Here is a 144179-nt window from a genome sequence, read left to right on the forward strand (position 1 = left end):
AACCAGGGCCTATTTTTTCCTCATTTGGAAGTTTTGCTTTATCCCAAGAAACCAGACAGACCCAAACCAAGAAAATTAACAACTCTTTTGTCATAGTGATGAACTCAAAGTACTGATAGTAATCAGAAGCTAGGACAAAACCATTTACTGTCTCCAGATGGCATGAGCTTGTTTATTTCAGGGACATTACTTCCCCTGATTGCACATTTATAGATAGGATATGAATAAAATCAACCTCAGTCTCTCCCAAGTCTTAATAAGCCAGGCATAACAGTTCCCACTTCAGATGAAGAAAGAGGCACCAAAAGATTTGACCACCTCGCACTTAGTCAAGTGATAGAGCTGCCATCTTTCTTTCTGGTAGTGTTTGCTATGAAGATGGTGAGCTCAGGTGGCTTGAGAGTAGCTTTCAAGTACATACCATTTTCTCATGTACTAATACATGAGCATCAAGAGCATGATGTGGCATAACATTTAGGAAAATTAAGTGTGCCTAATACAAAACAAAATGAAACGGAACCAAATCCTTTTAACATTGTAAGTACTGTGTGTGGCTCCCTACGTGCTCCAGAGGTGATGGGAACAAGAGTAGTTTACACTGGAGACCTGTGATCATGATCAGATCCTGTGTAGGTTCTGGTGAGTACATGCTAGTGGGCCTTGCAGGGTCCGGAGGCCCCAGACACACTGCTGCTGTATCAGTGGCCTTCACTTAGTCACTAATTCCCCCTCTCGGCCTCATAAGGTATATAGCGCTGTGGTTATTGTAGGTAATTGAACGTGTAATCTTGGGAAAGTGAAGGTGTGAGAAGGTGCATGTTCCTACATGTGCATATACGTGTGTGCATATGAAGACATAGTTGAGGTTGAAGGGGTTTGGGATAAGAACTTTCTATTCCTTACTGATGTATTCATCACCATGTGTAACTTGGGTCCAGTTTTGCGATACGTTCTGATTACTTGTTGAGTGTTGGTCTCCAAAGACTCTGCTTCTGAAACAGAGCTGTTTGCTAGCAGGATAAGAAAGCCTGCAGGAATTCTGCACCTGCTGTTCCCATGTCCTTCTCTGCTGCCTGCCTTCCTGCCTGGGAACCAACCTGGTGGAGATAAAACTGAAAAATGTGGCACCTTTAAAAATCCCAGCTATGGCAGTCCCCAATGAGTAACTGGGGGTGGGAAGAAAAAGAAGTGTTCCAATTAGTACTGTCCCTAGGAGGAGGAAGAGCAAGAGGCAGGAAGGCCTGGAACGAATAGGGCAATGTGGTATATTCCTGTTAAAAGGAAGTGAGAGTAATAGAAATGGGATTGTCTGTTAACATGGGGAGTGAGGGATTCAAGTGAGGTGAATTTGGCTCCTCAAACTGCCAGCATGAAAATGTACAAATACTTTTATTTTCTGCCAAGACCAGCTCAGTTGTAGAGACCCCAACCCAGGTGGTGCTGAAGGAATTAAACAGATACAAAGAGTGCAAAAGTGGGATCGGAGTGGGACTGTTGGACTGAGCATTTCCCTGTGAAAAGCCCAGAGCAGACTGATCCACATAGTTCCTTGTGAACAAGTGATTTACTATGAAGCAGATGCTTAGTGTTTCTTCATAGAAAAAAGACTAAACGGGCAGATCGTGCCTGTTCACTGCTAAGACAGAAGTTAGAAAGCACTGATTCGGCAATGGGGACAGGGTCAGATATCCCGTGTCTTGGGAACTGGTTTAAGTAGTGCATGGCCGGTACGTATGGCCTACTATTCCAGGAGTTTTCTGCCTGGGGATGGCTCAGTGTTCTTACATTGCCTCTCAGCAGACAACATATATCCATCACACACACATCAAGACCTCCTCCCAACAATTTTTTTTTCTCTTTAAATTCCTCTAATTGTTGAAAATACCCTTCAGTGATAGTAGGCAGGGATCCCAGGAGTCTAAGAGGCACAGGGACAGGGAAGAGGATAAAAATCAGGTTTGACTGCTGGAGGCAGGGAAGGGTGGCTTCTACTTGGGGGGGAAAAAGGGAAGAGTACAAAAAAATATCCAGATTGGCTGAAATAGCATCCCAGAGAAGAGGAGATGCTCATTGTCTGCTGACTGCTTTGACCTCTAGTCTCTCCGCTTCAGCATTGGGAAAGAAACCCATCCTCCTGCCCCTTCCCCAGCTGGGGCACACGGTCAGCCAGGATGCAACTGCTGGGAGTTCAGCTGGAGCATCAGTGAACACTGCCAGGGCCTTCTGCAGGGGAGGTCACTGATAAAGAGGTGGTACCATCCTGCCAACTTTCATCAGCACCGATACGCTGTGGACTATACATCTGACCAGTTGCAAGCCCATCACTGTAGCCTCCTGTCTGGCTGATAACATGGCAAAGGGTGTCCACCTGTGATTGCACATTGGCTCCAACCTGGGCCCCTTGATAAGAATCCCCATTGAGTGACTGCACGCTCATGAGCAAATCTCTGGAGTTTGACATGTTGAAAGAACCAGCTGAGTTGGGAGTTGAGGGTGAGTTAGCTTGGCTTCCACGGGCTGACACATTGGTAGCAGTGACGGCTGTTTTGGCAGCATAAATACTGGCTTCCTCTTAATTTACCTATGTTCTTGTACTGGATATGTATGTACTTGATACCTGGGAGACTGATGCCACACTTCTTGGCTAACTCCTCTGACTTCCTCACTGGTGTAAGGATTGCTGAGATGGGAATAGAAACACTCATTCAGGATTTCTGTTGCTTACTGAAATTGTCAATTCTGCCATGTATCCAGAAATCCTGGCCACAGATTGCCAGGAGCCCATTTCTGCCTTGCAGAGGAGACCAGACTGAAAAACGATCACAGCCTTGCATGTGCTCTGCTTGAGCTGCATGTGGATAGAGCTGAACTTGGGGTGGATGATGATGACCATCCGCTCAATCTCCTTTAGGGAAATGGGCCTGGTCTGGCTTTGCTCTCACAGGACACTCATCACGTGGGTGGTGAACTCATTGCAGGCCTGCTCATTTCTTCAGCTCTGTATGGTAGATTTGTCTGATCTGTGAGAGTTTGGCTCTGTAATCTGAATGCTCCACTGAGTTGTCTGAACCTTCCCCTCCAGAAGCCACAGCCAGCCATGCCTTCTGCTAACAGCATGTGGTCCATCCGCACCAGCTGGGGGCCTATGGCTCCCCCTCCTGTGGGCTCTTCAGATAAAGTGTTGAGTCTTTGATTTCATATAACACGTTAGACTAAGGCAGGCTTCATTCCATGGCATTTTAAAGCATTTTTTCTGGCCTGTGCCTCATCCAAACTCTGGTCCGTGATGGTCATAATTTTCTGTAAAATGTTTTCAATGTCCTGTCTCCTCCCAGCCTCCCCCCTGAGTCCCTCCAGCCCCAACCAGCAAGTGCTGAGACAGGCCAGGGTATCGGGCCATTTAGACCCCAGCATGGCAATGCGTCAGCCTTGGTTGCTGGTCCGTCTCCAAAGGCTGTGTCAGCCCCCAGCTCTTCCTCTTCTTGACTCAGCTGCTGGGAAGCACCAAGGCTTTTTATACTTCAAGCTTGTCATCAAATCCTTTCCAGGATAAATAGGGAAAGGGGGGGGGGGAAATACCCAAAAAAATCTTTAGAGGATGGAAGGGGTTGCGGGGTGAGGGTGGGGATAAAGGCTGGTGGTGAAGGGTCTTGACTCCAAAAAGGAAGAAAAATAAACCACCTTCCCACCTGCTGAAAAGAAATAGGAGCTGGCTTTTGGTTTTTTGGTCCTGTCTCCTTTGCAAGGCAGAAATAGGCTCCTGGTGACCTGGTGACCTTTAATCCTCTTGCAAATATGCCTTGATGGGAAGAAAGAGGAAGGCAGGGGGATTGTAATGCAAACTTCCCCCACCTACCTCCTGGCCAGAGTGTATGTCAAAGGGATACACTGTTGGAAAAGGCAGATGTGCCCCAGCCACTGCGGCAGGCAAAGCAGACTCCCTCCTCCTGTCTCTGCAAACTCCAGCAGCCCTGTCGGCCCTCCTGCTGGTGTCCGGAGTTTGAGTATTATATGATCACAAGGTCCCACAATATGCTGTCTACAAGGTTGAGGAGCAAGGAGAGCCAGTCCATATCCTGAAACTGAAGAACTTGTGAGTCCGTTGTTGAAGGACAGACAGTGTCCAGCATGGGAGAAGGAAGTAGGCTGGGAGTTGAGGCCATTGTCACCTCTTCACATGTTTTTACCTGCTTTATATTTGCTGGCAGCTGATTAGGTTGTGCCCACCAGATTAAGGGTGGATCTGCCTTCCCCAGCCCAGTGACTTGAATGTTAATCTTTTGGCAACACCCTCACACACATACCCAGGATCAATACTTTGTAACCTTCAGTTGAGTTGACACTCGGTATCAATCATCACAAACTTCTCTCCAAAACACCAGCCAATTATTCACAAGTGGGATATTCTGGGTTACACTTGGAGCCTATCTTGTTCTCTGAAATGGGTTTTCTATAAAATGTATTCTGACTACACTGGGCCATTCGGCTGCATATGCTAAATTTGATACAGGCGGTTCTAAATACCATGTAGTGTCACTTTGCAAAGTAGATTCCAGGTCTAGTTTTCATCATTAATAGGAAGCAGACTGAGTTCTCTACTTATCCTTGAACCTAACTTTGCGTATTAGGTTGGTCCGAGACGGACAACAATGAGAACAGGGAATGGGGAAGACTTTAAACTGAATGGGGCAATCAGTGCTTCGTCTCGTGGTCATTCTGACTGCATGAGCCTGACTTGGACTATTCAAATCATAGCACACTGTCCAACTACTTGGTATGTTCTATGACATATAGTCCATTATTCTGGAGTGTCTCAGCTTTGTTACCTGGACTAATAGTAAATGACCAACTAGAGAACTGTTGAGTGAATGTGGGTCTAAATTCAGGAATCCAGTCTTTCTAATGACTTCCCCACTAGCAAGGCTGCTGGCTAACCCCATTGTAGGAAGTATTTCTGGTTTCTGCAAGAACAGTACTGATAAATTCTGAAGAGTTACAAAGACAAACTCAACTTTTTCCATATTAATGTAAACTTTTTATAAATGTCAAAACTTTCTAATGCCTCATGGCAGTGTGGATGACAAGGGTCTCTGGAACAGTCTCTGATGCTTGATTCTGAAAGGCCAGATCCCAGTTTCCTTGTTTTTCCCTTAGAATGAGCCTTTGGCCTTTCCATCACCTGAGTTTGGCAGGACGTGGATTTTCTGGAGTGAACCCCTCTGAAAGGCTGGTTCCATAGGGAAAAGGGTACAAGGCTCTGTGAGACATGGACTCCAGGCTGAGGGATGCCAGGGAATGTCAATGAAATGCTGCTTTCCTAGACTACCTCCTTTACCTTTCTTCCTTCAGGAAGAGATGGAGTTCAGACACAAGGTGGCTAAAAGGTGGGCTGCTAGTAGGACACCATAGGTGTAAAGAAAGCCTGGTGTGACAGAGCAGTGTGGCTTTTCATGACTGGAGCTGATAGTCCTTTCTAACACAGACCTGTTAATGAGGATATGGAACAAAAACATGTAGTGTGACCTTTCAACAAGAATATTGGGTTAGATTCGTGGTGACCTGTCAAAGCAGAAGACTGTACTGCCTGAAAATGAAGGACCTGTTTGCTACTGGGGTTTTAGGGACTCTAGTCAAAGATGACTGCCCCCAAGATGAAGTCAACATGCTTATTTCGGCCAGCACTAGATCTTCCATGCTATCAACCAGTGGCATAGCCAAAATTGGTAAATCTGAGCTCACACTTCAGTGAAGAACACATAATTCACATGGAGATGTCTCGTGTATAGGGCTGGCCTTAACTGAAGCATGGAACTGAGGTCTTGAAGAGCCTGGATGTGACTTGGAACCCCTCTGTGCCCGTGGCTTGGTGTTACTACATCTACTCAGTGTTTTCTCTGTGCCTGAATATCAATCTTCTATTTCTTCAGTTTGGACTGCTGGCCCTGTGGACTGTCCCCAGCTGCCCAAATGTGAAGCTATTCAGAGCAGGCTGCAAGCTGAAGCTGATGCCCACATATGCCTCACGTTCAACAGCTGTTTGGAGCTGTGTTATCTAGAGAATAAGGATGTTTATAAAATGCCACTGCCTGGGACCAAGTGGTCCTTAGGACAATGCTTACTAATGTCTACAAATGAAAAGGCCACCATGTGAGATGCAGACATCCATACTGGATGAACTGTCTATGGAGATGCTTCATGAACTAGGACTAATTTTTCCTTTGAATGCTTTGAAAGTCTTGTGCAGGGAAGATTAAAACATGACTATTTGACATTTTAACCTACAACTTTAACACATGGGAAAGGTCTGATGGCACTTTCTTAGATAAAATGAACTGTTAAAGCTGAAGCCAGACTGATACGGGGGTAGCAAATCCTCTGACTCAGCCTGGGAGTTGGATATGGGGTGACCTCTTGTAAACTGTGCTAATTGGAAGGACAAGAAGCATTCTATTGACTCTGTGGACAAGGCATTAACTCAGATTTTATGCACAAACATGCAGTTAGTGACCCTGAGGCAGAAAATACAGACCACAGGAATAGTCTCCGATCCTAGAAAAAAAGGCTTAGCTCTTTGCACAACAAAGGCACATTTCTATAAAATCCCTTGTACTTCTAGAAATAGCAGGTGATGTTTTCACCTTAGTCAAGCTGCGTAGAGGTCACATTCCCCTTGGCTCATTCTCATGTGAGTCTCCTGTGTGAAATTTTTTACAAAAGAGGGAGAAAAAGAGATTGGGAGTCTCTGCATTGCCCAAGCTGGAGTGCAGTCTAAAAATGGGTATTAAAAACCTTTTATGCCAATAATTATGCTTGACAATGGAGACAGGAAGGAATAAAGAAGGAATATGACAAACAGGCAGCCAACCAATATTTCACTTAAACCTGTGAAATGCTATGCATTTGAGGAGTGATTTACTTCCAATTATGTGGTCACTTGGAGTAGGTGTGATGTGGTGCTGAGAAGAATGTATATTCTGTGGATTTGGGGTGGAGAGTTCTGTAAATGTCTATTAGGTTTGCTTGTTCCAGGTCTGACTTCAAGTCCTGGATATCCTTGTTAATTTTGTCTCATTGATCAAATATTGACAATGGGGTGTTAGTCTCCCACTATTAGTGTGGGAGTCTGTCTCTTTGTAAGTCATTAAGAACTTGCCTTATGTATCTGGATGCCCCTATATTAGGTGTGTATATATTTAGGATCGTTAGCTCTTGTTGCATTAATCCTTTTACCATTATAGAATGTCCTTTGTCTCTTTTGATCTTTGTTGCTTTAAAGTCTATTTTATCAGAGACAAGAATTACAACTCCTCCTTTTTTTGCTCTCCATTTGGTTGGTAAATCTTCCTCCATCCCTTTATTTTGAGCCTTTGTGTATCCTTGCATGTGAGATGGATTTACTGGATACAGCACATCCATGGGTTTTGGCTTTTCATCCAATTTGCCTGTCTGTCTTGTGGGGCATTTAGTCCATTTACATTTAGGGTTAATATTGATATGTGTGAATTTGATACTGCCATTTAATGTTAGCTGGCTGTTTTGCCCGTTAGTTGATGCAGATTCTCATGCTGATGCTCTTCACTTTTTGGTGTGTTTTTGGAGTGGCTGGTACTGGTTGTTCCTTTCTATGTGTAGAGCCTCTTTCAGGAGCTCTTGTAAAGCAGGTCTAGTGGTGATGAAATCTGAGTACTTGCTTCTTCACAAAGGATTTTATTTTTCCTTCACTTATGAAGTTTAGTTTGGCTGGTTATGAAATTCTGCATTGAAAGTTCTTTTAAGGATGTTGAATATTATATAGGCCCCCACTCTCTTCTGGCTTGTAGGGTTTCTGCTGAGAGAGCTGCTGTGAGTCCGATAGGCTTCCCCTTGTGAGTAACCCGACCTTTCTCTCTGGCTGCCCTTAGCATTTTCTCCTTCATTTCAACCCTGGTCAATCTGACGATTATGTGCCTTGGGGTTGCTCTTCTTGAGGAACCTCTTTGTGGTGGTCTCTGTATTTCCTGGACTTGAATATTGGCCTGCCGTGCTAGGTTGGGGAAGTTTTCCTGGATAATATCCTGAAGAGTGTATTCCAGCTTGGATTCATTCTCTTCGTCACATTCAGGTACACCTATCAAACCTAGATTAGGTCTTTTCACATAGTCCTATATTTCTTGGAGACTTTCATTCTTGGAGACGTTCATTCCTTTTTACCCTTTTTACTCTAATCTTGTCTTCTCGTTTTATTTCATTGAGTTGATCTTCGAACTCTGATATCCTTTCTTCTGCTTGGTCAATTAGACTATTAAAACTTGTGCATACTTCGTGAAATTCTTATGTTTTTGAGCTCTATCAATTCACTTATATTCCTCTCTAAATTGTCTATTCTCATTAGTATTTCATCAAATTTTTTGTCAAGGTTCTTAGTTTCTTTGCATTGGGTTAGAACATGTTCTTTTAGCTCACAAGTTTATCCACCTTCTGAAGCTTGATTCTGTCAATTCATCAGTTACTCTTCATCAGGCCTTGTTCCCTTGGAGAGGCATTCTGGTTTCGGGTGTTTTCAGCCTTTTTGTGCTGGTTTCTTCCCATCTTTGTGGATTTATCCACCTGTCATCTTTGTAGTTGCTGACTTTCAGACTGGGTCTCTGAGTGGATGTCCAATTTGTTAATGATGAGGTTATTTCTGTTTCTTAGTTTTCCTTCTGACAGTCTGGCCCCTCTGCTGTAAGACTTCTGAGGTCCACTCCAGGCCCTGCTTGCCTGGGGATCACCTGCAGCAGCTGCAGAACAGTAAAGGTTGCTACCAGTTTCTTCTTTGTCCCAGAAGGATACCCGCCAAATGTCAATCTGAGCTCTGCTTTATAAGGTGATTCTTTTGGGTATATGGGGGTCAGGGAGCTCCTTGAGGAGACAGTCTGAACTCTGGAGCCTTCAAGGGCTTCAGGAAATGTCGTCTTCTATAGCCTCTTCAGCACTGGCATGGATATCCTTCATCAGTATGCCAAATGTTGGCATTTGAGTATGAAATGCCTAAGGATTGCAGGAAGGCATCGTAAACATATGTACACATTCTGGTGATTGAGTTAAAAGGCACAGAAGCCTGAGTGCTGTGGAGGAAAACTCATGCCCAGAATGAACTTCTAAGCTTAGGTTCTTGGTATTAACTAATTTTCTCAGGGTGCTTTAATCAGACCACCTTCAAAAGCTGAATAATAGAAATATGGAAGCAGATGTGCAAACTTGTGATCCAGAATACCTTGTTGCATATCTCTCATTGGGTCATAAAAAATAGGCTTTCCTGAAAGTGTAATTGACTTGGGTCAGCAGGAATGAATTGAAGAAAACTATTTGAGGGTCTATGTCCCAGGGTACCAGCGTGTGTGTATATTCATGAGGCCTCCCTGTAACTCTTCTACCTCTAATTGTTTCATATTCAGAAATGAAACATTTGATATCCAGGTGAAGGTCACCATGTTAGTGCAGAGAAGTCTACCCTAGAAAGAAGCAAGAGAACTGTCTCATCTTGGTTTAGTTTCTGAAGACAGAAATGCATAGGGAAATAAGGATGCTGGAGAAGGGCCTTGCAAATCCCGTGAAACCAGCTGAGTCATCTGAGGTGTGATGGAGGTTTTCTTATACTGGACTTTCATGGGAATCTGGAATCTTTCCAGTGAGGTGTAATCAAAATAGTTGCTCAAACTACCAGGTACAAAGCTTGGTCTGTAGGCTCAGTGGGCACAAAGTGGCATGTGAGCCATGCCACATGCAATCGGAAGCCTTTCACTCCTGTGTGCCCCTACTTCTGTGCTTTTAGAGCATCAGGCACTCTGACACAGCTCTAGTTACTTTCTTTAATAGAAGTGTCTTCACCCTGTTCTTTATCATGTAAAGATTAGGTAAGTGCCTTCAGATAAGCTGATAATTGTGGAATACTCGAGTGCTTTGAAAAAGCACCAAAAAAAGTCCTTTATCACATGAGATGTTTGTCTTCTGTGGCAAAACCAACAGTGGAGGTTTGAATCTTGCACTTCTCCTTTCCAAACTCATCTAGGTTTACTTAGATAGGTGTGCAGCCTCAGGGTGGGGTGGGGGGGGGCCGGCGGACTTTGAGGGTCAGCTTCTGCTCAGATGTGCTTTACGTAGTAGGAAGAATAAAGTCAGACTGAAGAGGTTCCTTCATGATTACGTAGGAGCCAGCATAAGGAAACCATAGATAACTTGGAGAAGCCAATTCAGAAGAAATAGAATGAAAGGATCATATAATCATAAGCCCACATGTGCACCAAGTGCTCTGACTGGGAACTGGCCAGAAGAGGTGGCACTTAGACCTGATGTAGTTCACTTTAGCAGAAACTAAGTCTTGATGTCACAGGACACAAGAAAAGTGTGACATCCCTTTGTCCAGGACAGACTACAGATTTGAGCCTCAAACAGTGTTCCCTCTACATGACCTATTGATAAGACATTCTTTGTCAGATCTAGGCTGATCTGGGTCTACCTGGGAAAATAACTTGGAATCTACCTTCTCACATCTTTTGTGGCTGTTTACCAGGCTACAGAGTTAAGATAGATATGGAATATAATGTCCAACTCTTAAGGAAAAAAGACCCTGATGTGTGGGATTCTTGACTGGGTCAGTGACCGTTGCTGGCAGTTTAAACGGTGATGTGGCCAGAAAGTAATAAGACATCAGTGAGACATGTAGCCCAGAACTCACTTTAGGACAACCTATGTGTACTTTGCTCTTGTGTGGGGCCACTTCGTGTGCCTCATGTAGGTGACTAATCAAAAGTGTCTTATTTCCTGGCTTTCCCTGTGAGATGAAGACAGATCTCCTGTCATAAATCCACTTATAAAACCTACATATATTCAATTAAAGCTGAGTGTCACCTGATTTAACACCTGACTTGTTGCTACAGCTGCATGTGTGTACAATGCTCACTCCAAGATGGGGGTGGTGGTGGGAGTTACCCCAGTGCCTGTGTCTGAGATATTGGTGCCTCAAAGTGATTCTTTACCCTAGCTACATGCAGAGACTGGGACTGGGTCAGCTTCCTTTTCCAGAATTATACTCTAGAAATTTCATGAACCTCTGAAACTGTCTCTATCCTCTAGCAGGGCTTCTCTGCTCTAGCATCTGTGTCCTGGACCTGCATGTCATATGTCTGGGGACTTTATGAAACAAGTAATGAAAAACTGGGAGGGTTACAGGAAAGTCTTGTGTATATATACAAGTTCTGGTCACTCTGAATTTGAAGACACGACCTAGTGTAATGGAGTAAGACACATATCCTAAATGAATAAATTCCTGTGGTCAAGATTTGAATATTGGTCTTAATGCTCTCGGGGTGATTTGATTAAACCACCTTCAAAAACTGAAAGCTAGGTATATGGAAATAGCTTTTGTATCAGTGTTTTACAGAGACAAATGCTATAAGATACATAGATGAAAGGGGATTCATTGGAAATTGGTTCATGTGAATATAGCAGAAAGTCTGTCGCAGGACTTCAGACAAACTGGAGGCCTGGGATGCTGACGGCATGGCTCAGGCCACATTTGAAGGCCTAAGAACTAGAAGGGATCTGCTGGAATAAGTACTAGAATCCAAAGGCTAGAGAGCCTGAAACTATCTCATGAAATAGTGTATCCCAGTTCCAATGGGGAGAGAAAATTTGCCGTCTCTCAATTCTAGCCAGATCCTGGCTAATTGGATGGTACCCACTCCTGGAAACACCTACAGAGATGCCCAGAAAGAATACTTTACCAGTCACCTAAGCATCCCTTAACCCAGCCAGATTGAGAACTAAAACTAAACATCAAAAGTTTACCCTTATCAACTTAGCACCCATAAGCATCTCTTTAAATCATATCTAACTTCCAAATAAAGATGATCATGTAATTATTTCACCTAATATGATACAACTATCGTGCATAAAACTAAAAATGCACTAATGCCTTGGAGAAAGTAGAGTTCTCAGATGATTATTACACCCCATAATACTATGATTAATATGCACAAACAATATAAAGTCAAATCTTCCAAGATAAAGGACTAAGAGCAATGACAAAAATAGTGGCTTCATGCATGTATAGACACACAGAAAATAGGAAGATACTCATGGCAAATATGTCCAGTTACAGGAACTAGGACTGTGTTCATAGCTGACATTTATAACTGGGTTATTGTACTACCCTGTGTAATTGTAGTACAATTACCTCCCAGAAGTATCTCAACTCCTCATGGTTCTTTACCTGAGGTAGCAACCCAAATTTTTCTTCAGTCTGAACCATTCATAGTCTTTGCTACAGTTGCTGCAATTTTCCAAGGACATTAATCACGGGGCATGGTAACACTAAGATGTCCTAAGAGCTCTCCTGTATTCCAGATACACTCTTCCTTACTTCCATTAGAGTCGCATTTTGATGTCCCCTGGCAGTTTGGGTTAGTTATCCCAACCAATACTAACTCCTGTCCTAACCTGACTGAGATACTAGAAGCTGTGTGACGGCTGGGTGGCAGTCTTGTGTTATTGTTCAGTGGGATCGTTGTCCCTAGTAGAAGCATTCCTCTTTAGAACTAAGACCTCTAGACTAGCAGAGCATAAATATGCAGGAAGAGGAAGCAAAAGCTTTGCTAGTGAGAGGTCACCATGGGTAATAGTGAGCAGTACCATTCCCATGTCTGCTCCTTGATTCCTCTGCACCCTGTTGAATCCTGGCCATCGGAGCCCCATTTCAATATGCTACAAACTGAATGCTGATTCGGAGCATCTAGAACCTTCTGAAGAACCTTGTCCTAACCCTATGAAGTATTGTCACCTAGCTAGAACTGGAAATGTTCTGAAAAGGCTTTTCCACTACTAAGCCAGCTATCTTGGGATGGTGGGGAACATGGTAACACCAGTGACTTCCATAAACATGGGCCCATTGCTGCAGTACTTTGGCTGTGAACCAGATCTCTGGTCGGAAGCAATGCTGTGTGAAAGGCCATGATGGCAGAGAAGACATTCTGTGATTGCATAGATAGTATTTTTTGGAAGAAGCATTGTACACAGGGAAGACAAATCCATATCCAGAGTAACTATTCCTGTAAGAACAAAATGCTGCCCCTTCTGTAACAGAAGTGGTCTAATGAAATCAACCTGCCACCAGGTAAACTGGCCGTTCACCCTGGGGAATGGTGTGATATTGGGGCCTCAATGTTGTTCTCTGCTGCTGGCAGATTGGACTCTGATAGAAGTCTGTTAAGCCAATGTACAACCTCAATTTTTGCCACCGTGGCCACTATGAGTTCATTAATCAATTACAGTGGTGGCTAGGAAAAGCTAGCTAGATTCCACAGAATGAGTCCTTTCTATCCACATGACCATTTCTTGGTGAGCATTCCCATGGGACACAAGTATCTTTACATCCTTTGCTCGCACAGATCTCTCCACATGCCATCTCCCTAAGTTCATCGGTTTTCCAGTCACGTTCCTTCCAAGTCCCTGATAGGCCAAACCACTGGCTATGGCACATCTGGCCACTTCTCCTTCCAAAGTGCACAACCAGGTGAGCTGCCTGGGATGCTGCCCATCAGGAAAACTTCCTTCACTGTTTCCTTCAAGGATGTCCCAGAAAGGGGCTATAGTTAGACACTCATGGGTGGTGCCTTCATATTATGCCAAACTATCTGCAAACCAGGCCCTTGACTCTGTCAACTGACCATAGGGTATTGATGAGGCCATAGGTGCAGAACGTGAGAGAAGGCAGTATAAGTAGGAATGTTAGCTGGACACAAGGTACTCCATGTGGAGATGGGTAATGATCTTTTAAAGATGGCATTGGCTGAACCATGGCTCTGAGGACTCAGTACTAGAGTTATGTATATGGCTCAACCATGTCAAAGGATGTTGCTTGGGACATTTTTCATATTTATGGCTGGTATTCACGGAGTAGAAGCCATGGGTAATTGGGCCAATTTTTCATGAAACTTGTGCCTTCAGGACCTGCTTGGGGCCAGCCATACCTACCACTTCCACTTGCTGGAGTGCTGCTGGGCACACCCTAACATGGCTAGGTGGGTCAGGTAATGATCAGTCTAATGGGTAGCTAAGGTCTCCTGATAACCTGGTGCCCCATGGTCAAGTGTTCAGTTTCTAGTAAGGCACAGTAGCAGGCTAAGAGCTATCTCGGGTTACCTGCAGGTGTGATGGCAGACCCTTGCTCCAAACTCGTAAAGGCCTCCACTGCAGTTCACCTAGGAAGCCTTGCCAAGGAATTCGAACAGTGTCCTCTCTACCCTGGACACCTCAAATTGCAATGGATCTCTTGGACTACATGTTCCAAGTGGCAGAGGAGCTTGTACAGAAGCCTGGATGTGTTGTAGAGTTCTCTTCTGTCCTGGGCCCCACTTAAAACTAGCAGCTTTTGGGGTCACTCAGGGCCAGGGTAACACTCAAATGAGCAACGCGTTACCTCCAAAATCCAAATAGGCCCACTAGACATTGTGCTGTTTCTTGGTTATAAGAAGGGATAAGTGAAACAACTCACCCCTCACCTGAGAAGGGGATATCTAAACAAGCTGCATGCCACTGAACCCCTAGAAACGTCACTGAGGTTGAAGGCCCTTGAATCTCAGACTTGTTTCCTACCCCTGACATGCAAGTATCTTACCAATAAGTGCAGAGTAGTTGGTATTTGAAGCTCACCAGGTCCAACTAGCGTAAGTTCATCAATGTAATGAACTACTGTGATATCTTCCAGGAAGAAAGTGATCAAGATTGCTTGAAGTAAATTATGATATAGAGTTGATAGCACTGAGGTGAAAAATACTGCTTCTGATGAGCCTTATGGACAGAAACAGGCATTTGCCAGATCAATAGCTACATACCAGCTACCAGGAGATGTTAATTTGCTCAAGCAATGAAGCCACATCTGGAATAGAAGCTATAATTCTCATTCCCAAATTCTCTTGGTTAAGCTTAGTCATTCACTGTCATTTCTTAGGATCCATCTGTTCTCTACCCAGGCCAAATAAAGCTGAACCAGGGATGTAGTAGGAGTCACTACCTCTGCCTCACAAGTCCCTGAGGGTGTCACTAAGCTCTACAATCCCTCTAGGTATTTGATACTATTGACTCTATCTTCGTAGGTAGACACAGATCTAATGGTATCCATCTCACCTTTCCTACCACAATGTGCTTGACCCCACAGGTTAGGGGATGAATGTGGAGATTCTACCAGCTAAATGTTGGCTCATTATGCATTCTGGAACTGGAAAAATGACTACAGAATAGGCTCAGACCTAAGCTAAAATTCCATTTGTTGCTTGACCTCCATAAGCCTCTGTTTCTGACTGGAGAGCCACAGTGATGTCTTGGATCTCCCGGAAAGTCAGTTCAGAGCCAGTGTCTAGCAGTATCTGAAAGTTCTGATTCTTTGCTTTTCCCCAATGCAGTTACCCTGGTTAAAGGCTATGGGTCCCTTTGTGGAAGGATGGGAGACAGAGTAACAGTATAAATTTTTGGTGCTGTACTGGGGTCCTTGACAGAGGGGATCGGTTTCCCCTTTACTCAAGAGGTTCCAGGTTCATACACTGGCTCAAGTCTGGGGATCTACTGAGGGGCTATTCCATTTTGATTGAGTCAGACTGCTCATTTGACCTGGATGTCTCTTGATTACACAGATCAACTAAAAATTTAGTAGCCTTTCTATTTTACTTCTAAAAACATAATTTTATCTAGCCAAGGTCATGGCTCTACATAATTGACTGTTGCTTTGTCACTGATGATTGTGATGACTGTGCCCAGTTTGCCTTTACATACACCACTTGGCCCCTACCACCCCAAAACCTAACCATTTTCATCACATTTAAGTTATCCAGTTCAGTGGCAGTGGTTCTCACTGTAAGATCTGGCCTACAAAGGACTATGAAGCTCTTCAGGGATGCTAGGGCTTCCCTGAAATCTAGAGCATCAGCAAAAGTTATGTCTTCCCGACCCTCTCAGTATGAGTCAGTAGGTTTTAAGTGACAAACACTTCCTCGTATTCCAACCTGCCTAAACCTTCTAATTCATTCGTCTACCTTAACCCAAGGAAGACCAGGCATCTCCAGCTCAGTGGGTCATCCATTCATGTCCTGGCCAGCCAAATGGTGCCTTTTCTAACTCTCCAATCTGCAATGTTAAATGCGAAATCTCTGCTTAGTGGGCCCATGTAACTACATCCAGCCTGATTCAACTTTTCCATGATTATCCCACATCCTCAATATCCGTTCCCTCATATGTTCCCTGGATTTGTTTGCATAAATTGGAAAACTGTTCTTTTGGGTAGCATGCCACCTCATGAGTTGCAATTTGTCTCTCATCTTTTGGGGGCCTGCTGGGCATGAGTCTAGTTACAGGCCTACAAGCAAAGAGTACAGGATGAGTCCTGAGAATTGGCATTCTCTCCTGGCAATCTCAGGGAGGCCATTGCTGTTTACTCAGGCAAGAGTGTTAATCTCGGAGGTAAAAAGCTGGCTACCACTGGGTTGGGGGAGGATGTCATTTTCCCTGACAAATGAGGCTCATTTGGATTTTAGGAGCTCTGTCCCCAGCTTCAGGATATTCCCAGATGTCTCCATCCCAGTTTACAGGATCCCATTCTTTCCCAATCAATGGCTTCATTTTAACAGACACCCTGTGAGGCTTGAGTTCAACTCCTGTTGTAATTCAGCCATTTGCATGATGGTTGTCATTTTACGTCTTAGGAATTCCAGCCATGGCTACTGGAGAGATCAATTTGGGCCACACATAGATGTTCAATCACTTAGGCTGTTTAGAGCTGGAGCTGGGAAATGGAATTCCTGAGCTCATTGTTTGATCACTTTGTCCCATGTTAGGATCAACCCACATTCATATTCCTTGGTTTTCCACAAACGTTTGAAAATATATGCAGAGTCACCAAGTTTCTTGCCTCATAAGTGGTGAATTAGTAACAAATACTTTGTTCATCTCTGTGGTTCATGCCATGTGCTATCAATGTTCTATTACTATAGAGTCCTTAGCATTTTATGATCTTATTAGATAAGAGAGCCAACTTCTGATACTAAAGTAAACACAAATGTAAATGTTCCTCTCTACTCCTGGTACCTATGTGTATTAAGGATCTCTAAAGATAGAACCAGTAAGTTACAAAGATATATGAAAGGAGACTTAATCATAGGAGATCCTATATAGCTATGAAGATTAAAAAGTCCCATGACAGGCTGTCTATAAGCTGGAGGCCTTGGGAACCTGATGGTGAGGCTCAGTCAACATTGGGAAGCCTAAACACTCAGGGGCCGCTGGTGTAAGTTCTGGAGTCCAAAGGCTGAAGAGCCTAGAATTGACTTCCAAGGGCAGGAAAAACTAATTTCACTTCAGACCAGTTTGTCTTGTTCTGTTCAGGTGCTCAGCAGATGGAATGGTGCATGCCCACTTTGAGGGCAGTCACTCCTGCCCAGTCCACTAACTTGCACTTCAATATTCTCTGGAAATGTACTCGTAGATACCCTCAAAATCATGCCTTACCCATTCCCTAGGCATTCCTTAATCTAGTCAATCATTAACCAGCACAAGCCTGTATCGAGGGTAGTCCAGAATATCCCTCTATCAACACTCAGCTTCTGCTGGTTAATGGGTCTCAATGGAGGTCTGCATAATTATGCCAGCAGGGAAAGAGTCTTGAATATAGTATTTAAGAGTCTGGTGGCTGGAGGATGATTGAATTTTCTCTAATCTCTGCCTCTTCTCTGAAAACTAAACTGAAATGTTAGGAAATACAGCTAGTGCTCGATTTATGACCATGATTGGTTCTGACAGACCGGTGGTAACATGATAAGGTCATAAGTTGAGTAGGCTATGTGTACAGTACTGTGAAATGATATGAAAATCTTTAAGTCCTATTTTACAATTTTCTTCATTATATATTTTCTTTCTATGGCATTTGTATCATCTCTACACCATTTTGTTTTGACATTCATCAGGTTTAAGTAAAACACTGCATTACCAGTACAAATGGTTTAATATTTGCAAAACATACAAAATTACAAAATACACGTGCATACAAGTACAAAATACAGGTGTAAAAAATACCGTAGGAAACATTTTCCCAATTGCAAAACATATCAAAATATATAAACATGTACGAAACGTTTTATTGGCAGCTGGTGCTTGGCTGCAGATCGTTGACCTTGTCATCTGATGCAGCAGTTGGGGTTACCGGAGTTGTTTTTTCATAAACATGGTGAGCTTTGAATTGTATGTTTTTTCTTCATAAATTTCACGATACGGATGAAAGACATCGTGCGCCATCCATTCAATCCTTGCAAATCATTTGATGTTTGGGTTCATTGCTTCGAAATGTGTAAGAAGTTGATTCAGTAAAGATAAACCATCTGATAATCCCTTAGTGGTGAACTTTCTGGCTCCTCCTTTCTCTGCTTCTTTCTTCTTCTGCCATTCTTTCTTCCAGTTTGATTAGCTCTTCATTTGTAAGTTCATCAACATTGAAAATCTGTTCTGCTAGATATACCTCATCTGTAATCAATTCATCCAGACTATCAACAAACTTACGTGCTCCTTCCTCATCCACACTCGCTGCTTCTCCAGTCACTCAAACACTAAGCATTTGGAATCTTTTCTTGAATCTCTGGAACCAGCCAATGCTTGCTACAAATTCTTGACTGTAATCTTCTCCAGCACACTCCTTCAGAGTCCGAAATAGACTTCTCGCCTTCATCTGCATAGTAAAAAGACTTAATGGTGTCCTTTTTTGAATTTGATCTTCCATCCAAATACATAGCAATTTCTCCATTTCGTGCATGGGCCCGCTTCGTTGCTTTGTTATAACTGTTGATTGCATGGGTGCAGAACCTTTCACAGCTTCACGAATTCTTTCAAAATTGTTGACAGTCGAGTGTGATAACTTCGTATCACGTGATCATTCACTTTCACCCCTCGTACTGCTTAATTACCTTCATTTTCATATTGAGATCGATGACCTTTCTTTCCTTCTTGGCAGGCTGAGGCATAGATAAAGACAATTTCCTCTTGGTAGACATCTTGTGGGGGGGTTTGATGGAAAAATATCCAAAACGCAAAACACAAATCGCTGTACTGAGTCTGGGATAACAGTTGAAATGGTGCACGTGGAGATGGTAGTGCTGCTGGAAGCTGGTCCACACTGTCGTAAGCCCAGCCTGGGCAACGTTTCTGCTGCCAGATGCAGAGCAGTCGTGGCTAGCGATTGTGGTCGTAAAGTTGAATGGTTGTAAGTTGCATAGGTTGTAAGTTGATACCTGTAGAAATGTTGAAGAGCCTTGTGAATGTTGGCTGATTGATCTTTCAATAGGTCTCACGAGAGATGGACTTACTCTGTGGGATTACCGGTGAATGTATGGAATCTTTCCACCCAACATACCTACAGGAGTTGCTGAATTCCTTAAAATACTGGGTGCGAATTTTGTTCTACAGGCTCTAGGGTTAGTAGTGTGCACCGAGTGATGTTGCATACTGGCTCAACCTTCCATGTGCCTTTACTTTTTTCTTCGTACAGCGGGGCCTTTATATCTAAGCACAGGTGACTGGCATTCATGGTGATGTCATAAGCTATTGCTGTTAGCTTTTTACACTTCCAAAATCTAGAACTTGCTTGGTGGAGGATCCCATGAACTTTTGCTCCTGGCCTCATTTTCGGAAGCTATTATATACACTTAAAGCTTTTTATGAGTCCTGATTTTGTTGTATGATTGAAGAATCCATTTGTCTTCCCCTCATTTCTATTTTAGCCATGACATAAAAGTGATGGGACAAGACAGTAATCAAAGTCTTCCTGATGTGGAAAGCTTTGACTGAGACAGTTGGTGTTGATTTGATGGGGATGATTTTTTAGTTTAAGGTCCACCGGAGTGGCTGTGAATGGAGCTCAGGTGTCTGAGGACTATAAAATCCTAGCTGGTAACAGGTACTCCCCCTTCTACGATAGTCTCATGACCAGTTGTTTCCCCAAGTGGCCTGGAGGCAGCCCAGCCTGTCCTTCATGCTGCCTTGTGTTTGTTTCCTAGGATCTTAGTGGTAGACGGAGGTATGACATAGGTGGGAACAAATTCTGCTCTTTCCAAAACACAGCCCTACATTCAGGAGGGAAACGTTTCTATATAGAAACACATAGAGATGTCTTTAATTGGTCCTATGGGGCAAGATTCGCATATGTAGAGATGGGAAGACTCAGGAAACCTGGTTTATTTCCAAAATCCTCAGGAGGGGGAGGCAGACACTTCCAAAAGACTGTCATAGGCCAAACTTCTTGTTGCAGGGGATTCTTGAAACTTTATTCCCTAGAGATGTTTACCCAACAAAGGACTTGCAAAAATGCTGAAATCCCAGTGGATACTTGGGTGTATTTACATCAAAATAAAACTAGTATTAATGCAGACAAATTGAATGTCTCTTGTAACATTAGCAGTGGAAGGTTAAAACTTGTACTTTCCTTTCTGGTCTCAGCCAGGTTTTCATGGTCGGGTCTGCAGGTTCAGGATTACTTAGGGCCAGGCTTATCAGCTGAGAGATGCTGCTTTGTGATGGGAAGAATGAGGTCAGAGGCTCTGTCATGTCTACAGAGGCACAAGGATTAAGGAACTACAATTTAGGAGTCCCATTTAGGAAGGAATGGGGTAGGGTGTCACATCTACTTAGATCAAAATCTAAACCAACTGCTCTATTGAGCTTGGAGATAGGAAAGGCAGCACTTGGTAACCATTGCTGAAATAAAACATAGGTCAACAAAACTTTATGAAGATGGACAGTGTGACACCACATTGTCCAGGATGGGTCAGTGCATATTTGAGCCTTTAACACAAGTTTGTTCCATGTGAGACTTAGAAATCCTTGTCACGTCTGGGCTAACCCAGGCCTGCCTGAGAAACTTGGAGTCTATCTTCTCGGGCTCCTGTGGCTATTGGCAGAGTTAAGATGCATCTGAAGCACAATTACAGCCTCATTGTGGAACAGCCTTGGAGTGGTATTTTGACATTGTCTCCAAATCACCTTGGGTACTATGAACGTTTCAACACTGATCCTAAAACTTCAGAAGATCATGTTTAGGCCAAAGGGATTCCTGAATTCATGGTCCAAGTAATGTTTCATATTCAGATAAACTGAAGCCCAACAGCGGGGAAGTGCCTTGCCAGGCTCTCCTGTTGCATACTTACCTGTGCAGAGTCCAATGTGAGGGTCAGGATTGCTGGGGTAAGAGCATAACCGGGTGTCTGATTACCCCTCTTGTAATTCACTGGTTAAGTGGCCTAGAACAAACTTCCTAAACCTTCTGAATCGATTATACATCACTGGTAAAAATACCTTCATGAAACCAAGAACCAAAAAATGTAATTCATGTGGAATGTTTAATGTCTGGCACAAAATAAGTTTCAATAACTGATAACTGTCTACTATTCAACACAATTCCTTTCACCATTCACCATACTATCCTTTGCCAAAAATTTGCATGAATGATCATAAGTTATTCTTCAAAAAAAAATACACCCTCGTGTTTTATAGAAAGCTGCTAATCATCCTAAATCTCATCCTGTCTTTGGATTTCTATGAGCTAATGTGAATGTTTATGGAAGACCATCTGTCACAGGCTGTCAGGTACCCTATATATTCAACTTCATATGCTCTAATACTCATCAGTTCATCTGGATCAAAAACACTTCCTTAGGTGAGGATAAGATTCACAGGAGTTACATAAAAATTCCTTAGTAACATGAGTCAAAATTGGAAAGTTTGACACCTTGGAGTTTTGCCCCACCCTTTCATGCTAGGTATATAAAAAGCAATGCTACCAAACCATCATGCCCAGGGTGAATGAGATCTTGTCAGGATGTGAGTGTTTGGCTTCAATGTTCTCAGGGTGTCTTGATCAAACTATCTTCAAAAGCTGAAACTGAAAATACAAAAATCACCCTGTTTAAAGGAGTAATCTGGAACACCTCAATTAGTTTCTTCTGAGTCATAAAAATTGACTTCCTTGAAGCTTTGTATAACTAGCTGAATGGGGTTTAGTGGGAGTGAGTTTTAGAGAATGTTTGAAAACCTGGGGCTTGAAAGGCAAGAGAACTGTCTCATCTTGGTCTATTTGGGAAAATTAAACTGGATTGTGTTAAGAAATGGGCAAGTTGAAGGGCTAGAAGAGTTGACTGAGGTGTGATTTTTTTCCTGCATGAAAATCTGGAATCTTCATTGAAGTATGGAGTCACCAGTTCCTTAAACTTGGTACAAAATTTGTTCTACAGGCTCAGTGGGTACAAAGCAATGTGCATGGTCTAGGTCACATGTTATCTAAAGCCTATCCCTGTGTGCTGCTCCTTCTGTGCTCAGATTCAGAGCAGCAGACACTCTGTGGCCAATTACAAGTGACTGGCTCTAATGGTGAGATCTTAAACTGTGGCTCTTGATTTTCTCGGCTTCATAAATAATATCTAGGAGTTACTTGTGGAAGTCCATGAGCTTTTTCCCGGTTTCCTTTTCAAAAGCGATTATGTATACCGGCCAAATTCAGGCATTTCTTCTGTGGTAGAGTTCACGGCCAATTGTAGTTCTCAAGTGGGCCAGAAAAAACATCCAGGTCTATCCAGACCAAACCACCTCAGGTTTGTTCCTTGGTATTTTGGTGCTAGGCACACAGATTGGAGAAGACAAGGCCAGAAACAGGTCTGTGGCTCAAAAGGAGCCATCTCTATAGACAGGAAAGTGTTTCAATCACATTTCAGACAGGCTGCCAATGTGGGTCTGTGGAATCTGGTTTTTAATGAGAACTAAGACACTCAAAGGAGGAACAAGTGCTCCTAAAGGAGACTGTCTCGTTGACTTGGCTACAGAGGAGGAAGGATTTTGACAAATCTTCATGAACCAAACTGAAAAAGTGCTTGTAAAAACTTATCAAACCAAGGGTCTAGTATGTTTAAGACAAAATATAACTTATGGAGAAGACTTGGATGTCTGTCTACAATGTATCCAAATAGCAGTGGCAAAACTAGCAGTGAAAGGTGGTTGAGCCTTGGACTTCCCATTCAGAACTCACCCAGAGGTTTGCAGGCTTGGGATTTCCTGGGGTTAGTGCTCTCCTTTGCTCAGATATGCTTCTTTGTAATAGGAAGAATGAAGTCAGATGATCAGTGCACTGGGACCAAGAGGTAGTTGAAGATAACTTAGAGGTATTCAGAAAGGGATGAATGAATGACACTTGGCTGGGACAAAATGTGCACCAGCAGCTCTATTGGGCATATGAGGTGGGAGGGGCAGCACTTGGTATTCTTTGAAATGAAATACACCAGGTCAATAAGACGTCAATATGTGAGAGAAGAGACAAAGTGACATACTTTCATCTAGGATAGGTCAGTGCAAGTGGCCAGCTAAGTTTCTTCTGTGTAAGAGCTTGATAAGTTCCTACTCTCCGGCAGTGTTGATCCCAGGTCTACGTATGAGAAAACGGCTTGTTCTGTCTTTTCATAGCTTCTATGGCTGGTTTTTACCAAACCAGAGGTAAGGGAAATGGGGACTATGTTAAACGTATTCCACATGAACAGCCCCTAATGTGTGGCCCTCTAACTTAATGGAGTGGGGAGTGATGCATTGACAGGCTACAGTATAAAAAGATTAGTGAGCCCTAACAGTACAAAACTGCTTCTGGGCACATAGAGCTGCACACTGAGCTGTTTCTAGGTGACCCACATGCATTTAACTCTTCTGAGTGAAATTGTACTTCACCTGTGTGGGTGAGGCCAAAGGAAGCTATGTACAGTGTGCATCCCCCGAAGAGTTGAATGCAATGCAGATGATACAGTTCCTGTCTTAGATCCTTTTATACAACCCAGTAAACATAATACTTGGAATACACACTTGGCATTAATCAAGTTTCCGCCTGGCCCTATCCCCACAGTTGAACGTGTGTGCAATGCTCATCTCAGCATGGAGGTGGTGGCAGGAGTTATCCCCAGTGCCTGTGTCTGAGCTGCTGGCCTCTCAAACTGACTCTTTCCTGTGACCTAAATGCAGAGGCTGGGACTGGGTTGGCAACATCTTCCAGAAACCTAGGAGTAGGAGAGGCTTGCTTTTAGCTGCTCTACCTAGGCTCATATTCCTGAAGCCGGAGCAGCACCTGTTTGTACAATAGCTTCAGAAACCAAGTATGGGGCTCTCACAAGATGTGGTTATTAGGTGGTTGTGGGAGTCTTCCATGTTCTTATCAGCTCTTATGGATCTTAGTGATCCCAGGTTTTCAAATGACATTGTCTGTCTTCAAATATGCTACTTACAGAAGGCAGCAGAGTGTAGCGCTTCTTTGAATCGTATGTTAAATACGCTACATAGGCTCTTCCTTGCTCTTGATGGATGTCTTGAAGTTGACCTGGATGAAGCCTACCCACACTTGAAAGTATGTAGATGAAGACAAGGCACAGGAATTAGAACCATTAGAGACAAAAATACTAGATCAGAGTTTGTATGGGGGAAGTTGTATCACTTAAGGTTCTCCTGAAAAGACAATTATTGCCATGATGCAGAGGACATCTGCTCAGCAGAGGCACCATTTGACAGCTCTCATACAGAGTGTAATTATTAATGAAGGCAAGGATCTGGATACTCTAATGTTGCCAACGGCATTGCGTTGTGGCTTAATGTGGCAGGCTAGGTATTAGGTGGGTGCAAAAGTAACTGGTTCTTACCATTGCTCTTAATGGCAAAACTCAATGTTACTTTTGTGCCAATCTAACAGTAAGAGCTTTTGAATCGGGAGCCTGGGAAGCATGTCTGTCTGCTCTTGAACCGTGGTCTCGTCACATAACTTGTTTCCAGTAGGCAGCTGCATGGATAGGGGGCTGAGGCAAGGGAGGCTGCTAAGCAGCCCCATACAGTAATTCATCCCAATCCAGGAGCTAATAAGATAGTCCTCCAGCCTGCAGATCGATAATCTCTGCCTTTTGAGAATGAAGCTTATAAACCAGTGGTGTGCAGAATTCTTACCTTGTTCTGCACCTAGTAACGGGATTGTCTGGTTATTAATCAGAGCCAAAATATCACTGGCAATGGGACACTCGATTGATACAGTAAACTGGCATCTTCTAACTAGCAAGTCTGTTAATTTTGATTCACTTCTAACTTGTTCTGTGTGCTTAAAATGTACACTCTATACTCTGGGTGTTTTTTTTTTTTATGTTTTACAGTTGTCTTCAAGTACGGAAAACTTTAAATATTTCATTTCTCCCTTTTCAGGTAATCTATACATCTAGTTGGCTACTTAGAATTTGTGTACAATTCCCTGTCTCATGTATACTTCAAACTGTCATTTTAGACATATTCAATTTATGTACTTGTATAATTGCTATTCATCCACTGTTTTCATACTGCATATTACGATGTCCTCTCCAAAATTTAACTTTTTGTCACATTTCCTATTGGACATCTGGGACATAGTGACAACTCTCTGAACATACAAGAATTGTATAGCCATATAACTTTTCAGCATAGAGAAGAGTTACAGCAACCAATACATAACTGTCTGCATCTTGGCGTAGGTTGATTGATTTTTGTTCTTTCACCTTGTATATGGAGGACTTGTCCTAATACATTTGGGGAAGATTCTCCTGTTTAAATGACTGATACAGTGCTAGAAGAGCCAAGTATGTATTTTTTTAATCTTGGGGGCATCCATCATGGTCTAGAGCAGACGTTCCCAAACTGCGGCCCCCTGAGGCCATTTATCCAGCCCCCTGCTGCACTTCAGGAAGGGGCACCTCTTTCATTGGTGGTCAGTGAGAGGAGCACAGTATGTGGTGGCCCTCCAATGGTCTGAGGGACAGTGAACTTGGCCACCTGTGTAAAAAGTTTGGGGACACCTGGTCTAGAGCCTAAGTTCCCAATAAGCAATTCACCAGTACTGGCCTCTTATAATCTGATCCAGATTCAAAGACAATCCAGAGAAGCAAAGATACTTTTTCCCTCCCCTCCCCAGCCTTGTGTTGAAACTGCACCCTAATATGTAAATGTCCACTTAAATGGTATGCAGTGAAACTCAAGTCTGAGCCGCTCATCCGTACTTACTACGTGGCTATTGGTCCTGTCTGACTTCTATTCCCTCCCTCAACCACAAGGAACGTTACCTATAAGCTCATGTTTCTCAAATACAGTACCAACTTTCTTCCACCCAGGCCTTGCCAGTGGGAAAAGCTGGCAGGAGACCGCGGAGGGGAAGGGTCCAAGGTGCCTCATGTCATCACTACCTCAGACCTCATTTTGAGTCTGCTCCATGGGTCTAGCTTCAGATAGAACTATAGCGTCAGTTTCCAATGGAAGACTCTACCCTTGAGCTCCAAAAATACCAGCTAATTGTCCTTTTAGTCTGGGAGTGGTCACAAGTTAGTCCAGTTTTGGAGGGTAGATGCTGTGTTCTGCATCCCTATGACTTCTTGGCCTATAGTGCTGTAGTTACTCCATCTCTTCAATCGGGACTGGGGAAGGGAGCATTCAACTGCTTTCTTGATCATGAGAAACTCATTTGGAATTCCACACAGATGATCCATGTGGCCAGGCTACCATCTGTAAGATGGAGAATCAAAGTGATTTCTAGTCTATTTTTCTGTAAGATTATGGAATATGTTGAATATTGATGAAACTAGAGCAAAATTTTTTGTAGAGACTCAGTGTTGGCCCTACAACCTCTCATTAGAAAACTTAAGGTTCTAAGCTTGTTTCTCCCCAGACAACACTGGAGAACTTCATAATACTTGGAAGGCTGTAGGTGACACTTAGGGGCCATAAACACATTGTGGCCTGAGAGATAGCTTGCCTATCGAATGAAAGGCCCAATGCAGGCTGAGATCAGATCATGTTTTAGATTCTTACTGATGATGAAAGAGGTTTTGAAGGCCAGGCCATGTCACTTCCCAATGTGAATTCCAAGCCTAGTGTTTATCACTAATGGAAAACAGACTGAGCTCCCCACTGACCCCTTGAGCCCGACTTTATTAGGACAGTCTATGAAAGGCAGCAAATGCAAACGGGATGGAAAAAGGCTTTAAACTCAAAGGGGGAAATGTTAGAGTCTTGTGTCCATTCCTTAACAGATAAGCCTGACTCGGAATACTGTTAAATCACAGTACACTCCCTGTCGGTCCACCTAGGATGTTGTGTTCAATGAAATGGTGTAGGCCACTGTCCTGGTCTCTTACCACTGTTACTGGGCTGATAGCTGGTTGTCATTAGTTTCCTCAACCAGGGAACTATTGAGTTGTGGGGTCTAGATTCAGGAATCCAGGTTACTGTTAATGACTCCCCTGCCCCACCAGCAAAGCTACAGGCAAATCTCAGCATAGAAAGTAGTGTATACATTTCTTTAATGGGAACTGATAAATTTATTAAATTGCAGAATACAAAAACATCCAAATATCACTAGAATTTCTGTACACTATCTCAATGAATTTAAAAACAATTTCATCTACAATAACTACAATAACTACAAAATTTAACCAAAAAATTGAAACACCTTACATTATATGCTAAAGAACCTAAAAGTAAGAAATTAAGGTAATACATGAAAGAGGTTATTCATGAATTGGCATTAATATTAAATATTAGTATTAGACAAAATGATCTGCAAATATAACACAGCCTCAATGAACATACCTGTGACAATTTTTAAAAATTTATATGGTACTGCAAAAGACCCTGAATAGCTAAAGCAATAAAGCAAAATGGATAGCACCCTGACTTTGAAATACACTATAAAGCTATAGTAACAAGCAGTATGGTACTTGAATAAAAACAGGCACAGACCAGAGCAGAAAAACACCAGAAATACATCCATGCACTTAGAGCTAACTGATTTTAAATAAAGGCGACTATTTCTTAGGACAGTATCTTCAATAAATGGTGTTGAGAAAATGTTACAGCCACATGAAGAGTAATGAAATGAGTCCATCTCACCTCATATATAAAAACTCGTTATTTTCTGAGATGGAGTCTGACCTGTCACCCAAGCTGGAGTGAAGTAGCATGATCTCAGTTCACTGTAATCACATTCTTAACACTTGCAGGGTTTCTCTCCAGTATGAATTATCTTATGTGTAGTAAGGTGTGAGGACTGGTTAAAGGCTTTGCCAGGTTCTTCACATTTGTAAGTTTTTCTCCAGTATGAATTACTAAACATAAGGTAAGATTTGAGGACTGGTTAAAAGCTTACATTTTTTACATTTATAGGGTTTCTCTTTATATCTTACTACATGTAAGAGTATATGGTAAAGATTATTTAAATCCTTGCCACAGTCTTTACAATTTTAGGATTTCTCTCCAGTATAAATTATCATATGTCAAGTAAAGTGTGAGAACCACCTAAAGGCTTTACCACATTCTTTATATTTGTAGGTTTTTTTTCTCCAGAATGAATGACGTGTCGTGAGGGTTGAGGACCGGTTATAAGCTTTGCCGCATTCTTCACTATTTGTAGGGTTTCTCTCAAGTATAAATTCTTTCCTGTGTAGTAAGAGTTGAGGACTGGTTGAAAGCTTTGCCACATTCTTCATTTGCAGGATTTCTTTCCAGTACGAATTCTTACATGTAGTAAGGTGTGAGAACTGGATAAGGACTTTACTCATTGTTCACATTTGTAAAAATTTTTCTAAGGTATGAATTAAGTGTAGTAAGAGTTGAGGATTGGTTAAAAGCTTTACCACACTTCTAAGAATTGTAGGGTTCTTCTCCAGTACTATGTGTAGTAAAATGTGAAAAACAGTTAAACACTTTGCAACATTCTTGACATTTGTTGAGTTTTTTCAGTATGATTTATTTCATGTGTAGTACAGTTTGAGGACTCAAAGCCTTTGCCACATTCTTCACATTTGTAGGATTTCTCTCCAATATGAATTCCTTTATTACACTTTAAGTTCTGGGGTACACATGCAGAATGTGCATGTTACATGGATATACACGTGTCGTGGTGGTTTGCTGCATCCATCACCCCGTCATCTACATTGTTTCTCCTAATGCTATCCTTTCCCTATGCCTACCCGCTGCTATCCCTCCCCAGCACCCCCACCTCCCGATAAGCCCTGGTGTATGACATTCCCCTCCCTGTGTCCATGTGTTCTCATTGTTAAACACCCACTTATGAGTGAGAACATGCAGTGTTTAATTTTTTGTCTTGTGTCAGTTTGCTGAAAATGATGGTTTCCAGCTTTATCCATGCAAAGGACATGAACTCATCCCTTTGCTATTTTGAAGTGCCACAGTAAACACATCTGTGCATGTGTCTTTATAATAGAATGATTTATAATCCTCTGGGTATATATGTAGTGATGGGATTGCTGGGTCAAATAGTATTTCTGGTTCTAGATCATTGAGGACTCTCCACACCGTCTTCCACAATGGTTGAACTGATTTACACTCCCACCAATGGTATAAGTGTTCCTATTTCTCCACATCCTCTCCAGCATCTGTTGTCTCCTGTTTTTTTTTTTGTTTTTTTAATGATCACTAGTTAGCTCCTGCTGCATTGATCCCTTCACCATTATGTAATGCCCTTCTTTGTCTCTTTTGATCTTTGTTGGTTTAAAGTCTTATCAGAGACTAGGATTGCAACTTTTTTTTTTTCCTTGCTCTGTTTGCTTGGTAAATCTTCCTGCATCCCTTTATTTTGAGCTTGTGTCTTTTCACATGAGATGGGTCTTGACTCGATCCAATTGGCCAGCTGTATTTTGGGGCATTTAGCCCATTTACATTTAAGGTTAAATGTGACTTTGATCCTGCCACTTTGATGCTAGCTGGTTTTTCCAGTTAGTTGAGGCAGCTTCTTCAGTGTTGATGGTCTTTACAATTTGGTATGTTTTTGCGGTAGCTGGTACTGGTTTCTTTCCATGTTCAGTGCCTCCTTCAGGAGTTCTTGTAAGGCAGACCTGGTGTTGATCAAATCTGAGCAGTTGCGTGTCTGTAAAAGATTTTATTTCTCCTTTACTTATGAAGCTTAGTTTTGCTGGATATGAAATTCTGGGTTGAAAATTTTAAGGATGTTGAGTATTGGACCCCACTCTCTTCTGGCTTGTAGGGTTTCTACTGAGATCAGCTGGGAGGCTGATGGGTTTCCCTTTGTGGGTGACCCAACCTTTCTCTCTGCCCTTAGCATTTTTTCCCTTCATTTCAACTCTGGTGAATTGGATGGTTATGCGTCTTTGGGTTGCTCTTCTTGAATATCTTTGTGGTATTCTCTGTATTTTTTGAATTTGAATGTTGGCCTGCCTTGCTAAGTTGGGGAAGTTCTCCTGGATGATATCCTAAAGTCTTTTCCAACTTGGTTTCGTTCTCCCCATCACTTTCAGGTGCACCGATGAAATGGATTTGGTATTTTCACATAATCCCCTATTTCTTGGAGGCTTTGTCCATTTCTTTTCACTTTTTTAAAAATCTTGCCTTCTCACTTTATTTCATTGAGTTGACCTTCAATCTGATCCTTTCTTCCACTTGATTCAGCTATTGAAACTTGTGTATGTTTCACAAAGTTCTTGTGCTGGGTTTTTCCATTCCATCAAGTTGGTTCTCTATGCTGGCTATTATGGTTAGCATTTCCTCTAACCTCTTTTCAATCTTAGCTTCCTTGCATTGGGTTAGAACGTGTTCCTTTAGCTCACAGAAGTTTGTTATTACACCTTCTGAGGCTTCCTTCTGTTAATTCATCAAACTCATTCTCCAGTTTTCACTGCTGGTAAGGAGTTGTGGCCGCTTGGAGAAGAGGCATTCTGGTTTTTGTCAATTGCAGCCTTTTTTCACTGATTTCTTCCCATCTTTGTGGATTTATCTACCCTTGGTCTTTGAAGCTGGTGACCTTTGGATGGGCTGAGTGGTCCTTCCTGTTGAAACTATTTCCATTTGTTTGCCTCCTACAGGTCCATCTGTTGCAGGTCTGCTGGAGTTTGCTGGTGGCTCACTCCAGACCCTGCTTGCCTGGGAATCACCAGTAGGGGCTGCAGAAGAGCAAAGATTGCTGCTTGCTCCTTCCTCTGGTGGCTTCATCCCAGAAGGGTATCCGCCAGATGCCAACCACAGCTCTCCTGTATGAGGTGTCTCCCAGTCAGGATACATTGGGGGTCAGGAGGCCACTTCAGGAGGCAGCCTGTCCCTAACAGAGCTCAAGCACTGTGCTGGGAGATCCTTGCTCCTTTCAGAGCTGCTGGGCAGGGACATTCAAGTCTGCTGAAGCTGAACCCACAATAGCCCCTTTTCCCTGGTGCTCAGTCCCAGGAAGGTGGGGTCTTTATTAGTGTCTGATGGGCTGCTGCCTCTTCTCAGTGATACCTTGCTCTGCAAGAAGGGAGTCTAGTGACAGTCTGCCTGCCGAGGCCTTGCTGAGCTGCCATGGGCTCAGCCTAGTTGCTGTGTAAACTTCCCTGTGACTTTGTTTACACAGACAAGGTTAAAAGTGCTTGCCCAAGCCTCAGCAATGGCAGTTGCTCCTCCCCGCACCAAGCTCGAACTTCCCCGGTCTAACTCGGATTGCTATGCTGGCTGCAAGAATTTCAAGCCAGTGGATCTTAGCTTGCTGGTCTTCATGGGGAAGTGACCCGCTGAACCAGATCACTTGGTTCCCTGGCTTCAGCTTCCCTTTTCAGGGGAATGAGAGCAGTTCTGTCTTGCTGGAGTTGCAGGTGCCACTGGTGTGAGAGGGAAAACAAAAACTGGTGCTAAAACAGCCACCCAGTGTGCTGGAAACCTGGGCACTGGTGTTGTAGGCACTGGAGGGAATCTCCTGGTCTGTGGGTTGCGAAGACTGGGAAAAGTGCAATATCTGAGCCAGAGTGACGGGACAAGTCTTTAATGGCTGCCCTTGGCTAGGAAAGGGAGTTCTCTGGCCCCTTGCGCTTCCCAGGTGAGGCGATGTCCCACTGTGCTTCAGCTCACCTTCCTTGTGCTGCAGCTACTGTCTAACCAGTCCCAGTGAGATGAACCTGGTACCTCAGTTGCAAACGCGGAGATCACTCACCTTCTGTATCACTTGTGCTGAGAACTGCACACTGGAGCTGTTCCTATTGAGCCATCTTTGTGCAAGTCTTCCAGTGTGAATTACTACGTGAAAACATGCAAAATAACTTTCAACATTGTTTACATGTGAATGGTTTCTTTCCAGTATGTCTGATCTTGTCTGCTTAAATTTGAAAATGTATGGAAAAACTTTCACATACTTTTCACCTTCAGGTATTTTGCTACGGGTAGTTGTCAAACTGGTTATGTCTATTGTAACTTTTTTTGTGCATCTTAAATTTATCCACGCTTCTACAGCCTTTCCTTAAAAGGAAATTGTCATGTCCACATTTTATCTTAATATTACTTGTCAATCTCCTATGCCTTACTCTGGCCAAAGGTCTTGAAGTATGAGAACATGCAACTGAGTTCAGCTCCCATGTCGTGTGTCTTCACATTGCAAGCCTCTTTCTTGCTCCAGACAGGTGAATCAGGTCTGGCTTTAAGACGGCAATACCCAAGAAGACCAGGTTTCTATAATGACATGTTTTTATGTAAATCCCACTGTTCAGTTTCTAGACATTGCCATCCTTCCAGAGGGAACTTGATGGCCACATCCCGAAATGTCAATGCTCCCATTTCCAGGTTTTCCGAAGTCTTAAATGTAGATCTCCCAATACCTGCAGGTCTTGGAGTCTTAGATGTGCATCTCCTCATACCTGCAGGTCACGTGGCCATAGAGGCTGGGCCTCCAGGAGCAGAGGACACGAAGCAGGGAAGATGAGACCCAGAGCTCTGGCTGCAGTGAGACAAAGCCAGCACATGCATTTCTTGTAGGTACAGGACTAGCAAGTGTTAAGATTTAAAGGAACAAGTACAAAGATGAAGCTCATCTTTCAACTTGGTTTTAATTAGAAATTACCTTTCTCATACAAACTAAACATTGAAAACACTCATAGCTCATGAAGCAGCACGGATGAGAAGCTATCTTGTACAATGGGACCTGGCCTTCATGAATCAAGGACCAGAGACCATTTCCTTTATATAGTTCATCCATATACAGGGTCTTGGAACCTTCAGTAGCCTCCTATTTGGTAGGGGAAGGGGTTTGAGGATGAAGCCTCTCTGCAAGCTGGTTGTGAAAAGGAATGGGCCGGGGCCTCTAGGGACACATTCCTGCTGAGGAGCACCAGGCAAGATCAATCAATGACTTGGCACTGTCCTGGACTTCCCACTTTACCCTTGTTCACTTGAAGGTAGACTTCATAGATACAAGGTGGCTACTGGTGACCAGGGAACAGGAAAGCATAGGTATAAAGAGCCTGGTATGCCAAACCCAGAGCAATGTGGCTTTGAGGCTGGGCAGTGAATAGTTCCTTCTAACACCAATTATTAATTTTACAAAGTGTAAGAAGTGATGACACTTGACAGGAAAAGTAAAAATGTGTGAGTATATCAGATCAGAACAGTACTGCTGTATATTTCAATATGTACAGGGAATAAAGCCCTGTCCGCTATTGAAATATGAAACATGTCCTCCCGGGGGGTTCCCTGCCCCCCATTCCTTTTGCAGTCTAGCTAGAAAATTTACCCAACTAATCAAATCTAACAACTCTAGGTATTCCCCTGGCTGATAATGGCAGATCCAGCACCGGCTGAACCAAATACCTTTTCTTGTGGGTATCCATCCGCTGGCCAAAGTCAGAACCTAGCAGGCAGTTCTGTAATCCTGGAAGTTTCTAATGTTACCAAATGGCTTTTCTGCAAAAATAATCTTATAATTCAACAGGTACTTCACGTGTTAGACATGGAGACATGTCACTAGGATTTAGGGCTGGCCTTAAGCACAGAACTGAGGACTTAAACTGGATGTAGCTTGGAACTACCACAAAGCTGAATGTTGTTCTGGGGGAGTCTCCATAACCACTGCTTGGTTGTCTTTGAACTAACTTTCCTCTGCCTGAATTTTGACTGCTACTGTTACCTTATTAGTGGATTGGTGGGCCTGCAGACTGTCCCCAGCTGCTCAGCTGTGAAGCTGTTCTGCTTCAGTCAGCAAGCTGAAGCAGGTGCCTGAGCATGGCTCCTTAAAATTGATGCCTGATGGGGCTAAGTTACCCATGAGGAGAACAAGTATCCCCCAGAATGCCATTACTTAGGCCAAATGGCCACTATATACCTTCCACTGATGACTATGAACAAAACGGCCACTGCAGGAGATGGATTCTCTCACTGAACAGGCCTTGCTGTGGAGACATGACCGAAAATGCTTTTGCTTCCTTGGACACCCCAATCTTTGGGACCATCTCAGTGGAGACTGAAATATCACTGTCACTTGTCTCCTTTTGGAAACGTAGAATGATTTTTGCAAGGAAGCTTTACGGTATGTTGTCAACTTGAAAACAAGAGCCAACTGATCTGGGGATAGCACCTAGCTCTTGATCTACCTGGGGATAAGTACAGGGTGACCTGTGGCTGTAGACATTGGGTGGTAATACCAAAATCAAGAAATGTACAATTTGACCTTAAACAGCATTTCTTTAAATTGTATATCCATTACAATGCATGCAGGGAGATCTCAAGGCAAAAGTAGCAACCTAGGAATAAGTAGCCTCTGATCCTAGGAGGTCTGGTTCTGAGAGAAACAATTTCTATAGCAAGTCTCTTTTCATTCTAGAAATAGCAGGTGATGCTTTCTTAGGCTGTGAGGGTCCTACTTCCCTTGTTCTCATGGGAGTCTCATGTATGAATTGGACTCTAGAAGCCTTGTAGACGTCAGGTCTCTTCATCCTGGAGCATGACCTTCAGTGCCATCATGCTTTTTTCCCTTGAACTTCCTGTCAATTGTTTGGTGGGGGGGGGGGGGTGTCTAAGCGTGGGACCAGAACTATGGGAGAGATGGAGGGGTTACAGGAGGGCCTCTGTTACAAATGGAAGCCTGATTCTGACTTCGATATCGCATAAGCCTGGATGCTATGGAGGGTTAAATCTTTGCCCTTAATGAGTGAATTCCTGTGCTTTAGGATCTAAATATTGTCTCCAAATTTCTCAGGATGGTTTGACTGAAACACTTCAAAATCTTGGAAACAAGTCATTTTGTTGGGAGGAATGTTCCTAGGACTCCCCATCGCCACTCAACTTACATTGGGTCATAAAGATTCCCATAGCTTTTAGTGGTAACAGAAGTGATCTTGGGTAGGAAAATGTTTAAAGGGCTGGAAGCTATAAAGCCAGAGAATTTTCTTATTCTGTCATTTTTTTCTGGGAAACAACTGAATTTGGATGGGAAATGGGCATGTTGGAGAGACATGGGTCCAATCAGAGGATGAATCAGCTGAGTTGAGATTAAAATTTCCCTTGTGCTGGATTTCCATCAAATCTAGTCTCCCTAAGTATTGTAACTACAAAAATCACTAAGGTCTTTATCACTGCTGGTTGTAAAAATTGGTCCTATACTCTGTGAGCACCTGGTAGTGTGCACGAGTCGTGTCACAGGTTTCTCTGAACCCCCATGTCCACTGACCTCATACATACATGCAGCAGCCCATCACACATCATGGCTAAGGACAGGTGACAGGCATCGACCACGAAGTTTTAAATTATTCATTTTTTTTCTCATCTTGGACTGAATGCCAGAACTTGCCCTGTGGAGAAGCGTGATATTTGCATCATTTGATTTTCAGCTATTACATATCCTAGATACGTGCTTTTTCGTGAGCCCTAGTTTTGCTGGAAGATGGAATAAATGTTTTTTCTAAGCTCGCACCTAGTCATGCACATTACAAAAGTGGTTGGAAGAGAAGACAGGATTTGGGGAGGATCTTACAGGCTTGGATATTTTTTTCCTTTTCATGAATCGAAAGGCTTTGAGCCACCCATTCCATGTTTGATCTCCTGGAGATAAATGCTTTAGTTCTAATTTCTAGGGGAAGAACAGTCAGAATGACTGAATGGAGCTCAGGTTCCTATGTAGAATTTGGAAGTCTTGGCTGGTTTCAGGCATTCCTCTCTGATATATGGACTGGGTCATGGCCAGATTTCGCCCCTGGTTAGTGTAAGGAGGCATCCAGGCTGTTCTCCATGTTGTCTCATGTTCGTTTCCTATGATCCATGTTAGAGAAAGTATGATACAGGCAGAAAACGATCAATCTTAACCCTGCATCGGGAGGAAATGTTCATAGACATTGAGTAGAAGGTGCTTTCCATTCATTTTATGTGGCAGGATTCACATAAGTAGAAATTACAAGATGTATAGAACCCGGCTCCTTTCCAAACACTCGGAGCAGGTACACCAGAAAGACTGAATCAAAGATGAAGATTCTAGTCTTACAGGGGTGATATGTTAACAGGCTGATCTGGTTGCCTCTATGGATAGAACTTAAAGGGCTAATGACACATGAAGCCCAGAGCTTCTGTTTTAAGGTGACCCATGTGCACTAAGCTCTTGTCTAGGGCCACTGTCCATGTCCTGTTAGAGGCCAAAGGAAGCTGTGCACTTGGAAAGCTGCTGAGTCCCCCACTGAGATGAAGATACTGCAGTTAAAGGACTTACTGGTCTGGATCCTCTTCATTGAAAGGAAGTAAAATGTAGCATTTGGTTCAAGGCCATCTTTGTTTTGAATTGACATATCACAGCAGTTGTGCTGGTATAAAATCCTCATCCAAGATGGACATTGGTGTTAGCAGCTCCCCCATTGCCTGTGTAACTGCCCTACTTGCCTGAGACGGGGAAAGACAGAGCTCAGTGTAAACGTCTAACATGAGCCTTCTGCTTTTACATCCCTTCAGTTCCTTTTGCAATCCCTGCAGTCTTTCACTGTGCCTCTTGAAGGACCTTCTGTATCTGGAACAGGTGTGGTGGCATGTGCTTGTAATTCCAGCTCCTCGGGAAGCTGAGGCAGGAGCATCCCTTGAACCCAGGAGGCAGAGGTGGCAGTGAGCTGAGATAGCACCACTGTATTCCAGCTTGGGGACAGAGTGACACTGTCTCAAAAGTTAAGATAGGATTTATGTCCATCTCGATTTTTCTTTTTGTGCATGTTGCAAGAGAAGGGACCAACTCTTTTTTGCACGTGAATGCCCAGGGTTCCTAACACCATTTATTGACTATTCTGCCCTTTCCACTTTGTATTTTTGTCTTACAGATTATGGGGTGGACAATACTAAATCTAAAAGTTCAAGGAGATACAAGTGTTTTGGGCATTTAGTTTCTTAATTCATCCAAATGTCTTTATTACTGGTAACTCTGAAGCCCAACAAGGAGAATTGCTGAGCTCTCCTGACTTGTGGGCTTACCTGTGCTGAATCCATTGAAGATAAAGCAGAGTCCTGTGGAAAGAGTACGATTCAGCATCAGGGAGACCTTTGTCACTTCGCTGCCTAGAACAGAATTTAATCCATCAGAACCTATGCCATTAGGAACAAACGGGTTCATAGTCCTTATGATACTGCGAATACTAAAATGATTCCTGTGGCATGTTTAATTGGTAATAGGGTAAGCATTCAATAAGTGGAAGCTATTTTGCTATTAAACACAATTCTTTTCAGCTATCTTTTGCCAAAGATTTGCATTCCTAATGAGAACTTGTTTTATGAAATCTAAATATTGATATCTGTATAGAGATAATATTACTAAATTCTGCCTTCCCTTTGCATTTGATTTGTGAGGCAGTAAGGTTTAAGGAGCACAGCCTTCTGTGTCATGGGCTATGTGCCAGGTACTCTATATATTCAACTTCAGATACTCTAATACTTTATTCATCCAGGTGGGCAGCAGAATTTTTTTTTTTCCAGATGAGGTTCATGAGATTGAGGAAAAAATCATGGCTTAGACTGTTGGTGAGTCGCAATCTGAACCAAATTCTGATACTTTGTGTTGTTCACTCACACTAGTAGCTAAAATGATGCTGTCACCCCATCACATTAAGTTGCTTAGCATGCAAAACTTTGGTGGAAGTAGGTTGGGCTAAGTCTGGCTTTAGGGTAAGAGTACTCCAAATCACTTTCTCAGGGTTATTCATTTTGTTAATGGTATTTGAATGCCTGTGAACCAATGACTTAAACTCTTCCATGATTTTCCTTTAAAGGACTTTATATTCCACAGGGCCAACAAGCAGGTGACTGGACAATCGTACTTGCGTATCTTTCCAATAAAGGATTTATTAAGGTGCATTAGAACTTAGGAAAGCCTTCTCTGGTCAGGTAGTGCTTGAGTTAAAATGTAGATGAGAAGCTTCCCAACTGAACACTTCAAGTAAAGGAATTCCATGAAGTGAGAAGAACATGTACAAATGTTCAGAGGGCTAGAAGAACAAGACATCTGATTGGAGGGTTGTATGGCCAGCAGCTGTTCACAGCTGCTCAAGTGGGAGTTGTCCTGCTCTGGTCAGAAAGCTAAAGCTGATACCCAGATATGACCAAGTTAATTCTGGTTGGAATTCTACTGTCCATAGAGAACAGGGGTCTCCATAAAATTACCTAGAACCAAACAGCATTCTAATGCCCACTGAAGTGTGTATAAATGGAGAGGTCACTGTTAGACACTCTGATCTCCATACTAGATGAGCTTTGTATGAGGGTGCTTCATGACCCCAAATTGACTACTTTTGCCTCCTTGGACCCCTTAAAAGCAAACCTTTGGAGCATCTTTAATAGAAACTAAAATACCACATTTTGGCATTTCAATATCTCATTTCAAAACATAGTATGTAAGGATTACTACAGACACTTGATGGCATTCTCATGGTGAAAATGAACTATGCTGAAGCCAAGATCCAGACTGAGGATGATCGCACCTTATCTGAATCCACTTGTCGATTGGATGTTAGATGATCTCTTGTAGGCAGCAGGTCCTAACTCCGTAGATCATGAGAGAATCCTATGGCTCGGAGGCCCCTTTGTTCTGAGTTTCCATGTACATGACAGCATGCATGAGGTCTGAAGGCAGAAAACAAGCTAGGAATAAATGGTCTCTTAGAAAAGCATCTGGCTCCTTCACAGAAAGAAATTACTTTCTAGTGTGACCAGGAAAGAGTTGAAACAGCAGATGACTTTTAATCTGTTAAGCTGTGCAAAGATCCTACTTCCTGGTTCTTCTAGGCATCTCCTGTATGAATGGGACTCCAGAACCTTCATAGACTGGAAATTCTTATCTTTTAGCCTAGCTCTGGATTTCAGTTTGATGGGCAGAAGTCTGAGACAACAAAGGCAGAAAGAACTGTGGCTCCAAAGAAGCAATTTCTTTATAGATGTAAGGGTGCTCAGTCTCACATGTCAAAGTTGACATGACTGCAGACAACCAATGCAGGTCTGCAAAACTCTTCCAAAACTGACTGGAGGGAGGAGCCAAAGCCACACCTCTGAAAGAAAATGTACCACAGATCGATACCACAGTTGCAGAGGAACAGGGACTTCCAAAACTGTCTTTTCTGTAAACAGAAGGAAGAAGGTGCTTGTGAAAATGCAGACAACCCAGGGAATGCCAGTGCGTTTAAGTTTAAACTATAACTTGAGACCTCCTTTAGTCTGGCAAACTTGATAACGTTTGTCCACTGAGGTAACTTTAGCTATGGGGGGTACAAAGAGAGCAACGTAGAGCTGGATCTCGCTCCTCCCATTGGGACTTTCCCAGGTTTGCATGGTCAGGTCTGCAGTCTCGGACTCCTCCAGGCCAGCCCGACCCTTGGCTTAGACGTGCATCGTAGTGATGGAAGAATGGGGTTAGAGGGCAGAGGCTCTGTCACAACTACATAGGCATCAAGATGAGGGAATGCAGACTGAAGGTACAACTTTAGAAGTTAAACTTTTAAATGTCAGGTATATCTAACATTTCTTCTCAGTTTTATGCATACTAACTCTTTCCACCCCTGTGTGCTGCTGCTTTTGCATTTAGATTTCAAGAAGCAGGCATTCTGTGGCTTAGCACTGGTGACTGGTTTTAATGGTGATGTCTTACACTATTACTGTTTCCCTTCTCGGGTTATACTACAGGTATAACTTTTTTCTTATTGCATTTTAGATTTTGGGGTACATGTGAAGAACATGCAAGATTGTTGCATTGGTACACACATGGCAGTGTGATTTGCTGCCTCCCTCCCCATCACCTATATCTGGCATTTCTCCCCATGCTGTCTCTCCCCAACTACCCACTTCCTGCTCTCCCTCCCCTATAACTTTTAAAATCTCCAGACTAAATGCTGACAACCCAGGGGATGCTGGTGCATTTAAGCTAAGATAAAAACTTTTAAAACCTGTTGTCAGCACTTTTGCCGGCACTTCCTCAGATAATAAAGGATGGGCTTGAGTCACAATTGCCTAAGCCAATATGTGCACCAACAGCCTTGCCATTGGAGGTAGGGTGGGAACAGCAGCATTTGGCAACCATTACTGAGAAAGACTAAGTCTGAGGAATGATGCAAGGAAAATTTTGTCCTTTGTCCAAGACTGGTCAGTGCATAGTCGAGCCTCTTAGCATTGGAGTCTCTTCATTATAATACTTCAGGATCATCTGGTCTGGGCTTGCCTAGGCCTACCTAGGAAAATCACTTGCTTGGTATCTTCTCACTGTTCCTGTGACGGCTGCTACAAAACTGCAGAGAAGATAATGCTGAATATGGTGTCGGACTCATTCTAGAAGAGATGTTGCGTGTGACTCTCCCTTGACTGGGGAGTGATAAGTTAACAGGCAGGTCTTGAGCCTATGTGGCTGGAATGTGTTTATTTTTTTTTTTAAGTAGTGGCATGTGGGGTTGAAAACTTGTTTCAAAGAGACTCACTTGCACATGGCTGTTACCTGTGGCCACTTTGTGTGCCTGGTGTAGTGGAAAGCCAAAGGAAGCTATGCACTCGAAGTTTCTGGGTTCCCAAATAAGATAAACTTGGTAGCTATGCTTCGTTTTCGACTTCTAAACCAAGTCTAAAAGCCGCTGGATTAACACCTATTCTGCCTCCGAGTTGGTGTGTCTGACCCTGTCACCAGTTATGCGTGTGTATACATGGCCCATGCTGGGATGGTAAGTAGTGGTGGTGGCTGTCTCCGTTGCCTGTGACTACGATGACAAGGTCTCCAAGTTCTGCTTTTGCTCCATTAAACGCAGAGTCTAGGACCTAGGTCAGCGTCATCTCTCCCTCTAGATAACAAAGGGCAGGAGAGGCTGGCTTAACTCTTCTAGGCTCATTCCTGAAACTGGTTGGGCATCTGTTACACAGCATCCTTCAAAACTGTCTTGCAGATTTCACATGAGACCCGTGGGAGTTGCCCTGCTTAGCGTTGCTGATCTTAGTTGGTTTCCTAGCCACATCTCCAACTTTATTTGTCCTAAAATGAGCTGCTTGAGAGGAGGCAGCGTAGCCAAGTGCCTCCTTGAATTGTGAGTAGAAGAACCATGTAATGCACTTGGCCCCTTTGCTCTTGACAAAGCAATGACTATGGGGTCTAGGTTCAGAAACCTAAATTATGGTGACGTTTTCCAGCAGCAAGGCTGCAGGTGAACCAGTGTAGAAAGTGGTGTATCCATTGCTTGTGGGTACAAGGCTGGCCAGTGCTATGGGAAATTAGAAAAATAGATGTGTTTATAGAGATCCAATTGACCAGTTTTTTCTATCTGGTTTAATAAGAAATTGCTTGAAATCTTAAACTGTAAGTCAGAAACCTAACACTTCCTGGGACAGCGTGGGCAAAGAAGTGCTTTAGCTCAATGTTTCTGTTGGGAGTCAGGAAGGCCACATCCCAGTCTGCTTCCCAATTTTATTAAAATAAGTCTTGGGGCTTTCAATAGCTTCTAGTATGGTAGAACATTAGTTTTATAAATACCTCCTTCAGGAAAGAGGCTCCAGGAAAAACAGGGCAGGGGGTCCTATGGGAAAAGACCACTGGGAAGCACCAGGAAGGTGATTGAAATTGTGCTGTCTTCAACTACCCCTTTACCCATTTCACAGGAAGTTTGTGGACAAATGATAGCTACTGATGACCCATTAAGAAAGCATAGGTTTAAGGAAAGTCAGGAGTGACAAACAGCAGTTTCTCTTTTTAGCTGGAGAGGCGAGCATCCCATCCAACAGACCCATTTTAAGTCCACGAAAGAAAATGCTATGAGAGACTTTTCCCACAGAAGATGCAGGCACCTGTCAAGTCTGAAGATGGTACTGGCTGAGAATGAAGGACCTGTCTGCCACTAGGCTCTGACTTGAGCATGCTTTTTTATCTTGGGAATATTCATCTTTGGCTAGAGTCACAGGGAGCACACTGGTTCTGTCAAACTGATAGAGTACAAGGTGCCCCATAGGGGATGTGTGTCCCTAGCATTTAGGGTTGGCCTTAGCTGGCACAGAACTGAGGACTCAAAGAGCCTGGACGTGGCTTGGAGTCACTTCCCAGCAGGATGTTACTCTGGGGAAATTCTCCATGCTCATAGCTTGGTGTTCTTTGCATCTACCCTATATTATCTGTCTAAATATTGATCTTCCTCCTCCTCCCTGGTTAGAGGGTTGCAGGGCTGTGGCTATCCCTAGATGCTCAGATGTAAAGCCATTCTGATCTAGTCAGCAAGCTGAAGCCAGGGCCCAAGGACAAGTCTTGGAACCAATGCCTACTTGGGACTATGTATCCATAGAGAACAAGAGCTCCTGTTAGATGCTGTTCCATGAGACCAAGTGGCCATTCCAGCATCCACTATTTCCTATAAACAAACAGCTATAGGAGATACAGATATCTCAATACTGGGTGGGACTTTCTGTGGAGACATCTTATGACCTAAAGCTGACTTTACTTTTTTGGACACCTTAATCTTAAGGGGATCCTCAGAAACTGAAATACCACTGTGGAGCACTTAATCTATTCCTTTTAAAACTACTGAATGATTGTTGCAAAGAAGCATGACATCTTAATACAAACTGTAAAGCCAAGGGCCAGATTGTGATGTGGAGAGAGCATTTCTTCTGGTTCCACTTGGGCTGGGTGCACAGTGACCCTGTGCTAACTGGAAAGTTGGGAATGTTCCATTTGCTGTGTGAAGATAGGGCATAACTGAGGTTTGGTACACACAAACATGCATGTAAGTTGGCCTGAAGTAAAATATAGGGATGAGCAGTCTCTGATCCTAGAAGACTTGGTTCCTTCCTATGACACAACTTTCTGTGAAACTCTCATTTTAGAAACAGTAGGTGATACATTCATCTTAGTCTGAGTGGTAGTTTTATTTCCTTGATTGTTCATGAGTTTTACGTACTGAAATCTAGAATGTTGACCTTTATGTAATATCTTTTAATGTGGCCAACTCCACACTGGTATGCGTAATCTTGGCTTTGTCAAACTTTGGGGGATTTTTTAGTATGAGCTAAGAGTTACGGGAGAATGGAGTTACAGAAGGAATGGATAAATGTGCTTATGTATACTTATTATAGTGACTCTGACTTCAAAGATATAGGACCCAAGGTGAATGAGATCTTGTCAGGATGTAAATGTTGCACTCCAATGTTGTTCAAAAGTTGAAACTGAAAATGTGGAAATAGCCCTGCTTAAAGGAGTAACCCACAACACCTCCCCATTCATAACAAGTTTCTCATGGATCATAAAACCCCATCATTTCCTTGAACTTTTGTGTAACTAGTTGAGTTGGGTTCCCGCAGGAGTATCTTGGATAGGAGAATGTTTCAGGACCTGGGTGTTGAAAGGCTAGAAGAGAACTATCCCATTTTAAGCTATCTGGGAAAATCAAAGTGGATTCTGTTTTTTTTTTTTTTTTTTTTTTAAACAAAGCATGTTGGAGAAGGGCTGAAAGAATCGCTGAGGTGTGATAGAGGTTTTCCTGTGTTTGGATTTTCATGGAAAGCTATGGAATCTTCACATCCCTTTAAGTATAGAGGCAGCAGTTCCTTGAACTTCTGGGTATAAGTGATCTTCAGGGCTCAATAGGCACAGTGTATGTGAGCTGTCTACTACTTCCACACCTGTGTGCTGCTGCTGCTTCTGCACTTGGATTCAGAGCAGCAGGCACTCTGGTTTACACTGGTGACTGACTTTAATGGTGATGTCTTTCACTATTGCTGCTTCCCTTCTCGGCTTCCTAAACTTCTGTATCTAGGAGTTGTCACTTGTAGAAGCCCATGAGTTTTCTTGTTTGTTTTTATTATAGCTACGGGCTAGTGTCAAGCATTCCTCCTACCTAGAATGGTCATCATGACCAGTAGTGTGTGTGTGTGTGTGTGTGTGTGTGTGTGTGTGTGTGTGTGTTTTAAGGTTACCTCAGGGATAAGCAGACGAACAAGGGATGGCAGAGCTAGAAACAGAACTGAAGTTCAAAAAAACTGTCTCTTGATAAGCAAGAGGAGGTACTTTTGAACAGTTTTATATTAAGGGCACATAACTACAGACAACCAGCACAGCTCTACAGAATCTGGCTTTATTTCCAGAACTGAAGCACTTGGCAGATACCCCTGAAGGAGACTGCCATTGACTGAAGTTCTCCTTGCAAAGGAAGGAGGCCTCCTAGATCTTGCCGTGTAATCAGAATTTGAAGAGCTTACAAAAATGGTGACATAAAGACATTGCAGATTTACAAACCAAAATTGTAAAGTTACTAAAATTTGATGTATCTTCTATGACAACACTAGCAGTGCAGGGTTGAATCTTATATTTTCTTTTCTGGATACACACAGGCTAACACGGGTCAGGTCTTCAGGCTCAGGGCCCTCAGCTCAGACGTGCTTTTGTGTACTGAGAAGACTGAGGTCGGAGAGCAGAGGCTCTTTTGACTGCAGAGGCAACAGGATGTGAGAACTGCAGACAACTTAGGGAGAAGGTAACCTTTTCTAAAGGATGGGACGAGTGTGTCGCCACATAAACCAAAATGTACCAACTGCTGTCACTGAACGTGGGTTGAGAGGGGCAGCAGCACACGGCAACCTTTGTTTCATTAGACCTGTAAGGCTTGATAATTGAGAAGACACAGGAAAGCCTAACACCCCTTTGTCCAGGACAGTTCAGTGCAGATGTGAGCCTTTAATGCTGGAGCTTCCTCCATATGAGATTTTGATAAAGCCCTCAACAGGTCAGGACTGACAGTCTTGCCTAAGAAAATGACTTGGAGACTTACTTTTTGTAGCATACCTTGGCCAAGCTACAGAGTTAAGAATGGTGTTAGCCTTCTTATAGAAGAGCCTGGATACAATTTTTTACTTCAATTATGATTTTTGATTGCACTAAATCTATTTTGAGTAGTAACATTTTGACAATATTCCAAATTCAAATAGACTTTTGTATTTTGACGAGGCAGATTCTAAAGCCATTATGTAAGCCAAGTGTCTCATTCAGATAATAAACCCAAAGACTAACCTATAACTGTCTTGCTGAGGTAGCATGTCTCTGGGGATTACCAGCTTTGAATCAATGTGGAGGATAAAGTAGAATGCTGTGAAAAGGGCATAATTCAGCATCAGACATCTCTAATTCACTGGCTGTGTTGCCTAGTATAAAATTCTTATTCAGATGAATCTGACATCTCACCTGTAAAGGACTAATGGTCTCTTTATGATTCTGAGTGCTAAAAAATGATTCATGTGGTCTCTTAGGTCAATACCCAGCACAGAATAAGCATTCAATAGATAGAATTGTATTGAATGGAAAAATAGCTTCTACTCAACATTACACATCATTATGTTAATTCTTTGCCAGATATTTGCATTACTGACCATTAGAATTCTTTTCATAAGATGATAAAACATATCCTCTTACCTAGATAAAAACATACAACCTTATCAATTAAACCCTACCCTGCCTTTACATTTAAATTTGTATAAGCTGAGAGTAAGCATTTATGAAATGCCTTCTATTTCACAGGCCATGTGGCAGCTACCTTAGCCACTCAACTTCCTGTATTCAAATTAGTTTATCCAGTGGGCAGTAGCAGGCTTTTTAGATGAGGATCATGAGATTCTAAGGAATGATAAACATGGCCTAGTATCCTATTGGTGAGTCACAATCTGAACCAAAGTCTGATAACATGTTGATGTTTTTCCCAGTCTCATGCTAGATATTAAAATGATGCCATCCCATCTGATGGACTTAGGGTGCAAACCTTTGGGAAAGTAGGCCAGGTTGGGTTTCTGACTCTAGGTAAGTGTGTCTAATTTCTCTTGGTTAATCATTTCATTAAACGGTGTTGGAGCCCTTACTGTGAACAAGAACTGTAGACACAAACTTCATCTTTAAGATGTTCACAGCCTATATAGACAGACATTCGTGTGACTGCATGATCACAATAGTCATTTTTGGAAGGCCACATAACAGAAATGGGACTTACGGAATCTCTGGGAATATTTTGCTTGATGTTTCACTGCATACTATAGCTGTGCAGGTGGTCAACAGGGAATGCATTTCATATACAGACAATATTGCAGGCACATGACCTTCTGTAGCAGGAGCAGCAGCATGAACAATTTGTGCCATAATGAACAGTACACAGTCCTCAAACACCATTGAATCTGGGCTCTCCGTACTACAAATGGTCGGTCCCAGTCCGGATGTGCTTTGTGCTTAGGAGAGGGTTCTGGCCACTGACTTTTGTAAGTGTAGAGGCCACTGTGGGATAGAGATCTCCATGGTGGAGAAGCTTTCTATGAAAATACTTCATGATTAAAAGTGGTTTTGCTTACTTGGACCTTTTCAGAGTCATACTTGTGTAGAGATTGAAATGTTGGCATTTTATATCCTCCCTCAAAAGACTGAGGGTCCTTCAAAGAAGCCTAATGGCATCTCCTTAGTAAAAATGAACTGTGAAGCTAAGAGCTAGATTGAACTGTGCAGCTAATAGCCCTTTTGTTTCCATCTGGGGTATAAGTGCTGGGAAACCTTTTGCAGATACTGGGTGCTAATTGCAAGGCCTAGAGGAAGGTTGATTGGTGCCCTCATGGCCAGGGCATATTGCTGACATCCTACGTTCATGCATATCATGTGTAGGAGATCTGAAGACAAAGACAAATCTTCAAATGAGTCATGTCTGATCCTAGAAGCTACGCTAGCTCTGTCCCAGAAGGAAATGATCTGTTAAATCTTTCCTAGTCATGCTGAAAATAGCAGATGAAGCTTTCTTAAGCTGTGAGGGTCTCACTTCCCTGGTTCTCATGGGAATCTCATGTGTGAACTAGACTCTGGAAACATCATGGGCTTCAGATCCTGTCACTGTCCTCTAGCATGGTCTTCTCTGCAATGGCATGCATGTTGCCTTTGAACTTCTCAGTTGTTTTGGGAAAGTTCGAGCATGAGATGAGAACTATGGGAGAGTGTAGCAGCTACAGGGAGGCCCTATTTATATAAATGCGTATTTACGGTCTAGTTATTCTGATTTCAATGACCCCAGAGCCTGAGTGCTGTGGAGGGTTAGACTCGTGACCTCAATGAGTCCCTGTGCCCAGGTTCTGGATGTTGGCTCCAATGTCTTCAGCATGGTTTTACCCAACCACCTTCCTCAATCTAAAAAACAAGAAATATAGAAATGTGTTTAGAGATCTAGGAATCTCCATTCCCCAACTGACACTGAGCTTTTGTTGAGTCCTGCTGAAAAGCTTGTCAAATCGCTTTGAGTTGCATCAGAAGTGAATCTTGGCTAGTAGAATGAGAAATGAAGGGGACTTTCTCACGTGGCTTTTCTATAGACACTGGAGAGGCCTTGTGATGATACCTATAAGTCTGATGGGAAATCATGTCACCTGGGATGGGATTGAGACTTTCCTGTGTTAGACTTAGCAAATACATGTAGACACAATGGTTGCAGTTTGCAAGGGTTCCAAGAATTCACCATCCTCACTGCAGGGTGTAAAACTTGTTCTAAAGACTTTAAGGGCAACCAGCAGTGTGCATGAGTGATGTCACAGATTACCTAAACCTGTCATTCCCGTGTGCTTTGACTTGTGTGCTTACAACAGCAGGCACTGTGAGTAAGCACAAGTGACTGGCACTAATGGTGGTGCCTTAAACTATCACTTTTCTCAGCTTCTGAGTCTAGAACTTACCGCATTGTGGATGGAGCTTTCATTCTTGATTTTACTCTTCAAAACTGATTTGTATACGCAAGTAATGTTTTCCCTGAGCCCTGATTCTGTTGTAGAATTGAACTGGCTTGTCCTGACCTAGGTTCTACTGAGCCGTATCATGAAAGTGATATAGGACAGGAATCAAGGAGGGGGTTTAACTTCTTCAGATGGTGAAGAGTCAACACTGGATATTGCTCTGATGGGGCATTGATTTTTCTTAAGGAAGGGACACCTAAGATGGCTATGGGTGGAGCTTAAACATCCATTGTGAACACAAAATCCCAGTTAGTAATGAGAGCTCCCCATTTTGTGCTTGTCCACGTGAACAACTGTATTCCCAAGTGTCCCAGAGAAACAGCCTGGCCTGTCTTCTGTGCTGCTTTATTTCCTGAGATCTCGGTACTGGGCAGACGGATGGTACCCTCTTGGTGGAAATAAATCAATTTTGGTCTTTCTAAATTGCAGTTCTATATCCAGGGGAAAATCTTATATAGATGAGAAGGTACAGACAGTTCGATATCGAGGTTCACGTAAATGCAGACTACCAGCACAGGTGTATAGACTTCATTCTTCTAAAACCAGACATTCAGGAGAGAAAAGCAAGTACCCTGAAAGACACTGTATCTACTGAGTTTTTGGTTGCAGAGGAAGGAATTTAAGTACTTTTATGTTCCCATGACCGTGCTTGCAAAAATGCCAATATCCCATTCAACACCTTGGTGCACTAAACCACAATTTCTTAAATCCTTTAGACAAATTGGATAAATTCATCTCCTATGGCAACATTAGCGGGTCAGGATTGAATCTTGCAATTCCCTTTCTGGGTGTACCCAAGTTAGCATGGTCAGCTCTGCAGGCTCAGGGCTCCTCGGGGGCAGCTCAACCATTAGCCCAGATGTACTTTTGTGTAACAAGAAGGTGGTCAGAGCAGGGACTTCTTAATGACTGCATTGGGTCCAGGATGAAGAAAGGAAGACAAATTGGAAGAGGTAAAACTTAAGGAATGGAAGGATGGTGGGTCATAGCTACCTAGCCCAGAATGTTGGTAGGGGTAGAGCTTGGCAACTCTTGCTGACATAAGAAACGCCAGGCCATTAAGACTTGATATGTGAGGGGAAAAAATGAGTGTCATGCCATTGTCCAGGACAGGCCAGTGCAGATGTAATCCTTTAACCATGCAGTTTCTTCATTACAGAGGATCCTCATCGGGTATGGGCTGACCCAAGCCTGTCTAGGAAGACAACTTGCACTGTGGCCTCGCTTTCTGTGGCTGTCTCTGCCCAGCTATAAAGTCGAGAGAAATGTAGAAATACTGTCACAGAATAGCCCTTACATGTTGGACTATTGACGGAGGGAGTTAAGAGGTAACAGGGCAGGTATTGTGACACTGTGACTAAATGAATAGAAAGCAATAAAAGATGAGTGGGACACGAAGCCCAGAACTTGTTTCAAAGTGACCCACATGCATTTAACTCGTGTGTGGACATTCTACCTGGCCGCTGTGAGAGGGATCAAAGGAAGCTGTGAATTGGAGAAGCTTTTGGGCCCTCTGAGATGAAGATAATGGAGATGACGATCTTCCTGTCCTAGACTTACGTTTACTACAGCCAAGAGTGTCATTTGAGTTGCCACATCTAACCCCATCACTACGGTTGAGCACGTATACGTTGCTCATCCCAGGTGAAGAGTGGCGGTAGAAGTTATCTCAACTGTGTCTAAGATGCTGGGTTCTTGAAGTATCTGCTTTCTTTTCTTCAACCAGCTGCAGAAGCTAAGCCTGTTAGCAGCATCTCCCTTCAAATACCTAAGGGTAGGAGAGGCTTGCCTGTCTCTGCTCTATCTGGACTCTTATTCCTGAAGCCAGAGAGTCATGTTTCTTTATTGTACACTATCTTCTGAAGCTGGGAATAAGGAATTTGATGGGTGGAGAGTTTCATCAGGATGATAAAGCCCTGGAAAGGGAGAGGGGCAATGGTTGTACAACATTAAGTGTGCCACTGAATTGTACACTTGAATGCCTCAGGTGGTGACTTTTGTCAGACATAGTTTAACGAAAATGTTAACGTAATTTTAAAAGCCTTCTGAAACTGTCTCTTGGATCTCACACAGGATAAGGCCAGAAGCTAACGGGAGTCCTCCGTGATCTGGCCAGTCTTTGCTTTCTGGACACATTTTCAGAACAGCTTTAGTTGTCTTCAAATGTGCCACTTCTGAGAGCCAAGTGCCTCCTTAATGGGTTGGAAATAAACTGTATTTCACTTGGTCCCCTTCCTTGTTCTTGACAGCTTTCTTCTCAAGTTGGTTTGTCTTAAGCTTACTCAGCACTTAAGTACCTGGATGATGAATGAAACGAAGACAAGACACAGTAGTAATCAGAGGAACCAGAGATTAAGGAAGTGTTAGGCTGGAGTTCATCTGGAAAAAGTTGGGCCTCCTGCTAGAAATTTCTCTGGGAAAAGGTTTCTTGCCATGCTGGAAAGATTAACCCAACAGAATATTTACCCAACTGTTAAACTTCTGTTTAAGAGTTTTCAGGCAGGGCATAATTATCTTTAAAGAAAAAAAAAGGTAGAGATCTGTGTCATCTGATGTCCCCAAGAACGTAGTTTTGTGACTTAATGGCAGACTGGTTAGTAAGTGTTCTTGGGTCAGCCTGGGAAGTGTGAAAATAGCTTTATGCTGACAAGCCCTGTTCTCACCTCATGGCAGAGAAGGGCAGCTGTGTGGACAGTGGTCTAAGACTGCTAGCCAGACAACAAGCAGTTTAAAACCCCATATTGTGAATCACTTCAACAAAAGGGTTAAGATCTGCAACCTACAGATTCCATTAAAGGCAGGGATAAAACTGAAGGCTGTGGGGTGATGAGGGTTGAAAGAAGACATAAGTTTTTAGTCCCTAGAAAGACAACTTATTTTCCGCAGAAGGCTTACAAACCAGTGGTACTCATGAGTGGTGGGTTTATATTTTCTCCTTGCCTGAGAAATAGCAGGACTGTCTGCTTGGTCTGGTTGGTTAATAGAACCAACATATCATCTGCTATGGGATGCTTCATTGATACACTAAACTGGTTATTTGACTATTGGGTAAGGAGTTTAAAACTCTAAATACAATTCATTTTACTGATTCAGTTAACTTATTTTCTGTGTGCTTATGGATATTTTGTGCTTCTGAAGTTAATTCTCTGCATGTTGACTTACAGTTCTCTTCAAACGTGGGGGGAAAAAAACTGGTCAATATTTCAGATTTTTCCACTTTAGATACTCCAATAGTGCATCTCTTTGGCTATTTAGAGTATATCCACGATTTCTATTCCTTATCTACTTTTCTTCCTACATTACCTGGTATTACGTAGTCCCTTACAGCAACATTAAATGAACTAAGACATAATTATGATTCCTAAAGAGACCTGCTAGCACCTCCTTGGTTAAAAATAAAGTGTTGAAGGCAAGAGCCAGATTGAGCTGATGCCACCTTTTCTAGTTCTGCCTTGAGGTTGGATATGGGGTGACTGTTGAAAAACCCGATTTCAAGATGACAAAAGTTCCATTTGCTCTATGGGATCCCTACATAATTGAGGTTTTGGGTGCATTAACATGCAGTTATGTCGACCTGAAGGCAAAAAGTAGAAACACAGGAATGAGTAGTCCGGCCCTAGAGAAAAATTCACTGCTTCCCAGAAACATTTTTCTGTGAAATCCCTCATTCTAGAAGTAGCAGATGGTACATTCATCTTAGATAAACTGAAGGTCCCATTTCTCTTTAATGTGTGAATTAATCTATAACCTTCATGAACTTTGGACAACATCTTGCTGTATTGTGGCCTGCTGTGCACTGGTAGGATATCCTTGACTCTGAACATCAAATATCTAGGGATTTCTAAGTATGAGCTAACAACAAGAGTTAGAAGAGTTACAGAAATGCCTGTGTGTATATATTCACATATTCTGGTAATTCTGAATTCAAAGACACAGGAGCCCAGATGTGTGGCAGGTAAAACACACCCAGAATGAAGTCTTCTGTTAAGATCTGAATGTTGGCACTAACGTTCTCAGGGTGGTTTGATGAAACCGCCTTTAAAAAGTAGAAATAAATGACTTTGATTACAGGCATGGTCCAGAACACATCCCCTCCCCCATTATTTAATACATTTAAGCCTCAGAGTCATGGAAATCAGGTATTCATGAAGGACTGTATAATAAGTTGAAGTGGATTAACAAGAGTGAGCCTTGGATGAGAATATTCCAGGGCTTGAGGTGAGAAAGAACTTTCCTCCTTGGCTCTGTTCTCTGAAACTTATTAGGAAAAGAGGTGTTGAAGAAAGGCCTTGTGAATCCCATGAGACCAATGGGGAGATGGATCTGCCGAGATGCCACTGAGGATCTCCTGACTGGCAACAGATGCGTGTTGAAACACATGGCTGGAAAACTGGCTAAAACTCAAGTTTCTCTAAAGGCTTAATGGGCACAAAGCAGTGTGCCCAGCCGTGTGACGTGTTACCTAATCCTTCCAATCCTGTGTGCTTCTATTTATAGTCAGAGTAGCAGGCATGCCAAGCACAGGTGACTGCTATTAAGTAATATCTTAAGTCTGTTTACATTTCTAAGCTCTAGTCTAGAATGTGCCTTGTGGAGAAACCCATGAGATTTGCTCCGGTTTTCACTTTCAGAGATGTTATATACGCTAAAAACGTCTCCTTCAATCCTGCAACAAAGCCACAGCTTATATGAAGAAATGGTTTGTTCCAACCTAGGACCTATTTAGCCAGATAATAAAGGTGATGAGGGGAAAGAGGACAGGATTCAAGGACTACCAAGCTTGGATTTTTTTTCTGACCCAATTGAATTGGTGAGTTCTCACCTAAGTTCTATCAGGCTAAGTAAGTGATGGCACATGATGAAAAATAATTTTTCCGGAAGTGAAAGGATTTGGGTAGTCACCCATTGGATGTTCTCATGGAGATCAAGTCTGGGACAATCAAGATGGCTTTGGATAGAGCTCAAGTAGCCATTATGAAGGTTAAAATCTTGACAGGCAGCAGGCACTCAGCATTCTGCGAATACTCAAGGCCAGTTCTAGCCCTGCAAGTGGCCCAGAGATGGCACGCGGGCCTGTCCCCGTGTTGCTTTGTATTTACTTCCTGAGATCTCGGTGTTGAAGTGAAAGATTGGGGATGAAACTCACAGAAGCCAGCCCTGCTCCTTCTAAATCACAGTTCTCTGTCCAAGAGAAGTGTTAGAGATGTGAGGAAAAATGCTTCGTTTTACGTCAAGGTCCTTATAAGTATATGTGCAGGTTGATGGCACCTGGTTTATTTCAAAAACTAAGACTCGGGAAGAAGCAGGTTTACCCCATGACATAAGCTTGCTCTCTGTATCTGTACAGGCTGCATCATAGACACTCTGGTTGCAGAGGAAGGATTTCCAGAGCTATTTCTAACTATGTTTACACAAAATGTTGTAAAAATGCTGACATCCCAGTGGATTTAGAAAATTGTTTTGATGTAAATTTTCCAAAGTATCCTTTATCCAGAAAAACTGGATACATGGGTTTCCTGTGGAAAAGTCAGTGGAGGGTTGAATCTTAAACTTCCCTTTTTTTGTTGGACTTGCCCAGGTTGGCACAGTCAGATTTATAGGCTCGGGGATCCTTGGGGCCAGCTTATAAAAGTCAATTGGGATGTACTTCTTTGTGGTGGGAAAATGTGAGTATAGAGTCTCTTTGACTCAATGGCAACCAGGATGAGAGAACGGTGGACAACCTGAAGGAAGGGAATGGTTTAGAAAGGAGTGGGACAAATGGGGTCATGTCTGTCCGAAATGAAATGTGTAGCAACTGCTTTGACATTGAGCATGGGTTGGGAGGGACAGCACTTCACACTTTCTTTGCTGAACTGGAATACGATAGGCCAACAAGACTTTACGTGAAAGAAGCTGAGAAAAGTGACATCCCATTGCCTGGAATGGGTCAATACAGATGTGAGCCTTTATCCTTAGGATCTTATGTAAGTCTAAGACTGAGGAATCTAAGGTCTAGGATGATCCTGTCCTAGGAAAATAATTTGAGCTGTTTACTCACAGCTTCTCTGCAATTCCTTGGCTAAGCTACAGACTTTAAATGTGGGATATGGTGCCAGTGTCTTTATGGAACAGCCCATCACTGCTGTGTTTATAGGGATTTCATTGGATCTGTAGACCACTTTGGGGCATAGACATTTTGACAATATTGACTCAAACCTTTCAGCAATTCAAGCTTGGGCCAGGTTGTTTCTGAAACCATAATCTAGGGTTAAGTCTTGCATTCCAATAATCCTGAAGCTCATCAGAGGTGTCATTCAAAGCTCTTGTGACCATGGACTTAATGATGCTGAATCAATGAAGATCAAAAGTGCTGTGGGAAAACCATAATTGATCAGCTTCACTTCCCATATATTGGCTGTGCTGGCCAGAGCAAAACTCTTAATCTGATACCTGACTGTAAAAATGGGCTAATTGCTTCATGATACTGTGACAACTTAGAGATGATTCATGTGGTATACATAGGTTAATCCCCAAAATAAGCATCTAACAAGCTATTTTGCCATCTAGTAAGTTCTTAGCACTACACGTCACTAAATTTTTGCCAGTGATGTCTTACTAATGATGAAAACCAGTTCCTTTCACAATAAAATATAAACACACCCTCATGTCTATAAAAAGCTTCTAACCCTACTGTTGGGATCCCAGCCTGTCATTGAATTAGAAATGTTGAAGGTAGTGCCTTCTATGCCATAGGCTATGTGCCAGCCACCCTAAAGACTCTTCATACTCAACTCTGACACTCAAATTGGATTTTCCAGTGGACAGTAGCATGTTCCTCAGATGAGGATGAGATCCAGGAATGATAAAATCATGGTTCTTAGTAGCCTGTTGGTGAATCACAAGCTGAATCAAAGTCTTCTGACACCTTCATGTTTTTTTCCACTCGCACACTAGGCATAAAAATGATGCTGGTGACTCCTCAGTATTGAGTGACTCAGGCTGCAAAGCTTTGGGGACTGGGGTGAGTTTGACTCTAGAACAAAGCACTTCAAACCAACTTCTCAGGATCATTCATCTTTCATTAAGCAGCGATAAATCCCCTACTGTGACTAAGGACCGAGAACACGAACATGATTTTCTAAGGTATTCATAGTCTATACAGGAAGAGCAGACACAAGTAACTGAACAGTCACAGGATGGTCTGAAATCCTTCAAATACCCACCCACCTGCAAGGTGCATTAGGACATAGGGAAGGTGATCCTTCAGTTGAAACCTGAAAGTTAAGGGGCTGCATAATTGGACACCATGAGTAAAAGATTTGTACAAAGCAAAAACGTGTGAATCTCTAGAGAACTAGAAGAATGATACATCTGACTGGAGAGTTGCTGGGCCTGGGGACTCCTAAGACTGGTATAAACCCATTTTTCTGGAGTCAGCAAGCTAAAACTGATACCCAAGCATGACTGAATCAACAATTGTTTTGGAGCTATATTCTGCCTAGTTAACAAGGCTGTTCATTAAACATTAGCTTGAACCTAATGGCCACTATTTCAATGCCTCAGCAGGATACTAAACAGAATTCTGGCAAGAAAACAGACTTCCGTATCTGTTCTTTAAGATGGTCTAAGGAGGTAGAATAAATTCTGAGAACCAGAGAATGAAGCTCACTGGAAGCTTAAGATGGATCGGAGACCAGTTGTTCCAGTTTATGATTATCTGAGCCATGATCAAATGCCCTAACCCTTTTGGTTTACATTAAGTCCACAGCAACACTTCTACAGAATTCTAGATCCCTTGGCATTGAATTGCTACAGCTACCTACTTACATGCCTGACAGCTTGGCTAAACTCTGGTTTTTCTCATGGGAATAGTAGGGTCCTTAATGCATGCCTGCTGAACTGAATCAAACTTCCTGCTTCCAACATTCCTTTCAGACTTCTGAGGCTGCAACCATCTCTGAGGACCTTCTGAAATGGGACCCAATTGGGGTTGGTTGGAGCATCAGGAAGGAAAGACTACACATAATGTACAGAGCTACACTCTCCAAATTGGGAGGTCTATGCCTGCCTTCTGGCGTCCGCAGACACTGGAAAGGTGAGAAGGGCAAAAAGAATTTCACCAACCATGTATTTTACCCTTAATCTAACAAGTCAGTGTACTAACAATGCCACCCTCATTGTTTTATGGGGAAAAAAGAAGGGTGGGGGAAGGAAAGGAATAACGTCTCCTTTTCATCTTTGAAACACTTATTCTTAAAACACATCTGCTAGATCTAATTGGATACTTTCAAATCTGAGACAGATACTGTTCTCATTTAACACACAGGGTCATTGACAAGTAGGCTGCTTACATATGTATCTTGCATAAAGCTCACATACATACCGGCTTCATTTTTTGGATGCCTTTAACTCTGATGCCCTTTCCTCTGTAGCTTACTGGTTGAGAAATGGCTTAAATTTACATGTCTGATGGTTCGTTCAAATGCAATAAATTGTCTGAAGATCAATTTTAATTAAAGCTATCTTTGCCCCAAGAGGAAAATAAAGAGCAGTTGCAGGTGTATGGACTGAGAATTACACCTAATTAAAATTACTCTAGCCATATAAGAGCTATGTAAATTTGTGCCGTTTGTCTTATCTCTTAAGCCTCAGTTCCCTTATCTACAAAGCGGGTGGGAGGTAGCAGAATAGGATAATGTACTCCTAATGGTTTTAAGGATACTATAAAAAAAATTGAAATACAATCTGAACCTACTTAGAGCAGCCTGATCTGATATTCCAAATTATAATCACTTTGAATACATGAAAACATGAGTAGATCAGGAAAATCCACAGCTCTAACTATGGACTTTGTCCTTAATCGTTAAAATCTTTCAAAAACTTACTATAGACGAAGAAATCAAAGTTGAGTGTTGGTTCTGCTTTAAATAGACTTCTTACTATGTGACAGCCATTATACAAGGTGCTGCTCATATAATACCTCTAATGCTTCCAGAAAACACGAATAGACAAGTAGGTCTTTAAAGTGAAATAAGCTTCCAAAGTTCACGTAGCTAGGAAGTGGCAGAATCGAAATTAAAATCAGATGGGATTTTTTTCTCCATAACATCAAGAACTGAATAAATGTTATGCAGTAATAATGAAGCTTACTTCTCCTCCTCCCCATGAAATGAGTTCTGTTGAGCTCAAGACCCAATGTAGGAAGAGTTTGCATGAGCAAGCTTCCTTTGAATATCAGGAGACACCTCACACTGCATCACACAGCTGGCCCTCCTTTATTATGTTCCAGCTGATGAAACCACCGAGGCTCCCTAGCCTATAATGGAGCATTTCAATTTGGGTACAGAATGAAAGATGCAGGCTTCCTCTTCTCCAGAATCTTAATGCAGACTGCTGCACAAAGCTTCCATTAAGAGGATGGTTCACATTTTTCTTCCTGGGTTTGCCAAATAGAAGATGAGAATCTTCCATTCTCAGAGGTAACTGATACCAGCACTTCACAATTCAATTCAGTAGATACTTAGGGAGCTCCTACTTTGTGAAAGAACCTGAATTGGGTATTTCAGGACACTCAGAAGTAGATAATACGTGGTTGTATTGTAATGTATACAATTGTCACAATGCTGAATAATTAGTAATGGTCCCAGTGTTGAAGTTAAAAATGAGGGTAACAAAACAGTTGTCCTTCAGTATATGTGGCAGATGGGTTTCAGAACATCTCGATCTTTATATGCTCAAGTATAAAGTCACCATGCAGAACTCATAGGTATAAAAGCCAGCCCTCTACATATATGGATTTGGCATCCTTCAAATACTGTCTTGTGTTTTTAAGAGACAGGGCCTCACTCTATCAGCCAGGCTGGAGCGCAGTGGTATAACCATGGCTCACTGCAGCTTTGAGCTCCTGGGCTCAAGCAATCCTCCTGCCTCCACCTCCTGAGTAGCTAGGACTACAGGCATGTACCACCATGCCTAGTTAATTATTTCTATTTCTGGATATGCTCTTACTATGTTACTCAGGCTGGTCTGAAACTCCTGGCCTCAAGCAACAGCATCCCAAATCACTGGGGTAACGGGCATGAGCCACTGTCCCCAGCTCCAATATATTTTCAATTCACATTTGCTTGACGGAAACCTGCATGTAATCTAGACCAGCATAGTTCAAAAGGGGTCAACTGTATTGTGTTTAAAGACATTTTCTGGTGGCTATGACTGGATCTCGAACACAGAGTCTCTACTTCTTAATCCTAAGTACATTCCATTGTTTATGCTTAAGAACTCACACTACAATTATCTCACTCTAACGCTTCCTGGGATTTTTTCCACATAACAGAGCCATGAACCCATAAGCCTGTGCTAAATTTCCAGCATGTGCAAGGCGCCAAGGGTTTGAAGATAAACATATTGCTTCTGTCCTAAAGAACATTAGTCCTGTGCCTTCTGATAGATGGTCCACATTTATATCAAGGATTTATGGATAGTCTGGTGATATGCTTGAAAATGGATTCCCATAGGAAAATAAAATTCCTTCAAGTATCCATATATGAAATGTATTCATACCCTAAATTTTCTTCAGTGAAGTTCTAACATATAGGGCTCCTTCAGAACCACAGACAGTTCTCATGGAAAGCCAGATCAGATCCAGATGTCCTTGAGGGTTCAGGACTCCACCTCATAACTTGTACAATGGGCTGTACAGATGACAGCAAAAGATATGTGTCAATTTCCACCAGTTTGATACTATGGGCATTTCATTACTGTACAAACTCCTGAGCATATTGTACTGAGTCTCACACACTCATCTCTCTGCCTCAGCCCCTTTAACATCATGCCTGACATTGCTAAAATAGTGTTTGATCTATTAACAAGTGAGCGGATTTCAGAGAACAAAACCAGTGTCGCATTCCACAAGCAAGTTCTGAGCAACATAATCATAGCTCATATACTACATTGGAATGACTGAAACCCGTGTCTGAAAGCCAGACTCGAACTTTCGGGGAGGAATTTCTGGGTCCCTGCTTAATGAGGCTATGGTGTATCTTTGTGGGAATTAAAGATACCTCCCCTGTGGATGGGTATTTGTAAATGACTATATGGGTGGATGAATTAAAATTCCTGCCTCAGGGAAAGGATCAGGAAAGCTCAATTCTAGTTAATATTTTCTGAGATCTGTGACCAGATTAAACAAACATATGCTACAGCTCGACTTCGGGGACTACCAGGAGAGAATGTTTTACGCAGCTCTGAGAAGCATCACTTCAGCCTGTGGAGTCGATGGTGAGAAGAGCACAGGCCCAAATCCTGGCTTTGTTCTCTACTGCTTGTGTTGCTTTGAGTAAGTCATCCAGCTGCTCTGAAATCATAGCCTCATCTATCGAGGTGGATAACAAATTCTCCTGCATACTCAATAGGATGAAGTGAGAGATGTGGAAATACAACAGAACAGGCATCAATATTTGCCATTTTCAGACCCAAGACAAATACAGAAATGTATTTGTGCTTATGGAAAGATGACTAGATCAATTAATTTCCAGATTGGAAAAACGATGTATTGAGATTTTTTTCCAGCATTGTTTATCACAATATCCAGTGCCTAGTGCCTGTGGCAGTGGTATTGGTGCTGTCAACTTGCAGTGTGTCTACTTATCTCATTCACTCACTATCTCTGCTCCCTGAGATCATCTTCCACATCAGCCACATGTACCAGAGGACTTGTACTTGGCTCTGCTTTTGTGGGGATCTAAATGAAAAAGGATACCTGTGACTTCTGCTTCCAGCTTCAAAATTTTAAAAATCTTGAATTTCATGCTTTTATCTTTAAGAAAAAGCAAAAAATCTGACAGGTATTTGATACCTTTTGGAGAACTAAGTTTGTAGTGCAACTGCATCCAGAAATCTGGAGAGACGGGCAAATTGAGTCTCAGCTAAAGCCTTTCTACTTGAAGTAGAAGCTGCTGGAGCCATAAACTGGTAGGAGTTAAGTGACAATTTTAACGAACTGCTGGGAGCTGAATATGGACTAGCATGAGGGACAAACCACAGGGAACCCCCACACTTTAGAGAGCTTCACCTCCAGGTACCCCACCAGGTTCTCAGGGGAGATCCAAGAAAGATTCCCTCCTTGGCTCTGGCAATGGGGTGGAAGAGTAATCATGTGAAATAAAGCCAGAGCCTTTCCCATAACAAAGGTCCTCTCTCCAGAGCCATGGGGAAGGATATGCCTCTCCTCCAGGCCCCTCCATCTGTCCTGTCTCACCCAAGGTTGGAGGGCTGTACAAGAAGAAAAACTTACGGAGACTGCAGGCCAGTGAAACCCACTAAACAAGTGACATTTAATTGGAAGATTGTACGGCATTCTCCCTCTTCCATATCTTAGCACCACATCAACAAAGCCCCAGTAAAGTGATAATGGATTAGAGCTGAAAGAGTCTCAAGACACTGTCATGAGCAAGAATAAGTAGGGAAGCCCAAAGTCAAACAAAAACAAGGACGTTAGAAGAATTTGAAGCCTCTAGCACCTGTAGCGACATCAAACACTAAAGGTCAAATGTTAGCCAGGTTAACACAAGTCCTCACACTAGAGATGGATGTACCTTAGTTCCTATGACCTGAAATACCATATCCAGCTTTAGACAATAACAAAGACACAAGTTGGGCCCAATGCTAAAGTCTGAAAAGAAAAAAAATTAGATCCAGATTAGAATCCTATGCCACAGATGTTGGAATTATCAAAGAAATCTTTAAACATCTGAATATACTAAGAGCTTGATTAACTGAAAGTTGGTTTTTCTCCTTGAAATTCACATGTTAAAGCTTAGAATAATCCCCAGATCCTCAGACTGGCTGGCTGTGGAGATAAGGCCTACATTCATGGTGAAATGTGGTCATGAGGGCGTGCCTGACTCAGTGGGATTAGTGTCTCAGAAGACAAAGAGCTCACATTTTCCTTTCTCCCCAGGAGTGCTCAGAAGAAAGGCCATAGGAGGGCAAAGCAGCTCTCTGCAAGCTAGGAAGAGCCCCCACCAGACGTTGTCTGGGACTTCTGTCTTGGACTTTACAGCCTCTGGAACTGAGAGAAAGTAAATTCCTATTCAACCCACCTTGTCTATGGAATATTGTTCTGGAAGCTCAAGCAGACTGATATGGGCTCTAATTTAAAAAATGGACAAATATAAGAACGATGAGTAAGCTGAGAAATGGAAATCCTAAGAATCACAAATGTTCAAAATCCAAATAACAAAGGGAGAATGACTTTGAGCTCGTCAGTTGATTTGATGCAGCTAGGAAAATCAATATACTTTTGAACATAGGTCAATAGAAACTTCCCAAACTAAAATGCAAAGAGAAAAAAAAAGAACATTATACCCAAGAACAGTGAGACAACTTGTATAAGATGTGGTGTGTGCATGTGTAACTAGAGTATTTAGAACAGAAGGAATGCTTAATGGCTACAAGATTTCCAAAATACCAAAACTAGAAAGCTCAACGCCAAACATAATACACACCTAAAAACTAGATAGAGGCATATCATGTTACAACTTCAAGAAACCAGAATCAGAGGAAATACTGACTAAAGCCAAGGTGGAAGGGTCCAGAGGAAAGGAGGTTAGCAGAACCTAATACTGAAACAAAAACTGGGAAGAATTACTTAGAGAAATAAGTTCTCGTAAATCATAAAACCAACTCTGTTGCTATGGTTTTTATTCCTCAAAGTTCACATGGTAAACTTAATTCCTAATGTAACAGTGTTTAGAGGTAGGATCTTTAAGAAGTGACACAATCACTAGGGCTCTACCATCATGAATGGATTAATACTATTATCTTGGGAATGGGTTAGTTACTGCAAGAGAGTTTGTCCCTCTCTAGCTCCATCTTGCAGTTTCTTACCCTTTGACCTTAGGTTGATGCAATAAGGCTCTCGCCAGATGGTGGCATGTTGATACTGAATTTCCTACTCTCCAAAACTGAAATTGTTCTTTATAAACTACCCAGTCTGTAGTATCTCGTTACAGCAACACAAAACAGACTAAAACAGGTACTGAGGAGTGGGACCGTTACTTGAACAAATAAAAAGCATGGAAGCCTAACTAAACTTAGGTACAGGCCACACATCTCTTGAAAGCCAAAATTGAGGAGACATGGTTTTGGAAAACGTTAGCTGTATTCATGAAGCCAACCCAGAAGAGGCAAAGAACTCATGTTTAAAGACTACTTCTCCAAGCTGTATGTCTGGACCTGGATTTCTGAAAGGAAAGGAAAGGAGGGCAAGCAATGAACAAAGCATTTCTGTGAAATGGTTTGCAGTTAATCATTGCCTTCTCGGTCAATGTCTTGTGACCTTTTGCAGGTGCCATCAGGCTGTTGTTCTTGGGCTGGTCAGCCCATTCCCAAAGCTCTTGATCAGTGTATTCTTTTATCTCTGAAGGTCCTATTGTCCTGAGGCTGCTTTTTAACCTACAAACTCAAGCAAAGCAATAATACACAAGCAAACAAGCTCTTGTTACAGAAGCAGCTCTGAAACTGCGTAATGGTTGAGGCTGGTAGAATTTGGAGGAACAGGCTAGAAAAACCCTCGATTGGCTTGAATGGAGTAGGAAGTGAGGTTCTGGTGAAACCTGGAGTAAAGGCTGTTCTTACAAAGTTGTCAAGAACTTTCCTGGGTTGGATCCATGTGTGGGAGTTGGATGAAAGGTAGAATCTCGGAGCAATGAACTGGGATATCTGGATTAGAGGAGATTGTGGCTAATTCTGATAGCATGTAGTAAGATGAGTTATTTTTTGACTTAGTTTTCTGTAGAAATGGCCTGTGTTGCCCCATCTGGTCTGGAATTCCTGGGCTCAAGCGGTCTTTCTGCCTCAGCCTCCCAGAGTGTTGGGGCTACAGCCATGAGCCACTGTGCCTGGCCAGAATTTATAATTTTAAAGAGAAGCAAAACAAACTCTTTGTACCCTGGCTATGTAAACAGTAAGAGGCATCTTTGGGAGAACAAACCAAGCCTGTCGAGGAACCAATTGCTGATAAGATTGTTAGGGAGAAAAGAAAGCCAAATGTGATCCATCAGGACATGATGGGAGAGTAACTGAAGGCATTTGAGATTTTTGAGACTACTCCCCGCATCAAAGGAGCTCTAGGAGGACAGAATGGTTTCAGTGGTTATGCCAAAGGCTCCCTCCACTGGCTTGCTGCCTGGGGCCACCTTGGGCTTCTGCTTGCATTTCAACGAGGTGTTCCTCAGCTGTCCCATCTGTGGCTCACATGGGCCCTAGTGTAGCTCAACCTGCTGCTCTGGAAAGTACAAGCCACAAACCTTGGACATCTACATGGTGCTAATTCCATAGGAGCATGGGATAGAGCTTGTGGGGCTGTGGTGGCCGCCACCCAGATTTCAAAGGATGTCGCAGCCTCAGTGGCCTAGACAGATGTGTCATGGAGTGGAGCCCCTGCACAGCCGACCCCAACACTGCCACCCACCCCAACTGAGGCAAAGTCTAGAAGAATCATGGAAGTAGGACAATCCAGATGCAACTTCAGCCTAAGAAAACAGGCACAAGACTCCAAATCCTGAGAGCTGCTGGGAAAACTAGTTCAGCATAAGCCATAGAAATGGGGCAGCCTGAGGCCTTGAGGGCCGAAACCCTGCCCCAGGCCAGGATGTGGGACATAGAGTTAAAGGAAACAATTCTTTAGCTTTAAAACTTTAATGCTTTCACTGCTGGGCTTTAAACTTGAGAACAGTTGCCCCATTTTTCTTGCCTATTTGTCTTTTGGAATGCGAATGTCTATCTTGGGTGTGTTCTAGCACTGTATTTTGGAAACGTGTAACCCATTGTGCAGAATCACAGGAATGTGCCTCAAGATGAACCATGCCTTGAGTCTCACCCATCCTGGATTCAGATGAGACTGAATTTTGTGGTTTTGAGTTGGTGCTGGAAGGAGTTGACTTCGGGACTACTGGGATGAATGTCTGGGAAGGACATAACTTTGGGAAATACAGCAGAATGCTGTGGTTTTGAGGCAGAAGAATAGGGTCTGGAGGCAGGGAACTTTTAAGGCCAATTCATGCTGAATCGAGGAAAGAGACACCAAGGTCTGAGGGCAGGGAATCCTGAGGCCAGTTGGTGCTGACCTTCCAAAGCTAGATCAAAAGGAAAACACCTGGGTCTGGAAGTGGGAACCTAAGGCCAATTAGCCCAAACTTCCTAAAGCTCAACCAAAAGGAAAAACCAACCCCATCTCCCCAGGGGTGGAGGAACAAAGGAGCAAAGGCTAGTCTCCCTACAGCTCTCCCTACTTCCACCATGTCTCAGGTGGAAAGAGTACCCTGGAGAGGCCTCCTGCCCAAGCAGGAACCATCTTTTCATCTGCGTGGAGTACCAGTTCACCGCAGCCTCTGATTAAATTCACCTTAACCTTTATCCACAGACCAAATCCTAAGGGGTGACAGATACTCAAAAGGAGTACTTAAAACCCAGAAAACTTTGTAACCAGGCTCTGGAGCCATTTGTTTGATGCCAGTTCCCGCCCTGTGGAGCACTTTCTCACTTTAATGAATTCCTGCTTTGTTCCTGTGTTTTGCTGCTTTGTTACTTGGTGGGTTTTGAACAAGTCCTTGTTCAAACTGCCAAGGGACCTGGACAACTTGTACCCACAGCTTTTGTTCCAGTAACAGTTTGAATGTGTTTCCCAAGATTCATGTGTTGTAAATACTCCAATGTGAGGACCTTTAAGAGGATATTAGGTTATGAGGCCCCTGCCCTCATGAATGGATGAATGTTACTGTGGGAGTGGGTTTGTCACTGAAGTTGGTTATGAAGATGAGTTTTGCCTTTTTCTCATGCTGTCACCCTTCTGACTTTTGCCACGGGATGACAAATCCTTTATGTTCAGCTTCCCAAGGTAGAAAACTTAATTTTTAATTCACGTGGCTATTCAATAGTTCTATACATTAATAAGGGTACATGTGATTTTGATACAATGTATGATAATGGAATCAGGCATCACCTCAAGTATTTGTTAGAAACATTCCAACTCTTCTAAATGGAATAAATTGACCATAGTTGCCCTATTGTGCTACCAGATGCCAGGTTGTTAGTCTCACCAGTGCACCACCATGTAGCAGTCTTTTGTAGCCCCAGGTATCACTCGAAGTTCTTTGTCTCAGGACCAAGAAAGTTAAGGAACATGGACACCGATGGTGAAATTGGAGTAAAAGTTTTAAGCAAAAGAATAAAGCTCTTCACTGCAGAGAAGCGATGTGGAAGAGGGTCACTGTTCTTACAGTTGAATGCAAAGGCTTTTATAAGAAAGCAACGAGGGCTGCGGGTCTTATTTGCATATAAGGCACAAATTTCGGGTAGCTCCACCCTGTCCTCCTAATGCACATGCAAGCCCTTGGCTTGAGGTACTCCATGTTGCTTTGTTCCCTTTACTGCGTGTGTCGGGAGGTGGAATTTTCCATTGCGTGCGTGTCTGTGCAAGTCACCTATATAGCCTTGCTTATCTGTGTGAGTGGACGTGTCTTGGGCAAGCACCTCTGTGCAAGTTCCCTTGTCTCTACCTGTAGGCTATTCCTTTGTTTGGAAGAAGTCAACCAAGCACCCACTCTGTCTGCCTGGTTTCCTCCTTTCTCCTCTCAAGCCTATTCTTTCTAACTGCATTTTGTACCCACTTAATCAAGTCCTCTTCATCCCTACCTCCTATTACTCCCAACCCCTAGTCACCTTTGTTTTACTATTTCCATAAGATCAACGTTTTTAGTTCTAATATGAATGTGATAAAATACGTCGTTAAAAATTTTCAGTACTTTATAATTATACTTGTAGAATACATGTGAAATTGTGTTACATGCATAGGCTGTAATCAAGTCAGGACATTTGGGGTATTCATCACCTCATGTATTTCCTGTTCTGAGGAGATTTCAAGTCCTGCATGGCTTATTTCACTAAACACAATGTCCAGTTCCATCCATATTACCATGAATTACAGGATTTAAGTCTTCAATGGCTATGTAGTATTCTACTGTGTGTATATATACGATAGTTATTCACCTGTTGTTAGATACCTAGGTTGATTATATATTTTGGCTATTGTTGCAGTAAACATGAGGGCAGCTATCTCTTTGCAATAGATATCCTTTCTTTTGAACATATACCCAGCAATGGGATTGCTGAATCATGATAGTTCTACTTGCAGCGTTTGGAAGAACCTGCATGTTTTCATAGTGGCTCTACCAATTTATATTCCCATCAACAGTATACAAGTAATCCCCCTTTTTCCACCTTTTTAAAAATAAAACGTCTTAACTACAGTGAGATATGATGGTTTTGATTTGCATTTCTGACTAGTGTTGTCAAGTATTCTTGATATTCCTGTTGGCCATTCGTAAGTCTCTTGAGAAATGTCTGTTCAGACCTTTTGCTTCAGTTCCTAATACATCCTGGTTGTTGATATCTTGAGTTGATTAGTCTGAACTAATCAACCTATAGACCTATAGATTGATTGTCTATAGGTTGTCTATTCACTTTAATTGCAATCTTTGTCATGTAGGTTTCACAAATACAGAAATTCTAAAATTTACATGGAACAAAAGATCCAGATAGCCAAAGCAATGCTGAGCAAAAATAACCAAGCTGGAGACATTACATTACCTGATAGGGTTTGGCTGTGTCCCCACCCACATCTCATCTTGAATTGTAGCTCCCATAATCTCCATGTGTCATGGGAGGTAATTGTATCATGGGGGCAGGTTTTTCCCCATGGTCTTCTCATGATAGTGAAGTCTCATGAAATCTGATGACTTTATAAAGGGCACTTCCTCTTGCCTGCCACCATGTAAGCCATGACTTTGCTCCTCATTCACCTTCTGTCATGTTTGTGAGGCCTCCCCAGCTTTGTGGAACTCAGTAAATTAAACCTTTTTCCATCATAAATTACCCAGTCTTGAGTGTCGTCATTAGCAGCATGAGAACAGATTAATACAATGAATTGGTCATGGGACTGCTGCTGTAAAGGTATCTGGAAATGTGGAAGTGACTTTGGAAATGGGTAACATGAAAAGATTGGAACAGCCTGGAGGGCTCAAAAGAAGGCAGGAAATTGTGGAAAAGTTGGGGATTTCATAGAGATTTAGAGGGCTCAGAAGACAGATGTGGGAAAATTTGGAACTTCCTAAAGACTTGTTGAATGGCTTTGGCCAAATGCTGCTCATCTCAGAGATGAGGACCTTGTTGTGAACTGGAATAAAGGTGACTCTTGCTATGTTTTAGCAAAGAGACTGGTGGAATTTTGCCCCTGCCCTAGAGATCTGTGGAACTTGGAGATGATGACTTAGGGTATCTGAAAGAAATTTCTAAGCAGCAAAACATTCAAGAGGCAGCAGAGCATAAAAGTTTGGAAAATTTATAGCCTGATGATGCTATAGAAAAGAAAACTCTATTTCCTGGGGAGAAATTCAAGCTGACTGCAGAAATCTCTATGGAGGAGCCAAATGTTAATCACGAAGGCAATGAGGAATATGTCTCTGGGGCATGTCAGAGACCTTCACAGAAGCCCCTCCCATCACAGGCGTGGAGGTGTAGAGAGGAAAGATGGCCCTGGGCCCAGCCCAGGAAGCCCCACTGCTCCATGCAGCCTTGGGACATGGGTGCCCTGTGTCTCAGCTGCTTCAGCTCCAGCCATGGCTAAAAGGGGCCAATATACAGCTCAGGCCATTGCTTCAGAGAGGGCAAGCCCCAAGCGTCGGTGGCTTACACGTGGTGTTGGGCCTATGGGTACACAGAGGTCAAGAATTGAGGTTTGGGAACCTCCACCTAGATTTCAGAGGATGTCTGGAAATATGTGGATGTCCAGGCAGAAGTTGGCTGAAGGGGGCAGAACCTTCATGGAAAACCTCTGCTAAGGCAGTGTAGAAGAGATGTGGGATTGGAGACCCCACACCAAGTCCCCACTGAGGCATTGCTAGTGTGGAGTTGTAAGAAGAGGGCCACCATCCTCAAGATCCCAGAATTGGCAGGTTCACTGACAGCTTGCACCATGCACCTAGAAAACCTGCAGACACTGAGTGCCGGTCCATGAAAGCCAGGAGTGAGGCTGTACCCTGTAAAGCCATGAAGGCAAAGTGCCTAAGGCCTTAGGAGCCCATCTCTTGCATCAGTGTGATCTTGGATGTGAGACACGCAGTAAAAAAAATCACTTTGGAGCTTTAAGAATTAACGGCCCCATTGGATTTCAGACTTGCATGGGGCCTGTAGCCCCCTTGTTTTGACTAATTTCTCTCATTTGATAAAGGCACTGGGTAAATGCCCCTATATCCCCATTGTATCTAGGAAGTAACTACCTTGTTTTTGGTTTAATAGGCTAAAAGTAGAATGGACTTGCCTTGTCTTAAATGAGAATTTAGGCTGTGGACTTTTCAGTTAATGCTAAATTAACACTTTGGGGAACTGTTGAGGAGGCATGATTGGTTTAGACATGTGAGGACATGAGATTTGGGAGGTAGCAGGGAGGAATGATATGGTTTGACTACGTCCTCATTCAAATCTCATCTTAAGTTGTAGCTCCTACAATCCCCGCATGTCATGGGAAGGATTCGGTGGGAGGTAGAATCATGGGGGCTGGTTTTCCCCATGCTTTTTTCATGACAGTGAATAAGTTTCATGAGATCTGATGGTTTTTATAAATGGCAGTTCCCCTACACCACATATGACATGACTTTGCTTCTCATTCACCTTCCACCATGGTTGACGCTCTCCTGCCATATGGAACTGAGTCCACTAAATATTTTTTCTTTATAAATTACCTAGTCTTGATTATATCTTTATTAGCAGCATGAGAACAGATTAATAGACCTGACCTCAAATTACACCACAAAGTTACCATAACCAAACAGCATGACACTGGCCTTAACAGACTAATGTAACAATGAATTAGAAAACTCAGAAATTTGCTTATCTACGGTCAACTGATTTTTGACAAAATTACAAAGAACACTCATTGGGAAGAGGACAGTCTCTTCAACAAATCGTGCTTGCACAACTGGATATCCATTTATGGAAGAATGAAATATCCCTTATCACACCATATATCTATCAAAAACCTAAATATACAACCTAAAATGATAAAGCTACTAGAAAATACAGGGAAAACACTTCAGGACATGTGTCTGAAAAACAAAAAACCTAAAATGTACAGGCATCAAAAATAGACAAGCAGAATTATATAGAACTAAAATGTTTCTGCACAGCAAAAGAAAGTGACAAGGCAACCTATAGAATGGGACAAAGTCTTTGCATCCTACTCATCCAAGAGGGCATTAACAACCAACATACACAAGAAACTCAATAGCAAAAATCTGAAGACAATCTGAACAGGTTTCTTAAATGGCCAATAAAATATTTCAACCTCGCTAATCATGAGGTAAATACGAACCACAATGATGCATCATCTTACCTTGGTTAAGATGGCTATTAAAATGACAAAAACAAATGGTGGTGGTAATGTGAAGAAAAGGAAACTAGTACAGTCACCACAGAACAGTATGGAGGTTTCTCAAAGTTTAAAAATATAACTACCCTGTGATCCAGTAATTCTAGGTAGTTAACCAAAGGAATTGAGAGCATTACATCAAAGAGTTCTGCACTCCTAAGTTTATGGCAGCACTATTCCCAATCGCCAAGGTAGTCAAACTAGGTGGCCAACAGACAAATGGATAAGGAAAATGTGGATAAGTACAGTAGAATACTACTCAGCAATTAAAATCCTATCATTCATGGCAACATGGATGGAACTAGAGAATATTAAGTGAAATAAGCCATGAACAGAAAGTAAAACACATGTTCTGACTTGTACATGGAAGCTTACAGTTGATCTCTTAAAAGTAGAAACTCAAGGATGTTTTGAGGTTAAGAATAGGAAAGGGAAAAATGGGGAAAGCCCTATTAAAGTATACACAACTTCTGCTTCAAAGGAGGAATATGTCTAGTGTTTTATACCACTGTAGAATGATGATAGTTAACTGTAGTTTCAAGGATACTATAAAGATATTAGAAAGATACTGAATGTTCTCAACACAAATGATTCAGATGATGATTACCCTGATCTGGTCACTATACATCATATTTACTGGAACATCACTAAGCCCCATAAACATGCACAATTTTGTCAATTAAAATGTATTTTTAAAACTAATGGAAAAATCAAAGATGGCAAGAGGCAGAAAGGAACAAAAGAATCTACAAAACAACCATAAACTGTCAGTAAGTTCTTACCTATCAATAACTACCTTGAATATAAGTGGACTAAATTATCCATTTAAAAGGCACAGTAGCTGAGTAGATCTTTTAAAGACTCCATGCTGCCTTTAATAACTCACTTGACCTGTAAGAATACCCACAGCATAAAAGTGAAGAAATGGAAAAAGATATTCCGTGCCATTTGGATCTGTTTCTCCACCCAATCTCATGTCAGATTGTAATGTTGGAGGGTGTGGGGCCTGGTGGGAGGTGATTGAATCATAGGGGTGGTTTCTCACGGTTTAACACCGTCCCTCTTGGTTCTGTTGTAAATTCTTGTGAGATCTGGTTGTTTAAAAATGTGTGGTATCACACCACATGCCCTTTTCTCTTCCTCCTCCAGCTGGGTAAGATATGCCTGCTTTCTCTTCACCATCTGCCATGATTGTAAGTTTCCTGAGGCTTCCCCAGAAGCTGATGTAATCATGCTTCCTGTACAACCTGCAGAACTGTGAGCCAATTAAACCTCTTTGTAAACTCCCCAGTCTCAGGTATTCCTTTATAGCAGTGTATAGAACAGAATATACCATGTAACTGGAAAACGATAGGAGTAGCAGCTGTACTTACCAGATAAGTTATAAGTCAAACTTTCAAATTGACAAGTTTTTAATAAAGGGGTCAATTCATCAAGATAAAACAAGTATAAATGTGAATCCAACTAGGAGCACATAAAGCAGATGATAGAATTGAAGGGAATACAGACTACGTAAAATAGTAGGAAACTTTAATATTCTACTTTTAACAATAGAGTGATCAGAGAATCGGAAAACATCAGACTTCAACTATACTTTAGGATGAACTAAGCCTAGCAAGACGTACCCAGAACACTTTATCCAAAATACATTTTTTAAAAGCACAATTATCTCCAATATTGTATGGTAGGTTGCAAAGCAAGTTTTAGAAACACTAAAATGGGGAGTATATGCTCAAGGCAACTTGAAGTTCCCAAAAAATATAAAAAGTCCCAGCTACTAGGGAGGCTGAGGCAGGAGAATTGCTTTAACCCAGGAGGGAGGAGGTTGCAATGAGCCAAGAATGTGCCATTGCACTCCAGCCTGGGTAACAAGAGCAAAACTCTTTCTCAAAAAAAAAAAAAAACTTTAAGATTGAAAACAATGTTAAGCATCTTTTTTGAGCACAGTATTAAACTAGAAATGCAGAAGATTTACAAATATATACAAATTAAACATGCTGCTGAGCAATCAATGGGTCAACAAAGCTATTAAAATGTAATGCCTTGACAAAGTGGTGCATATTTTTCTGTATGTTACCAGATAGAGAAAAAGCCATTCTGAGAGTTTCTAGCAATAAATGCCTCTATCAAAGATCTCAAAAAACCTAACATTACACAAGGGACGGGAACAAACTAAGCCCAAAAGCAGCAAAAAAGAGGAAAGATCATAACAGAAGTAAACAAAATATACTAGAAAAACAAAATGACAGTTTTTTTTTTCAAAAATCAAAAACCATTTAAGACTAAGATATAAACAACCAGTTCTGAATTTCTAGTAAATTGAGAGGATCATAAAAACCTACTATAAACTACATACCAAGTGGAAAACCTGGAAAAAGTGGATAAATCCCTAGATACATACTGCCTACCCAGATTAAGTCATAAAGAAATAGAAATTCTGAACATACCAATGATAATATTGAATCAGTAGTTTCCCATAAAAGAAAAGCCCAGGACCTGATGGATTTGCTGAAGTCTACCAAACAAAGAATGGTCACCAGTCCTTCCCCGACATTTCTAAAATTTCAAGGGAAGGTAATACTTCCAAATGCACTTTATGAAGCCAGCATTACCCTGCTACCAAAGCTGACAAGGACATAAGATTAGACTAACATCCCTGATGAACATAATGTAAAAATCCTTAAAATGCTAGCAAACCAAACGCAGGAGCATATTAAAAGGAGCATTCCCCTTAATCAAGTGGGACTTATCACAGAGATGCAAGAGTGGTTCGGTATGTGTACAAACTCATAAATGTGAAACCATATTAACAGAATGGACAGAAACCACAAGACAGTATCAACAGATGCAGAAAAGGCATTTGACAAAAGTGCCTCTTAATGAGGAATCTCAAACTAGATGCAGAAGAAATGAACCATAGCACAATCAAGGCCATGTGACAAAGATACAGCTGACACACACTATGGTGAAAAGCTGAAAGCTTTTTCTGAGTTCTGGAGTGAGACAAGGGTGGCCATTTGGACACTTCTATTTAACATGGTATGAGAAGCCCTAGTCGCCGGGCACAGTGGCTCAAGCCTGTAATCCCAGCTTTGGGAGGCCGAGGCAGGTGGATCACGAGGTCAAGAGATCAAGACCATCCTGGTCAACATGGTGAAACCCCATCTCTACTAAAAATACAAAAAATTAGCTGGGCATGGTGGCGTGTGCCTGTAATCCCAGCTACTCGGGAGGCTGAGGCAGGAGAATTGCCTGAACCCAGGAGGCGGAGGTTGCGGTGAGCCAAGATCGCGCCATTGCATTCCAGCCTGGGTAACGAGTGAAACTCCATCTCAAAAAAAAAAAAAAGCCCTGGTCAGAGCAATTAGGTAACAAGTGAAACGCTGGAATTTTAATGGAAGAAGTTAAATTGTCCCTGAATGCAGATCTGACATATGTAGAAAATCCTAAACACATCACTAAAAACTTACTAGAAGTAATAAATGACTTCAGGAAAGTGGCAGGATACAAAATGAACTTGAAAAAATTAGACATGTCTCTAATACTATCTGAAAAATTGGGAAGACCATCCCACTTACAACAGCTAAGAAGATATCAAGCAAACAAGAACCTGTACGCTGAAAACAAGACATTGAGAGGAATTAGATACAAATAAGAGACCCTGTGTTCATATTGGAAGAATTCATACTATTAAAATGTCCATATCATTCAAAGCAATCCAGGGGCTAAACATAATCTCTATCAAAATTCCAATGTAATTATTCAATGATAGAAAAGACAATCCTAAAACAGGTATGGAACCATAGACATGTCTCCTATCGCCGCCACAGCCAAAGCAATTCTGAGCAAAAGAACAAAGCTGGAGGCATCGCACTACCTGTCTTGATGATTACAGGTTTGTAGCATGTTAAAGACAGCATGGTGCTGACCTAAAAACAGACAGACCAATAGAGCCGAACCAGCGATCCTGGAAAAAACTTTGAAATTAGATTTACATTCGATTGATAACTGACAAAAGTATCGGATACAAAATAGGTAAAGCACAATCTGTAATAAATGGTGTTTGACAACTGGATATTTACATGCAGAGGGATGTAAATATCCAGTGTATGCTTTTACCATGTATAGAAACTAACATGGATTACAGACTTAAATGTAAGACCTGAAACTACAAAACTATGGTAAGAAAACATAAGGAAAAATCTGACATTGGTCTGGGAAATGATTTCTTGGATAGAATTTTTAAAATGCAGGCAAGAAAAGCAAAAACAAATAACATCAAATGAACTTCTGCACAGCAGAGGAAATGAGACAGCCCATGGATTGAGAGAATATTTGCAAACACTTCTGATAAGAGGTTAATACTCAATGTACTCACCACGGTTTGAATGTGTTCCCTCAAATTTAGATGTTTAAACTTAATGGCCAAAGTGATGTCATTAAGAGATGCAGCCTTTAATGAGTGAGTGCAGAAGAGCTTTAAGGTGCACGTTAAAGAGGTGATGGGTGCAGAGGAGTTCCTCCTCCATAAATGGGATGAGGGCTCTTATAAAAGAGGACTGATGCAGTGTTGGGTTATCTTGCCCTACTGCCATGTGAAGACAGTGTCGCTTCCTGTTAGTCCATTCTTGCACTGCTGCAAAGAAAAACCTCTTCTTTATAAATCTCGGGTATAACTGTCTCAAAGTTCGACACACTGTGCAGGAAGCATAATTGTGGCATCTTCTTGGCTCCTGGGGGAGGCCCCAGGAAACTTAAATCATAGCTGAACGTAAAGGGGTAGCAGGCTATATTAGTTAGGGTTCCTTAGAGGGAGAAAGGATGGACCAACAGGATAGATGTACAGATGAGAGGGAGCTTATTAAGGAGTATTGACTTACATGATCACAAGGTGAAGTCTCTCAATAGGCTGTCTGCAAGTGAGGAGCAAGGAAGCCAGTCTGAGTCTCCCAACCTCAAAAGTAGGAAAGCTGACAGTGTGTAGCCTTCAATCTGTGGCCAAAGGCCCAGGAGCCCCTGACAAACCCCTGGTGTAGGGCCAAGAGTTGCCAGGCTGAAAAACTTGGATTCCAGTGTTTGGCAAGGAGCATGCAGCATGGGAGAAAGACGAAGTCTGGAACATGCAGCCAGTCTAGTCTTTATGTTCCTCTGCCTGCTTTTACCCTGGCTGCACTGGCAGCTGATTAGATGATGCCCTCTCAGATTGAGGATGGGTCTGCCTCCCCCAGGCCACTGACTCAAATGTGAGTCTCTTTTGGCAACACCCTTACAGACACACCCAGGAGCAATACCTTGCATCCTTCAATCCCATCAAGTTGGCACTCAACATTAATCATCACACAGGCACACCTTATATGGCTGGAGCAGGAGGGAGAAAGGGAGCAGCGAGGTACTGCACTTCTAAACCAGATCTCATAATTCATACTACAGTACTAAGGGAGGATGATGTTAAACTGCATGGGAACTCAAACCCCATGATGCAGTCGGCTCTCACCAAGACCAAAGCTAGCACAATTGAGGAAAAGTACCTCAACACTGGTGATGACAATTGATGTGAAATTTGGGTGGGGACACAAATGCAAACCATACCATCCCCACCACAGAATGTGGAAACGAGGTACCATCATGGAGACAGACTGGGCCACTCACCAGACTGCTGGCGATTTGATCTTGGACTTCATCCAGATGTAGTATTTACAGCCTGCATAGCTGGGAAAATGTTTATAAGTGACCCAGTCTATAGTGTTTTACAGAGCTGTGTTTCAGCAGTACAAATGAATTATGACAGTACCCTACTGATATGAGGTTAACGGGGGAAAACTACAGATTATATGGGAACCCTCTGTACCATCTTTGTAACAATTCTGTAAGTAAAACTGTTCTAAAAAGGGTGGCTGACCTGAGCCCATCCTTTTATTTCTGAGAGGGCTGTAAAATCAGTAACTTCACATAGCATACCTTGTTGAGAGTCAGATAGGTTTTATTTTGTGTGCCTCATCTCCAGCTTTAGATTTTTTTCAACATGCAATTATCTCTTAAACTTCCATTAGGCTATTGGGACCACTCTGCCTCAAACTGAAAGTACCCATGAATTTATATCCCCGCAGGTTGGCCTTAGCCAATGACAAGATGGGTCCAGGAGTATGGGGTCTCGGGTAAGAGTCTGAGATGAACGACATCCCAGAGCTTCTCTATATAATCGGCAGAAGCCAGCCTCCACAGAACCTTATCTGAAATCTTGCCTTTACTTGGATTCTTACCCTTTCCCATCCTGTTTTCTCTACTTCATTACCAATTTGCACACTTAATGAGACATTTGCATGCAAACCTTCATCACAGGGAACCTGATGGAAGAGAGAAGGTAAAAGTGGTTCTGGGAAATGAATTCTAGGAAGGGAATTCAGGACTCAGATCACTCATTGAGCAGGTGGCAAAAAGGACCCTGTCTGTAATGGTAACCAGCATTGAATGCTCCTGTTAAATGGTAACATTATAACTAAAGCCTTCACCCATGGAGAATGGGGGGAGATAGACATGGATTTGCACTGACTTGTTTATATTTATCATTTAGAAGATATAAGGGAAATTAAAAGGACCACAGTGAAAAATGGAGAAACCAAACACAGAAAGTGACAGACTCAAATCATCTAATGAAAATTTAAGATGTAATGCAAATTTCAGAAAGCCATCAAGACCACATCTTAAACATATTTCTAGTGGCTGGGGTGGACTACTGAAGACCAGGCCCAAGACAGGTTTATGGATAATAGAATTTCAGAGAGAACTGTATCGGCCATCTTGGAAAATTTCCTAGGCTAACAAGATCTCGACGGGGAAGGAATAGGACCTTTAAACTCGTGATGAGAGCTTGTGGGTGCATATGCATAACACTTGTTTAAAAACCCAGATCCCCTCAGGCCTCTGGGCGTCAGAAACTGGCCACTCACCCTGCTAGAAAAAATCAGCCCTCATCCAGTTACTGGTGTCCAAAAAGAAGTTCCACTGAGGCAGATACCTTATCAACATAATACTTGCCCTCCACAATATAAACCCTACTTCTCCTGAACTCTAGACGAACACACTCTCAGAGCTTATGATAGCCCAATGGGGGCAATGGTAAAAGGATAACAATTACTTACCAAAGAAGCTGCAAGATCTGACCAAAATAGATCCAGAACCAGGCAAGTGTGCCTGGGAGTCGATCTGCAAGGCACCGGGCCAGATCTGGGTAAACTGTGAAGCTGAGCAAGAATGAGTAGTGACATAGAGCATTCTCCCAGGGGTGGGGATTTAACGTGTTGGCAAGCATTCTGGGGGACAGACAGTTCTAATTCACTACTGGGAGGGATTATGTAAGCTTGGAGGGGGAGTAAAAGATCTCACACGGAATGAGGCAGAGATGTGAGAACTGTCTCAAAGTTTTAAGGCAGTGATCAAAAGGATCAGCGAAGAAGGCACTCAAGAATGGGTCTGCTATATCCAACCGGAAAACCCATTAACTGACTGCAGTTCTCTAGGGGAAATAAAGAATACTGTTCTCAATTAAATGAAATGTCCTGGTGAGGAAACAACTGACATTGTTGGAAAACTGAGCGTCTCCAGGTAGACACTGATGCTGGAAGATGCTGTTACAGACCTGGGTCGCTTAGTGGCAGTAGGCTGAGGGGGGAAGACAGAAAGGCAGAGGCTGGGAGAGACGGCAATTAACCATCAGTAACAAGGCTTAGAACTAAGCCAGTTTAGTCTGAGAGTACATCAGTGGACGGAGGGACAAGTTCGCCTTGAGAATGGATTTAGCAATGCCATGGTACCCATAGTTAGGGATCTAAGTAAAATCTGAATGAATCACTTGTAATGGTGATTTTCTCAGTCCTTTCCCCAAAGGATTCTGTGGTCATTTTCTGAATAACTGGGCAGTGGGAAGGAGAATTTACTTATAAAGGTTTTGGATGTAGATCTGAGCTGGCATAGTTGTAGGGGTCACAAAGCCCTCACAGAGAAAATAAGGCATTATGAAGGCAAGGTGAGAGTTCTGATCCAGCTCCGATGAGTCAGAACTCCATATGGTCCAACAGTCTTCTTAGTCATTTCCCCGGTGTCCACATACGTAATCAAAATGGACGTAGTTAGTAGCTGACACAATGCTTAAACTAGTTCTAATAGAGAAGTCATTGAACAAGAAAATGCCCAATGGAATACAGAAAACTGACCTCCCCTCCAGCCAGCATGGTCTTAATCAGGTCTCCTTCTGGAATGGAAGAAACTAGCATGCATGTAGTGAGTTGGTGGAGCCATTATACCTCTGCTTAATTCCCCAGACTGGCCTGTACAAAAGACAGATGAATCGTCAGTCATAAGGATGGACTTTCTCAAAGTAAATGCTCTTGGGCTACTGGGGACTGTTAGCTTGGAAGTACCTGGGAGTCTACATCTCCCCAGGGGTGGCCGTTGCCAATGACACACGTGCTGGAAGTTGAAAACCCATGTCACGTTCTCCTGGATCGTTTTACTTTAGCCACTGTGGATATTCAGCTCTATGCAAATGGGACCTGAAAACATTGTCCTGGCTGCATGACTCTTCTCAAGTTTTTGGGATCTCTTTTCTCAGAGTGGGAAAGGGAAGAGTCCAATACACACTGATGAATTCACTCCCTCATAAAACCATGTTATCAGTTGCATTTCAGAGATGAGGTAACTGGGTACAGAAAAGCCAAACAAGTAACTCGCTCTAAGTCACTGTGCTGGTGAATGTTGAGGTCAGTTTTTTCTAAAATCATTTTCTTCCTCTTCTCTAGGGGGCATATTTTCATAGTGATAAGTTGGCTATGGAGGAAATCTCTTAATACAAAACTGTGTGCAGCCCAATAGTTGCCTTACTCACATGGAGACAACTTGAACCTATCCCCTTATCTGTGAAATCATCCCTGGGTAGCTATGTTAAGTCATCCCAACCTTCTGTGTCTGTTATCCTGTAAAAATGAGTGAGACCTGAAGAGTTTAGCTGTAAAATGTTTTTCTATCATTTGTTACTTCTAAGATTTCTTCCATTCTTTTTCAAAAAGAATTAATGAAAATATTAACTTTAAGACTATTCCAGGAAAATAAGTTCCACCTATTTCACATTTTCATCTGTCTCTTATTTGTGATGTATTCACTTGTCTTTGGAGTAGAAGGGCAAGATAAAAGTCAAATGAGAGAAAGTGGTTAAGGAGTATATTTAAACATGCATGCACATATACACAAACATACACACAACAGTAACAAATCTAATCCCTTTGCCATATGACTTCAAGTGAAACCTATTTTTGGATTTACCACCACATTCCCCTGTTCATTAATGGGTGGAAAACAAGAAAATCCTGACACAAGTTTGTAGGCATATCATGCATGAGTCTTCAGGTTTAAGAGCTATTTTTAAAACAGTACCATAAAATACAGCACTGAAAATACCTACAAGAAGAAAGAATAATTATTTCTCCAGAGCTGAAATGGGAGGGAGGGACTTTGGAAAGATGTTTAACATCCTCCAGTCCTCATTCCTAAGCTGAGAGTTTTCGGCACATACAGACTACTTATTTATAATGTACACCCTCTCTTCCAGAAAGAGTCAGAACAGCCTTTTCCTGCATTTTGAGCATATGCTGGTAACTAGTTTGGGTCTGACACTTACCTTCACCTCGACTCTGCAGGGAGCCACTCTGAGCAGATGTGATGTTGCCCTGGCCTTGCCCATCTTTGTTGAACACCATTCCTCTTGCTCACTTGTGTCTTCTAAACCACCTTCTAGGCCAAGGTACTGAGTTTTCCTAAAGTGCCTGCCTATGAATCTGGATGAAAAGAACACACTTGTGCTCAAACACAGGTCTGCCTCATCACCCACTTATTATATTGGATATACCATTGTGCCTTCTTATCCCCCACCCTATGTTACTCCAAATATCTAGTCTGCTTAAGAATTCCAGAATACTTAGAAATGTCCTTTATTATCAGTTTTTATTGCAAATTCATGTGAATAGTGCTTTCAAATGTGGAAATTTTACATGCAATGATGAGGTTCAGCACTTTTAAATAACTAATTCATTCATCCCTTATTAAAATAATTATAAAACATTAACAATGTGAGATGTTTTTAGTCCACTGAGAATCTGATTGATAGCGTTTTAGAATTAACATTCTGATCAATCATTCTGCAAAAGCAGTAGGCTGTAAGAAGGTAGAGGAGGAACTGGAGGAGGAGCAGGAAAGGAGGGGGAGAATAAGCTGAGCTGCAATTTCCTCATTTGTTTCATAGAATTGAAGGACAAAATCTTCATTGCATTTTTATACAGATCAAAGGAAGTAACTCATGAGTCAGAGTTAGGGTTGGTGAAATTCTAGAGCTGATAATTAGCAAACAGGCATTCACACATGTGCAATTTTTGTTACATTCAGATGCTGGTTTTCAATGGCAGCTCTCACTACCTAAACAATTGACTTGAGCTTTGAGTTCAGTTTCCTCATAGATCAAAGGGGGATTATGTGCCTATCTCATAAGTAATTTATAAATACATAACTATAACATCAAGTTCCTAAAGCACAGCCATAGGTTATAATGATGGGCATATGGTTCTAGGTGCTATGCATTCTAAGGACATTGGACAAACCTGTTTCAGGCTGAGTTATCCATGAAGCATACTTTTGTGTGGAGTTTAATGTAGGAAATCCTTATTAGAAATGGTTCTGAAGGTTGGCACCTCTAGAAAAGAAGGAAGTAAGAACAGGTAGAAGAAGAAAACACAAAATTACTGAGTTTGTGAAAGCCTTAGTGCATTTCCTGACAACTAGGAAACTTAGCTTACAGGGGCTGGGGTGGAACAAGGGAAGGGGAAAACATTTTTCATGAAAATTCAGTGAACAGATGTTTGACAATTGTGATGGGCCTATCTTCATGGAAGTAACTTTGAAAACAAAGGTCAGTAGGTATATTAGTCCATTTTTACACTGCTATAAACAAGAGGGTTAATTGACTCATAGTTCTGCATGTCTGGGGAGGCCTCGGGAAACTTCCAGTGGTGGCAGAAGGGGAAGCAGACACCTTCACAAGAAGGCGGCAGGAGAAACTGCTACTGTTAAACCCTCAGCTCTCATAAGAACTCCCTCAGTATCACAAGAAAAGCATGAGGAAAACAGATCCCATGCTCAAATCACCTCCCACCAGGTCCCTTTCTCAACACATGGGGATTACAACTCGAGATAGTTTGGCTCTGTCCCCAACCAAATCTCATTAGTAGGATAAATTACAACCTCCATGGGAACTAATGTTGGGCCCACACTAATACTCATTTTTTCCTTCCTCCACTGTTCATTCTAGATTCTCATTGCTTTCACCTGTTACCTCTGCTCATCTTGGTGGCTCACTGATAGTGACCCAGACTCTCATTTCTGGGGGATGTGAATTGGCTTGCTGCACATGTTCATTGTGTTAGTCCATTTTCACACTGCTGATAGACCTACCCAAGACTGGGTTATTTATACAAGAAAAAGCGTTTAATGGACTTAACAGTTCAGCATGGCTGGGGAAGCATCACAATCGTGGTGGAAGGCAAGGAGGAGCAAGTCACATCTTACATGGATGGCAGCAGGCAAAGAGATTTTGTGCAGGGAAACTCCCCCCTTATAGAGCCATCAGATCTCATGAGACTTGTTCATCATGAGAACACCATGGGAAAGACTGGCCCCATGATTCAATTACCTCCCACAGGGTCACTCCCACAACATGTGGAAATTCAAGATGAGACTTGAGATGGGGCATAGCCACACCATATTGTTCATTTACTATCACAGTTCAGCAAAGGGAGCTCCAAGAGGAAGCCAAATGGATTACTCAGGTGCTAACCATATTTCTGCCTGCTGCCTTTGTGTTGCAGCAGCCCTATCTCTTCAAATCATTATGAAGATGACTCCTACAATGGCTACTTTTCTTGGTTGCTGGTCCCTGGACATAGCAGCCTGCAGTTCCAAAATGGAAGCTATAGCTGATAGTTCAACAGAACACTTATTATACCTGTTAGTGAAATTACCTTCCACTGAGTATCAGGATATGTAATCCTGCAAAGCCCAGAGTGACAGTCAGGAGAAATTTTCCAGCTGGGTCACTTGGGGTCCTGTGAGGCCATGCTGGCTTCTGCCTCTTTAATTCGAGATGTATATATTTTTTCCTAATGGGACGACGGCACTGTAATGTCTGTGATTCAATATACCTCCTGCATTCTGGGGGCTGGTGCTGAATTTTCTCAAAATATTGCCTCTTAGCTAAGGCTCTAGTTGTACCTGCAGTTTGCTGGTGATAAGATATACAAGTCATATAACATATCACATACTGTTATATGACTTCATGATCATAACACAAATACCCTGATCTAATAAGATACATTATGTAGGACCACAGGCCAGTGGATCAAATATCCCATAAGGCCTTGGGTAGGGATTCTGGCTAAAACACATAAGAGAAGCAAACCTATGACCAGAATATGTCTTCCATCAGAATAGATAACTTTTTTTTTTTAATTATCAAAGGAGTCTGCTATACTCGATTTAGCTCCAAGTTGGTCTCCTTGAGTAAATAATCTACTTCAGGGTCTAAGTGTTGGTCTCTGAAGGGCAGTCAAGGTTCAGAAGAGTTAATCGTGGTAAATGAGAGACCAGGCTATTTGCCCCATGTGTATAACTTTCTTTCCTGTCAACATGGTCATCTGATTTATGTGTTGATGAGTGGTAACAATTAGGTAACCAGTGACAGCCTAGCTTTTATCAGCTGGACAAGTTGTTTGGTCCAATTTGTTGTTTAGCACCTTGTCTGTGATGTATAATCTGATTGAGGTAGCAAATGATAACAAGTATTTGAGGCAGTCTTACATAGCTATAAAGGAATACCTGAGACTATAACTTTTTTGTAAAAAAGGTTTAATTGGTTCTGCAGGCTGTAAAGGCACCAGCTTCTGCTTGGCTTCCTTGGAGGCCTCAGGGAGCTTTTACTCATGACAGAAGGTTAAGCCTGCATGTCACCTGGTGAAAGCAGGAGTATAAGAACAAGTATTGGGGGAGGGTGCCACACAGTTCGACCAGATCTCTAGAATGCATGGGGGCAGCACCAAGACATAAGGGATCCGGGCCCCACCTCTAATACTGGGGATTACAATTCAACATGAGCTTTGGTGGGGACATATATTCAAACTGTCACCAAGATCTTTGTACTACTAGCTACATAAAAACCTTATAACTCTTCCAAAACTTAAAAACTTCCAGTGTTTGTCCTTCCATGAGCAGCTGGCCATGTCAGCTGTGAGTGCACATGAATCTATAGTTATCACCTTGGACTACTTGGGTCTTCACACAAGTGGATAACTAGGTGCTGCCTATAAAGCTTTGCCCAGTTGGTCTATTTGATGCTATGCACTGTCATGCATCTTCTTCCCTTAATCTCTCTGCTGCTTTCATCCTGAGTGAGGGAGGATTAGATGAAGGTAAGGAAGAGAGTAAGAGGACCGAAGACAAAAACAACTTCAGCAGTGAAGCTAGTCTGTATGATACTATAATGATGGGTAAATGTCATTACATACTTAAGCAAATCTGCAGAATGCACAACACCAAGAGTGGATCCTCATGTAAACTGTGGGTTTTGGCTCCATCAGTTGTAACAAATGTACCCTTTTGCTAGGGATGCTGACAGAGAAAAGGTTGTGCACGTGTAGGAGCAGAGGGTGTATGAGACGTCTCTGTACCTTTCACTCCATTTTGCTGTGGATCTATGACTTCTCTAAAAAGTAAGATCTATTTTAAACTCGATAAAACTTTTTTTAATGAAAAACAAAAGCCTTGCATTTGTACTTCCAACCACCATAAACTTCAGATTTCTCAAACCTACCTCTTCCACCCTTAAACTCTATTCTGACTGCTATAAATATTTTCCCTCTGTACTTTGTTCTACTTGATCATATGATTCCTTCAGAGCTAGAGCTTAAATGTTATTTTCCTGGGAAAGCCCTTCCTTTATCCCTGCCCTGTTATTTTTTTAGAAAACTATCACATCTGTTCTTCTTATGAACAGTAAATAATTGTAACATTATATGTTTGTCAATATGAAGATGTAGACCATGCCTTTGTTACTCACTATTGTATCCCCACTACATAGTACATGGCTCTCTCAGGATGGATATACACTTCTATTACTTAAAGTTCTCCAGAGAAACAAAACCAATAGGATGAATATATGAATATATATATATATATATATATATATACACACACACACACATACACATATATATTATATGTGTGTGTGTGCATATATATATACATATATATATATATATGATGATGATACTGGCTTATGATTATGGAGCTGAGAAGTCCCATAATCTGCCACATGCAAGCCTGAGACCCAAGAAAGTAATGTAGTTTAAAGGCCTGAGGGCTGGAGAGCCAATAGGGTGTATATTCTAGTCTGAGCCTGAAGGTATGAGAGCCAGGAGCACTGAGGGCAGAACATCTGTGTCTTAAAGAGATCAGGCAGCAAGGATAAATCCAAACATTCTCCAAATATGTTGAATTCAAGCCCTCAACAGATGCCCACCTGCAATGGGGAAAGAGTGAAAAGCTTTACTCTGTCCACCAAATCAAATGCTCATCTCTTCCAGAAATACACTCATAGAAAAAAACAGGAATAACGTTTGATCAGATAGTCTGGGCATCCCAAAGCCCAGTCAAGTTGATACACAAAATTAACCATCACAACACTAATTTCTAATTTGTTAGATGAAAGAACAGTTACACTACTTTGTCTCATTTTTACTTTACAAAAATTTCATACCTTTAAATCTCCCAGATTCAACGATTATCAATAATTTGTCGTATTTGCTTCATAACTCCCATCTATTCATTTCTTGTTTCATTTAAGTATCTTCAAGCAAATTCAAAATGTTACTTATTTCTACAAGCATCAGCATGGAACTCTAAAAAAAAAATGAGAATTTTTTTTCATATGTCATATAATCACTTACAAAATTATAATCACTACATGTTTTGTCAAGTGTTGGTGAGGATGTGGAAAAGAACTCTTGCACATTAAGTAATTATTTACAGCCATTATGGAAAACAGTATTTCTCAAAAACTAAAAATAGGACTGCAGTATGATCCAGCAATCTCACTTCTGGGTATATTTCCAAAGAAAATAAAATCGGTATCTCAAAAGAATATCTGCACTCCCATGCTCATTGCAGCACTACTCACAGTAGCCACTATGTGAAATCAACTTCTAAGTGTCCATCAATGAATGAAGAAAATGTGGTGTATTTATACACACAGTGGAATATTCAGCTATATAATTCATGTGCAATAACATGGATGGAACTGGAAGTTATTATGTTAAGTGAAATAAGCCAGACACAAATCCTGTATAATCTCATATGTGAAATCTAAAAAAGTGAAACTTGTCAGTAGAAAGATGATGGTTACCAGAGGCTAGAAGCCATGGAGCAAGGAGGGAATGAGGAGTTGCTGATCAAAGAGCACAAAGTTTCAGATAGACAGGGCTGGTAAGTTTTTGTTTTAATGCAAAGCAGAGTGATATACTCAGTGTGTATTTCCAAATAACTAAGAGGACATTTCCAACAAATGTGAATGAGGGGGTATATGACAATTAGCTTGACTTAATCATTCTCTATTTACATATATCCAAACATTGTACTCATACATTTTTACAACAATGATTTATCAGTTTAAAAGATGAATTTTAAAGCTACATTTTAGCTACTTGTGAGGCTGAGGCAGGAGAATCACGTAACTTAGGAGGCAGAGGTTGTGGTGAGCCAAGATGGTGCCATTGCACTCCAGCCTGGGCAACAAGAGCAAAACTGTCTCAACAATTCTTAGCAATATACTATCTGATGGTTTCAACGGGTGACTTATTGCTTGACTCAATTGTTTGATTCTACCTTTCCTTTAGAACTTATTTGAAATCTTCACAAAAAATTTTTGCTCATCAACTTGGGCTATTTGATCATTCTGAAACACTGTTTAAGAACAGTAGAAAGCATGCTTCATTTTTTAAAAACTTTTAATGCCTGGGGATCTAATGAGTCCTAATGAGTTATATTTGTTTTTGACTGGTTTTGTCTTTGAGTTTTAGTATGTATATCATTATGAAAAATTATTGGGGGTTTCATAATTGATAATCACATACTATAAAAATTACATCCTTATACAAAGGGAGCTCCTTTGTGTTGACAGTATACCCTTTGCCATGGCCAACTGGTCTTTGATAACTTCCTTGAATTCTGGTACCAACTCCTCCAGGTTCAACTCTTATATTTCCTACTCCCGGCCAGCAATCTTTTATTTCCAAGAAGTTCTGATTCCCTTTATGGGGAATGATTTGAGGAGACTACCATTTGGAGGGGAAGGGTGGAAGGGAAAAAAGACAGTAGTCATTAAGTGAAATAACAGGGACCTGAATCTGAGGAAGTCTGAGGCCAACATACACACAACATGCCACACCTAAAAGTACTAAAACTCCAGTCGGTATGAAATGTTACCACATCACAACACAAACAGAACTTTGCCTGCATAAAAACTTAGGTTCTTATCAATCACAGGATGTTGGAATCAATGATGCCACAGCAATCTTGTAACCAACATCCTTCCTTTACAAAAGAGAAAGCTGAGGCTCAGAGTTGGTGGCAGAGACTATTCTGCTGGGGTTGACTACTGGCCAAATGGACTAATACTCGGGTCGCCTAACGCAGCATTTACTGTCATTTCTATTAATTCTACACAGTACACTCTGCTGTATTTCTTTCCCTTGCCTTTAGCCTCACATGATATCACTGATTTTTCTGTTTCAGTCTGTATCCATCTTCCTCTTTCTGCCTCTCCTGCCCTTCTCTACACTTACTGACTTCTTGATCCAGTTATTTAACATTCCATAATCAGCTATTGTGTGCCAGGCACTGTGATGGGCACTGGAGATGAAATTCATGAGTCACTTTATGCTTTTGCAAAGTTCCCTGTGGCAGGGAAGCATGCATGAGGATGGGGCATGAGAGCAGCTCTTTCCCGGGGGAAAGACATATGCTATCAAAACATGTTACTCTTTTCTTCACACAGAAAAGTATGTCTTGTTTTCTTACTGCTTTCCCAGGCCTCAGCCCATCCTGCATAAACCACCGCTGCACCCGCCAATCTCCCTGCTCCAGTGACTGTATCATGGTCAGGTGGCAGCCATGCTGCTTCCACAAAAATTAGTGGCTCCACTTTGCCTGCAGGATCAAGTTGAAACCCTCCAGCCTGGCCTGGAGGGTCCTCTTGAGGCTAGCCTGCACTCCTGCGTGCACAGAGTGAATGATTATGTCTCTGTCATGCACCCTGGTTACAGGATGAGCCTGCAGCTTCAGAAGCTGGCCTCTATCTAAATCTTTATTCCAGTCTTTGTCACTTTGTCACCTAATTGTAAATTGCAGTGAAGTGCGATACACCGTGTGGACCCTGTGTCTCAGCCATTCTCTTGCTCCTCTGCAGCTGGTCAGTTCCCCAAATTGTACAGAGCGTGAGTCTCAAATCCTTTCCCTATGTCATGTGTCCCACATCTGTGCAATCAACTCAGACTGCTTTGTGCCTGAATCTTGTTATGCCAAATAATACTTAAGTGACCCCCATGTAAAGTGCATAGGTTGTACAGAAACTGTATGATACAGTAGTCTTAACTAGGAGGTATTTATACATAAATGGCAAATCTCGCTGAACAGAAACTCAAATCCAGTAAAGTGTTTTTCCTTTTACTGTGGTTACTTTAGGAAGCCAAACAGCATTGCTGGTGGGGTTCGGGTAAAATTCTCTCTGCCTCCTAATTGTAATGAACACTTTGGAAAATGATTTGGCAACGTGCTTTCAGAGCCACAGAAATACTCGTATTTTGAGCCAGTAACTCACTGTGGGAACTGAGCCCAAAGATACAAAAGAAAAGCAACCTTTGTGTATAAATATATTCCCTGAAGCATTATTCTTAATAGGAAAAAAGCTAAAAAGAGCCTTAAAAGAGAAGTGTATATATAAAATACCATAGATGCCATCAATGGACTCTGGCTACTGTTTGTAAACAAGTTAGAAAAACTTGAGCAACATGGAAAAATACTTATAATATTGACAAAGCAGGAAAAACACCAGGATAGAAAAGTAAACATACAGCACTTTATGAGACAGAGGCAGGCAGATCGCCTGAGCTCAGGAGTTTGAGATCAGCCTGGGCAACATGGCAAACCCCCGTCTCTACTAAAAATACAAAAAAATTGGCCAGGCATGGTGGTGGTCACCTGTAATCCCAGCTACTGGGGAGGCTGAGGCACAATAATCACTTGAACCCAGGAGGCAGAGGTTGCAGCGAGCCAAGACTGCGCCACTGCACTCCAGCCTGGGCGACAGAGTGAGACTGTTTCAAAACAAAAATTAAACAGCATGATTTTTGTCTATGTAAGAAGGAAAATAAAGTCCTCAGGCCACAGAATATAAGCATTTTGATGTAGTGGGGGGAGATGTTATGCTTATATCTAATTTTCAAGTATCTAATGTGCAGCTATATCACTTTAATGTGATTGAAAATACTTAAAATTCAGAAATACATGTTGTTGGAAGGCTAACTGAGGGTCTGCAAGGGGAAATTTTCACTCCCTGGAGAAACCTAAAAAGGTCAGTGACTATCCTTCTCCTGAGAAGAGGTGTAGGGTTTACTAAACAAGGAGGAAGGACCTATATCCTGGCTACAACTCAGCACTCTGAAGAGACTCCTTCGCTGAATCAGCTAGAAGATCATATTTAAAAGAATAATTTCACTGCACTTCCTTGAGCTACAGAGATTATTTTTTAGACTTCAACTGTCTTAGCTTTCATACCTATTTTATGCTTGTTAAAATATCTAAGACAACAGATCACTTAGGGATATAGAAAATCCCCACCGCAACCCTCATGGAATATGTGCCTATCACCTTAGCATTCAGAGCATTGCTGCCTCCCTAAGCCTACAAGAATCCTGTCACAGCAACAACTTCTCAACCTCTCTAGCCACTGCAGGCACTAACACGGAAAGGGGGCAAGTTGCCCATCCAAGATCACTCAGAATAGAGTGAACGTTGCTTCTCCATCCTCGTCTCCAAGTTCAATGACAGGTGTGGAATGCGGGAACTGTCTTTTAACTCTCATTCTACAACTTACTATGTGTCCACAGGGAGGTGCTTCATCTCTCAAACACGGTTTGGTTATTATTAACCAGAGGTAATCGAAAACATTGCTACACTTCATGTTCAGAACCAAGTGAAGCAGATATTACTATCATTTGATGTTGACGGGTAACTTATTTATCAGACCTTATCACAAAGTACAGCTAGTGCTCGACTTACAACCACGATTGGTTCTGACAGACGGATGGTAACAGGATTTGGTCGTAAGTTGAGTAGGCTATATGTACAGTACAGTACTGTGAAATGATGTTATAAAAATCTATAAGTCATATCATAATTTTCTTTCATTGTTATATATAATAATTTGTTCATTTTATGCCATTTGTATCATCTCTACACCATTTTCTTATTTTTACATTTCTCAGGTTTAAGCAAAACACTGCATTACCAGTACCACTGGTTTAATATTTGCAAAACATACAAAATTACAAAAGACAGGTGCACACAAAAATACAAAATACAGGTGTAAAAAATACCATAGGAAACATTTTCCCAATTGCAAAACATATCAAAATATATAAACGTGTACGAAACATTTTATTGGCCACTGGTGCTTGGCTGCGCATCATTGATGTCCTCATCTGAGGCAGCAATTTCTCCATTTCGTGGATGGGCCAGCTTCGTTGCTTTGTTGTAACTGTTGATCGCATGGGTGCAGAACCTTTCACAGCTTCACGAATTCTTTATCTTTCAAAATCATCGACACAGTCGAGTGTGATAACTTCGTATCACATGCGATCACCTTCACTTTCTTTCCTCCTTCATACTGCTTAATTACCTTCATTTTTGTGTCGAGATCGATGGCATTTCCTTCTTGGCAGGCTGAGGCATTGACAATTTCCTCTTGGTAGACATCTTTGTAGGGGTTTGATGAAAAATATCCAAGACACAAAACACAAATTGCTGTACCAAGTCTGGGATAACAGTTGAAACGGTGCACGTGGAGATGGTAGTGCTGCTGGAAGCTGCTCAGCACTGTCATACGACCAGCTGGGCAACGTTTGCGCTGCCAGACACAGAGCAGTCGTGGCTAGTGATTGTGGTTGTAAAGTCGAATGGTTATAAGTTGCATAGGTCATAAGTCGATCGATACCTGTAATATAAATGTGTGTGCTGGCTAATTAAAGCAACGGCCCAAGGTGAGATCATTGCCTTAAGGACTTTACATTCCAGATGGTCAAGTAGCATTCCAACTAGAAATCACACCTCCAGGGCAGGTACTTTACCTTTACCTTTAATCAATACTAAATGTTATGCCAATCAACATTGGTTATGGGAAATGGACCTTTTATGAAACCAGTAGCATCCATAATATAGAGCCTGATTAAAATGTTAAATTTCTTCACCATTGCATTAGCTAAGAAAGAAAATCTAGAACCATCTTTAGCCCAAATCCTTAGGGAAGGCAATATGGTTTGATCCCTAAATAGACCTGTGTCTAGCCACTAGATAGAATTCTTACTGCTCGATGCTGACCAAAATGGTAATGGGTCCAGAATATTGTTTGGTCTTTAACCTTTCATGCAAGGCACAGTTGGATCACCTAAAATGTCATTGAGCTAAGAAAATGAGTTGTAGCGGCAATTTTGTGCCATCTTGTTAAGTCTCTTGAGTAGACACCCACCTGGATGACAAATTGTGGTCTGAGACTCCTCATCCACAGCCGGGCAACCCCACAGCAAACCTGTCCAGAGCTTCCCTGCCCTGGCTAGAGAGCACAGTAGATGGCTTCGAGGGTAGACAAGGCTGTCACAGTAACTACTGGCTGCTTCTGTGAGTCAGTAGCCAGGAAAGCCCAGGATCACAGGCCTCTCATGAGCTTCTAGATTATACTTTGCTTGTTTTAAGAATTGAGCAAACTGAGGTCCAGAAAAGTTAAGTGCTTTGTCCACGTCAAATAAGTCTGCTCAGACATGGTCTGGGGCATGCTCAACACGTGGCTCTGAGGTCTGGAAACACTCCCCCTCATTCTTGGAGAGAGTTACAGAAGTTCCTGCAGACCCTCACCCAATTCCTTCTTGGTGGTCTCTACTCTGGTGTGCTGATTCCATGCTCCAAAATAGAGCCTTGGCTTGGGGAACTTTACCTGAATGTAACTGCAGGCACTCAAGAGCACATGTCCCTCCTCATCTATGTTGCAAAAAGAACGCAGTGAAGTGCTCTGACAGGTGGCCATTGCAGCCTGGGCTCAGAGTCGCAGCTAATCCCAGGCAGGTGCCGACAGGCCAGGCTTTTGGTGTGCTCAGTCTGCAGGAGAGCTGTGATGCACCCCTTCCCCACGGTGTCCTAGCTCTTCTGCAGCCCTTATGGGAAAAGGAATGAGTGCTAAAGGAGAAAGGGCCTGTTCAGGCCTGTTGGCTTCAAGAGATGGTGCCTGAATCTGTGGGAGCTTCAAGTTATCATATCACTGAGTACAATTGTGCTCCAGCTTAAACACCTTTGTCAATAGTCACATGCACCATAGGATCAGGGACAAAGGGGAATTAACACTCAGTGGGCAGCTTCCCTGCCTGATAGGGTTTGGCTGTGTCCCCACCCAAATCTCACCTTGAATTGTATTTCCTAGAATTCCCACGTATTGTGGGAGGGACCCAGGGGGAGGTAATTGAATCATGGAGGCTGGCCTTTTCCCTTGCTGGTCTCCCGATAGTGAATAAGTCTCATGAGAGCTGATGGGTGTATCAGGGGTTTCTGCTTTTGCTTCTTCCTCATTTTCTCTTGGTGCTGCCATGTAAGAAGTGGCTTTTCGGGGGGATTGAATTCAGGAGATCGAGACCATCCTGGCCAACATGGTGAAACCTATCTCCACTAAAAATAAAAATTGCTGGGTGTGGTCATGCATACCCTGTAGTACCAGCTACTTGGGAGGCTGAGGCAGAAGAATTGCTTGCCCCCAGGAAGCAGAGGTTGTGCCGCTGCACTCCAGCCTGACAACAGAATGAGACATTTTCTCAAAGAAGTGCCTTTTACCTCCCACTATGATTCTGAGGCCTCCCCAGCCATGTGGAACTGGAAGTCCAATTAAACCTCTTTTTATTCCCAGTCCTTGGTTATGTCTATCAGCAACGTGAAAACGGACTAATACAGTAAATTGGTACCAGCAAAGTGGGATGTCACTACAAAAATAACCCAAAATGTGGAAGCAACTTTGGAACTGGGTAACAGGCAGTTGTTGGAACAGTTTGGAGGGCTCAGAAGAAAGGAAAATGTGGGCAAGTTGGGAACTTCCTAGAGACTTGTTAAATTGCTTTGCCCAAAATGCTGATAGCAATATGGACAACAAGGTCCAGGCTGAGGTGGTCCCAGATGAAGATGAGGAACTTATTGAAAACTGGAGTAAAGGTGACCTTTACATTTCAGCAAAGAGACTGGCAGCATTTTATCCCTGCCCTAGAGATTTGTGGAACTTTGAACTTGAGAGAGATGATTTAGGGTATCTGGCAGAAGACTTTCCTATACAGTGAAACATTCAAGAGGTGACTTGGGTTGTGTTAAAGGCATTCAGTTTTAAAAGAAGCAGGGCATAGAAATTTGAAAAATTTGCAGCCTTATGCAGTAGAAAAGCAAAACCCATGTTCTGAGGAGACATTCAAGCCAACTGCCAAAATTTGTGTAATCCCCAGGACCCTGGGGAAAATGTCTCCAGCCCATTTCGGAGACCTTTACAGCAGCCCCTCCCATCGCAGGCCCAGAGGCCCAGGAGGAAAAAGTGGTCTTGTGGGCTGAGTCTAGGGTCCCTCAGCTGTCTGCAGCCTAGGGACTTGGTACCCTGTGTCCCAGCCACTCCAGCTGTGGCTGATAGGGATGGGTCAACATAGAACTCAGGCTGTGGCTTCAGGGGGTGAAAGCCCTAAGTCTTGGCAGCTTCCATGTGGTGTTGAGCCTACAGGTGCATGGAAGTCAAGAATTGAGGGTTCAGAACCTCTGTCTAGATTTTAGAAGCTGTATGGAAATGCCTGGATGCCTGGGCAAATTTGCTACAGGACTGGGACCTCATGGAGACCCTCTGCTAGCACACTGTGGAAGGTAAATGTGGGATCAGAGTCCCCACATGGAGTCCCTACTGGGGCACTGCCTGGTGAAGCTGTGAGAAGAGGGCCGCTGTCCTCCAGACCCCAGAATGGTAGATCCACTGATAGCTTGCACCATGTGCACCTGGAAAAGCTGCAGACACTCAATGCCATCCTGTAAAAGCAGCTGGGAAGGAGCCCGTACTCTACAAAGCCACAGGGGCAGAGCTGTCCAAGACCATGGGAATCCACTTCTTGCATCAGCATGACCTGGAATCAAAGAGGATCATATTTTGGAGCTTTAAAATTGGCTGCCCCACTGAATTTTGGACTTGCATGAGCCCTGTAACCCCTTTTTTGGCCAATTTCTCCCATTTGGAATGGCTGTACATACCGTATACCCATAGCTCCATTGTATCTAGGAAGTAACTAGCTTGCTTTTGATTTTTCAGGTTCACAGGTGGAAGGGACTTGCCTTGTCTGATGAGACTTTGGACTGTGGAATTTTGGGTTAATGCTGAAATGAGCAAAGACTTAAGGGAGGCTTTTGAGAAGGCATGCTTGGTTTTGAAATGTGAAGACATGTGATTGGTGGAATGATATGGCTTGGCTGTTTGCCACCCAAATGTCACCTTGAATTGTCTCCTAGAATTCCCACGTGTTATGGGAGGGATGGGGGGAGGTAACTGAATCATGGGAGCAGGTCTTTCCCATGCTAGTCTCATGACAGTGAATATGTCTCATGAGATCTGATGGGTTTATCAGAGTTTTCCACTTTTGCTGCTTCCTCATTTTCTCTTGCGGCCCCCATGTAAGAAGCACCTTTGGCATCCCACTGTGATTCTGAGGCCGCCTCCTCAGCCATGTGGAACCGTAAGTCCAATTAAACCTCCTTTTCTTCCCAGTCTCGGGTATGTCTTTATCAGCAGCATGAAAACCGATTAATACACTGCCCTAGACATGCTGCACCACAGGCCGTTTTCTGCTCACAGCTCCACTGTAGGCCACACACACTCCAGGCTGCCACAGCAGCAGACGGGAGCTCAGAATGAGTGGGTTATCCAAGTATGCATTCACTTATTCAGACATTCAATAATAACTATTAAGTATTGTATTGGTCATTTGGGGCAGCTTAGCTCAAAAGCACTTGGAACCGGATCCTTCTTCAACCAAATTCAGGCTCAGCCCCTCTTACTAGCTTTAATGCCTATGTGTGAGTTCCTTAATCTTCCTAAGCCTTGGGTAATTGGGGATGCTAATGTCTCACCCAGACAATCCTTGTGATATTCAAGTGAGGCAGGAGTGACAAATTATCTCATACTGGGTCATATTAATGGCACAATAAATGAGGCTGGATGTTGTAACTTTATCACATGTAAGTTTGCACAGCTTCATGGTACAAATACCCTTTGAAACCTGTGTTTAGGAAACATTGGAAGTTGGAACTGTGCTGAAGCTCATGATTTTTACTACCAATTATCCCTGGAAAAACATCCTGCATTAGAAGATGTTTCATAGATCCAAACGTAGGACATGGCTCCACATTCAGAACAGACTAAAGGGAACTGGGGTTAGAGTCCAGCCACAAAACGAAACTGTGGGCAGGGGGGCTTGAGGGAGGGGAGTGATGGGCTGTGACAGAATCTTGGACTAGAATCTGATGGGGTTGGGGGCATCGAAGCTTTTCTGTTCATGCATAATTGCCCCAAAAGCTAGAGGCTTAAAATACTAGCTCATTCTCCTCCCACTTTCTATGAGTTGCCTTGTCAATTCCTCCAGTCTTGCCTAGACTTAAGCATTCAGCTGGAAGGTCAGAGGTGAGCTGGATTCAGCTGAACAAGCGTGGCTGGGCCTCTGTCCCCACGTGATCCAATCACCCTTAAGAAGTCAGACCAGGCTTCTCTGTGGAGTAATAGCAACATTCTAAGAAGGCCAAGGTGGAACATGAAAGACATTTCTAACACAATCAGAACAAATGAAAAGGCCAGCCCAGATTCGAGGGGTGGGAGACTAGACTCCACCTCTCCATGGGAGGCCTTTATGACTGTGTTTCATCTTCCACAGAGACCAAGAGTACGGGTTACGCAGGGGAGAAATGAGTCAGGAGCACAGCTTTGCTCGGGGCCGCAGGAGAAAGCATTTGTGGATGTGAACTGTGTGCAGTGGCTGATCTGACCTTGAACATCTTGCTCTACTCGTTTCCCATTGCTCTGGTCTCACGCATTTTCCAGCCACCAGTGGTTGTTGGTAGCTCCCCTTCAAATTGCTCTGTAGCCTGTCCCCGCCTCTTTGCCTGGAATATGACCTGTTCCCTTTTTACCCTCATGTGAATTGGCCAGCGTGTTAGCTTTCTGTGGCTTCTTTAACACATTGCTACAAACATAGTGTCTTCAAACAACAGAAAGTTCTCTTACTAAGGGCCAGAAGTCATAACTCATTTTAAGGGGCTAAAATCGAGGCATCACCGGAGCCGCACACTCTCCAGAGGTTCCAGAGGTTCCAGAGGAGAGAGCTCATTCTTCCACCTTCTGGTGGCTCCAGACATCACTCCAAGTCACTCCAATCTCCTTTTCTATATCACCTGCTCTTCTGTTAGTATCAAATCTCCTTCTGCCTCTCTTCTAAGGACACTTGTAATTAGATTTAGGACCCTAGTTAAGTGAGGACAATCTCCCCATCTCCAGATGAACTTAATCACATGTGCAAAGCTCCTCCTTCAATATTGAGCAACATTTACAGGTCCCAAGAATTACAGCCTGGTATTTTGGGAGGCCGCTTACCCCTAGGTTGTCTCAGACACTTATATCCAATTTCATCCCTTTGTCTGAAATGTCCACTGGCCACAGCCTGTTCCTTGTCAACACGGCTTCTCAACCACATACCATGATCCCTCCATTTATCAGCTTAGATTATGATTGCTTTTAAACATGTCTTTGTTCAAATTGAACTCCTGAGCACAAGGATCATGCCCCTCTACCTCCACCACCCCTGCCTAGTGTCTGCCATGGCCCTCGAAGATGGGAGAGGACTTTTAGGTGAGTGTGACATTGTTGGAGTGTGGTTTGGAGGTAGGGGTAAGAGAAACCTCCATTTCCTGGCAAAGCATCTCACATATCACCCAGCATAGGCCACCAGGCTTTAAGTCAATTCTCATGAATCTGATGTGAGTTCTACAAATGCATTTTTCTATTGTGTCTGAGATCCCTTCTGCTTAAAATATTTAGCCAGGGCTCCAGAAGGCAACTTCCTAGGTTAAGGCCCCGACAAAGACTTTTTATATTAAAATCTCTATAGTTACAATTTATTTTTAATAATAATTTTATATTTTAAAAACGGGGCACATACCCACAATTGCCTACAGTATTCTGGTTTGTAGCCTGGGAGGAAAACACCATCCCACATAGTCTAGGTGTGTAGCGTGTACTGTGTAGGACTGTTAAGTACACTCTATGAAATGTGTACCATGGGCAAGGCAATTTCATTCTCAGAATATATCCCTGACATGGACACATGACTGTACTTCACAAAGCTACATTAGGGTTGTCAAGGTAAGTAGGCAACAAGCTTTAATCTCTTGAGCCCTTTATAAAACAATGGGCCAGAACATGTATCTACCAATCCCTGGGGCTGCGGGCCTTGTAACCTGCTGGTGATTTGATCTCATGCTGGAGCACATGGTATAGCAGCAGAAGATAGTCATTGAATGGCCATTGAGAAAGACGTTAGCATGGAGGTTAGTTTAGTGGCTTTGGTGCTGCCTGGTGGAGTCTATCAGCTATCGCAACCAAACCAGGTGAATCAGCCTAGGACTAGCCACAGAGATAGGCAGGTACATTTCAGCCTCAAATAGATCAAATGGGCCTTGGGTGAACAAGCAGAAAGAAACCTGGACCTCTGTCCAGCAATCAGTTGGCCAGAGTGACACACACCCACTTTTATAGGTGGAAGCACCACCAGCCACATAATTTGAAAACATGCCAGAGTAGGAAGCCAGTTTCAGTGATCACTGGATATCTGCAGGGCAACTGAGGCCTGGTGTGGAGAGCTGGACTCGGGTATTAAAGATTTCAAAATGAGGAAACTACACAGATGAGCTTCTGGCTTCTTTACACATATTTGGCAAACATAGATGATCGGCCTGACCCCAGAATAGCATTGCTGTCTGCTTTGCTTTAACTTAACCACCCATACTGACTCCCTTGCATTGCTACAGAGGAAAACCGAGACTGGTAACTTATAAAGAACAGAGGTTTAATGGGCAGGCTGTGCAGGAAATAGTGCTGGCTTCTGCTTCTGGTGAGGCTTCAGGAAGCCTCCACTCATGGTGGAAGGTGAAGGGGGAAGCAGGCACTGGCAAGAGGGAGCAAGAAAAAGGGAGGAGGTGCCGGGGGCTCTTTAAGCCACCAGCTCTTGTGAAGTTACAGAACAAAACCCTCCATGACCTCCCAGAGGGCACCATGCCATTCATGAAGGATCCACCGCTGTGACCCAAACATCTCCCACGAGACCCCACCTCCAAAACCAGGGATTCCATTTCAGCATGAGATTTGGAGGGAACATACATCCAAACTGTATCGCCACTTAAATTCCTGTTTTGGAGATGACAGCACTGTATACGTGGAAGCACATCCTACGTGGGGCTCCGCTTGATCATCCTACCCCACACATAGCACCAGGGGCAGGGGAACACCGTTCCTGATTGCTAGAGAGCTGGGCAGTTAAATCAGATTTTCTCGGTATGTTCCTTGAGCCTCCCACAGCAGACACCTGGAGTGCTGGCTAACACGCACACTCCCAAACCCACAGCCAACAACACTCTGGACTCTGAAGGGTGGGCCCCCAGAAGCTGCATTTGCCCACATTCTCGGGGTACCCTCGTGCTTCCTCCAGTCTGCGTGTAGCACAGCCAATGCAATGTGGTGTTTGCCAAAGAGAAGGGTGCCTAGGGGGCAGTTGCATTAAAGGGCTTCTAACAGGGTGCAGTTTCCTGTCTGCTATGAATGCTGCATCTCTCTCAGGATCGTTCCTTAGACTGTCTTCCCTAGAGAAGCTTCTTTACTTCAGAATTGCCAATAGGTCTGGTGGCTCTTAGAAGCCTAGATGGTCATTCAGGCCTTGGTAACCAAGGTCAGTTGAGAAAAAGATTAGCAAATGGGTATAGGGGCAGAGACAAAAGGGATACCAGTGAAAGAACACTATTGCTGACCAAATATGCAGCTAGCCTTCCCACCGTGTCCTACCCTGGCCTCTTCACCCCTGTCCCACCGCAACCCCCACACGTCAGAGCCCATATCATCTCTTGCCCAGGAATTCATACCAGGTTTGCCTCGCTCAAATAGCCGAAGACCTGTCTCTGAGCCACAGTGGTGGGATACATGCACTATTTTCTATTTCTTGTCCCCTGCCCACCTCAGCCTTCCTGTTGTGCTGGATACCTGCTGGACTTGGTCTCCGCATCCTCTGATCTTAGTTCCTCACCTTTTCCTGGGGCAGAGGTGACCACAGAGGAAATTACGACCAAGGATCCAGGTAGAATGTGGCAGGCCCTGGGACCCCATCGATGGCTCAGAAGCTTCTCTGGGGCCATTGATTAAGTAGCTTTCCTAAAAGGTTACAGTAATTACCTATTAAAGATGCTGAACAGTTTCCCTGCTTTCAGAAACATACAAGTACATAAAGATGCATGCATGGGTGTACACAAAAGTCTGTTTTGGGGTTTGCTTCCTTGTCCTGTATCAAGACCTCTGTTACATCCGACCTGTTCTCTTTATCAGTATTAACTTGAAAGGATGGCAATGATCTGCTAAATGCAACAATTTGCAGAGTAATTTGTTTATAGGCAGCTGCTTTTTCCAAACATATGGAAAAATTTGCAGGCGATTAGACACACTCAGTTTTCTGAGAAGTAGGATAGGACTCATGGTCTTCACTGCCCACTTGAAGTAGGTTCTCCGTGGTATTCATCTGGTGGCCAAAGCTGTCCAGGTGAATGTCAAAGGCAGGCCATTCTCAGAAATAGGGACCTCCAGGCTGAACTCGCTGAGCAGCCTCAGTTCTCTGGCTCTCCTGGCAACCTCTGTGCAAAATGAGCTGAGACCCCAGCCACACAGGGCCTGGGTAACCTATGCTGGATGCACCTGCTCTGTTGTAGAGTCCCATGGCCATCAGTGGTCTGGAAGTCTCAAACTCTCAGCCCTGAAAGAATGTGAGGAATGGCGATCAGTGCTCAGGCCTGCTCTGCAAGGCTTTTCTGCAAGTCCTGGATTTGAGGTTCCCAGCAGGTGTTTTCTCTGCTAGTACTCGCCCTTACTGTTAGAGGTTGCCAGGCTCAGAAGGGGAGAGGCCAGGGAAGCCCAGGTTTACAGTCGCACATTGCATTCTAACTCCACTCTCTCCATGTACTCACTGGTAACTTTGGGGGAAATTGTATAACTTCCTTGAGCCCAGAAGGATGGGGGAACTCAGAGGCCATTAGCCCCTGACTTGGCTCTGGAAATGACCATTCCTGCAGAAACAGAGGACTCTGGCCAATGGTCTCCTGGCCCTGAGCTTCCCCCGAGGAATGAGGATAGAAACAGAGCATACTATTTCTCCCAGGAGGACAATTAGACTCCAAAATGAAAGAGAAAATAATCCATCAATAAGAATAAAGCTGTGGGAATGTTAGTGCAGTAGAAAACACAGCGGGCGAATTAGGGCCTTGATGTTATACCTGACTCTGCTGGAATTCTATGGCTGCCTTGGGGAGGGCTGTCCTCCCTGGCTCTATTTCCCACGTGTAAAAGGAGGGGTTTGGGTTAAGAGGTGCTTTAAAAAAAAAAAGTCAATAATTTGGTTCAAAGAAAATCACAGGGAGAAGCACATAAACCTGGAAGTGAGCAGGAGGCACCCAGACCTCAGCTGTCGGTCTTCCTTGCTAGGTCCCATCACTCCAGAAGGGGCTCAGGGTACACAGTTCAAAGTCAGTCACGATTCCTTCCAGCTCTTGGAACAGCACTACATAATCAAATTGGAGTCCACAGATTAAGTTTATCCCTTTCCAGCAATTTCTGTAAGCCTGAGCAAGTCACTTGGCCTCTCATCTTTAAAATATGTAATGTATCAATTCACTAATGCCATAAATTACTTCCTATGTATGAGACCCCACCTTTCCTTTTTTGTTTCTGAGATGGATTCTCAGCCTTGTCACCCAGGCTGGAGTGCAATGGCAGGGTCTTAGCTCACTGCAACCTCTGCCGCCTCGGTTCAAGCAATGATTCTCCTGCCTCGGCCCCCTGAGCAGCTGGGATTACAGGCACCCACCACCACACCTGGCTAATTTTCGTATTTCTAGTAGAGACGGTTTCACCATGTTGGCAAGGCTGACTTTGAACTCCTGACCTCGTGATCCACCTGCTCAGCCTCTCAAAGTGCTGGGATCACAGGTGTGAGCCACCATGCCAGGCTCTGCCTTTCTAATGGCCAGAGCAGTTGGTGAAATGGGCCCTATTACTGCATTTACTTCATAGATGGAGAAACTAGGATTGAATGAACTGAGGTCTCTTTAAGAAAGGTAATACATGGACACCCTCGACTTCTGCACTCTGCCTAAAACTGAGGGGAAACTGAGAGTGAGCGGAAACCAACAGAACTAATTTGTTACAGTTCCCACACCTATGCCCCAAATGGAGATCCTCACATGGATTTTGGAGATGCTGTGCTTTCATTTGCATTCTATTTTTAAATATCTGTTTCAGTTATTTTTAGTCTAATGGGTTGTTTAGGAACTTTTTGGCTTCCAAACCTATAAAAATATTCTAGACCTGTTATTGATTTGTAGCTTAATTCCATTGTTCTCAGAATGTGACATCTCATTTTGATTCTTTTACATGACGAGCCAGTCCTGCTCTTCAGGTAAACACAAGACTGCTAAGATTCAGTGTTCAAGTCTTCACGAGATACTGATACTTAGATGAATTTCTTCCTACCCTCATCCAAACTGTTCTCAAGAACCGTCCACCGACCAAGATGTTTGTGTTAATATCACCTCGGGGACAATGAATCTCCACATTGCTCTGTGGATCACCCCAATGACTTTGTAACTACGTTCTCGAACTCAACATCAGGATCTGCATTGATTAAAAGCAATGAAAAATGGCATAACCCAAGTTTTCTAACCTGGCATAGTATTAACCTGGGCAAAATCACCTGGAAGTCTAGTCACCCTGAAAATGCTGGTTCCTGGGCCCAGCCTACTCCATCCCATGAGGCCCAGCGTCCATCCAGCAGGTCATGGACAGATCAGACTCATGAGGCTATGGGACAGAAAGTCCATCAACTACACATGAAACTAGTGACTATATAGATTTTGAAGCTGAGAAGACTGGGTTCAGTTCTAGCTCAGACCTGGGTAACCTGTGAGAAGTTACATTTCTCTTAAGTCTGTTTATTCACCTGGAAAACAAATAGAATGTATTCCCAATTCTACTTCTAAAATTGTTGACAAAAACAGAAAGCATATGCCATATCCACAGGCACTGTTTTTGGCTCTGCTGTGCTTGCCTTCAAGGAGCTCAGCCTAGTGAGGAACCCATGTCTGTAATATGTAGATGTAATCCTGTGTACAGTGATGGCAATAGATTCATGGGCAAGGCATGCTGAGTACAGAAGACAGGGCTCCCAGAGGAGTGGTGCACATGCGAACAAGTTGGGCAGGAAGTCAAGGTGGAGAGGTGTCCAGGGCCCTACGAGCAAAGGTGAAGAACAGCAGGGCACCTTTGGGGACCCCTAGGGCTCTGCACAGCTGGTGCCGAAGTGTGGGAAGGAGGTAGAGAGGCAAGCGACATTCAAACAGGCAGTAGAGTTGGATTTTAGCCATTAGGGGACAAGAAGCCTTTGAAGGATTATAAATGAGAGTGAAGGGATCAAAGTGATGTCTTAGAAAGGCAGAGAGATGCTCATAGCCTCTTCACCAGGGTCTCCCAGCCAGGTATGGTCCATGTTGAGAACTTTGCTGCTTTCCTGTCCATCCTGCTGACTTCTCCAGACGCCTCCTTATTCTGAGATCCCATCTAAAGGCTCTCCCTTGCCCCATGGAGGGTTCAGATCAAGAACTTCACTCACTCCCCTTCTCAGCACCTGGGGTTCCAAGGACTCTGTATGCCCACAGATACATCATAGGTAAGAGAAAAGAGCTAGGTGAGGACTTGGTCTCTGTATTAGTCCATTTTGATGCTGCTGATAAAGGCATACCCAAGACTGTGCAGTTTATACAAGTGGTTTAGCGGACATGGATGACTTAGTTTCACATGACTGGGGGGGACTCACAAGTATGGCAGATGGCAAGGAGAGGAGCAAATCACATCATACATGGATGGTGGCAAGCAGAGAGCTTGTACAGGGAAACACTGCCTCATAAAGCCCTCAGATCTCGTGAGACGTATTTAATATCATGAGAACACAGGAAACTCCCACTGGGTCTCTCCCATAAAATGTGAGAATTCAAGGTGAGACTTGGTTGGGGACACAGCCAAATCATATCGGTCTCCTCAGTTAAACATCAGTTCTCATAACAATGTTCAGAGATTGATGTTAGTATGTGATTATTATGCTAGATTTTGTTTTATCTGCTTGGAAGAAGATACGAAGTAGGCCATCTGGATGGTTATTTGTACAGATGTTAAGGCCTGTCACTTGGTATGTGCTGTGTAACAAAGCATTAATGCACATCATTGACAGGAAAGATAAGGGGTCAAATCCTGGCCCTGCCATTTGAGAGTTAATGCTGCTTGCATAAGGTCACAGTTACTACTCCTCAATTCACTCATCTATAGGAGGCAACATCTACTTCGTGGAGTTGCTACAGGATTAAATACATGCTTTAGCACTTAATCCTGATGGTAAGTGCAAAGAAATAGAATTCTCTATGAGAGAAAGTAAAAGATCATAGAAGAGGAAAGCAGACAAAGCATGGACCGAATAATGGTTAAACACCCTAAGAGCAGCAGCATGTCTGACAGTATTCTCTGGGTCAGGGCTTTGTAATCTCTAACATGCACACAAATCACCTGTCGAAGGATCCTAATTTGATAGGGTCTGGCGTGTGACCCAAGACTTGGATTTTTACACTCCGATGATGCCAATGCTCCTGGTCCGTGGACCATACTTTAACCAGCAAGGGCACTTTAACAAGATACACATGTGATTTGGATACATCTTAAAATTTGAGAAGCCCTATACTAGATCAAGAAGTTGTGAGCATTAAAGAGAAACCCTTTGGGGTGACTCTAAGAACTTTGACACTCTTGGTTGTGGAACAACCTCTGGGAATAAGATGTTGACTCAGAAGGTACAGAGGATGCCTTCTTGTGCATGAAAATTTTAGTTGTTCATCGGGGGTAACAGCAGATACAGCTATGATTTCCTGAATATTTTTCAGGAATATGTTACATGTTACATTCCTTTGTGTTAACTTGTTTAATCCTCACTTTAACTCTCAGAGGTAGGGGCTACTATAATTTCCAAGGAAACCAAGGATTATGAGGTTGGGTCATGGTTTCACAGATAACCCAGTTGGGTTTGAACAGACCTATTTTCTTCAGAGTCCACAGGCCTGAATATCCTTCCTTCCCAGTCCAGCACTCTGACAACCACGACAGAACCAGAGGGATCTTTATAGTAGGAAGCAATGGCCAATGACCATGTGTTGGCCTCAGTCCTGGGAGCTCTGGGTCATCTCTGTCCTGCATTTTTTTTTCATTGCCTACATTGACTTTGAAGCTGAAAAACTGAGCCTATGGCATCCTGGGGTATATGCTGAATCCCTTTCTTCTTTCCTCTCCTTGGTCCATTAGACTTGGCAAGCACCTGCATGTCAGAGCTGGAGGAAAAATACAGACTCCTATTCCAGCTGTCTGGGGCTGTGCAATCCTATGAACTCGAACCTTCTCCATTGTGTCCTTCAGCACCGTGGACAAGGCCAGCAGCATCTTTATTTTCTCAGCATTTGGCCCTAACCTACAAGGCTGTTTGAGGGCACATATAAACAGCTAAACTCATTTTCTCCCAAACCCTTTAATTATTATAAAAATAGAAGTCACTCCGTTATCCAACTCTATAACCAGAAATAATGCACATTAATGCACAGGCTAAGAACAGGAGATGGGGGTGCTGATTAAGCCAGCCGTGAGCAACCAGGATTGGAGTAAGTGGTATGTATGAAACTACGAAGAAGTATTTGTCCACACACCATACCATCTATACTTTCAGAGGCAGATGAGACACAAGACACTAAACAGGCTGTTTAAATACCCAGACCAGCGGCATCAACATCACCTGGTGTGAAATTCTGGGGCTGGAGCCCAGCAATCTGTGTGTTAAAGTGCTCTAGGTGATTTTGATGCTTTAGTTGAGAACATGGCTTTATTTCAAAACTGACTTCACAGGTGAATAACTTCATCAGAACTAGAAAATGTCTCAGAGGAAGGAGAAAAAGCTTGTTAGTCAGTGCAGTGATAGAGTGAAAGGTGGGTCGGGCGCAGTGGATCATACCTATAATTCCAGAGCTTTGGGAGGCTGAGGCGGGTGGATTATCTGAGGTCAGGAGTTCAGGACCGGCCTGGCCAACATGGTCAAAACCCCACAGCTACTAAAAAATAGAAAAATTAGTTGGGCATGATGGTGGGTGCCTGTGATCCCAGCTACTTGGGAGGTGGAGGTTGCAGTGAGCCAAGATTACACGGTTGCATTCCAGCCTGGGTGACAAGAGCAAATACCTGTCTTAAAAAAAAAAAAAAAAAAAAAAAAAAGTGGAAGGTGGACTGTATTGGCCAACCAATTCCTTATTGCTTACCAGTCTTTGTCCTATGATTTACACCGCCTCCATTGTCTGCATCCAGAAACAATGAGTGAAATAAAATGTGCCTGCTGTCCATTCGACACCACGTATTTCACGTGTGCCGTCACCCAGGACAGGATAAATCATCTAACAGTGTATGGAGCCCATGCAGATTCACTGTGAAAGGACAGACGATCTTGGAGGGAAATTTTATTTGTCAGACTTGCCTACTAATGGACCAGATGACCTCCCCTCTCTACTTCTGGCTCAGAAACAGCTTTGTATCTCAGAATTTCAAACAGCCTCATGCTGAAAGACATCAGCAAGATCCAGGTTCTGATTCAAAGTCCCTTAGCTCATGGGCAGTTGTCACTGTAGGAGGAGTTATCATAGATCACACCTCTCCTGGTAGGGCCTGCAGGAAGACCAGAGGCATCATGGCGGCTGTTTTGTAAGTAGGCTGCCTGAGGCAGGATCAGACCAGTGGCTGGCCCAAGGTCTCCTGCCTAATTAGAAGGCGAGTGGCATACGGACAGTGCCACTAGCTAGCTACTGCCTCTGCCCTGTCTGTCACACAGCAATTGGATGCCCTTTCTAGAGCCCAGTTCTTCTGGAAAAGGCCTCATGGAGCTCCTTACTACCTGCAACCACAGCCGAGGTTCCAGGGTTCTCCAGACACTTTCCCACCTGCCTTCGTTGAGCTTAAATCAGTGGTTCTCCAGCGAGGGGCTGTGACTTTTGCCCTGCCTCCGGGGATATTTGGCAGTGTCTAGAGATACTCTTGATGTTCACAACTTGGTAGAGGCCAGGGGAAGCACAGGACAGCCCCCACAACAAAGAATTATCCAGCCCAAAATGTCAATACCACTGAGATTGAGAAGCCCTGAATTAAATTCTGAGCTCAAATGTTGCCTCTTCCAAGAAGCATTCTGTACCTGCACCCTCTTCTCCAAGGGGACCTAGGTGCCTTTTGGCCTCCATAGACGTAGTCCAGATAACCCAGAGGGCACTTAGACTGTGAACTTCGTAAGTGCAGTTATCTGGTTACTGCATATTCCCTCTACTAGACCAGGAGGAGGTCTTGCCAGACAAGAATGAAGACCAGCTCTTTTTCTTTTCTTTTTTTTGCAGCCTCTGGTGTAGAACACCGAGGTTTTTGATACCAAATAATTAATAGAACTTCCTATGCAGCATGTAACAACAACAGTTTGGCTCACAGTGGATACTTAATAAATATCTCTCCAATCAATGATAGGTCTGGAGATAATAAACAGCTTTTGCCTTCCTGCTATGACCACTTAGCATAGAAAATTAACAAAGGCATTGGACACCATGGGAAATGTAGGTCTCTGGCTCACTGTGAGAAGTGTTTTGTTTTGCTTTGTTTCGGCTGGCTAAGGCAGATGAGCACCCAAAGCTGCTCAATATTTATGCCAATGGCTTTACTGGGGTCACACAATCCCTGAAGAAATGGGAAGGCTCTTGCTTTGCCTCTAATTTGAAGACATTGAACAACTCTTGAAATCAGACAAGGAGGTTTTAGGGGCCTCGATGGACTTGCATTTAAAACAAGTACTTAAACCAGTACTGTCCAAGGCCCTGTAGGAAGGCATCACATACAGTTGATAGGAACCTGTGTGTTGCAATATTTTCCCTTATGTGGGCCTTGAGCTTGTTTTTCTTAGCATCTAATTGGCTCCTGACTTGCTCACCTGCATGGTGAGCCACTGCACGGAGCGTCTGGTTCTCTGCTGATCACACAGGCACCATCTGTGCTGCAGAGGGTAGCTTGACGTTCTGTTCTGGAGCATCCAGAAAAGCCACATGGAAGCAGCACCCTGCGGGACACAGAGCAGCCTTGGCTACTTAATCAGCTCAGGCTACTTTCACGATGCTCATCCCCTGTCAGATTTATGACTCTGGTGAAAATTGAAGAAAATCATAAAGGACGACAGATTCCTGGTTGTGCAATCCGAAAATCTGTCTGCTGCTGAGTCAATTAACTCAATGGAACTCGACTGAATTTCTTGTATTTGCCTGCTGAACTTCTCCACTGTCACAAACATGAAATTGGAGCATAAAATCTATAACTATTTATTGCCATATGTATTCTGATAATACTGAAGAAATAATTTCTTGGTAGTAGCAGCCCTCAACCAAACCTATGGGTTTTTTGACCACAGATGTAAGCATGTTTTTGTGGGGACATGATGCTTGTCCCCACATCTTCCCTTATCAATCTCTCTAGCATAAAATCCAAACTCCATGGGTGCCCAGGCCCTTCCTTAGCTTTGCCCTTAACATGATCTGCTTTCTACTCCATGGAAATTGGAACTGTTCAGGATCTAACAGCGCCTTCTCTCCAGGCCCTTCCCAGTCTCCGCTAGAAGACATTCTCGGTCTCACAGCACTAACTACAATGATGGTGATGAGACTGTAATGAGAAGACATCAAAAGTACTAGCTCCACATACTATTCAAATTCTTCCCAAATACTAACATGATGCTCATAAGGTCCCTGAAAGACAGATCATGATATTCTAACTTCACCAAGGCGGACACTGAGTCACCAAAGGCTTTAGGTAACTTCCCAGGTCAAACAGCAAGACAGGGACTAATCTGAATCTAGGATATGGATTTTAGACATTGGTAAACGCATCACTCTTTAGTACTTGACTAATATCAAAAGAACAAAAGGTTCAGTTTTCCAGGTTTTAGCCATTTTATCTAGCAGAGAAAGGAAAATTACTGGAGGCGAGATAACTCGTTTTTAATGTGAAACCATTGGGCATCCGAAAACAAGGTGCTTCCACAGGCACTGTCTGCCCTCTTCCACCCCCTAACCCAGCTGCGAGGACCCGGGCTTGAAGAGCCGGGGCAGAAATCGGGGGTCATCCGGCCAGTTGGCAGCACACCCTGAGGTCCGCCAAAGGAGCCCATCTTGGAACACGATGGGAGGTCTTCCCTCCTCTTCCTTCCCGCTCAGGGCTCCGGGTTCCAAGGAGGAGCGGCCCAGCACAGCCCCTAGGAGGGAGGGATGCCCAGGACGCAGCCCTCCTGCGGCTGCACCTGCAGAGGAAACCTGGAGCGGATGCTCGGGCTCTGAGCCACGAGAGGGCGCTGCAGGCCCGGGATCGGCAGCCGCGGGGCCTCCACCTCCCGCCACCCCCACCGTCCCCCCCCCTGGTCTCTAGACGGAGGCGCGCGCAGGATTCACTGAAACAGAACTCGGTGCAAACAGCACAATTTAGAAAAGGCAACAAAAACCAGCCCACGCCTTTTTCGACTCATAGATTTTATAACCCTGTGGAATGCACCCTCCACATCCCTCTAAGCCGGGATGCCTCGGCTGCTCACCTGCGGCTGCAAGGTTGACTGCATTTGCTAAAAACAAAGGCTCAACGCCTGCAAAGGGCCTGGGGGAGGTCCGTGCCCCCCGGCCCGGGGCCTTTGCCGGTCTGATGGGCTTGGCCCACTCGGCCCAGACTATCGTTGCCAACGTTTGCTCAGTGCTCACTGTGTCAGGCACTGGGCCCAGCATTTTAATCCTCCCAAAACCACGCAGCTAAGAACGTGCTATCCTCTCTTAGGAAAAAGTGAGTCCCGGAGATCGAAAGTCGGCGCCAGCATGCGAGGGTGCACCTGTTTGGCATCAGTCTGTGGTCCTTCTGCTGAACTGGGACGTTTTGGTTCTCTGATCACTTTGAGTCCACAGCCTGGATGCATGGAAGTCAGAGCTCTCATTCTTTTGCTCATTTATTCAACAAGTACTTATTAAGCACCTGCTATATACTCACACACTCTAAGTATACATGCAATATAATCTGCTGTGGAGTCTGACCCTGAACTATGGCAATTATCACCCCAGGGTTGTTCTAAGCACACTATTCAAGAACCAAGAAGATCGTAATTTCCAAAGACAGGTAACAAGGTGACCAAAATTACCAGGATAAAAAAATGGCAGACTATTTAGTACTGTTCTCCTCAGCAACTCTGTCTCACCAAGGCCCTCTGGATCTCTGCCCTTCTTTCCACACCCAGGATCAGGCTGCAGGTGGCTCTTTGGAGACACTCTTTGATCTTGTCTGTATTAAAATGCCGAGCCAGATTTTCTCTGAAAGGACTTACAACTGTGGATGGGTATGCCTGAATCCATGGACATCTCCAAATGCTGGAGAGAAAGCTAGTTTCCAAAATGAACCTCGCAGAAGGCAGCCCAGTGGCAAAACAAGCAAAAGTATTGGAGCCAATGGTAGGTGCACAGAGAAGCAGCGTGACGACTGGCAGAGGCAGGAAGGTCTGAGTCCCTGAACTACCATTCAGTCGTGTGAAATTGGACCTGTTCCCCATCATCTGTAAGCCTCATTCTCCTCACTCATAAAAGAGAAAGTGAGATTTAATAAGCTTTCCAGCTTCTTCCTATTATAATAATCACCAATTGCATTATACGTCTCACTACTAGCTGTCTGACAGCCAGTCATCTCTAAATCTAATCTCTAATACAATATCCTCATCTTGGAAATAGGGATAACATCAATGTCCTTGAAACACTGACATAAGAATTAGATACAAAACGTTGGTATACCTTGCACTTGCTTCTAATAGGGACCCAACACGTCATAGTCATAGCTGTAATTAGCAAAACAAAGGTCGATAACAGAAAATTGAAATCAGAAATGCAATTCCTCAGGGCATGAGACTCCATCCCAAAGACTTTCCTTGTTGTGCAAAGGAGGTGGCTGTCAAGTCCCCTCCATGAGTCATCAGCTCCCTCCTCCCACCTGGGGTCCTCTCTTGTGTGACTCCAATCCTCCACCGCTCTGGAGAAGAGGTGAGGGTGAGCCAAGACTGATCTATGAGGCCACCGAGTACTTGGGCTGGGGGTGGAGTGATTGTTCACTAGAAAAAAATGAGGAGGCTGGACATGATGAAGCATAAAGGCCCTTTCAGGTGGGAGATGTGAAATTGGCAGAGGCCCAGAGAGAGGAAGTGACTCACCCCAAATGATACAGCTAAGAAGACTAGGCAGAGCTTGAATTTAAACATTGCTTTAAAAAAAAAAAAAAAACCCCACTGCAAGAATGTCAGTGAGGCCTGGGCCACAAGTTCCAGAGCTTGTTATTGTCCTTGTCCTCTATCAGTGCTTGAAACAAGACACATGCTGTGTGTGCATGGGGTTCATAAGAGGTGCCACGTTTATACCTGTCAGTGCTTCGTGGTTATAAATTCTGAGGTGATCAGGGACACCCCTGTTCTTCCTAAGGAGAAGGACTGACCTATGACCATCCTTGCCCTGACTCACATCATTCACATACACAGACACCCCAGGGCAGGACAGATCAGTCCATGGCGAACACAAAAGGAGGGTCATCAAGGCCACCTTTGGCTGTGCCCAGCAAGCACTGCCCTGTGTCCAGCTGCCCTCACCCCAAGGACACGCGCAGCTGCATGCCCTGAAGCCAGGAAAATGTTGAGCCATTCAATCAGCAGCGTTTGCTCTGAGTCACAGAATCACATCTGCAAGAGCCCCTGCATGGAAGAAAACGGAGTCATCTTCTCCTTTCACGATAATAAAAATAGTTCCCTCGTTTGAGCCCTCATGATATGCTAAATGCTTTACATTTTAGCTCACAAAAATCATAAGGTAGCTCTTGTTTATTCCCATTTCGAATAAACAAATGCAAAGAAAGGTAAATTATCTTTCTTAAAATCCGAGCTCCAAGAGCTAGACATTGGCAGTCTTGATTTCAGACAGATCTGCCTGACTGCAAAAGGTTTTTGCTAGAATATTCTGCCGTCTGAAACTTCTTCTACAGCCATGTCGTATTTTGATATGTGATGTGTAAACATATGTAAAGTATACACACATAAACATACTTGAAACATAAACATGGTAAATGCTCATTAGGAGTGAATGGAAGATTCAAGCAAATACAAGGACAATCACTGAGATAAATGTCAAAAATGTAGTGTTTTACTCCAGCCTCTCTCCTGTTGGCACACACACGTATTCGATGATGACACATACTTTTTCAATCTGCTTTGTTAAATGAATATATTGCCTGTGTTTTTGCACATTAATTATACAAGTTTAAATCGTTGCCTGCTAGTTCATTATTTGGCTCTACCGTAATTTATTCCACTGATCCCCTCACTGCAGGGTATTTTGGTTGTTTTTTATCACAAACTACAACGTCGTAGCATTTGCACATGTAAATATTTGTGTGCATAGCTCTGATTATTTTCCTGAATTAGTGATTGTTTCTTGGAATTTATTCAAAGGTTTCAGGTATTTCTGACAGGTCTGCTGACTAGGGAGAGAATGGGATTGACGCTTGAACATACGTCTACCAGTGTGGCCGGATTACTTCTCATTGTAATTTAATCAAGTGGCATTTGGTTCACTTCATCCACTCCTGCGCGATTAGCTAATGTGAGCATCCTCTGAGAGAAGCTGACACCTCCGGGGGCTGTTGAAATCATCTTTCAGAGCCTGCAAGCCACTGGATGCTGGTGAATTAATCAAGGTGAATGCTCCCTCTTGAGGCTCCCTGTCTGCCGGGCAGTGAACTGGCTCTCCTGAGAAAGATGCACACTCACCAGGCGATTGCTTCCAGACTTGAACCTTTGTCCCAGAGGAAAGCAAACACTAATTGGGCATTATAAGGGTATGAATGAGAAATGGCATTCTCAGCCTCTGCCTTTTATGCATTCTTATGCATACAAAGCCAGGCAGTTGCTTCTCTCTTAGAAGGAAGACAAATGAGAAAGAAAAACTTATGAGGAATGTGAGCTCTTTTAAATGATCAGGCCCAGGAAGGCACTGAAATGGGGCAGTCACCTCCCACTCCCCACTTGAGGTAAGTAATCATTTCTGGAAGCTACTTGCTATGTGGGCTCTAGACTAGCTGACAGCAAGTAGCCAGAAATTAACCTAACAATGCCAAACACTGGACACAATAACTCACACTCTAAGGCTGAATAACATTAGCAAATGACCAATCGGCGTTATTTCTGTGAGATAGTGAGATGACCTGCAACGCGACTTCGGTCATTGCCTCCTCTCCTGTGATTGGTCCTTCTTTTCACTAAAATCTCTAGCTGTCTTTGTTCTCTGGAGCACTTCCCAGTGTGTCCAGAGCTGGACTGCTGTGATCAACCTTGGCCCAGATAAACTCTGCATGTTAATTTCGCCTTGTTTTTTTAGAACGTAAATTAACACATATGTCTCCAGATTCGTGACTCGGGAATGACCAGCTTAGTAGAAAAGACAATGCCACATTAAGCTCAGGAAGAACTGAGTTCCTCCAAAGTCTCCCCCTGTCTAGTCCTGCCACAGTCCCCTGTGCTCACATGTTCATCATTACAAATGCTACACATCCCTGTTAACCTGCTGTTTCCCAGGCTCCTCTGGTCCTCCCTGTCTCAGACCCACATGGCGCTTCGCTGAACTGTCAGAACTGTCTGCCGAAAGGTTTCTGAGGAATTCCAGTCTTGCTGAAATCTCTTAAATAGCTGCTTGCTATGGCAGGGAGGGGGAGCCCAAATTCAAGGCTCTTCAAAGTTGGCCCCCAAACCGCTTCTCCAGCTTCACTCCCCACTCATGGTGAGGACTGCAATAGCTCCAGCCATTCTGAACCACCCATATCCTACCCCAGTTTTCACCGTTTCTTCCTCCTTACTCTGCTTATGCCTTTTACTCTGCCTACAACCTGCCTCTATGGTAGCTCCCTTTCTGAAGTTGCCAAGTGACCTTCCTGTATCAGCTCTATATCTAGAGCTCATTAGAAATGCCACCACCTAGATCGAATTCTCCCCTGAGGATTTCTGCCTTCAGCCATGATGGAGTGGCCAGCGGCAGAGCAATGTACTTCGAAAACGGAGCCCACAGAAAACTGGAAGACGTGTTCCAAGGCATCAGATTGCTATGGCAGCATTTGGGATTTGGGGAAACGACACTTGAAAGGAAATGCAGAAACCTACACTCGTTCTGCACCTGCCTTTCCCTCAGTGTATTTGCTAATTCATGCTTAAGAGTATTGGGGTTACAAATCCCTCATAAAGGAACTGAGAAAGGACCACTGCCGGAAGGCAGAGAAATCAGAATGGAAATCTTACAGGGCAGGAAAGACCCCAACGATGGGGTTTCGGGGTGTCAAGGCAGCCAGGACTTAGGACCCGAGATTCCAGAAAAGTGGGCCTAGCATTCAGCTGGTTTGTGTACAAATCGCTGATATTCTTGAAGTAAGCAGTGCTAGAGCCTAAGACAGGCATCCCCAAACTTTTTACACAGGGGGACAGTTCACTGTCCCTCAGACCGTTGGAGGGCCGCCACATACTGTGTTCCTCTCACTGACCACCAATGAAAGAGGTGCCCCTTCCTGAAGTGTGGCAGGGGGCTGGATAAATGGCCTCAGGGGGCGGCATGCGGCCCGCGGGCCGTAGTTTGGGGACACCTGGCCTAAGACATTCATCAGAAAGCCACTGGAAAAAAAAATCTATGAATGTTGAGCATTATCCTAAGGTGCTGAGAAGACAAGCCTGGGTTCATAACCAACAAAGACCCCTTGTTGTCACTTACGTGGGAGCTGAATAGTGAAAATGCATGGGGGAGCAACACACTGGAGTCTGTTGAGGGGTGGGGAGTGGGAGGAGCGGAGTGCATCAGGAAGAATGGATGCTGGGTTTAACACATGGGATGATCTCTGCAGTGAACCGCCTATGGCACACATTTACCTACGTAACAAACCTGCACACATACCCTAGAATTTAAAAGTTGGAAATAAAATTATACAGCCTGAACTAGAAACTTCCTATAAGCAGATCCCCTGTGAGAAGAATTTGTAATAAACATAAAAATCCATAGACCTGATTCTAGATGCTTAAAGAAAATAAGAATAAATTATTCTGTTTGTTTAAACACACACACACACACACACACACACACACACACACACACACACACACACACCCCTGGGAGGCTGGCTCAGCCACTCAGCAAAACTCGGAGCCATCAACCTCCTGCCGCTTCCATGCAAAACCTGCCCCCGGTGCCCCAAGCTGTTGTACAAATATGAGGTTAGCCAAGTTCAGATATGAGCCAGAGGTAGCCCTGAGCTTCCCTCCAATACCTTGAAAATAGCAATATCGGTCATCTTTCATTTTTAGCATATGCATTCTCCCTCCTCCCTCTCCCGCAAAGAATTTAAAGCCGTATTCTACCATGATACCCATTCCAGGAAAGTAAATCTCTACTAATTGTTTAAAAAAAAATCACTAATTTTTGTAAAGCATTATACCAAGTAAAATAAGCTAGACACAAAAGGCCACACATGGTTCTCTTTATATGAAATATGCAGGATAGTCAAATCTGGAGAGACAGGAAGTCAATTAGTGATATTCTGGGGCTAAGGAAGGGGCTACCAATGGGTGCTGGGACTTTTTCTGGGGTGGTGAAATGCTCAGGAATTAGTGGTGATGGTTGCAAAATCCTGTGACTATGCTAAAACCCCAAATTGCATGCTGCAAAAGGGTGAATTTTATGATGCGAATTATATTTCAATAAGGAAAAGTCATCAACAAAATATTCTGTGGGCCCAAAAAAGCCTTAATCAGTCAGCAAGGGGCCCCAAGTACATGGACTGAGAACACTGGAGAATGGAAATGAGTCAAGGATCATGAGGGAATGTTCTATCTCTGAAGGAAAGATGAGAATGCTTGTAAAGGCCACACCCTTCAAAACCTGAGACTTCATCAGAATAATAAAGAATGTTCTCTCCCACTGACACCGTAACACCATGCTGATAAGAGTCCAGCGACAGTAACAGTGGGTTTAAGCTGAAAGAGCTGTGAAGCAGACACTACCCGAGGAGCAGATCCGGGGATGTCCAAGGTCAAGAAGAGGAAGAAAAATATTCACTAGAAGAACTTGAATCCACTGATGCTCATCAGGTATAATAAACTCATAAAACAAGCACATACATTCTCATACTAAAGGCTGACTTGCCCCCATTTCCATTGTCCTATATATCTGACTTTCAACAAAAATATAAGGCATGCCAATAGAAAAAAATGAGACTCGAGAAACAAAGTGATCCATTAGAATCAGACTCAGATGTGACACAGATGTTGGAATTATCAGAAACGTAACACGATATGCTAAGTTACAGAAAAGGTAGACAACGTGCCCAACAAGATGGCTGATGTCAAGAGACAAAAATCTTAGTCTAGAAATCAAAACTCCCAGAAATAAGGTCCTTAAGAGACCAATTAGTAGAAATCAAAACAGCTCAGGAACGTCTTAATAAACTTGAAGATAATTTTAGAGAAATCACTTAAACCAAAATCCAAAGAGAGAATTATTTAAAAACACAACATTCAAGAACTGTGGGACAACATAAAATGGTAACATCACATGCAGACAAATGAAAAACCAAATGAACAAGAAAGAACAGGACCTAAATAGTTGAAGTAATGGCTGAAAATACTTCAGAATGGGTGGCACACAACCACCGATTCAAGAAGCTCAGAAAAACACCAAGTAGGATGAACACCAAAAACAAAGTTACCTAGGCATATTGTATTCCAACTGAAGGACCAAAATAAAGTATTAAAGGTAGCCAGGAAATGAAGTCTTAAGGAAAATTTAAACATTTTTGAGGTGAAAATAATGCAATTATTAAAACTTATAAGATGCAGAAAAAGTACTTACAGGGAATTTAGAACATTATATATTAGGAAAGCAGAAACACCTAAACTGAGTAGCCTAAGCTTACACTTTAGGAAATTAGAAAAATAATACTAAAAAGTAGAAGAAAGGAAATAGTATAAATTAGAGCCAAAATGATGAAATCAAAAGCAGGAAAACAATAGAGGAAATTGGAATTAAAAGTTGGCTCATTGAAAATTTCAAATAAGGTGGATAAACCTATGGCCAGGAAAATTGAAGAAAAAACACAAATTACTATCAGAAGCATTAAAAAGTCATTGCTACTTATCACATGGAAGTGAAAAAGATAAGGAAACACCATAAGCAACTGTATGCTCATAAATTTGGTAACTTAGATGAAGTAGACTAATTTCTTGAAAGAAACAAAGCTTATTCAAGAAGAAATAGATGTTCTAAATAGTCTTAAAGTGAAAGCCATCCCAGAAAGGCAATGAGGGTTCAACATTCATAAATCATAATGCATCACTTTAACAGACTAAGAAATCGTAGAAAAAGCATTCTACAAAACGTAGTACTAATTCATAATAAAAACTCTCAAGGAATATGCAGTAGCTTCCTTCACCTAGTGAAAGGTATTCCCGAAAAATCTAGAGCTAACATGCTGAAGGCAATGTGCGGAATGGTGGAAAACTGAAAGCTTTCCTCCTGAGATCAGAAGCAAAGGATGTCCTTTTGCCTAAGCTGTTTAACATCGTACTGGAAGTCCTTGCTGGTGCAATGATGCAAGAAAAGAAAATGGGCACACAGGTTGGAAAACAGGTAAAACCATCTCTGTTGGTGGATAACATGATTGTGTATCTAAAAACCCCAAGGAACCTACAAACTAATTTTTGCAGTTAATAAACAAGCTTAGCAAGGTTGCAGGGCACGAAGTCAATTGCTTTTTTATGTATCAGCAATGAACAATTAGAACTTGAAGTTTTTTTAAAAACTATGGAAGCTTAAAAAGCTAAATATAAATATACCAATACATGTACAGGGTCTGTATGCAGAAAACTACCAAGACTTCAAAGAGCTAACTGAGAATAGCCAAAACAATTCTGAAAAAGAAAATACAGAACTCATATGACTTAATTTCAAGACAACACTCCTGATTTTTGTAAATTTATAGTATTAGTGAAAAGAGAAAATATCAATGGAATAAAATAAAAATCCCAGACAATGGTCTACTCAAAGTGTGATTTTTAACAAGGTGAAAAGGAAATTCAGTGAAGGTCTTTTTTTTTTTTTTTTTAATACACAGTACTGGAAAAATTGGACTTTCAAAAGCAAAACAAAAAACTGCAATACTTCACATCTCACACCAGAAAAAATAGCTCAAAATGGATGATACACCTGATGTAAAACACAAAACTTCTACAAGATAACTTGAGAGAAAATCCCCATGAACTTGAGTTTGTAATGAGTTTTCAGGCATGTCACCAAAAGCACAATTCATGAAAATTAACAAATTGAATTTTATCTAAAAAAAACTTTTGCTCTGTGAAGACATTAAGAAAAAGAAAAACTACAGATGAGAAAATATTTGCAAAACACATATCTGATAAATGACTTATTCAAGGTACACAAAGAACCCTTAGAACCAAATCATAAGAGAACCCAATTTAATAAGGAGCAAAAGATTTGTACTAACATCCACCATGGAAGATAGACAGATGGAAAATAAGCATATGAAAAGATGCTTGACATTTGTCATTAAAGAAACACTAATTAAAACCAAAACGAGATAACACACCTGTTAGAATGACTAAATGCAAAAAAAAAAAAAAAAAAATTGACAATACCAGTTATTGGCAAGGATATGGAACAACAAATTCTGATTCACTTCCGACAGAAACAGAAAATTGTACAACTACTATGGAAGACAATTGGGCAGTTTTTTATAAAGCTAAAGATATGCTTATCCTACAACCTAGCCATCACACTCCTAGGTATTTGCTCACCCACACAAGAATGTTTAGAATAGCTTAATTCCTAATTGCCCAAAACTGGAAGCAAACAAGCCAAGATGTCTTAACCATTAAATAGATAAGACAAAGTGCAGTATAGCTATACAATAAAATGCCATTTAGCAATAACAAATTATTAATCCACACACAACAGGGATGGATCCTAAACAGATATCACAAACTGAAAGAAGCCACATGTAAAAGGCTGCATCCTACATCTTGTATAATTTCAAGCACATGACATGTGATGAAGACAAAAGTCCAGGGACTTAAACCACATCGGTACTTGTCAGAGGTTTTAGGGAGGAGGAGGTTATATGTCTAGAGGATGCCCAGGGCATATCCTCGTGATGGTGGTACTGGTTTGTACGGCACATACTATAGCAGTGGATGTATGATGCTATGCGCTGGTCAAAACTCACACATTTACAGCACCAAACACGGACCTTAATGTGTAAAAGTTTTGTAAAATCAATCAGGAAATCGGGAATCTCAAGATGGACTGTTGTAACGATTGAACATGTTACAGAGGTAACACAGCACCTCACCACAGCGGGGAAGGATAAAGGTGCTGACCTTTGGAAAGTGGTATCTTGACTGGAAACTGCAAGACTGAAAACAAAAGGAATTTTACATCAACACTGTAATCTTTAATAACTTGTGTCTCGCAGGGGTATAGATTAACCATTCAGAAACTATTGCTGGATGGACTAAATAAACAGATGGTAGAAGATGAGGGCCAGGTTTCTCACTCTTGAAGGGAGAAGTCACGGATAATTGAGAGGCAAATGCTGGAATGAACCATGTGGGATGGGATCAGGTCAGAGACTCCAGTATGAACTCGTGGTTAGCTTTATATACAGAGTCATCTGTTCAAAAGGCAACGTTAGGAAAAAGAAAACCTACACACTGGGAGAAAACATTTGCAAATCACACATCTGACAAAAAGGCTTATATCCATAATATAGAAAGAAACTTCAAAATTTAGGAATAAGGAAACGAGTCAGTAAGTGGTCAAAGATTTGAACATACCACGCACCAGTAGAAGATACACACATGGCAAATAAGCAGGTGAAAAGACTCTTAGCCTCATTAGTCATTAAGGAAATGCAAATTAAAACCACAATGAGACAGTGCTGGTTGAGAATGGGGGTCACTTGGAACTGCCATACATTACTAGTATGAAGGTAAATGATATAGCCAGTTGGGACAACAGCTTGGCAGTTTCTTAAACATGGCTTTTTTTTTTTTTTTTTTTAACAAAACCCAGTAATCTCCTTCCTAAGCATTTACCCCAGGTGAAATAAAAATTAGGTTTACACAAAAACCTTTACCTGAATGTTGACAGTGACTCTGTTCATAATCGCCAATAACCAGAAGCAGCTCAGATACTTAACACTGAATGGACGAACTCACTTTATTATACCCACATAATGGAATCTTAACAATAAAAAGGAAAAACTGCTGCACCCAGAAATATGATAGATAGATGTCAAATTCACTATGCCCAATGAAAGACACCAGGCTCAATAGGCTTCACGCTGTGTGATTTCATTTACGTGAAATTCTTGCAAAGGCAAGACTGTAGGAGAAGCAGATTAGTTGTTGACAAAGCTTCTGGGTCGGGGGGATGGATTAGCCACAAAAAGGCTTGTCAGAATTTTTTGGAGAGTGGAGTTTTTCTATGTCATTTTTTGGTAGTTACATAACTATGCATTTGTCAAATCATGCAGAACTGTACACTAAATAAATGTTACTGTAGGATAATACTGTGCCTAAAGGGTCTCTATTAAGTACCCTGTAAAACAGAAGCATCAGAAGTGAGTTTGATGTGGAAGGAGAAGTCAGATGACAAATTGTCCCTTAGCCCTCTCCAAGTGTAACCCCCCATCTCTTAGTCTGTGGACAGGAGGTATGGAATGGGTATGAGGTGTGTGGAATGCAGGAAATTAGAATGCCTGTGTTCAAATGCATGTTCAGTGGACAAGAAACAGCAAAGGAAGAATACAGCTTTCATTTCTCCCCTAGCAAGTCAGGATGCAGAGGCAGAACTTTCCAGCAGATTGTGAGCAGAAACGGAGGTCGTGGATCAGGGTCAAAGCTTGCTACTACTTGCAGGCAGTGTCTCGGTAATGCTCACACGTGGGGTGGGTCATACCAGCAAAACAGCCATCTTTGTTTTTCCTGTTTTCCTTTCTGCAACCACTTTCCTTCGCATGCTTTTCTTTCCCCCCCAGTTCATTTAAATTTTTCTCCTCATTGTTTGGCAGAGCTTAAGGGTCATTATTTTATATTAAACTGAAGAACGCAGGAAAGAACTGAGCTTGCCATGCTGCATAAAATGAAAGGTAATTTTTTAAAATGTTAATAGAGAACATAATGTGCTTTGGGAGAGTGGAGTAATTGGAGCATCATAGGCTTTGGAGAGGCTGGCAGAGTCTGAATGCGAGCATTGTCTCCTGCTAGCTAGGTGACATGGCCTGGTTATATAACATCTCAGAGCTCTCTGCGCCAGTCTGATAGAGCTGCCTACCTCACAGGGCCGTTGAGAGAAGTAAATGAAATAAGTTACATAAAGCATTTAACGTTGTATAGCGTGTCAGTACTCCATTGCTGTTATTATTGTAACTTGCTGTTATTATCGTTTCCCCTCAAATATGATGGTGCTAACAAATGTTTCAGGGCAGTCCGGCCTCCCCAGGGCCAGAGAGGGGGAGGCCACCCTCAGAAAGAACCTAGGTTCATCTGTGTTGGCCTCTTCTGCACTGCTTCCCCCCAAAACTTCCTTCTAATGCTGTTTCCATTTTCAGAGGGTACTTGAGAGGGACTGTGTAGATGTGTCACATGTGCAGTGAAATTTACCCTGTGCAGCATACAGTGAGATTTGCAAGGTTTGACCTCAGGACTTATTTGGAGTTTGCTGCAAGACCCAGAACTCAGATTGTACTCTGGAAGAAATGACAGGCAGGGCCAGCTGGGGTTAGCATTCCCGGTGCTGGTCTGTGCTCAGCGGAGTCAGGCTTAGGTTATGCTCTATATCCATCACTTTCAAGGTATGTTACCTCCGGCAGGTTTTGGGACTCACCTAAGCCTGAGTTTCCTCATCTGTAAAATGGGAATGATACGTGACTCAACCTCTTTATATAATCCCTGAAACTTAACCAATAAATTATAGTACTTTACTATCAACATTGCCATTTGTCATTTTCACATAAAGAAGTATTTTCTAATAAATTCTGCCCAAGGCATCTTTCTCTCCCTTATTGACCAAGTACTTGAGTCGCTACCAGGGAGATAGAGGAGGCAGCAAGACAATGTCCCTTCTTTCACAGAATTGATAGAATTTTATTTTTGGATGAGGCAAAAATAAGGCAACAAACACATGACTTCAGGTAGGGATAAGAGCTCTGATGTGTAATTCAGGTTTTGAGATTGAGATGAGGGTGATCAGGGCAGATGTCCTTGAAGACTTTTCAGTAGAAGTCAGAACCCCGTAGGAGCAGGTCAAGCAGTGATCTGGGGAAGAAGGTTCCAGATCTGGAGCTGCTAGTGGGACAGTGGACTGGAGCCTGCCAGACCGTACCTAGGCTGAGATTTTCTGATTTGGTGAAAATGACTGACGGGCATCCTCTTGGGTTTTTGTTCCCTGGTTTCTTCTGTTTCCATATGGAACTTCTAATGTTAAGTAACTTTGGGGCCTTCAAAGACCCAAAATAAAATACAGCAGAGACTGAGTTTATTTCCCTCCAAATCTAGGTGTGAATATCCACAAGGACCTGGTCTGTGAGCCAGGGAGAAGCAGAGACAGGGCCCTTTCACAGCCCCAGTATGTGTCGGGAGAAAGCCTTCCTTTCTGCTAGCTTGTGCCTCGACATTTTCATGGTGGGGTGGATACAAAGAAAAGCAAAGCTGTATTTCCAGTATATTTTACAGCAAAGAAAAAACAAAAGTCCTCTTTCCTGGGTAATGAATAAAAAAGTAAACGTCAACTTAAAAAATTCTAGCAACAAGCAATTAACTAGGTGGCAGCAAAGGGCGCCAAGAAAAAAGATGAATTGCCTGAAATAAATAAGGGCCAGGAACGAAAATGAAAAATGTTCCCGAGGTAAACGGACTAGAATGCAAGGCGCTGTGAAATAAAGAAGCAATTGTTTAATGCAAAAACAATGGGAACGGCATCTCAGTCAAGCCGCAGTCATCTAGGGCGATGATGGGTGATTTTTTAGTTGCTGATTGAGTGGCTGCACCTGCTGTGTGCCAAATGCCTACCGCATGATTCTCTACTCATGCTTTGCAGACCTGCCCTGGAAATGCATCTTTTCTGACTCCCTCAGGCAGAATGATTACTTGCTCTGGATCTGCAGTGGCTCAGATTAAGGTGCTCTGCAACGTGGCTACCTATTTCTCCCTCTCACAAATGGTACCCTCTGTAGGTATGAGCAGGTGTTGGATATTTACCCATCCCTTAAAAATGCCTGTACGTGGTACCTGTAATCCCAGCTACTCAGGAGGCTGAGACATAGAATTGATTGAACCCAGGAGGTGGAGGCTGCAGTGAACAGAGATCATGCCACTGCACTCTAGCCTGGGCAACAGAGTGAGACTGTCTCTAAATAAATAAATAAATAAATAAGCCTGTATATTTTTTGTTCTTGTCCTGTGAATTGGATTGAGATACTCTGTTAAAGTTAAGGAGAGAAGGCAGGTGGAGACAGAAGAAAGGAATTTGGTCGATATTTATTAAAGACTGTATCATGTAGTTCAGATTCCAACAATTAACAGGAAAAAAAAATCTCTGCTTCCTAGGAGCTCAATGGGAGAAAGACACAAGAACATGCCATTTCAATATCAAAAGCAAATGATAAAGCAGGGGATGTCCAAGATACGACTACAAGATCACCTGGATTATTTTCCTTACCCAGCTGAGACATTAGGGAGGGCTTTCTGAAAGAGGCAAGTCCTGATCTGAATTTGGAAAATTTAGAAGGGCATGTAAAAGCTGATCAGACAAAGGGGAAAGCCATGTGGCCTCATGCACATGTGCAAAGGCCAGAGGTTCTGAGTGAGTCAAGTTCCTTCTGGGAATAGCTATTTGGGATGGCAGGAGCTTGAGTGCATGAGCAGCTGATGGAATTGCTGAGGATGAAGTGGACTTGTGACCTCTGGGGCCAGATTAACCTGGCTCTTGGCCACATGGGCATGTTTGACTTCCTCCCCCCACAGGTAATGGGGGGCCATGAAAGGATCACAAGCATGAGGAGGTGCGGGAGGCATGATCAGAGTGCTGTTTTCAGATGTGCTCCTGTAAGCCAGATATGGAGTGAGCAGGGCAAGGCTGGAAGCACAAAGACCCCACCAGAAGACTGCTGAATACCTGTAGTTCCTGATGAAATAATGGTGGCTTTATCCAACAGTAGCAGGGAGAATGAATCAAGTAGTTGTATTGGAGAGAGATTAAAGGGTAGAATGAATTAGAACTGGAAATGTTTGGGATGTGGGGTTGAGAATAAAGGAATTCGGGATGTCTGGGGTTAAATTTCAGACTTGCATCATGTCCGTGTTTGCATTTAAACATGAACTAATTACTATTCCATGCAAGTTGTGTGATGTTTAGCAACTGAAAGTCACAGACCTGTGAATGATTAGAGAGGAAACTTCTGGCCTGATCTCTATTTGTACCTAGAAGCAGGACTAGCGACATAATTTGCATATGAAAAGAAAATATGGGGCCCTTTTATAAATGAGAAAAAAAGTGCCAGTAAACATACTAAAACATATAACTTGTTTTGCTTCTGAGGTCTCTTGAAATGTTACGGTGTTTTTGACTCGCTAATGTCATTCTGGGTAAAGAAAAATTAAAATTTTGAGCACAACTTTTACTGTTCATCTCTGTAATGTGCAATGCCAGTTCTCAAGGCAAATATCAGAATATTTAACTTGTATGCAGCATCACCAAAAGTACAAAATTTGTAGCTCATACATACAAATGGATTTTGTTCTTACCAAAGCAATGAAAACACTGCATAAAACCAGCTCGACTGTCTATTTCACTTCTTAATATGCTTCTGTTTTAAGACTCTTCACTGTGGTTTACTGATGGCTGGGGAAGAACTGGAAAGAAAAGGAAGTGTGGGTGCTTACCATTCCCTTTCCACCCACGTCCTCATGCTGAGCGTAAGTGGTTAGCAAATACAGGGAAGCAACATGAGTAAGAAAGGCCACGATAGAGTTCCTTGGTTCTTTAATCCTCTTAGAACACCATTGCCTCCTGTTGGCTTTCCAAATCAGTTCGGTCCCATTGGAAGTATGGCTTCTCAGGGCTGCCAGCACCCCCACTCACTGTAACATCAATGAAACCTGCTTTCCTTGTATCACTTCTTGACCCCCTGAGCTCCCCCACGCTGGTGGTTCACTGGAATTTTCTGCTCCTGGAACATGGCAAACACTCCGTGCCAGTGGGGCAGAAAGCAACGGTGGACACAGATAGTGCAGGACCCTCCCCTGCTAATGCACATGCTTCACTGTCCCCTCAGACTTCAGCTACAAAACACAAGTTCAAAGGAAAGAATTTCAAGATGGCAGCAGCAGAGCACTAAACCAGGCATGGGCCCCTCTGAGCATGCAAGAGTTGCATGTCCCATTCCCCTGAAGTTGGCTCTTGCAGTAGGGAAACTGAGGTTCCCTGACCTCACCAGATCTCATGGAGGCGGGGCCGCACAGCTGGTGAGCAGCAGGGCCCAGTCAAAGGTGTGTTTCTCCAAGTCCCTAGGTCTGGTATTTTTCTCCTACAGCATATAGACCATCTTCATATTCCAGGCCATTCTAATGGCCTATTCTAATAGCCTCAGCTACTTAATGGAAACAACTACAGGTAAATACTTTGGGGAAGTGAATGACATTCAACATATACAAGCCGCACCTATTACTCCATTGTATTTACATTGGCAGGAAGAGGTTTCCATTTCTTGCTACAGCCCTGACCTAGATGAAGCTTTCTCTAGTCAGATTATGATGACAGCAAGTGGTAGATAAAGCCCTTGGTGTGCCTGGAGTTGTACAGACGGGACTCCCACTCTACATGCTAATGAATGACCAAGGGCATTGTAATTTATTTCCTAGGAGCCTCAGAGCTCATGGAGAGGAAAGGGAGGCTAAAGGGTTGGTAACACAAGTGGATTCTGAATAAAAGAATCCCATTTCTATCCAATCAGCACACATGCTCTTCAGAGAAGCCTCTTCACGTACCCTGTGCTATGTTCAGAGTCTAGGGAGAGAAGAATAGGAAATCTGAACAGTTTGAAACCTGGAAACAGCGGACAAATGCATGCGTTCTTTCAATTACTCTTTTTTTTATTTCTATATTATCCTTTTAATCATGCATCATATTTTCATATTCATGCATGCATTGAACAAACATTTCTGAAGGGCCTGGTGTCCTGCTGGGCCCTCAGTCTGTAGAGATGAATGCACACACCCGAGTAGATGCTGCTCTTGAGCATCTCACACTTGGGATCAGGAGGTCTGATTGGGATTATCAACTGGGTAGCATTTGCACTGAGCTTCGGGGGAGAGGATTAAGAGTCCACCAGGCAGACTGGGTCAGGAAGAGCACAGAAAGTCAAAGGAAGACAAACAAAAGAGGATTCTTTTGGGCTCAATGAGCACTGCAGTACCAGTAGACACAGAATTTGTTAGCAGAGGTTAAGACCTTTATGCTGGACCAGGGAGCATGATGTGCTTAAGAGTTCTGGTGAGTTAGAAAAGAGCTTTATTCTGGATCCAGATTTTAAAAAAACAGCTCAAGAGGCCTGTCTGGGAGATGGAAGGTTGTGAGGAGGACTGTGCTGGAGGGTGGCTGGCTGAGAGTACCTCTTAGCAATGCAGGTGAGACACTGCGGCAGCAGTTGAGATGGAGAAAACTCGGGCATGAGGAAACTTCAGGAGGTGAACTCGGAGGAACCATCAACTACTTTGTTTTCTAAGCTAGCAGCCTGACTCTCCCCATGTGGTCAGTACAACATCCACTTTGATAATCTTGCTTAGCTTTGTTGCCCTGGAGATTCTGTTTACACATTGGTTTTTGTCTGCTTGTCTTCTAAAGCGCTCTTCAGTGATTCCCCATATCAGACTCTGCTTTGAGAGAAGCCAGCCCAAGTTAGTTATATAAGAAGCAGTCTTAGGAGAGGCTCTGGAGTTGGGTCACCCATCACTGAGTTCGAAATAAGGATGTATCACTGTGAGGAAGAATATGGTCCCTGGCATGCTGTTGCAGCATGAACACCAAGATGCTCACCTGTGGTGAAAGAGGATGGAATGCAGGTGGAAAGGTGTACACTGACTGGGAGAAAGTCATAGACCATGAGCATGTGGCTGTTGTTGGGAGCAATTGATGCATTGAAGAGAAAATGACAGGTTCCCTGGTCAGTTAATCACTAACATAAGACGAAGCATCAAAGTCAGAAGGCATTCTTGGTAGCATCTAAAAACACACTCATCACTTGCAGCTGGAGAGCAGATCCAGCTGATAATCAGACATAGAAGTTAATTGTAAGCATGACAGAACTTCAAAGAGGCTCGAATAACCAGGTTGGATAATTCTGCTATAACAACTTTGGGGTCACAAAAGGAAGAAGGGCTTGAGATTGGGCTGGGGACATCTGTGCAGATGAACTTGCAAACCTTGAGTCCTCAGATTCCCCTGAACAATCTGCACCTGAAGAAATAGCCCAACCATGTAAGAAACTACCATAAGAGAAAGTAACCTGTAGGAGTACTTGCCCTCAAAATTGACCCCACCACTGCTCCTGACCACCGAATGCATATCTAGGGTAAGACCCACTGCATAGCTCACCAAGGCTAAAAAATGGAAAGGATTTGACTTTAAAGGAGCTTCAGGTGCTACTTTTCATCAGCAGGAACTATAAAGGCACACATGGAAATGCTGGCTAGAGGGGCAGGTAATAAGACCAGTTAAATCCTTTGACAAAATCTTTACCACTCTTGTAGGAGACTTGAGACATGGTTTTGATATCTGCCTGAATGTTACTTGAAAATTTGTAAACACTGGCCTGAGTGAAATGAAGTGCAGATGTAGAAACTTCTGTGACTGACTGAGGCAAGGAGGCCTGTGTAAGTAGGGGACACCAGCACCATTTGACACCTAAGTGGTGCTGTTCTATATAGACTAGGGGACCATAGGAGATGCTGTTACAGAACCAGGCTCCCCATGGCAACAGACATGAAAGAATCCCAGAGCAGCAGAGGCTGAGGGGACGCACCCAGCCTTTAGACCACACCTAGGCATAATTTGTCATAAAGGGTAGTGAGATTGGAGAAACACAGGTTAGTTGATCTTCAGGGATCTATGTAGATGTCAATGAGGATAAGCAATCCTGAGGATAAGAGAGATGTGCCTCCAGCAGAATTATTGCTTAATATATTTTTTCACAATCAAGAATAGACAAGCATGTGGTTGAGGTTAGCCACTCCAGTGGAAAGTCAAAACCCTTTGCCCAACTGCCACATCTCAGCCATTTTTCAGACTGAAAGCCTATCAACCAAATGAGAAGCCAGGTTTCTATGAAGAAAAATCTTGCAATATCATGTCAAGTGGCTGTAGTAGCAATTGCCTTGTCCTTTTTCAAAGTAAGCTGAAGCCATTTGCTTGGTAACCATATACTGGGGAAGGAAAATACAGAGACCTTCAAATGCTATTAAATACAGAATCCAGTTTTGCCCATGACACCTGCGGATGTGAAGTGCCATCAACTTCTCTGTAGAGCAGAAACTAGTGACACCTTTGCTTTGATCCTTATAGCCAAGTATAATTATCTCAACATAATTATGTAATCCTCTTCACTTTCCCTTTATAAACATTTGTCTTTTTTTCTTAACTTCCCTGAATACTCACAATATTTACTATGGCATGTGTTTTCCTATTGCAATGCCCTATTCTTGAATACATATAATTTTCTCTTAGAGAATCTCTTATTGAGGGTCACATAAATGGTGTCAGAGGTGGGATTTAAAGAAAGATCACTATTGGAAAGAATCAGCAATACTTGGAGCTTGCATGCAGCAATCTCTTGAGCCCTTTGAGCTCACTGCCTCCACTGCTCACATTTTCTGCCCTGATGAGTCTCCTTTCAGGCAAAGCCTCCCTCTTTGTTATAAGGATGATGTTCTTCTGTTTCGGGTATTCTGGTTTTCACAGAATTTGCATTCTGTGACGCACATCTTTTCTGGTGAATTGACTTTTGGTTCTCTGTGTGCCTAATTTAACATCTTGATATGCATTCCTGGGCTAAAATTTTTAATGCTCTAACTTTGGTTTCATACTGATTTGGTTAGACATCTGTAAATGAATGGACTCTTTTCCTTTGTTTCTGAAAATCTTCTGGGAGTAAAAATAAACATTCTAAATGGTAGATGCACCACGGCTCATTAAAAACCACTAGACGGTCACCACCTTCTACAATACTGGACCAAACTTATAATGTTCTTTGATAGAATTTATAGAATGTTCTTTGCTTTTGACAGATTAACAAATGGAATAAGGTTCTCAAATATTTGGGCCAACCAGATTTTCTAGGACTTCAGGTGATTATGTTACGGCCCATTCTCATGTACATTTTTAACTGAGCAAAGTACATCAAGAAACACTGAGCTCAGGGATCATTATATGAATTCAAAAAAAAAAAAAAAACCTTAAACTTAACATGTAGAGACTTCTATGTTCTCTTTATTTTTCTGTCTCCTTGAATCTGCTAACTCTTTGGGTTTTGAAATAAAACTTACTGCTTATGGCATTCCAGCCAATAGATAAGTCTTAAAGGGATTTCAAATTAATGGCTTTACAAATTGCAACAGCTCCATGCCAACCAACAGCTAAGACACCTTTTGGAAATGTAAATTTAGATTTCCTTGGCTAACAATTCCTTAGGGTGATTAAACAGTTAATTGAAGTATTTATATCCTAAAAAATAGATAAATGTTCCCGAAAGTTAGGGTTCTCAGATCAGAGGTAAAATTTTAAGCTCAGAGCAGTAAGATAAGGTATCTTTGGAATAAAAATTTTGCTTTATCTACTACACATGGCCAGAAAAAGTCATAAAATAACTAACATTTTTTCCTGCCTGCAGTGATGAGTTAAGCAAACCAAACCAGCAAACAAAATGTGTTACTAAGTCGAATCCTGTATATTTTAATGTGCGCTTCTGTCTATACATTTATGTTGTCTGTATGCAGGTATGTTATGTCTATATGGTAAAACCTGGCATAGCCCACCAGAAATCCCTTCAGAAATTTTATTCAGATTGGCTTAGATAAAGGCGTGTCATATAAAATACATAGTAATTAACCTAAATGCCTTTTAGTTCATGTGACTTAAGTAACATTTTAATAAGTTTAAAATTGTTGGCAAAATAAAAATCTTTAGAATTGTCAGCATACTTTTTTGTTCAGGTTTACTCATCAGACAAGATATTTGTATCTGATAGATGTTTTTAGGTGACAGAGTTTTGCAAAAAGTTATAAAATATAAACCCAACCCAAAACAATAATCCTTGTTGGTGTAATTGATCAGACTGGTTTTGGTTTTTTGAAAATTCTGTCTTCTGAGTTATCGGCAAATATTCAATTTTTAGGGTTCTTATTTACATGAACACCTTATACTGACAGGCTATAAACATGGTTAACAGGGAGATGACATGAAACTACTACTTTTAATGCCTCAGTTTTTATAAGTAATATAGGTAAATTGCTTAAAAAGGTGAATGTACATTGGATAAAAATTTATAAACTTTGTGTAATTTGTAATCACTTATATTAAATGATACTTATTACTGTCTGCCTCATTCCAAATAAAGATAAACTTCTGAACATAAATATAAGCTTGTTCCAGGTTTCTTAAATTTAATAAACTAATGTATTTGAGTATTAAAATACATAAAGTTATGTTATGGAGAAACATGTTTCTAAAAATTATAAAATGGTTCTCATTTATCAAATACTGATGCGATACAGTTCAAATTGCTTTGTAACTTTTTACTGAAAAGTAAGATTATAAAACTAAGATGTAATTCTGTATACAAACTGTAGCAAAATGTCTTTGAAAAATATGTAAGAGTATAAAAATATTCTCTATTGAGACAAAAGAATGATTTTTGTCAAAGTTTTTTTTTTTTTTAAATACCAGTTTAGAAAGAAACAGAAACAAGATAGAAAGGAACTAGCAAGTAGGAGACATGTGAAGAAAGTTGTAAGTATGAAGATATGTTTTTTGTAAGGAAGGCTAAAAAGAAAATCTTGTATGAGAGAATCTCGTTTTTTGTCTCCTGTGGTGAAATGACTGGTTATTTTATTATTTTTGTTTGAGCTAAAGTCTCGCTCCCGTTGAGCAGGCTGGACTGTGGTGACATCTTCGCTCATAGCAACCTCCACCTCCCGGGTTCAAGCGATTCTCCTTCCTCAGTCTCCTGAGTAATTGGGACTATAGGCATGCACCACCATGCCAGGCTAATTTTTGTATTTTTAGTAGAGATGGGATTTCGCCGTGTTGGCCAGGTTGGTCTCAAACTGCTGACCTCAAGTGATCCACCTGGCTTGGCCTCCCAAAGTGCTCAGATTATAGGCATGAGACACCGTGCACAGCCAAAACAACTGGTTATTTAAGAAGATAAAATACAGAAACAAAATAGTTTAGACAGGTTGTAAACAGTCTGTGCAGGTCATAAAATACTCATGAAGAAAAACTGATAAAAGGAATCATAGGTATAATTAAGTTGGCTATAATTAAATATTTGTAGGTCATGCTACAGATTTAGTTTTGGTATTAAAAATACAGTGATACAAAAGTAAAAAGGCATTTTCTTATGTTAGAACTATGGGGTTTTTTGGAAGTATTGATCAAAACTTGTAAAAAAAATTAAGACTTTTTTTTCATTCTAAAATATGTTTAATAACCATCTTCTAAACTGCAGTTTCTATTTCTGCTACATTTCTTCCTGAGATCCATTTAATTTCCCTAGTTTCAGGCTGGAAAAGCTATCTTCCTTGTTTTGAGTGGTAATGGGATTTCTCAAGCTTTTTCCGAAGCTTCTTCGACTCATGTCTCAAAGTTCCACTTCTGCTGCATCTTGCAGCACATGATTTGTAGGTCACACATCTTTGCCTTCAGCTTTTTTTTCCCCCATGAAAAGATATCTTCTAGCTTGGCTGGAGTGATCATTCTCTTCTGTGTTTCTATCAGCTCCTATGACTTTTTCTCTAAATCTAATTCTGCTTTTACCTGGCACCTAAAATGTTCTGTCTTAAAGGCTTAGAAAAGCAATGTTTTTCTCCAGTGTAACTTGATTCTTACTTAGTTTCTCTTGATGCGTCTGAATTGTTCTAAGTAACTAGGAAACTTCCCCTGCTATTACTAGGAGCCATGTATTCTCCTGTTCAAGATACTGGTTTTCTTCTTTATCTTCCTTCATAACATGGTGTACATTCATAAGCTTGGAAAACTCTTCCTGCGTCTAATTAAATTTAAGCACCTTTTTCATCAAGTTCAACTTCCAGTTTATCTAAATGGGCTTCCCATAAGGAGAATAAATCACACTGTAGAAGGTTTTTAGTGCCAGGCCTAAGAATCGAAGATCTTGCTTCTTATCCAGATAATTTTGTGTATTGCTTCCATTCAATTTTTTAATTTGGGAAAATGGAGCTTTGAAAAGATAAAGGTGTGTTTTCTTTAATATTCATGTAGCTTTATTGCTTTTAAAGTCTTTTATTATCACTGGTTAAATGCATATCAAGAATTTTGAGTATTTTTACACATCTTCGATGGATTTCTCCAATATCTAAATTCCAAAATAAGTCTTTTTACCTAAAAATTGAGATTTTCCAGTTGGGACCCTGGAGAGTCTCAAAAGACATATCTCTCATCTTGGAGATATTAAATGATTAGGCTTATTTGGTAAATTGGATGGGAAGCATTGTCAAATGATAAGTGATGTTAAATTTTCTTGCAGTTACATTTGAGTGTGTTATTGATATGAATGTATAAATTATCTAAAACTTTTAGAAATCTAGTATTTCACCAGTCCTAGTTCTTGTTACTATGTTGCATGTGACAAAAATAACCAAATTTTCTTGGCAATTGCTGATCATGATGACCTCTCATCAGATTTTTAACCATAGCTATGTTATGATTCTGTCATTCAATTATTTTAATTTTTCTCTAAAGGTATCTGCCATTAGAATCATGAAAAGATCTTTAATATTCCTAAATGTAAGTTCCTAGTAACTTTAAGATCAATGACTAAATATTTTCCAGATTTTTTTTTAGCTGTTTGTTTGTTTGTTTAATAAAAAACCAGATATTTATTGATAAAACCATAATTATGTTTCACTTTTGCAGAATAGCTGTTTTCCTCTCAGTTAATGTTATAATTAAATGGAACAATTGTTATCTTTTGGGATTTAAAATTTATAAGCAATATGGGATTTACCTTGAGTTAAAAAAATAAGAGAAAAACAAGCAAGTCAAAATTCAGGAACTTTCAGTTGAGCAAACAATTTGTTTTTGTACTATGGTATGGTAATTTAATTTCAAAACAATGAAATCATATATTTGAAGAAAAATAAGTAATTATTAGTAGTGAAAAAACAAATACAAACATTTCTATTATGTTCTATACAGCAATTATTTTATAAATTAGATTTATCTTGAATCTCATCCACTTACATTAACATGCCCCATTTGTTTATTGAATACAGACTGCATAACACATGCTGTGCTATATGCCCAAGATACAAAAATATATAACTACCATATGTAATTCCAATACATCCACAAAGAGGGGGAACTGGAGGAATCCCCAACTTGGTAGATACCTGTGAGGATGAAATATATCTCTACCCTGCTTCCATGGTGCCTTTAGGTCCTTCCCAGCTATGCATAGGAGGGAAGAATCTTGGGAGGCCATTGTTCTGCGCCTATATGCTTGAATTAAAGCTTGCAGTGAGACCTCTCTGGTGTCCTGGTCCCACAACTTGGCAAGCCAATAATCTCTCTCCTGCAATCTAGTAGAATATCTTCTCTAGTTTGGGCAAGGAACTCTAATACAGAATCTGATGGGTTCATAAAACTGCTAATCAAGATCAAGCAAAACAAGAATTACTTACATGAGTTAAGTACTTGAAGATAATGTTTTTGATTTTTATTTGAAAAATACTGTTTCTTAAATGTTTTGCTTTCCATATTTTCTCCCTTAAGCTCTCCACAGTTTATAATAATGCAGTAATACATGCTTCTGTGAACAAAGATGGAAACATTTGCTTTTTCTTTATTTCTCTCAAATTCAGAAAATATTTGAGTATTCTTATGGAAATATAATACTCTTAGGGAAATAAGTTGAGTGAAAATTTGCTGCCTTTTTATAAAAGGATACAATTGAAAATATTGGTTATATTACCAAGACTGTGACTGAATGTCACATTGGAGAATGTGCATAAAGTGCCAGACTTTTACCATTTCTGATTTTACAGAGGAAGGGGTAAAATTATAACTTCCTGCTAGTCTCAGGAGGAGATGAATAATCTGCCTTGCTTTCAGTATCCTTGAGAGGTTTTTTGCATCTGAGATTTCTATGTGATTGAGAAACAAAAAGTTATGTTTCTAAAAGAAAAACCATCATACACCTCTAATTAGATTGTAGCTCTGTGCATTGCGTTCTTCTCTAGCTACAGACAAAACTAGATCCTGAATTTATCTAGATTCCTCCTATCCAATTTTCTTTCATGAAATTATTAAAACTTTAAACTGCTGTTCCTGAAGCCCTTTAGGTTGAAATGTGAGACAATTTAAGGAATATAGTGCCATACGTATGGGTCACACCAGAAGTTTACCAAAGCACCCAATCCCCAAACCAGACATTCAAATTTTAAACCAGCATGAGATGTTGACATTTTCAGGCTGTAGGAAGCTTTTCCCAAGATGTCAGAATAAGATTCCGTATCATAATGAATCTCTTACTTCCCCGGTAAGGCTACCTTCTTTAATTGGCAGGATAATGGTGTCATTGAAATGTTGTACTGAGTAGCTTCTGCTGGTAATTTGACAAAACCTAACCAGACAGATCCTTTAGTCCACCTAGTGGGTAGCTTTTGACATCATTCCTAATGTGACTTTTGCTTATTCTCTGCTTTAATTTTATCTGGTCATAGGATACCTAATGCAGAATATTGCTCTATATTACCTCTTGGTTAAATTTTTAAAATGTCTGTGCTATTGCTAACTCTGCATGCTGTACCTAGATAAATTCTTCTTGGGAAGCTGAGACCCATATATATACAGCATAAGAAAACCTACTTGACAACAGATGTCACCTAATTTCCTGTGACTACTGTATTCAGTTGGTTGACTTTTAAGCCCTTGGTTCATGGTTCAAAACCATTATGCAAACCAGTGTTGTCATATTGCTATTATCTTCTATTTTCCTTTTTAAACTTTGTACCTGTTAACACTTTTTTTTCCAGGAGTACAACTCCCCAGAGAATAATGCTAGCCCAGGCACTTTGAGATTGTAACAAAAGTCTGTGAAACAGATGAAATTGAGCTTAATAATGGACACTAGGTGACAGCCTGCAAACCACTTCCTTTGAATCTCACTTGGTGCTCACATGTGGCCATCAGGGTTTTGACATGGACTCCCAAGTGCTATTTGCTCCTCCCAAATGAGACCAGACCAGCAACACAGCATAGACCTATCAAGGCACCAAAGAATAATTGAAACTTAACTACAGAATAATTGAGTGACGCTTTTGGAGAAAGACCTTAATCACTTGTGGGATTTTCTTGTCCTATTTGTTTTAAAAACAGAAACAAAAACAAAAACAAAAAAAAAAAAACCTGACAAATGGAGCTGGAAAAGCCTGTGAAGAGAGAGTTCTTACACATAAATTTCTGATAACAAAAACTGTCACAAGAGACTGCAAACACCACAACTTTGCCCAAAAGCCTTTGCAGCCTTACACAACACAAAAATTACTTCTGCAATGATGTCTATCCAGCAACCACCTGTCCAACCTTACCGATTCTTATAGTTAAGCACAATTGCCTCAATTAGGTAATTCTCTTCATTTTTCTTTTATGATTCTTTGTCTTCCTTTACTGTCCTGATAGCACATAGTTTACTCTTACGACATGTGTATTCCCATTGCAATGCCCTATTCCCAAATATCTTCTTTTAAAGAAGATACTATTTTAAAGAAGTTATTTAGGTGGCCACGGTTGTCTTCCCTCTGTGCTTTTTCACATCATTTTCCCTCTTCACATGCTTTTCCCCACTCAAATCTTCCTTTTACCTAAGGATACCAGTCATTGGATTAGGATCCATGCTAGTCCTCACATTTTAACCTGATTATTATTCCTGTAAATACCCTATTTCCAAATAAGGTCACATTCTGAGGTTACTGGAATTAGGACTTCAACATGTCATTTTCCAGGGATGGGGGGCAGGTGAAAGGAAGATGTATAACCTTTGACAATAGAGATCCAGCAAAGTAAATGAAGGATAATATCACATGTTTCACATACTGATTAAACTTTATGCATGGAGAGTACATGCAGAAAAGAGGGGAAGCCCTGACCTACCCTGGAAAAGGCAGAGATGCCTCCAATAAAGATCATAGCTGCAGTTTGTTTTAAAAGAACAAGATGTCAGCCAAAAGGCAAAACAAGGGAATGATACTGCAAAGATGGATAAGGAGAATTCTAACTAATTTGGAAGTTACTGATGAGGCCGGAATGATGATCAAATGTCAGATTAGGAAATTGTCTTACATACCATAAGGAGGAGCTCTGTATACACCTCTGAAAGAATGGGGAAGAAAATAATTACTATAAATTGTGAGGATAATTAGAATTCATATTAGAATCTTTGAAAGAGCTGAAACAACATTATACCTTGGGGTGATATTAGCGCTTGTCATTATTCTCGGTATAGATAAGATTTTTGTTTATGGCAACTGCCTCTCTGAGAAAAAGTACCACAAGCTAAATTGACCCAAATCAATTGATACTTTTTATTAGACCAAATGTTTTAGTGGTAAGTTATGTGCTTGAGAACTGAGAATAAATGTTGTAGACATAAGACCACAAATGAAATTTTAATTCACCAAAATTCATTCTCATGGTCTCTACAGCACAAAAGTTTCTAAATTATATATACAAAAAAAAATAACTGGAGCAAGTCAAAACAGTAGCCATGCATGTTGAATTTACCATGACCAAATCTTATCTATAACTCTTCTTTTTTTGGAGACTGAGTCTTGCTCTGTTGCCCAGGCTGGAGTGCAATGGCACAATCTCAGTTCACTGCAACCTCTGCCTCCTGGGTTCAAGTGATTCTCCTGCCTCCCAAGTAGCTGGGATTATATGTGCAGGCCATCATGCCTGGCTGCTTTTTGTATTTTTAGTAGAGATGATTTTGCCATGTAGGCCAGCAGGCTAGTCTCAAACTCCTTACTTGAGGTGATCCACCCACCTCGGCCTCCCAAAGTGCTGGGATTATAGGTGTGAGCCGCTGCACCTGGTCTTTGCTGCATTCCACCCGCAAAATTCATATGTTGAATCCTATTCCTCAGCACCTCAGAATGTGCCCTTTGAAATGGAGCCATTGCAGGTCATTAGTCAAGATTAGATGACATTACACTGGAGTAGGTGGACCCCTAATCCAATATGACTGATATCCTTGCAAACATTTAGATATGAGACATTCAGAGTGAGACTCGCATGTGAATATTAGATACAAGGGCCACCGGGAGCTAGAAGAGGCCAGAAACAGGTTTGTCCCTAGAACCTTCAGAGGGGTGTGGTCCTGCCCACACCATGATCTTAGTACTTTCATCCTCTAGAAACTTGTGACAATACAGTTCTGTTGTTAAGGCGCTTGGTATGTGATACTTTGCTATGGCAGCCCTAGCAAACTAACATGTTCCAGAAACAGCAATATGTTGCTTATCCAGGGTCCATAATTGAGACAGATGGAGCAATATTTAAACTTGAGACCCATAAAACCAGTGGCTTTGGTTATATGTTGATTGTGAGAAGCCATTACTTTAACTTTGGCAGCCTAACAAAAATGATTTGGTGACAGGTGTCATTTAAAAGCCACTTCATTGGAAGGTTCTTTTACTTGGCCACAAGGAAGCCCTGGAGGACTTTAGCTATAAACCCCATTCCAAGATGAACCTCTGAGTCATGGCTCCGCACGTGGAGCTCCTGAGGAGCCAGCACCATCTCCAAACCCAAGTAAGGAGAGTCACTCTTCATAACAGGAAAGCAAAGTTAATGACATATTTTAAGGCTTTTAAAACTTATGCCCAAAATGGGTAATGTTTTAGTCCTGAATTTATCCACAAGCTGCCTTCTGATGCTTTGGTTAAATGTCCTGACTTTAAGTTGATGTAAAAGATGGCTTACGGTTCACTTGGATGAATCGGTGCAAATACCTCTTGAAATACACCCTTCACCAAGTCTCCCAGGTATTCATTTGGGTTTCAGTTGGGTGGGGATTTGATATTTAATATAAAATAGATTTCAGTTGGATTGGTATTAATTTTTTTCCATTGAATATTTGGCAGGAAGATGGGATTAGCATCTATGATGGTTAATTTTATGAATAAACTTGGCTGGGTCACAGGATGCCCAGATATCTGGTTAAACATTATTTCTGGGTATGTTTGTGAGAGTGTTTCTGGAAGAGATTCACCTTTGTTTTGGTGGACTGAGTAGAGCAGATGGCCCTGCAACATGGTGGCGGAAGTGTCATCTCATCCTTTGTGGACCCGAATACAGTAAGAAAGTGGAGAATGGGAGAATTTGCTCTCTGCCTAATTGCTTGAGCTGGGGCAATTTCTCCTGCCTTCAGAACTGGATTTACACCATCAACACTGCTGGTTCTCCCGTCTTCAGACTTGGACTGGAGCCACCAGCTTTCCTAGGTTTCCAGTTGCAGACGGCAGATGAGATTTCTCAGGCTCTTGAGTCATATCAGCCGATTCCTCATTACATATCTATTTTTAATGCAAATGTTTTATATTTCTACTGGTTCTATTTCTCTGAAAATTCCTGATACTGCCTCCAAAGCCCCACTTACTCTATAATTATGGGTTTTTTTCTACATATTTTGGCCAAAACTTTTAGAAATAAATCACCAAAACTTTAATGCTCATTTCATTTATATCCTTATCCCTTAATTCAATTTATCCAAACACACATGAAAAAATGTTGAACTCCAGCTATATGCCAGCCACTGAGCCAGGAGTGCAGAGATAAAAGGTACAGGGATCCAGCCAGCCGGGGCACAGAGAAGGATGATGCACAAGTTACAGTCCCTGCCTACAAGTAGCTCTTGGTTTGGCTGGGGAGACAGACCCAAAAAACAAAGGGGCATAAAATGTTCCAGCTGCTGTGACATCCTGCCTGCAAAGGGACAGAGGGCACTTCTGCATGAGATTCGTCCTCCTCGTCATCCTTAGATCAGCCCAGGGGCCTCACTCCCTTCCCTTGTCATGCTGTACAGGAGAACTGTGTCCCAAGTTTTCTGGCACTTACTAAAGTGATGGATGGGGCCAGGCATGGTGGCTCATGCCTGTAATCCCAACACTTTGGGAGGCCGAGGTGGGTGGATCACCTGAGGTCAGGAGTTTGAGACCAGACTGACCAATATGATAAAGCTTCATCTTTCCTAAAAATACAAAAATTATCTGGGCATGCACGCCTGTAGTCCCAGCGACTCAGGAGGCTGAAATGATAGAATCACTTGAACCCGGGAGGCGGAGGTTGCAGTGAGCCAAGATGGTACCACTACACTCCAGCCTGGGTGACAGAATGACACACTGTCACAAAAATTAAAGTAATGGGTGGGAATGCTGGCTCTCACACTGGGTTGGAAACACCTCGAGAATGGCACTGAGTCGTATTCGTCTCTGTACCTCCAGCATGCAGATCAGGCCCAGGCACATTTTTGGCAAGAAGTAAACATTTGGTTGAACAAACAAGCCGTCATACCTGAGCTGAACAGTGATAGCTGAGCCTAAGGATGAGGGCCAGGTGGAGGAAGGTTCTAGATGTGCCCATAACACATGTGGGGTCCATGAGCAGCTTTCCATGTAAAGGGAAAACGTTAATGAAAGTACTCATTTCCACGTGGAGGTTTTTCACACAGCCCCTCAGCTCCAGTCACTTAGATGTGGCAGATTCCATAAGTCTACAATCAAAAAGCCAGTCTCGATTTCTCCATTGTTGAAATCACCCTAATTTGACTTAAAACGTCACTGTGCTCCTCTCCAAGGGATGGGTTGTGGTTGACTTGTGTCTACTCCAATTACAATAACCCCATGTCTAACTTTTCTGATCTCCAATAAAGCTAAGAGACCTGTAATCCATAAAACATTAACAGAGGTTAGCTGCAGTTGTACTGAGAAAGTGTATGGTTTTTGTTTGTTTGGCGATGGTGGTGGTTTTGAGATGGAGTCTCGCTCTTGTTGCCCAGGCTGGAGGGCAATGGTGCAATCTCGGCTCACTACAACCTCCACCCAGCACGTTCAAGCAATTCTCCTGCCTCAGCCTCCCAAGTGGCTGGGATTACAGGTGCCCACCACCATGTCCAGCTAATTTTTGTATTTTTAGTAGAGACGGGATTTCAACATGTTGGCCAGCCTGGTATCGAACTTTTGCCCTCAGGTGATCCACCCGCCTCAGCCTGGGATTCCAAAGTGCCGGGATTATAGACATGGGCCACAGCGCCCAGCCAAAACTGTTTTTGATGGAGAAAAAAAAAATGGCTGGGCATGGTCCCTGCCCACTTTCTAGGTGTTAAATGTGGGTGCCACATCTGGAGCTGCAACAGCCGTCTTGCCACCACGTGAGAAAGACCAAAAGCATCAGGAAAGTGTGGGCCCTGACATGAGCCAATACTATCTACCCCTAGGCTTTTTGTTAGAAAAATAAACCACCTCTTTTTGCTTCAGTCACTGAATTTGGGATGTCTGCTACTGGCAGATGAACCCACGTATGGTCTTATTCCCTCAGAGCCCCACTTCCAAGGTGACTGAATGGATCTGGGGACCAAGTTTTCTCCTGGATTTCCAAATCCGATTAATAAGTATCTGAAGAGAAATGCTTCATTTCTCTTCAGCTCTAGCAGCAACTGACTAGAGCACTGTTGTCACCATGAGCCTTGGATCCAGCTGGCAATCACTTAAGAGCAATCAGAGAAGGAGTGTTCTTTCCAAGAGAGGAGAGTGCTAGCCGGCCTCAGGATTGTTTGTAATTAGCTATTGGGGGATTGGTTTTCTCCATTGACTAATAGGAGGGATAAATGTCTTACTAATAAGACTGGCCACCAGGGAGTGTCTTTTTCCGAGGATCTATTTTTCTTTATCTAGTTACCTCCATTCTCCTCAGATCTTGTGTGACTAAAGCCCTCCTAGAATCATGGATGTGAAAAAGATTCCATCACATCAGAGTGAGCTCCCTGTTACTAGAAGCAATCAAGCAGATGCTAGATGCCTGTTTCTCATGGCTGCTCCTCTGAGGAAACTTGTAGCTGTGAGGTACGGCTATTATGCAGCATCCAGTATCAACTGCCTTTTAACTAACTGGGGCTCATTTTCCTCTGTAGCAAGATGGGAGCCTGTGGGTTGTGAAAGCAGGTGGAGGGGGAGGCACAGATGCAAATAGGATGTTTTTGAGGACCATCACCTACAGGTACACTCAGTGCTTTCTACAGAGCACACAGCCATTCCCCATCTCTGCTACTCCTATGTCCCTGTGTCTGAGTTGCCTGGCTGTTCTTCCAAGAGAGGAGATGAGGCAGCAGAGGAGGATGTGAAAGTGGAGAGAATGCCCTCTGGGCACTGATGGGTACTTTCCAGAGAGCAGCATCTTGGGGGTGTAGATTTCTTTTCTCGCTGCACACATAAGTAAACCGGAGCTCAGAGCTTTCACAGTTGGAAGAGCTGGGTTGTAAATAAATCCTTCAAAAGAGACAACCATATGTTAGAATTCAGATGTATTTGAAACCTAGGAGTGGAGATAGCAGGGCTTAAGTAGATCAGCAGGACAGGTAGAAACAAGGGTAAGATGCTGGGACAGCCCTGCCAGGTACCAGACAGGAAGGTGCTCATCTGTCACCTCACAGCAGCCGCTGCCGAGTGCAGCTAACCACAGACAAGATACATGACATCCAAATGGGAAGGGGAAGAGGCGGAGGACGGAAGAGCTGAAGCAGATGCCCAGCAGACACAAGGCCCAGTTCTTCTGCTGCGCCGAGGCCAGCCGACACTGGGATTGGTAGGAGAATCAGAAGTGATGATAATCACAATGGCATGAGGGACTGAGGCCCAGAGAAGATTCCGAAACAGCCCCGCTATAGAGTGGATGGCAGGAGCCTGCTGCATGAGGCAGATGCACTCCTGAGCTCACAGGGCAGCCTCTTGGTGACCTTGAGCACAGGCCTCTCCGCCTTCCGTTTCACCATTAAGCATCTCTGTGTGTGAAGATCTTTGAGAACCTGAGCTTGTCTTCCAACTCCTTTAAGTTTTTAAATCTAATACTGTTCTCAGAATTCATTCGCTAACTTAATTGTTCATTTCTTCATCAAGCAAACATTTATTGTATGCCTGCTAGGTACCTGGAAGCAAGCTGAGAACTGGAACTCAGTGAGCACAAGCACTGGAGGGCTGCCCTCTGCAGCATCCAGCCATTTGTGGTGTCTTAGTCTGTGTGCATTGCTACAAAGAAATAACTGAGGTTGGGCAATTCATAAAGGAAAGAGATGTATTTAGCATATGCTCCTACAGGCTGTACGGGGAGCATAGAGCAGCCGGTATCTACTGAGAGTTGCTTCCACTCATGACAGAAGGCCAATGGGAGCTGAGCCAGCCTGTGCAGAAATCACATGGTGAGAGAGAGGAAGCCTGAGAGGGGAGGGAGGGGCCAGGCTGTTTTTAATAATAGCTCTCATGGAAACTAATAGAGCAAGAACTCGCTCATTATGCAAGGATAGCACCAAGCCATTCATAAAGGATCCATGCCCATGACCCAAGCACTTCCCACCTGGTCCCGTGCTTCAACACTGGGGATCAGATTTCAACATGCCCCCTGGCAGGGGCCAAACAAACCATATCTAAACCATAGCACAGGGGAAAGTCATTAAGACAGGAGTGGAAGCAGTCATCTGTTCTCCAGGCTCAGTTTCCCTGGCCCCACAGAAGTTCTCTTACCCAGAAATGCAAAATGCAAGCAGAATGACAAAGAGAGTGAATGGTAAGACGCAAATCTGAAACAATCTCTCTCTCAATCTCTCTCTCTCTCTCAATCTCTCTCTCTCTCTCTCTCTCTCTCTCTCTCTCTCTCACTCACTCACACACACACGCTTCACATTCTTCTCCACTGCATCACAGTTCTTAGCAAGATGTCTGGTACTCAATGGTTGCTCAAACAACACTCTGTACACACGTGCTGGTTTCTAAGGAGCTCTCATGGACCAGCACTGCAGTAGCAATCTCGTTGGCTGGCATTATTCGTCTCCTGTCACCCTCACGGTATCCCATTGTTGTAAGCATCCTAAAGCTACCATTTTGAGGTAAGAAAATTAAGGCTGAAAGATCAGTTGAATTGCTCGAGGTCAACAGCTAGTGAATGGTTGAAATAGCACTCAAACTCGGAATGTTATTCCAGAAGTTGCATCCTTAATCACCATGTTACTCTGCATAAAGGGAAATTATACTTCTAAAATCTGAAATAATGTACTTGAAAATGTTGACAGTAGTGGCGTTTTTGTCTGCTTTTCGTATATCTGTATTCTCAAGGTTGCTTAAAAAAAAACTTGCTCATGGGCGTAAATTACTTGTATGATTTCTTATGCAAGTCTAGTACTTGTATAGTTTGAGACATAAGTGCCCAAAAAATGGAGATAATAGTCACAATTTTCTGAACTGTCAGAAAATTAAACAAGATAAAGTACATTATGAACTGACAGTTCTTGGTTTGTGACAGGCGCATTCTGATTCTTTCTCTTGGAAGGAGAGACCCTGCATTGGCTCAGAATTTTCTCAGCAGCAGGTATCGGAGCACTCACTCTGGCAGAGGCTTTTACAGACCCCACACCTCCTTGAGCTGGAATAGAAAGGAGGAGAACCTGTATCTGAACTCATTACCCCTCCTACCTCCCAAAGATATGGCAGAATCATCAGGACACTGGAGATGGAAGGAAGTTGAGATCAGGCTGGGGGCTTGGTCAGGGTTCCTGTGGAGACCCCAGGACTGGACCCTACCAGGGCTGACCTCTGAGTGTTCCTCAGAAGCACATTCTGGGTGCAGCCACCCCCCCACCTCTGGTGCATGGACAGTGGCAAATGCACAGGCTCCCAGAAGAATGTTCCTGTTGGCCAGTGGGCAGTGGCTGGAGTTCCCCACCCAGTGGTCACTTTTGGGGCCACTCCCCAGTGACCTCAGACCTTCCTACTGCCTAAGCCACAGCAAATCCTTACCTCCAGTCCTTCATCATGGGAGGAGGGTGTGTGCATCCATGGTTCCCAGTATAATCTGAGCATGACAGGATTTTCATAAAGATTTCAGAGGCAGCCTGATATAAGAGGGAAAGTATCCCTATGGGTGAAGAAAACACCCTTAATCTGCTGACAGCTGTCCATACAGCTGGCCCACAGGGTTCCTCTGTCTCCATAATGTCTTTATCTGAAGAAGCAAATGTTTAGCCAAGATATGTGATAAGTGGTGAGTCCAGAGGAAGAAAAGATCTGGGCCTGCCTGAGCCTAGCAGGCCCTGGTAGCACCATCTGTTCTCGCCTGGTGCAGAGGCACACACCTGCTCACTGGGGCCAGGCAGGAACCAAGGCACAGCTGAGCAGAAGAGGCTTCTCCCCATGCAGTCAGGAAGGAGGCCGAGTCCACCAGCCCTAGGTTTAAGCCCAGGGCTCATCTCTTGTTTGTCAAGTGACTTACCTACAAATACTTTCCATCCAACTTCCTGTGAAAATTAGTTTACATCTGTGAAATTCCCTCATGATGCCATGTGCACACCACAAGCTTCATTCATTCATTGGGCCCCCAATTTTTACTGAGCTAAGTCCCTTGCACTGGGCATCGGTACAAACCAGGCCACACAATAATGAGATGAGCCTGAGCCAACTCCGGCCAGCCTAGGGAAATGGCCTTGACTGTGTCATCTTCTCCTAGATGTCCCCTCAAACTACAGTGAAGATACGTGTGAACTGTTGTGCACAATGGGATCTTGGGGGGAGGGATTTTACCAGGGTTGGAGGTGGCTGTTTGACAGAACCCTTTATAGGCCCAGTTGTGACTGCAATGGTGGAAAAGTTTGAGAGATTAAGGCTGGAGCTCCTGTCTGCCCAGGTGACCCCCATACAGCTTTGTCCCTGTCTATCACCAATGAACATGTCCTGGATGAGAGGCCCAAGGAATCTGTATATTCTGGAGCTGCTGGGCCTTGCAGTGGATGGAGAAGCTGAGCTTCCTGTCTTGGTTTCCTTGGCTAAAGGCTAAGTGAAGGCAACATCTTGTGAAACTCTATCGTGCCTACAAGTTTGCAAACCCATACATGCTGTTTGTGTCCATACAGAGGGAGAAAGGCAGGTTGCTGCCCTCCAGGGGCTCACATTCCAGGGGATGTAAACTAAAGAAGGGAATGAAGACATAGGCTAAATGATCATTCTTGTGAAGAAACCAAGCAGAGTATTGTGTGGTGTGGGCTGTGGTGGGCACTTCACCCAAGGTAGGTGGGTCAGGAAAGCCTGTGGAGGGGATGTTCTTAGCCAAGAGCTAGGGACATAAAGGAGCCATAGGAGAAGAACGTTCAAGGCAG

The 144179-nt window shown here is 42.5% G+C and overlaps 1 pseudogene; it reads right to left on the reverse strand.

Annotated features, from left to right (window-relative positions):
* Positions 1-2200: 2200 nt before the first annotated feature.
* LOC101040970 (pre-B-cell leukemia transcription factor 1-like) lies at positions 2201-98374 on the reverse strand (annotated as a pseudogene).
* Positions 98375-144179: the final 45805 nt, after the last annotated feature.

Source organism: Saimiri boliviensis, chromosome 15 (genome assembly GCF_048565385.1).
Source record: "Saimiri boliviensis isolate mSaiBol1 chromosome 15, mSaiBol1.pri, whole genome shotgun sequence".
NCBI lineage: Eukaryota > Metazoa > Chordata > Mammalia > Primates > Cebidae > Saimiri > Saimiri boliviensis.